Here is a 116,640-nt window from a genome sequence, read left to right as displayed (position 1 = left end):
GATGGGACACTGTGATACTATTGTTCTGTCTTTGTGTGTAGTCGATGGTTAGTTCTTGTGGGTCTCCAAAACCTCAGCTCCATTCCAGCTCCTCCTCTGTGTGCTCATCTCGGGCTGGCTAGACCTGCACGTTCTGCAACTCACTAGGTTCTTAGAGTGTGGCTTAGCCCAGAGAGGGGCTAAAAAGGAAGGAAAGAAACTATTGAGAGCTGGTCGGGCCTCAGAGAAAGTCTGGCTTGATCCTGTCTTAGCAGAGGAAGCAGAGACTTCATCTAGAGCCACTTGAAACGTTGACAGCAGAGATCAGGTGGGAACTCGGGCCCTGATTTTCCTTCCAGGTCCTTCTGGTCCCTGAAGCCATGTGGCTTCCTGGAAACCACATGGCTTCAACAAGACAAGGCTGCAGGGAACATACCAGGGTGGTCACAGGAAACAAGTGCTTTATAAAGGAAGGGCAATGACGTCATAGGTGACATGACAGCACGTAACTGAGGTTACTAAGAGACAAATGGAGGAACGACACTCCTGGAGCTCAAAGGGTGTGAAGGTGACAGGTCAGGAGGAGCCTGACATGCTCTTACATGACGCCACCCTGGCAGGAGGGAAGGGAGCTGCAGGCGAAAGGTGTTTGTACACTCAGGGGTCTGAACTTGCTGTCTAACCCATGCAGAAGGAGGTTGACTGGATCGTGAAAGCCCTGTTTGACTGGCACAGTAGCCATGAGTGGACACTTGTAAAGACCCAGCTTTTACCAGCAACGTGATATCTGCCTGTGTTCTCAAGGGTACGCTTACCCATTCTTATTCACTGCTAGATCTTCTGTTCCATCCACGTCCGCATTGTTCTTGACGTTTTGAGTTTTCCTTTGTTTAGAACGTCACTCATTCCTAGCATGTTAACAACTCAAGGAAGCCACTGATCCTGGCTGGAAAGACATCCCCACCTCATTTCATTATTTTCCTTACCCGGGAATGTCAAGTACTCTAACAGTGACCTTTGACCTGGTGTCTGTGTCCCTAGCAGAAACATACTGAGAAACAGGCACACAGATTCCTCAGGTCCGGTGGTTATAGATTTTGTACAAGCCCCATGCTGTGTGTTCAAGGCCTCAGTGGAGCATGCTGTTCTGGTTTGGGGGATGTTTGAAACCTGTTAAGCCTCAGAGGAAGATGTAAAGGTGGTTGTTTGAGAAGCTGGTAAATGCTTTGCCATGCTAGCATTGGGACCAGAGTTTGACTCCCCATCCTCATAAAAAAGTCAATACAGCAGCACATGTCTGAAACCCCAGGACAAGAGAGGTGGAGATGCGCTACCCAGCCTAGCTGAGTCTGTGAGAGCCAAGCTCTGAGAGACCCTGTTGCAAAGATAGGGTGTGAAGCAATTGAAGAAGCACCCAGCCTCAACCTGACCTACACACCATACACACGTGTGCACACACAGGCACATGCCACATACATACCACACACACACATACACACACATACACCACACAACATACACAGCACACACACATGCATGCAGGTGTACACCACACACACATCAACACACATATATACACCATACACAACTCACAGAGCACACACACCCAACACGTAATGCATGCACACACACCCAACACGTAATGCATGCACACACACCACACACAGTGATGTTTGGAGTGCTTTTTCTCCAGCTTTCCTTTTATCCAGATGATGGGCCGGTGTTGGAAGCTCACTGCTGGTGTCCAGGTTTTATAAGCCCAATCCCATTCACTCTTGTCATTAGAAATCCCACAGGCCACAGATTCCAACTCAAAGGCAGCCTGCAAAGTTAAGACACTCAAGTAATAATCCCATAATCAGAGAAAGTTGCTCTTTTGATTGAACAAACCTATGTTTTCTGGGTCAAGATGTACTTGTCGCCTCTTGCAGAGGCTCTCAGTGAGTCTCTGGTTATCACAGCCACGGAGAGACAGCTGATCAGTCTTCACCATGGGGTAAAAGCAACGGCATTTTCAAGATTTCTGGTTTCACCCTTTTAACCCAAAGACTATCTATAAATAGACTCAAGTCTGGGGTTTCCATGGCTGAGTGCTGCTATAAATAGCTTTAGACATTTTCCCACTTCATGCTTTCTAAAAGAACATTCTCTACTTCCCTTCTTGGATAACCTCTGGGAATAGAGCAAGACCACATTCAGAAGTTTATTACGGGAGCTCGACAGAACGGCTGATGAGGCTGCCGGCAACCGAGAGTGTCCCTCAGATATCAAGCAAACCTGAGGGTAAAACAATTTCATAAGTGTGCGCAGTCAAACAGACAGACACTCGCATGTAAACATACGTCTGAAAAAGACATTTTCAAAGTAAGCAAGCTGTTAACATTTCTGCCCACTTTCACGTGTCCCTGGGAATTTTCCTCTAAAGCACAAAATTAAACCTAACCCAATCACTCAGCAGTTCTGAAGTGGGACAAACAAACTCTACGTTCCTCGTGTGGGGCCACTGTGGGGTGTGACGAAATGCATCACCTTCAACACCTAAGAAATAAGATGCCCAGGAGTTCAGAAAGTCTGTCTTCTTCACTGGGAATGTTCATGAATCCCCTCTGTGAGGACCTGGGGAAGATGCTACCCTGAACTGCTCTCTGGTGGTGCCGGCTTGTCGAAGCAAGAGTCCCACAGAAAGGCCTCTGACCATGTCCAATGCCTGCCTGCTAGCAGCCTCTGCTGGTGGTTATTTTCAACAGAGAAGGGAATGAACCGGCAGGGGACTAAGCAGAGAAAAGGGAAGGGTGATACGGCCCCAAATGAGGTTCTGGGTTTGTTATGCTCTGTTTAAAGGTAGACAGAAAAAGAGCGGCAAGAGATGCTCGAGATATTGGTGATTTTTAAAGCAAACTATCTGAGCTCTTTTAGGCTTACAGAAAAAATTGAGCAAAATACTGAACAACAACAACAACAAAATAGTCCCAGCACTGTCCATTTCCTCTGTTTTTAATGTCGCAAGATTGCGGGCTGTATTGGTTACAGTTTTAACGTGTTAATTGAAATCTAGCCCATAGTTTAAATGAAAGGTCACTGCTTGTGTTGGACTCTACAGGTTTGGGCAAGTAGAAAATGACACAAGCCGCATGATAAATGTTTTACAAACTAATGGATTTCTCTCTGCCCCAAACTCCCTACTCTCCACCTCCTCTTCTTCCTCTCCCTGAAACTCCTGGCAACCATTCATAAATGGTAGCCTCTGGTTTCTGTCTTTCCCAAGAAACTACCAGAGAGTGTTTCTATTGCTACACAACAGCACTGGTGCGTCAGTGTCCTGTGCTTGGCTGTTCTCACGGATGTGCAGTGGATGCCAAGGCTGGGGGCGTCAGTGTCCTGTGCTTGGCTTTTCCTATAGGCGAGCAGTGGATGCCAAGGCTGGGGGCGTCAGTGTCCTGTGCTTGGCTGTTCTCACGGATGTGCAGTGGATGCCATGGCTGCGTCTAATGTATAGTTCCTGGTGCACGTTGCTAAGTGCCTTCTGTATGCTTAATCCCCTCTGCGTTTTTTCTATGATGAAATACGTCCAGATAGTTTCTCCATTTTTAGTTCTTTTTTTTTTTTTTTTTTTTTTTTTCGGAGCTGGGGACCGAACCCAGGACCTTGCGCTTCCTAGGCAAGCACTCTACCGCTGAGCTAAATCCCCAGCCCAGTTTCTCCATTTTTAAGTTGCCTGTTTTTGTATTAAGTTGTCTGCACATTGGATATCAGTTCCTTACCCGAAGTGTTTTGCAAAACAAACATCCATAGCACGACTCTTTTTTCCTTCTCTTCATCACTGAACGGCATTTGTCGTGGAACCTCGGAAGACATTTAAAACTAAGAATTCAGCATAATGGTTTCTTATGTCCTTTTTTTTTTATTTTAAAAACGTGTGTGTGTGTGTGTGTGTGTGTGTGTGTGTGTTTGTGTGCGCGCACGCGCCACTTGTAGGGGTGCATTGAATCATTGGGGTGGCACTGTAGTTATGAGCAATTGAATCCCCTGTCTGGGTGCTGGAAACGAAACTCTGGTCCTCTGAGGTAGGAGCAAGTGTTCCTGATGGTGGTGCCATCTCTCCAGGCCCACTTCTGATTTTAAGGAGACCATAACACAAGGAGAAAGGTCATGTAGTTGTAAACCAGATACAAGTACTTCAAGTCACTAAGGGCATTCTATTGAGCGAAGCAAGCCAGTTACAAAAAAGACAAATACATATAGTTAGTCACCTCCAGGGGCCAGATCCACGGGAGCAGAAGGTAGAAGACAACAGTCAAGGCTGCTCGGTGAGTACACTTTCAGGTTTGTGAAAGGAAGACATCTGGAGAAGACACTCACAGCTGCGTGAACTTCCTTAGAGCTGCTGCATGGGCATTTCCAGTGAGCTGAGGTGAGCTTCAAGTTATTACAGTGGGTGCAGCACTGTGGGAAGACAGGAAAATGTGCGAAAAGATTGCTGTCTGGCGTGTTGATCATCTAAACAGGCACTGGGGCTTCACACTTTTATTCTTTGAAAGCTCTTTCGGCTGAGGATGGGACCTGGTAGAATGGTGGGGCTAGCGTACACAAAGCCCTGGATTCGGTTCTCAGCACCATATTCAAAATAGAACACAACAGCACTTGGGAAGTTGAGACAACAGAGCTAAAAATTCAAGGTCAGCCTCAGTCTCTGGTACAAAGTGAGTTCAAGACCAGCCTTGGCTACTTCAACATGTATTTTATGTAACTTTCTGAAGGAACACAAAAACTGAAACACAGTGGATGACTTGCCCGGGTCTAAAATGGGGTCAGAGGCGCAAATACAATTTAACAGTGTACTTTGAAGGTGTAGAACCCTTCACACAAGCAAGCCTTGAGACAGAGCAGAGGGTCAACTGGACGAGCTAATATCCAAAGGAACACAGTTGCTGAGGAAGAAGAAAACTTAAAATAACAAGCCAGGCTTGATGTTGCACACCTTTGATCCCAGAACTCAGGAGGCAGAGGCAGGCGGAGCTCTGTGAGTTCAAAGCTAGCCTGGTCTACGGAGTGAGCTCCAGGGAAGCTAGGATTACATAGAGACACTGTGTCTCAAACAACAAAAACACATTTAACTACTCCCAGACCCCACAGTGGCCTTACTGAAAGGAAGGCCGTCCCCACAACCCAGCCACACACCAGAATTGGTACAGGACATACCCAGATACCAAATTCCCAACACAAAGATTTATTACCCCAGAGGGGCAAGAGGGACAGGGACAGGGGCAAGGGGAGCAACATGAGGAAGAGCGAGCGGGCAAGAAAAGCAGAAAATGTTTCTGTATGAGTGGGCTTTTAAGGAGAAAAGGGGGCGTCTGTTCTGGGGTGAGTTATTATTCTGTTTGGACGTGTCGGACAATGAATTTTGATTGTTGGATTGTGGCACTTCATCTCAGGAATGTGTAAGTGGCCAAATAAGGGAACAGGTCTTGGGAGCTAGCTTTAGGAATGTCACATTTTTAGCAAGGGGCAGGAAAAGGGGTAAAGGGGCAAAGCCAGTCTCCAGTGTTTGCCATGCCCGGGCCTGCTAGAGCCCCTTCACTGACTTCGGGAGTCAGTTCACGCATAGCATGCCACTGAAGTCAATTATCCAGGCAGAAAGCCATAGGCTTACAGGGAACAATAAATGGCTATTAAGAGGCTAATGAGAGTTCAAGATAAATTTGGTTCTAGTTATAGAGTTTGGTTCCCTAGCTATGGGAAAGTTTCCTTCTAGGATCTGATGAAGGTAAGTCTGAGCAGGAGGAAGTCTTTTCAGGAAGAGGGAAAGTCTCCTTGGTAACATCCTCAAGTGTTTGACACCACTTGCCACCAGAGAAATGCAAATTAGCATTAGCTTGAAATTCCATCTCACCCCAGTCAGAAAATAAAATCATATTAAGAAAACAAAGAGGGCTGGAGAAATGGCTCAGTGGTTAAGGTTGCTCTTCCAAAGGTCCTGAGTTCAAATCCCAGCAACCACATGGTGGTTGTAATGGGAGCCGATGCCCTCTTCTGGTGTGTCTGAAGACAGCTACAGTGTACTCATATATAATAAATAAAACTTAAAAAAAAAAAAGAAAACAAAAAGAAGCACATGCTGGTGAGGGATTCTGGGAAAAACAAAGTCTCACTGTTGAATGGAATGCAAATTATTGTCTATTGCCCCATGTTTCTCTCATGTAATTACCATGAGGACAGACATGGGGTCATCAAACTTTTCTCTCTGTCCTACCCCCAAGAAAGAATATCTTTTTCTTAACTCCTGTCATGAATCTGTGTTTTTAACTGGTATATCAGTCAGATGACTAAGTCTAGCCTGTTAGATTGCATGAGCCAGGACTTTTTTTTTTTTTTTTCTTTTTTTTTTTTCTGGAGCTGGGGACCGAACCCATGGCCTTGTGCTTGCTAGGCAAGTGCTCTACCACTGAGCTAAATCCCCAGCCCCGAGCCAGGACTTTTGCCCAAAACTCTGGATACACTATGAACTAAGAATATCTACACTGATTTTTACACCTTCAATTTACATGAGCAGTAACTTATCAACCAATGTAGCTGTGTGTAAACAGCATACAAATAAACAAGCTCAGGAAATACATATTGATGTGCTGTCACACGCTGTCACACATAAGACAGAGCAAAAGGCCCAATGTCATGACTGACATCATTTAGCCTTATGACTTGCCAGTTTCAAAAATACTCTTTATGAGACAAATGTTTGTGTGTGGTGTGTGTGTGTGTGTGTGTGTGTGTGGTGTGTGTGTGGGTGTGTGAGTATGGGTGTGGTATATGTGTATGTGTGTGTGTGGTGTGTGTGTGTATGGGTGTATGTGTGGTGTGTGTGTGTATGTGTGTGTATGGATGTGTGTATATGTGTGTGGTGTGTGTGTATGGGTGTGTGTGTGGTGTGTGTGTATGGCTGTGTGTATGTGTGTAGTGTGTGTGTGTGGTGTGTGTGTATGTGTGTATGTGTGTAGTGTGTGTGTGTATGGGTGTATGTGTGTGGTGTGTGTGTGTGTATGTGTGGTGTGTGTATGGGTATATGTGTGGTGTGTATGTGTGGTGTGTCTGTGTGTGTGTGTATGGGTGTGTGTATGTGTATGGGTATGCGCGTGTGTGTAAGTGTGTGTATACACCAAATCCTGATTATGTCTGCCCTGGTTCTCTCACTTGGAGATTTTAGATTTACATTATTGATCATCGTTCCCCAACACTGAGGATTGACTTGCGTTTGAGGACAGCTCTGGCTACACAGTGAGTTCCAGGCCAGACTGGCTAGACTGAGACCCTGTCTTAACGAACCAGTAGGAAAAGGCATTAGAGCCTAGCATTATTTCACACAGTCCTGGAGATGGCATGTCTTCAGAGCACCTGTGGCATAGGTGTTTGACTTCTGCTTCTGTGTCGTCCAGTCAGAACTGCACTTGGCCTTTATTTCTGAAGAACTCTTTCTTGCCGTTGCAGTGCTGAGCCTCTCACTGTGGTTACAGGACCTGACAGACATAGAATTTGGTGCACATAGAATTTTGGAAAAATAGAAAGTTGGGTGTTTTTGTTTGTTTGTTTGTTTGTTTGTTTTTTGAGGGGTGAGCTTCAGGGGATTGGCTAGCTTTTGTTTTTCAATTTTCCTTCTGAGGAAAAAGCTTCAGGTCTTTCTTTTCTGATATTATGGAGTTGAATATTTTGGCCTGGCCTTTCTTTTCCGCTTCCTTTTTTTCTGCAGTCCTTTGCTTATGTGGTTTCTCAGCCATGTTCAAGTTGTCGAACCTCTGGTTAAGTCAGGTTTATGTTTTCCTCCATCTGTTAAGTTCTGAGCGTGGCACTTCTCAAATAATGCTTCTGTTCTCGGCCATCTCCTTACTCCTGTACTCATGCAAGAGCCCTGCTGACTTTGCCCCAAGGCCACTGAATTCTCTTTTTTCTCTGCACTTCCATATTGGATAAATTCTGTAGCCCTTTTCCCAGGGTCTCTCTGGCCACTGAGCCTCCTGGTAAACTTTGCTTTCTCGGGTTAGGGTTATGCTGCGTCTTTCAGTCCTGGGATATTTACGTTCTTCTTTTACAGCTTTCTGTTCTCGGGTGAAGTCTATTCCCAGGGCTGAGGGTGCGTGGAGCTCAATGGTAGAGGAGCTGCCTGGCGTACTCGATGCCCTGGGTTTGTAAAACCCAGTTTATGCCCAGGATCGCAACACGAGATGTAATCCCATCTCTTCCTTTATTTCAGATGAGGTTGTAGCAGACGCTCAGACTGTCTGCTAATGTCAGTCGGTTGGCGTTTACGACCATCGTTTTGTTTTCCTCATCAGATGATTCTGCATTATAGCTTGGGAAAACTGAGCATCCCCTTGTGAAACTCCCGGTGCCATGACATGAAGCTGCCTGTGGTTTGTTTCTCCACACTGAGATTGTCACCTAGATGGTTCATCCAGTTTTCCAAATCTTTTCTATTCTCCTCTGGGCCTATTCTGTGCTTTCAAACTCCAAATGATCTCCCTCTAGGGTATGTAGAGGCACAAGGGGAGTGACCCTTCTCTCCGCAGGCTCCCACATTGCTGATTCCCAAGACTCCTTTTTTCCAGGATCCTTTGGTCATAACAATAATTTTCCACTGGAGTTTTAGCTGTCTGTGTTCCTACTGCAGTTGTGTAGATCTGCTAGTTGGGGTGGTTTGGAGAGGAGGAAAAAATAGAAGTGGGAAAAAGGAAGAGACAGGAAGGAGAGGAAAGGAAAAGAACAGGAACAGGAAAGTGGGAGAGAAGAGAGGGAGAGGAGACATCAGGGAAATGGAAGAGGAAGAGACTGGGAGAGGAGAGAAGGGGGTTGGATCGAAGGGGAAGCTGGGAGGAGCTGGATTTCCTCCCAGTCTTCTGCTCATGGCAAGCTTTGCTGGGCTCTAAAATGAAGAGAAGAAATTCTGCCCAGAGCATGGACCGTGTGCCATTTATGGTCACCACATGGTTCCATAACTCAATGCCAGCGCAACCTTGAGTAAAGCAAGTAAGAAAATGTCAGCTGAACTTGGTAGCATCACGTCTGTAATCTCAGCCCTCAGGAGGCAAAGGATCCCAAATTCAAGGCTACCCTGATATATATAGTCTATATATAATACTTTGTATATAATCTATAAAAAAAAAGCTGGGTGCAGTATATACACACATTACAAAACGACAATACTAATCACAGGTTCTAGTCATTTTTTTTAAAGGTGGTGGGTTCTATGGTATGTGTGTGGTGTGTTTGAGTATGTGCATGCAGGCAAATGCATTCTTTATGAGCATTTCTTATGAGCACTGGTGTTCATTAGCCTCCGTATATGTCTAAGTAAGACTAACTCCCAGGAACGGGAGTTACAGACAGTTGTGAGCTGCCATGTGGGTGTGGGGAATTGAACCTGGGTCCTCTAGAAGAGCAAGCAGTGTAGTGCTCTTAACCTCTGAGCCATCTCTCCAGCCCCTGCACCCAGGGATCAGACTCAGGTCATCAGGCTTGTACAGCAAGTGCCTTCATTTGATAAGCCATCACTCCAAGTCCTATTTTTGAAAAATATTTTTTAAAGATTTATGCATTTTATGTCTATGCGTGCTTTTTCTGCCTGTATATCTGCACACAAGAAGACATTGGACTACGGTTGTAATGGTTGTGAGCCACCATGTAGGTTCTAGGAATTGAACTCAGGGCCTCTGAAAGAGCAGCCAGTGCTCTTAACTGGGGAGCCATCTCTCTGGCCCCTGTTTTTTAATTTTTTACACCTCTTCTCTGCCTATTTATCTCTTTAAGTCTCCGGGTCGTTGCTGCTAAACTCTGTTTACTTGTAGTCACTGAGCCTGTTAAGTACTAACATGGCTGTTGAGTGGATTTCATTGGTAAAGGGAGAATGAACAACGAAATGTGAAAGTGATTAAAAAAAAAAACTTTTACTCAACACACACAGCTAGTCTGAATGAGGGATGGTGCTGGGAGAATGACGGATCTTTTGCTGAAGGCTTGAGGTTGATAGCTAGAACCCGTGGGCACATTTGGGGTTTGAAAGATTTAAAGGAATGGGTGTTTTCCAGCTATACTATTAATTAATAAATAAAGCTCCTGTTAGAACAGAAAAATCTGGAAAGAATATGCTGTACAGGAAGAAAAAGGAGGGGGAGGGGGAGAGGAATAGGGAAGGGGTGGGGGAAAAGGAAGGGAGAGAGAGAGGGAGGAGGAGGGAGAGGGCGAGGGGGAGACGGAGAAATGTGGATTTGACCTGGGTTTCAAGAGAACAAAAATTCATTAAACAAACAGTTAGCATTTTATCTAAGCTCCACCCCACAGTTACCTGGCAACAACACTGACTGACTAGAAAAGGGACTTGCTTGCCCTCTCTGCTCTCTCTTGCTCTTGCTTTCCTCCTCCTATTCTGTCCTCTCATCCCTTCCCCCTCTCTTCCCACCGCCCCCCACCCCCATGCTCATGGCCAGCCTCTACTTCTCTAGTCCTCTTCTCTGCTCTCTTCCTCTCTCTCTCTGCCTTTCTCTGTCTCTACTACCTTCTCAACTCTCCTCCCCACGCCCTAAATAAACTCTATTCTATACTATACTGCCCTGTGGCTGGTCCCTGCAGGAAGGAATGACTCAGCATGGGCCAGTGGAGGCACCCCCTTTCCCCATACCTGGCTACACATCCACCAATCACATTCCTCCTCTCCTTACCTTTTTATAAACACAACACAAACAAAAAACCAAGCTCAGTTTCTTTAAGTTTCGGGAAAACAAAAATCATTGTGTGTGGTGTGTACAGTAACAGCGGAAGCCTCCCATCCCTCTAATGATACACAGCAAAGGCTGGAGATGATGGAGCCTGACTTTGAGGCTGCTCTGATGACGCCATCAAAAAGCGCCCAGAAACAAAGAGTAAAGTATGTCAGGACAAGGCCAGAGACACATCAGGGGCGCATGCGCAGGGGAATGGTGCCAGATACTGGCCTCAGTTGGCCAGGAGCCAGATTAGCATGGGATTCTCCCAAAGGAGTGGTTCTGTCCCAGGAGCCACCACTCACGCAGATGTCCCCAGTGAGTTTCCTTACAGAAAGGAAAGGCTTGGGAAAGACAGTACACAGACAGGTCCCTTTTCCCAGAGTGGTTTAAAGAGCGGGAATTATTAGATTACAGATCAGAGAAAGTATTTGTCAAACTATCCAGAAGTTTCACAGTAACTTGTAAGTCATTAATCACTAAAATGACAAGCCTGTCTAGAATTAAAAGTCATACTAAAAATAAAACATCAAGGGCTGGGGAGATGGCTCAGCGGTTAAGAGCACTGACTGCTCTTTCAGAGGTCCCGAGTTCAAATCCCAGCAACCACATGGTGGCTCACAACCATCTGTAATGGGATCTGATGCCCTCTTCTGGTGTGTCTGAAGACAGCAACAGTGTACTTATATATAATAAATAAATAAATCTTTAAAAAAAAAATAAATAAAACATCAAGGGGCCATCATCGAGATGCCTCAGTGGGCAAAGCGCTTGCTGCTCAAGCCAGATGGCCTGGTTCAATCCCCAGAACATACTTCAAGGAAGAAGTGGAGAGAATGGACCCCACCACGTTGTCTTCTGACCTCCACCCATGACACACATCTCACACACAACGATGACAACCAAACAATACCAAGGGTGTCCGAAGCTACAGTAAAGTAAAAATGGCAAAATACTTGATCATGGCTTTAAAGGGCTTGAGAAGGACTCGCTCGGGGTGGTTTTATTGGTTCCGGGTGCTGGACCTTTACTTTGAAATGCTGTGAGACCTTATGGGAGGACATGATGGTTTCGGACTGCAGCATCAGCACAAATTGGGACAGACAAAGGATGTGGTGCCTGTAGAAAGTGGGGCTGTTCCACACAAAGGGGAGCAGGTCAGGGGCTTACGGTGTGGTCACAGTGAGATCACAGCTTCCTAAGCTGTGGCTGGCAACTGACTGTCGGATCACGGCAAGGTTTCTAAATCCGATGCCTGAAAATGTACTTGAAAGCAAATGGGTAGTGAGCCCAGGGCGTCTTTCCCAACACTGGCTGTTTGTATCAGAGAGATTTCAGGGCAGGCTTCTTCCTGAACACACATGTGCCCTCCTCACTACACATGCTGGCCACACAATGCAAGGAACACTGTTGCAACAGCCTGGCTCAGGCAAGACTGTTGCATGCGTTGAAGGGCAGTGCCTTCTTTCAGTCAGCATGTAACTTTTTCTGCCCTTATGGAAACATACTGACTTAATCACAGGAAACAAAGGCTTTTAATCTTCCCTACCGCCATTGCTCAGCATGTATCAAATTAGTGTGTCTTTGACTGGATTGTGTTAGAACTTTTACTTGAAAAATTGCTGTTTGAACTGCTGACTTGAGTTTAGTAAAATGTTGTTAAATGAATTTTGGCTTGGGAGTAGGACAGGATTTTCATCGCTTTCTGAAATGGCCCTAAATGTATTTCTGCCATTTTGGACTCTGTGTTTAAATGAAGTGACAACTGGAGCACTGATCATAAAATCAAAATACAGATAAACCTGAGAAAACATTGAAGATAGTGCTTTAATTTCGCAGCACCAAATAGTCAGCCAAGATTTAATTATTTTTGTTAAAATAAACATATCTCTTTACATCTTTAATCAATGACAAAATTAAGCACATACCAAAGAGTTGTTTTTAAAGGTATTGAGTTGGAGCCAGCGAGATAACGTAGCAGGTTAAATAGATGCCTGCCGCTGTGTCTGACAAGCTGAGTTTGATCCCTGGGTTCTGCAGGATAGAAGAAGAGGACCAATTTCTGCAAGCGGTCCTATGACCGCCACCTACATGCCAGGGCATTTGTGTGTCCCAACACACACTGAAAGCTTAATACAATCTGAAGAGCAACCAGAGAATCCAAAGAATAGCTCTAAAGTAAAATCCTTGATTACATATGTCAGTAAAAAAAATGAATTTTGAACCTATTTTATACACTTACGGTTTTAGTTAGGGTTTCTATTGTGGTGATGAAACACCATAACCAAAAGTAGACTCGGGAGGAAAGGGTTTTTTGACGTACACTTCCACATCACTGTTCATCATGGGAGGAAGGAAAGTCAAGCGGGGCAGGAACCGGGAGGCAGGAGCTGAAGCAGAGGCCATGGAAGAGCTCTGCTTATTGGTTTACTCAGCGTCTTACAGAACCAAGGTCCACCAGCCCAGGTGCCTCACTCACAATGGATGGACCCTCCCCATCAATCACTGATTAAGAAATTCCCCCGCAGGCTTGTCTACAGCCAGATTTCTATCTTTTTTTTTAAATTCCCCTTTTAAAATATATTTTTATTGATTATTCAGGAATTTCACATCATGTACCCTGATCACACCGAGACCCCCAGTCCTTCCAGGGCCACCGCCCACCCTTAGGACCATCCCCCCCCCCACACACACACACAAAAGAGAGAAGAGAAAAAATAGTTCCATTTGTATTCACCATATACTCAGTGGAGCATGGTCAAACTCCAGTGGTCAGCCCCTTAAAGAAAACTGACTCTTCCGTGCACTCACTCTCACAAGAACCAATCAGTTACAGAGAGCTGTAGTTCAGTATCCTCATCACGATTTCTACAAGTTCTGCTTGATGGCTTTCTGTGTAGGCTTTTACTTTTGGGGGCGGGGGTCGAATGGGAGTAGGGGTTGTCCCAGAAGCCGCCTCTGTCCCTCTTCCTCATCTGTATGTCCACAGTCATTGCTACTACTGCAAAAGAAGCTTCCTTGAACTTTACAACCAGTGGGAATTTGGATCCTAGGCTTCTACATGGTTTCTGGTGACAGCCTGGGTCATGGACATCCAAACGTGGTCTCCAATGTCAGCTGTTCTCTGGTGGTGGTACAGACAGCAGACATCAACAAGGCTCTCTGCCACAGCCCAGACTACAGATACTGTCATAGCCCTCAGTGGAAACACAGGCCAATGACATTAACACAACAGAACTAGGGACCAGAGCATGGCCTCACAACGTGGCTTCTGGTGGCAGCACAGACCACAGACATCCTCATGGTTTTCTGTGGTAACACAGGCCATGGACATCAACAGCTCAGTAGGACCAACCCAGACCTGGTCCTCCACAGTAGCATGGACGATAGACGTCAACACGGATGGCTTCAGGTGGAAGCGCGGGCCCCCTCACATCTACAGGCGCAGCCCCCGTCTTACTGAACTTGTGTCAAGTTGTCACATAACTAGCCTACACACAGATGAAGACGGTACAAACTGGGAAAGCAAGCTGAGCACTAGCACGCCCGCACCCATTGCTCCTTTGCTCCATGGACATAGTCCACAGCCGCTTCAAGCCCCTACTCCCTTGACTCACTAACTGTTGTGGACTGGATCTTGCACTGTAAGCTATGACAAACCTTCCCTCCCCTAAGTTGCTTTCAGAAGGGTACTTTATTGCATTGGTGTGTAAAATTTCCCTGTGCAGGCGTAAAGGGGTCATGAATAAAAGGTTTAAAAAGCTCTGAGCTAGGCCACCAGGATCTCAATCAGAGTGCAGTGAAGTAGAAAGTTAGTCTAAGCCTGGTGTCGCAGCCGTAGAAGACCGGCAAGATACAGACAGCTCAGTGGAAAGGAGCTGGCAGCCCCCGGCGGCCACCAAATCACGTACAACTGATTTGAAGGATGAAAAAGGTTTTAAACTTTTAAAAAACTTTTATTTATTTTTTCCCCTATGGGTGCTTTGCCTGCATGTATGTCTGTGTACCACATGTGTGCTCGGTGACCTCAGAGGCCAGAAGATGTGCTGGAACTACAGTTAGCAGGCAGTTGTGAGCTGGCGTGTGGGTGACTGGAAGTGAACCTGGGTCCTCTGGAAGACAGCCAGTGCTCTTTACGTCTGAGCGCACTCTCCAGCTGCAGAGAAGTTGTTTTCTACAAAAGCATCAGACAAGGGATGGAGGAGAAGGGACGTGGTACAAGGTAATGGTGTATATTCTGCTAAAAACATTAACATAAAATTTCCAGGTGTAGATGTCCAGGAGGAAGATTTCTCATATACATGTTAGCAACTCAAGAAAACTAATCTGTATATCAGACAGTCAGCATCCGTTATCAGAGCAAAAAAAAAAAAAAAAAAAAAAATCCATGCCTAACAGGCAAAAACACCTGAGTAGAGGGTGTGGCTAAGAGCAGCCATAGCTAGGGGCTTCCTAGAATGGCCATTGCTTTTCCTCAGTCAGTTGCAGTAAGGTCTGACGGGTGGAGACACCCCATAGCATTATGAAGGGAGAGGCTGCGGCCTGAGGAATCAGGGCATGCCCTTGCCAGGAAGAAAAATAGTGTGAAGGTGTCCTGTACTGAGCTAGAAAGGAAGAGCTTGACAGCAGATGAACCAGCCAGCATCCATCTTGGGCTTGAAAGCCATCTTATGGTGAGGACAAACTAGGTTCGTTCCTGTTTATGATTAAATCCATTTCTTAAGAATTAGTCTGGCCGAGCTTCCGCCACGCCTGTCATGGCCTCTCTCCGGGCCGCTCTCGGCCCCACCCTCACTGATGCGCCGTGAGTCACCTGACTCGGTTGCGGGCTGAGGAGACACACAAGGGAAGTGATCGTCGCGGGAGCCAGATCGTCTGACCCAGGACCCCCGCGCGCCACGCCGTCCGAGAAGACCTTCAAACAGCGCCGGAGCTTCGAACAAAGAGTGGAAGATGTCCGGCTCATCCGGGAGCAGCACCCCACCAAGATCCCAGTGATTATAGAGCGATACAAGGGTGAGAAGCAGCTGCCCGTCCTGGACAAGACCAAGTTCCTTGTACCTGATCACGTGAATATGAGCGAACTCATCAAGATAATTAGAAGGCGCCTGCAGCTCAATGCTAACCAAGCCTTCTTCCTCCTGGTGAATGGGCACAGCATGGTGAGTGTGTCCACACCCATCTCTGAAGGGTACGAGAGCGAGAGAGATGAAGACGGCTTCCTGTACATGGTCTATGCCTCCCAAGAGACGTTCGGGACAGCACTGGCTGTGTAAGACTAGAACAATACCTAATGTTTGTTAAGCCCCTACCAAGGCAAAAAGGGACGTTACCAGCGGAAGCTGGTCAGCTCACCACCCCACAGATCAGAACGTAGGCACCCACGTAGGGGATTAGAAACTATCTCAGCCAGAAACTGAGCGCCATGCAAGTGCATTTGGCTTGGAAACTCATCTAAACTAGACTATCCTGTGTTCAAACTTTAGTTTAAAAATAAAATACTTTGCATCCAAAAAAAAAAAAAAAAGAATTAGTCTGTGCCCCACTGGTAACCTTAACTAGAAATAGTTCAGTACTGCAAGTTCCGGGAGATGGTGACCATGCCCCTGCTTCAAAGGATTGTTATGGCCACGTTGTTATGACTACCTTGTAACCAAGCCTTTGTTTCAGGACGCATGTTAGAACCATGTTATGCTTAGATTCTGACTTCTGTGGCTGACTCCTGTTTATTTGCCTGACAAAATCCCTCATTTTCTATATTGTATTATATTAGCTGTACATTGAAGTGGAAAGATCCTAAGGCTGCTCTAGTACACCAAGAAGAAGGCCGTGCCTTATGAAGAATCAGAAACTGTCATGGAACATCGTTGCTGGTGATCAGCAAGATACCTGTATTGGCTGGTTTTGTGTGTCAACTTGACACAAGCTGAAGTTATCACAGAAAGGAGCTTCAGTTGAGGAAATGCCTCCATGAGACCCAGCTGTAAGGCATTTTCTCAACAGTGATCAAGGTGAGATTGTGGGTGGGACCGTCCCTGGGCTGATAGTCCTGGGTTCTGTAAGATAGCAAGCTGAGCAAGCCAGTAAGAAATATCCCTCCATGGCCTCTGCACCAGTTCCTGCTTCCTGACCTGCTTGAGTTCCGGTCCTGACTTCCTTTGGTGATGAACAGCAATGTGGAAGTGTAAGCTGAATAAACCCTTTCCTCCCAACTTGCTTCGTGGTCATGTTTGTACAGGAATAGAAACCCTGACTAAGACAATACCTCAGAGTAGCTGGCTTTTCCCTTCCTTCCTGTCAGGTACATAGGCTGTGTCTGTTTCTATCTCACTGAACTCCTGTATTCCAGCCCTCCACAGCATTTGTGGCTTGGGTTTGCATGGCACTGTTTATGACTTGGAGTCTATGTCACTACTGAGATCCAGTGCTTAGTTGTGTCTGGCCACCAATGGCGTCTCAGCTGGCCCAGGACTTAATCACCCTAGATCCAGTTACCCAGGGATGGAGGGGAGCAATTCTCTACAGGAGGCTGGCTGTGGTGCTGCCTCACCTGGCAATGCCTATAGAATGCCTTCCAGAGAAGGCCTGTGAACAGAGAAAACACTCCATAAATTATCTCACAAGTGTGGTGGGGATTAGCATCTTAGATGTGGAGCAACTGACCTATCAGACTGAGTCGATTTGTGCCAGGAACTTCATTCCCAGAAGATAAAGCTGTTTGCCAAGAGGCTTAAGTAGCTCTTGGGAAAGCAAGCATGTCTTCCTAGAGTGCAATCCTCTATTCCTCTTCTGTTAAGGCCATGAAGTTTTTTTGGACTTACTTGCTATGTTTTGGCCCTGGCTATAGAAAGATAGAAAAAAAAGAAAAAGAAAAAGAAAAAAGAAAAGAAAAGAAAAGAAGAATGAGAAGAAAATCTCTTCCCTAGTTCGTCATTGTAGCTGTCATGTCACATGGAAATAATGTATAGCAAGGCAGGAGGAGAATATGGGAGTTTATGGTCATACTAGGTTTCACTGTAGCCAAGTAGAACTCAGAACAGACTTAAACAAGTTAATTTTTTTTAAAATTCAAGAACCATAAAAGTATAGATATGGTACCCTGCTTCCCAAATTCTAGTTCTAGGCTAGAAAGATGAATCAACAGATAGAAGTTCATGAAACCTGTGTGAGGACGGCCAAGAACTGACTCCATGAAGTTGTCCTCCGACCTACACTCACCCATCGCGGTACGTGTACCACCCCCACCCCACCCCAGATGCATGTGCTGCTGATAACCTTGATCTTCCTGGGGCAGACTCCTGGGATGAGAATTAAAGTTTGGAGAGTGTCTCATTCCTGAATGATTGGATGCTGTGCACCTGAGAGTCTGAAAGGCCAGGCCCATGCAGCTATAGAGGTGGCTCAGAATTCAGCATCACAGACTGGAGATGGGACTTTGAGAGGCAGGAATATTTCCATCAGAGAAGCAAGGAGGACCTGTGTGTCCTTTATTTGTTGTCTAGGGGTGAGTAACAAAGCACCAGGTCCCGGGGCTCTAACAACAGAGGCCTACTGTCTCCATCCTGGGAGTAGAGCCTCAGGCAGGATAGTTCTGATGACTGTCGGGGGAGGGGCCTGTTCCTGTTTTCTCTCCGTGGCTTACAGATGGCTTTGTTCTTTGTGTCTCAAGGAGGCCACTGGCTTTGAGAGTCTGTATCCCAAAGTTTCATTGTTAAAGTGGCCAATTCCTCCCCTGATCACCTCCTTTTAGCTTGTCTACCTCTATGAAGCCATGCCACATAATAAGGCCACCTTTCAAGGTCCAGAAGGGCAGGTTTTACATGAACTTGGAGGGAGCACAATTCAGCTCCCACCTGCTACTTTGTGCAATAGGCGTATGGGAGGGCCCAGTGAGACTAGTTCGGAGATAGTTACAATTACACTGGTGAGGACCAACTCCCAACTCGTGTCTGAGAAGGGTGCTCACTGAGATAGGGAAGGATGTCGGGTGTACAGCAATGTTGAAACCAGTAGAGTTTGCTAACAGGTCGGGGCGAAATGTTGGGCATGTTGCTTACTGAGCTCCCTCCCTCTTCAGGACTTCAGTATGTGCAGATTCCTCAGTTGCATGGCTACCATATCATTCCTAACTTCAGTGTCCTCTCCTGAGCGTCCTTTGGTATTACAGTTTAAAAGACACCCTAACTCACTCTACTGTACACACCACTGTTTTAAACCACTGGCTCTTACAGCTTCAGCTGTTTGCCTCTTACCACTGACATTGCGCTCCACCAAGCAGACTTTATCCGCTTTGCTTCCTGGGGTTCTGTTACCAGACTGTAAATCAGAATCAGTCATTTTCTCTGGTGCCTGCTTGCGCATCACCAGGCAAGGGAGGAGGAGAATACATTGAGTAACCTGGAGGCTTTAACATGAGTGGCAGGATAGGTGATAATACCTAAGCCTACCTCAGAGATTAGGGACTCTTAGGGCCTAAATCTGAATATCCCCACAGGGTCATGTTTGCATTGCCCGTCAACTGGTGTTGCTATTCTTGGAGGCTCCTGAATCTTTTGGCAGAGGTTTCTAGATACAGAGAGGTCTTTGAAGACTGTATAGCTTTGCCCCTGGTTCTGGCCTTGCTCTCTGCTTCCTGAGATGTGAACAGCCTCAATCTTCCCTATCTCCGTGGACTGAAATCCTGGAAACCAGAAACCAAGACAAAACTTAACTCCCTTGTTACTGTCAGATGTGTTGTGAGGTGTTGTTACAAGATTAACAAATACCATAGCCAACTGTTGTTTTTATTGCTGTAGCGTAGCTGGAGTGGTAGGTTCCACAACTGACCTGATTTAGTAGCCTTGTTTCTTGTGTCGTTTGGGTCCTGCCAGGACTGTTGTAGACTTGAGAACTGTATCAAAGCTTTCTTGCTTCTCCCTTTTGTCTTGTGTTTTAGATGCCAACCACGTTTTAAACAAGACTTTCTGATCCAGAAACACTAGCACATGCCTGTTGTCTCGGAACTTGAGGAGACTACTTGAGCTCAGGAGCGTGAGCACAGCCTAGGAAGCACAGTGAAACTACGTTAAAAGAAGGAAACCTCCAAAATGGCTCCTTCCGCCGTCATGTCATCTATTAATCCCTCTAGAACTAATAAACCATTTAAATTTTAAATAGCGTTTGTATGTTACAAAAGGATATATTTAAAACAACAGAATCTTAGTAAGAGGGTATTTCTGCCAGTCTCCTTGTTGCCAGCTGTGGAAGAAGACCCGGGGTGTCCATGTCTGTCCTCGCACTTAGCCTACAGCTGAGCTGTTCTTTAGCTTGTGAACTGAGACTGGGAGGGGCACACGCACTGAACATTCTACTCAGCAGATTGACTGATTAGAACTTATCTGAATTCTTATTGAGTTATCTGAACTGGGATGCTGCAGGTCAAGAGCCCAATTATCCTTAGCTCTCTAAATAGCCATTTATTGCCCACCTCTGTGAGTGACTTAACATCCTTATGGTGAGTAGGTCAATGCTTTGTAATGTACAAACAAGACCTGTATATGCAAAGGCGAAGAATGTTATCAGATAACGCCTGAAGCCTAGAGCAGAGACTCACCTATTTCATAGTGGTTTGATTACTTGATGCATCAATCAAAGCATCTGGAAAAGCAACTTGATTGAGCACTTTCTTTGTTGAGTCTCTGTAAGAACGTGAAAACTGTTGCCATGTTGAAGAATGGTATTTGGTGGTAACCCATATTTGTGTTCCCTGCTATGGCTACTTTGATTTGGCACTAGAATTAACGATCTGTTATTCTCTTAGTTGTGCATTTCGCATCGGCTGGTTGAAGTCAACGAAGAGAATCTGACCTCACTCAGATGTGTTCTTGGAATAAAGAAGAGCAGGTTAGTAGCCCTTTCAAATAATGCCACCCATATCACACCAAAAAGTCAGGAACTCAAGTCTTCAGGGTAAGGTAATTTTTGTACTGTTACATTTACAAATATAAGATAGACATCCAGAAAGAACCCTGTACCCTCTGTGCTTGGGATATTTAGAAACTATCCACTGAGTTGTGCAGTTGAATGTTGAAACTTTTCATCATACAAATTTGGCAAGTCCCAAAGGTTGCTATGACAGGTGTTGGCAATGCTTCGTGAGAAGGGGGACCCATTGGCAGTCAGCCTCATTCCCAGGCTCCATTGGGAACGTAGTGCATAAAGTTGTGTGTGAGCTTCCTCTAGTCAATGTGGCATGCTCTATAGCCTTTCTGATGCCAACAGTAGGTACCTCCCAGGTCTGGAGACCCATTTGGGACAGAAAAGTATCAGTGTGATAATGACACAATAGCATGGTTGGTCACTAATCCCCTCCATAAATGGTCAGTGGTTGGCAGGAAAAAGTCAAAGACGTCCTGTGATGAGTAGACAATTCTGCTTTACAATGTTGGGACAACAGCTTGAAGACAGACAAATCATGATACACCTCATGTTTTGACATGTACTTGCACCTCACAAGCCTTCTTGAAATGATAACATTTTCAATTCCCTTGTATTTTTCTTTAGACACCAACCAAACTGATTAAGTTTGCTTGCTCTAGGTTTTCTTACTCCCTGAAGAACCATTTAGCGACACCGCTCCCAGGTCATTTGCTGAAAGCCTGCCTGTTTTCTGGAATCATCTCTGGTTTGCCTATGTTTTCTTCTCTCTCAAAATCTAATTGTTCTTGAGTTTCCTCCTTGAGTAGTTTGAAATCCTCTGTTCCTCAGCGAGGTGTCAGGCTTACAGTAACAAATACAGTTACCCTGTTAGTAATGGGGAAACAGAGAAATGGCCTTTCACTTGAGAAACTGAGTTAGATAAACTCCCTGGTAGGCAGACAGGGAAAGAGGGGTGAAGACTAGGTATTACAAAAATGGCTGGCTTCTTCCTGGCCCTCCAGGCTTGAGATAAAAGCATGACAGTTTAAAACAAAGGCCTTGTTGGCTTTTGTCTCCCACCAGCAGGCCCCCTGCTGATGGACTGGTTCAACACGTTCAAGGCTTGATGAGGACTCGTTACACAACAATTCTGGGCCAATCTGCTGTCCTACATTTCTTCAAACTGGCCAACCATAATTAGGGAAGACTCTACAGAGGCTTGGGAAACCCAGGCCCGGATGTTTTCAGCCAGTCTCTGCTCTGTGGTGTATTTTTCTTTTCTGTATGTCTGCGGTGTCCATGAATTTCCTCACACCCCACGACCCCCAACAAACACCTTCCTTCCACTGCTAATTCTGTCTGTGAAGTGTCTGAGATTTCTCTGCTGCCGTAAAGACAAACCTGATCAAGACCTCTAGATTGTATCACCTTTGAGCCTCACCTTGGGTTTTTTCCTGAAGACTATTATTCTGTCATCCTTAGCAGCCAAGGAGTTCCCCTGGAATCTTAGGGACTCGGGTTTAACCAGGATTAGTGGATTTGATGTTGAAAGAGGTTTATAGTGAATCATAGCTGGGATTTTATTTTATTTATTTTTTTTACAGATCTTTCAATGGAAGCTGAAGCATGAGGGCTCTTTTTTTAAGTAGGAAAACACACACCCAGGCACACATTGCTAGTATTGTCCACATAGGCCATCAGTGGTTCTCAGATTGTGCCTCTAAGAGCATCACCAGAACACCTTCATCATTTGTCTAGTTTTAGAGCAACTTTGTGTTTGGGCGCATGCCATGAACACCTTTGGAGGTCATAGAACATCTTCAATTCATTTTCTCCTCCCACCACGTGGGTGGCTCACTCAGGCTCAGACCCATCTTACTGTCTCCTCTCTTTTGATCAAGGTATGTGAGGTGACTCCAGAGAAGTTTTAGACGGGATTATAATCGGATAAGGTAAAAGCCACTATGGTTTCACAAAGGGCTTAATACGTGTCCTTTCCTTATAAATCTCTACTGATACTCCTAGAAAATTGAAACTTTACTGTTGGCAAAGAAGAGGGGCCTCAGGCACTTAACTGTGCTGGAAATCTTGTTTTTCGGTTGACAAAGGTTGACTCCTAACATTGTCAAGTAAATGCCCCTACAAAGGGTCATCTAACTATGTGGCGAATGTCATAGACCAACAGGGAGAGAACCCCTGAGTTTCCAGAGAACTTCAGTTGGTTCAGTCCCTGCTTTTTGACGTGTACCTCAATTCCTGTCTTCCTGGACTCTTGTTTGGCAATCAGGATCTGCAGTCCATCTGTCTAACAATTCCTTTGTCTGGGCTCAGTTCTTCTGAACTGACAGTGAACTGCCTTAACAGTTCTTTTGTCTGCCCTTTCACCTCTGCATCTGCACAAAACTGGACAGTTTGTCATATCTGCAACCCGCAGTGGCCCAATAACAGCAGTATCTTCCCAAAAGCTGGGTTTGTGGTTCATTTGCTATCAAGACAGACACTCTTACATCCCTGCCAATTTTCCAGCTCTGGCTTCCCAAGGCTTTTAAAACTCCTTTCCTCTTTTTAACTCTTTGTAGTCACTGTAACCTATATATACATATATAAACATATAGAGATATACTTACTGAGTGATGGATGTGTGATCTGACAGTTAATATTAGTAATTAAGACCGCAATAAAAGAACCTGTCTTTTGCCATAGCCAGGGCTACAAAGTAAAGCAGGCCTCATTGGTGCCAGCCAAGCCATTGTACTTTGTGAAATTTATTTAATTCAATACATTCCAACATTGTGAAAACAGGTAAGCACGTCCGTCTGACATAGGGTGCTTATGACAGGAGTCATCTGTATGCCTTAAGAAGTGCACCTCAGAGGCGATGGGGTAAAAAAAAAAAAATGGGGCAAGAGATGACGGGGAGTCCAAAGCAAGGAAGCAGAGAGACATGGTAGAGGGATGAGTCAGTGCTCTAGAAAGTGGTCTAAAAAGTGACCTCAGGGTCACTTATAGAAACCAACATATTCACACAGCACACGCATTCAAAACGAACAGATCCGAGCATGCACACTGACCTGCTCTTCCTTCTATACCTTCTAGTATAGGATTATCTGGTCTCCACTAGTTAGGGCGGTAAAAGGATCTGGGCCTCTGGATACGTTTTTGCTGTTACTTAACCTTTCTAGTTTTTTCTGAAGGGAAAAGAACTTATGGATTCTACATGTACAGAAAAATACTTTCCTACACACTGAAAAAAAGAACGTAAGCTATTAGGGAAAAGCACAGCAGAAACAAGTCAAAGGACAAAAGGTTATTAAAAGGCAAAAGTTAAAACTTTGAAGGATCTAATAAAAGGAGGTGACAGTCCTGTGAAAGGTCAACCAAGGGTATGGGAGGCGGACCCAGCCACATTCTGCAACAGCCAGGAGGAAGGAGCGCTTCCTATGCACGTGGGGATACGGGTGGCCCTCCGGCACGCGAAGACACTGCAGCTGTCGGTAACCTGCGCTCCACGACCTAGTCGGCTCCCGCGTGTCTTGCAGGGAGCATCCTCGTGTCCCCACGCTGCTCTCGAACGCCAGCACAGGACAAAAACCCACCACATCACATCTTCCCGGGCTCCTATACAGCCAGCATCCGCAGTCGAGCATGCGTCGTGACGAGAACAGGGACCGGACCAATCAGAGCACATGTTACGCCCATAAGTCGACCAATCAGGAGGCTCCTTATTACCTGGGAGTCCTGCCTTACCCCGCCTCCCCGCTGACAGGCGCGGGTCGCGCGGAGCAAAAGGAGCACCCAGAGGCGAGCGCGCCCGGCAAGCCGAGGCGTGCCCTTTCCGAGGCGGCGAGCAGGGGCGGTCACAGTCCCCGCCGGGTCCCGGGCCCCGCGGCCCATGCGGGGGGCGGAGCCAGGGCGGAGGGCGGCGGCGCGGCCGGCCCTGCGCGGTGATTGGCGGGCGGCCGGCGGTGGCTGAGGTCCTGGCGGCCGCGCGGGCAACGCAGGAGAGTCGCGGCTGGCGAGCTGAGAGGATGCTGCTGTCCCTGGTGCTCCACACGTACTCTATGCGCTACCTGCTCCCGAGCGTCCTGTTGCTGGGCTCGGCGCCCACCTACATGCTGGCCTGGACGCTGTGGCGGGTGCTGTCCGCGCTGCTGCCCGCCCGTCTGTACCAGCGCGTGGACGACCGGCTTTACTGCGTCTACCAGAACATGGTGCTCTTCTTCTTCGAGAACTACACCGGGGTCCAGGTGAGGCGCGGCTGCGCGGTGCGCGCGGGCCCCGCGGCCCGGGCGGCGCTACTTGCAGCAGGGCGAGCACGTGCCGCAGCACCCGGCCTCCCGCCGCGGGGGAAGTTTCTGGTTCTCACTTCGGGGTTCCTTCTGGAACGTCCTGCTGAGGCTGAGTGTGTTCCCGGGTCCGCCCCACCCCCGCCCGGGCCGGCTGTTAACTGTCTGTCTCGGTGCCTGCCAAAGTAGGGCACTGAGTCCGAGGTGGTGATGCTGGGACTGGATTCTTTTGCACTTCCGAGGTCTTTTAGATTAGCAAAAGCTCTAGGCGCTGACCGAAGTGACAGCTGTGAAGGACGACTCCTGCCTTGGGTTCCTCCCGGGTGAAAGCGAGAGCCTAGCGAGGAAATGAATACATTGGTTACAATAGGAGCCTCACTGTGGATACAGTTCTCTTCTGCTTGGACTGGGCTTCAATGTGGGCTGATCTCTTGTCAGATTGCTTTCTTCCTGCTACTGTTTCTTTCTCTCTTTCTCTCTTTCTCTCTTTCTTTCTTTCTTTCTTTCTTTCTCTCTTTCTCTCTTTCTCTTTCTCTCTTTCTCTCTTTCTCTCTTTCTCTCTTTCTCTCTTTCTTTCTCTCTTTCTTTCTTTTTTCCCCTCTGTGGAGATTGAACTCGGAAAACAATGAAGAGTAGAAAGCTCTCCTAATGTAAATTAGTTATATGACGTCTCATAAAAACTGTTGTACTTCCTTCTTGGTTCTCAGTTTCAAAGGAGAGCTCTGTTTGGGTTCTCCTTGATGTATCTATGACTTTCTCCCCCATTTCTCAGCTCTTTTCATTCTGCGTTGGGGGATGCTTTGGGGACTGGATGGATCCCTTACTGAGTTTTGCTCCAGTTGGAGATTATGTTTGAGGTGGAGAATTAGGACCTCTCTGAATCACTGTCTTTTCTAAGTGTTTTCCTAGGAAACAGGAAAAAAACCACTGTTTCGCATCAAGGTTTCTGAATAATTGACTTTTAGAATAGGATTTCATTCAGAATTTTCAGGAACTCCAGGCTGACGGTTTCTTCCCTCACTCTAACTTTACTAAGCTTGTCAAGTGAATGTATGGTTTAATCGTGGGTGAGTATTTAATTTCACTAGCAGAAGGGACAGAACAGCTGGGAGCACAACTTAAAGTTGCTGACCTTGCACATGACAAGTACCCCTTAGAGCCTCAGGGACTCAGGTGCAGCCCATATTCTTGCTGTGGAGAAAATCGGGATGAGTCACAGTGAAGAGAAGTTAGTGAGTTTATTGATTGGGAGAGAGGACATGCACTTGAGGAGGGGGGGGGGTCAAGTGCAAACCTCACAGAAGGAGCATACCCCAGGGCTTCAGCAGCTGCTTCAGAAGTGACTTTTAGGGCTTGTGAAGCCTTAAAACTAAGATTATGAGAAAGAGAAAAAAAAAAAAAGAGCTCCTTTACTCTTTCACATATCGAGCTTTAAAGAAAAAACAAACAAACCAAGGAGGATCTCCCCTTGGAGTCTTGGTAGTCTGGAACTCTTTATGTAGACCTCACGGGCCTCAAGCTGACAAGAGATCTGCCTGCCTCTGCCTCCCGAGTGTCAGGACTAAAGGCATGCGCTGCCATGTCTGGATTAAACTCTTAGTTGTATGAAATTTAAAAGGGATTCATGATGGTACTGAGCAATTTACACATGAGGAAGAAATGTGGCTAGACAATAATAATGGATCAAAATAAATTCAAAATAATTAGCTGTGCACTGGTCACAAGAGTTTTGAGACGGAAGCTTTTCTTCCAGCTTGGTTCACTAGTCATACAGATAATCTTATGTGTAATGGTTTTAGAAAATTCGTACAGTGTAGAACAGTCTCTAGGCAGCTCTGTCCAAACTCTTGTCAACCAGTTCCACTTGAGGAGACCATAAGAGCAAGGGCCTCTTTTGCTGTACAAAAGCAGCTTGAGTGGACTTTGCAATGGATTCTATGCAAATGCAGGTTCTTTACTGTTTTCATTTTTGAGATAATATTCATTGCTAAAACTCTGAATAATTCGTGTATGTGTATCCTTTCAAGTTAAAAAAAATCTTTGTGTGTATATGTGTGCACGTACTGCATGTACATACGTGTTCATATTCATGATTGTGGGGGGCACATGTGCCATGCATGTACATAGAGGTCAGAGGACAACCTTGGGTTAGTTGGCCTTTGAGTCTCCAGAGTCTCTCCTGTATCTGCTTCCCAGCTCACTGTAGGAGCACCAAGTTTCAGAGAGATGCCTGTCTGGCCTCTAGGGGTTCTGAGGCCCTGAATTTGGGTCTTTATGCTCCTGTAACAAGTGTTTTCCCTACATCTGCCATCTGCCCACACCAATGTAGAGCCTTTCTGTTCTCTTATTACTACTTAATGTGAGCAGTATGTCCCCCTACCTTTAGGGTAAGGAATGGGACCTTCGTAGGTTTGCTGATTTCACTAACTTGACATCCATTGAAAGGGAACTAGAAGGACTAGGGACTGAAGACATGTCAGTAGTTAAGAGGGCAGTCTGCTCTTACAGTGGACCTGGATTTGGTTCCCAGATCCCACATTGGCTGTTTCTCAGTTACCTGTAACTCTGGCTCCAGGGTAAGGTCTGACACCTCTGACCCCCACAGGTACCTGTCCTCATATGCAAATATGCCCTACAGTATATATATATATATATATATATATATATATATATATATATATATATATTTCACATTTATTTTTAATCTTAAAAAAAGTCTCCTTAGCATTGTGAAAATCCCATTTTGTGAGGCTAACACACAGATCACCCCAGGCTTAATGGCTTAAACAGATCAGTTTATCCTCACAGCGTGGAGGCCAGAAGTCTGAAATCAGGATTTAGGCTGGATTGCATTCCCTCTAGGATTTTGTCTTTTTCGTTTTCTGGATGCCAGCCACTTTCTCTGACCAGAAGCCCATCTGTATCTGCCTCATAGTCAGTGCCATTTCCCCTTTTCTGCCTCAGGTCTCCATCTCCCTTTGGGTCGTGAGACATTTGCCATTGGATTGTAACCTGTAAGCCCACTTGGATAATCTAGGGTGATTTCGGTCTCAAATCCTTCATTACACCCTCAAGACTAGTTCAGAACAAAACAAAACATGCATTTACTTATGTAGGTGCATGTGTTCCACGGTGTGTGTGTGTGTGTGTGTGTGTGTGTGTGTGTGTGTGTGTGTGTAGGCCGAGGAGAAGGCAACAGTCAGGAGTCACTTCTTGCTTTCCATCATGTTAGTCCAAGGGATTGAATTTAGGCCGTCAGGCTTGGCAGTAAGCGCCTTTACCTGCCCAGCCATCTTGCCAGCCCAGAAGACTGTGAAATTGAGAGTGAGCTGGGTTTTATTACTTAGATATTTTCAAAATAAGGGGATGTGCACAGCTTCGATGGATTAGGATGTGGACGTAGAGTTTGGGACCACTGTTCCGTCCTTTAAAATGACTTCTAAATACTCAGTATGTTGTTACTTCCTAGTTATTTACATGCTAAGTAAATACTTAGTTTTACATACTAAGACATTTTCGTTTTTGCTTTCTTTGATATATAAGAGGAGGCTGCTGTCCTTTGTTCTGGTTACCTTAAATAGTCTTCTATACTACCTTTATTTTTTATTTTCTTGATTTATGAGTTTGCGAATTTACCTCGTGTATTCCTTAAGCAGAACACATAATTAGATGTCTGGTTTTTTGGTTTTTGTTTTTTTGTTTTTTTAATAACTGGCTTCTTGCTCATGTTTTGGTACTCTCTCTTAATTTTTTAAACATTTATCTTATCATTTGTATGTGTGTGTGAGTGTTTTGAATGTATGTATGTATATGTACCACGAGCCTGCTTCCAGAGGCCAAAAGAAGGCATTGGATCCCCTGGGACTGGAATCACAGATGGTTGCAAGCTACCACGTGTGTGCTAGGAATCTAACCTGAGTCCTTGAAAGTGCTGTTAACTGCTGAGCCGACTTGCTTGCCCTCCTTTAATTCTTAATTGATTCTGAATAACTGTCTCTTGATAGCTGATAGTGTACCAAAACCCACAAAATGAGCAAGCAGACCCTTCAAACTGGACCTCATATCTTAGGTGTGACATTTTTTTTTTTTAGTTTCAAACTTTTATTCATATTTTTATATGGTCAGATCACAACTGACTTTAAGATTATTTCTAGATAGCTTCTTTGTAAAATCAAACAATAATTTTGAGCCTTAAATGAAAAATATTTTTAAAATATGGCAAATATAAAATCCGTGTAAATAAAATTGTACCGACCCTTCTTGGTATTAGTTGACTAGCTCAGGCTGATAGCCCTGGTTGCCCCTACATCATAGATGTGAGGAAGAGGTCACCTTTATATTGAGAGTTTATACATGACAGGATGAAGACACTGGCCTTTGGTTTTGCTTTTATACAAAGAGACTTGGATTGGGCTGCCTGGAGACCCAGAATAAGAGACGATGTGTGCTCTTGAGCCTGAGTCAAAAGCAAACTTGTAGGGAGCTGAGCAGAAAGTGTTTAATGCTGGCAGAGGGGTGACTGGGATAACCCACCCCCCCAATAAATGACAGCAACTGTGTTGCTACCATGGTTAGTTGAGGTAAAGCTGGGTTTATCACATCTCTAATCAAAGATTCTAGATGAATATTCACATAGACTGTAGTAGTCATGACAAAAAAAAAATGTTCTCACTCAGTAGCTCAGGTTGTCTTAAATTCACTTGAACTTAGGTGAGCCCTCCTGCTTCAGCATCCCAGGTCGTAGGATTACAACAGTAAGCCACCACACCTGCCTTTAACATTCTGAGTGTATGTATTTTGAGTGGTGTGTGTGTGTGTGTGTGTGTGTGTGTGTGTGTGTGTGTGGTGTGTGTGCATGCACGTGAATATTCAGGCCAGCCTAGCCAGCACACTCTTGGGATTTGCCCATCTATCTCTAAATTCTGAAATTCCAGGCATGTTCCAGACATGCTCCGCATTTCTTAGACATGGGCGCTCGTGGTTCAAAATCAGGTCCTGATGCTTTGCAGAGCAAGTTCTTCTACCTAGTGAATCACCACCGCAGCCCTTTTAGCATTTTTTAAAAGTTGTTAAAAGTTGATGTGAATGGGGTGGTCAAGGGTACCTGTCACCAAGTCTGATGACCTGAGTTTGATCCCCTGAACCCACATAGTAGGAAAGAGCTAGTCTCAAAAGTTGTCTTCTAACCTTCACAAGTACAAGCTCAAGTACCCATGCCCATACACAAACAGATATATCAGTAGTTAAGTAGATGATAGATAGATAGATAGATAGATAGATAGATAGATAAGTAGATGATAGATAGATAGACAGACAGACAGATATATCAGTAGGTAAGTAGATGATAGGTAGACAGACAGATGTAGGTATAGAGAGATGGCTTAGTGGTTAAGAATGTTTATTACTAAGCATGAAGACCTGAGTTCAAATTCCTAGCAACCACATTAAAAGCCAAGCATGGCTGTGTGTGCCTGCAGCCCCACCATTGTGGTGGATGGAGACAGGAGGATCATTGTAGCTTGCTCGCTGCCACCTTAGATCCAGTTTTAGTAGAAACCCTTTCTTAGGGGAAAAGGTGGAGAGTGATAGAGCAGGACAGGAGAGGTTCTCTAGCCTCCAGGGAGTATGCATGGGCATACACACATGTGTGCATTCACCACTCACGCCCACTCCCCAAAGTTAATTCCTGTTCTCAAGTATTTCTCTTCTCGTTGCAGTGAAATCCAATAAAAGTTGGTTATAGGTTAAACCGTATTTGGAGACGGTTTAGTGCTGCAGTGTGCCTCTCCTCAGTACCTGGTGAATACTTTTGCCACCATTGCAGTGCTTCAATTTGTTATTAACAATTAGAATTTACTTTAAAATATATTTCCCATTAGCTTTGACTGCTAATCCCCACTGACCCAAATCCTAGCATTGATAAGATACAAGACTCTTGGGTTATCAATTGTTTACAGATTTAAATTTGGGACACTGCCTGAATCTCCAGGATTATAGAGGCCTGCACCACCGCTCCTTGGCTGAGATCCTTTATGTAAAATACGTTTAAAATTTTCAGTGTACCTGCTTATGTTACAGGACAGTTTGAAAATGCTGGGGTTAAGATAGTGTTTACGTCTGAGGTGCTGCTGTTGATGTACAGTGTGCAGACTCTTGACTTCCAGGGCTTGTACTTTGTACAGAAGCTCCTTTCAGATTCTCAGAAACAAAGACTTTCTACCCCATGGCCAATAAAGTGGTTTGTCCTTTCTTTGGCACTGTCTTATCGAGCATCCTAAACTCTTCCTGAGTCAAGTTTGCATCTGAATCTTGCTGAAGGCAGCTAAATTCCTTGGATGAAATATGTTTACTTAGAGGGGACTCAGGTTATCCAGTCTGACCCTTGTATCAGGTCTGAATTCTTTCCACATTCTGCCTGCTATTCACTGGAATCTACTATCTGTGATCTTTAAAAAAGGTTAATTGTTTATGTGCTCAGTTAGCTCCTCTTATTTATCATCCTTGTGACTCTTTAAAACCCTAAGGTGCTTGCTTCGTCTAGCTGGGAGCCAAGCTGGGAGCCACAGAGCTGGGTGGACTTGGGTGTGCCTTTGCTTAGGCAGAATAAGCAAAACCTTTGATTCAGGAAATTGTTTCCCAGGTGTAGTTCTAGCCTGACACAACTTAAATCTAGCAATTTACAAGACAGTTTTCAAAAAATATGATTAATATTTTGTTTCTATATCTTTTGTAAACATAAAACAAACTTGGTCTTTAATGTTTCACTTCTGAAGTCTTTTGTAAAGCAATGTTTTTATTTATTCCTTGAGAATATTCTGTATTGTGACCATATTCTTTTTCCTCCCCCAGTTCTTGCAGACCCTCTGCCCCTGTAGTTCTGTTGTTGTCGTTTTACATTTTTATCGATTCTTTCTGAGTTTCACATCTTGCACTCCAGTCCTACTCATCTTCCCGTCCTTCTGTATCCACACTCTGCCAAAGAGAACAAAAAAAGGAACAAACAGCAACACAACCAGATCTCTGTGGAAGCCGAGGTGTCTCAAAGCACACCCTTCAGCTCAAACAGCTTTACTTGCAAATGCTCTTCGCAGTGAGTCATTGGTTTAGTTCGAGGCCTCTGGCTTCTGCTATGCTTTCAATATTGGGTCCTCACTGGACTTCTTCTCCAGTATCCTGTCGTTGCCCTATGTCATGGAGATCCTGTAGATTAGGATCTGCTGGACAGGCCCTTTCACACACACCAGCAGCTCATAGATGAGGTAGATGTTGGTGTGGGCCAACTCAGAGCCCTGGATCTGGGCCTGAGTGGTAGCCGAATTGGTCAACCTGCCAGTTCTCCTGTACCCACATCACCAGGGCCAGCTCTGCTCTACTGTGCTGCCCAGGCGAGATATGAATGCTATAGCCAACAAGCGGCAACGCCAACTCTCCTGGTCTTATTGTCCTCAGGGCCAGCTTTCCTGCACTGTCCAGTGCCATGCTCTCCTGAGTGCTACAGCTGGTAAGGAGTGTGGCTAGCTCCGGGCAGTCCTTGGGCATCAACATGGCGGTAGGCAGCAGCCTAGACCAGGCACATCTGAAAGGTCTTTGGTGGTAACATGGGCCATAGATAATGACACAGACACCGAATGCTGCAGAGTCATGGACACGGACATGGCCCGTGACAGCATTCTGGCCAGGACCTCCCCGTGGTCGCAAGTAGCTATCCAGGCTACTCCTATCAGGCTGTTCCTAAGTACCCCAGCGTCTCCAGATCCACCTCTCCTCATGTGCACATACTGTTTTTTTCTTTCCCATCTCTCCGGCTTGCTTATCTTGGTGGTGTCCTCCACTCTACCCACACAGGCAGGGGTCCTCTGGGTGTCCTCTCACCCACCAGTACCATGTGGTATTGGGTGGGGCCTGTGTAATCTTTTAACGCCTCATTTGTCTATTTTATAGAACAGATGCAATCAAACATTGAAACATTTGAGAAAGCCACATTTCCTTACTGCTTACCTGCACACAATTTCCTTAAGTCTGTAAGTAGTTTATTGCGAAACTTTAGATTTCTTCCAAGAGCTGAGGGAACTTGGGAATTGGCACTTCTTAATGGAATTAGAAGTTAATTCCTTCTGAATGTTCATGTGACAGTTTCTTAACATAGTGGTTGATAGTAATAGGTAGAGAATGTAACGCTAAGTAATGTCTTCCCATAAGGGTTCTTGGAACTTGGGTGTCCTAGACCAGCACTCTGTTTCAGGTGCTGTGCTGGTGTCTAGTGGGCGAAGAACTATGGAGTGGGGAGACAGGCAGTAACAAGACCGTTCACATTGACTGCGATGTGACCTTGCTTAGCCTCGTGCGTGGAAGGTAGATGGTTAGAAAAGTTTCTCTGTACAAGGGCTCTGAAAAAGGACCCGTGCGGAGTCATCAGGACAATCCAGGTATAGATGCTGGTCAGTGTAGTGAAAGAATACATGTGATGAGAACGAAGAGAACCCTTCCAGGTCTGTCTTAAGAACAGCTAATATGGGGGCTGGAGAAGTGGTTACCTCAGGGCAGAAGGGCAGGTACTGCCCTTCAGGTGACCCAGCTGGCTTCTGTGTCAGGCGGCTCACAACCACCTGTGACTCCGGTTCCAGAGGGATCCAGCGCCTCTGGCCTTCTCAAACACTCATTTGCACGTGGCAACGCACCTGTGCACACAATTAAGTTAGAAATAAGGTCTTTAAAACAACAACAACAACAAAAATAAACCCACTAGCAAATACAACTTTTTGGTTGGTAACAAACCTTTGCTGAATGCTGCTGTATACCGGTCTTGTCAGTCATTCTTACAAGGTAGGCATTATTCTTAGCTTTTTATAGACATTGAACAGGTCCAGGCAGTTCCTTTGTGTAGTCTTCATGGCAGTCCGGTTTGGGAGCTGCATTTTAAGACGTGTTTACAGGTGATAATTGAAGTGAGTTCGCTGTTCTTGGGGTATTCCTGCTGTAAAAGCGCAAAGAAGGGCTGGAGAGATGGCTCAGCGGTTAAGAGCACTGCCTGCTCCTCTAGAGGTCCTGAGTTCAAATCCCAGCAACCACATGGTGGCTCACAACCATCTGTAATGGGATCCGATGTCCCTTTCTGATGTGTCTGAAGACAGTGACAGTGTATGCACATACATGAAATAAATAAAATCTAAAAAAAAAAAAAAGCGCAAAGAAGCAATTAGAGAAAACACCCGATAGCTGACTTTCTTGGATGGTGGTTTACCAGCCCTTCTAAATAGAAGGAAAGGAACTCTTTACGGTAACTTCCTTCTGGGGTGTTTCAAATGTGCTTCTGCTTATTACAAGTTGCTTTGAACCCTCACTTCAAGACAGCTCACATAGTTACATAGCAGGGAGGCAAAGTGGTTCTTAGTCGATACCAGAGGGAACGCGACACCAGAATTGCTGCGAAGACTTCAGGCTGTGTCGAAGGCCAGCCTCCGCTCTGCTATACCATTCTCTGGTTTCGGTCCACACCAACTGCTCCTTTTTGCATCATAAAGATAATCTATAGTGTATTTAAAACTAATCCTCTGTATAAATCCTCTGTTCAGACTTGTGCTGCTCCCTCTCTGCCATCACCGTGTCCTTACCTTGTGCCTCAGTGACATCATTTTCGTGAAAATAGTATGTCGTAATGTGTATGCTGTCTCCTCTCCAAGATGTAGTCAGTAAAAGGATAATGACCTTCCTTTTGAACAAAAAAGGGCAATACCTCACAGGGAATCCCATTCTAGAGGTTCCGTGACCCTGTGTTAAATTTTACTTTTAAGGAATGGGGGCTTTGGGATGCTTTGCTAAGATGGTTGTGTTTATCTAAGGAGGTTCACCTTACTGAGACTGTTGAACCTCCAGGAATATGATAAAACGGGTAAAGCAAGACAGTGAAGAAGAATTCTGGGACTGCCAAGAAACAGAGAAACCTTTGTCTGAGGGTTTAAAAGCCTGTGGTTTTGGAATTTTTAAAACTGCAGTGCACCAAGTTTACTTTGTTTCTCCCGTGGTACTAAAGACAAGTCAGACAGAAGTGTTATGAAGGTGTTTGAGTGTCTCTGTGTACATGTAAGAGGGGGTTCGCAGGCTGGTAGCCTTGCTGCCATGTCTACAGGAATTCTAGGATAGGAGATAAATGAGTTCACATCTAGAAGAGTTATATTAAGTTCCAGTCATGTGCTAGGCTAGGGACCAGTGTTGTACATTGATAAAATGGTGTCTGTCATTCAGCATAGAAAGAAGTTGGTTAATAAGAAAAACAGTAACTGTGTAATGAGTTAAAGACTAAAATAAACACATAAACAAATAACTTTGGAAATAAGGAACAATGCAGCTGAATCCCAGAGGTGTTTGTTTTTTGTTTTGTTTTGTTTTGTTTTGTTTTGTTTTAAGCGAGGTTGGAGCTGTTCTTTGTATTAGTAGACGACTCTGAGTTTTATGGATCATGGTGAATGTCACTTCTCTGTGCACCTATAGAAAGAAGGCTTTGTTACCTTTCTAAGGAACATTTTTTGTTAGATTATTATTATTATTATTATGATGATGATGATGATGATGATGATGATGGATTTCTTACATATATCCTTATAGTTAATATTCAGAGTGAAAAAAGTTTCTTGAAAACAAAACATTTTGTTTAATTAGGGTAGGCTCTTATTTAGCTTAGGCTGTCTTCAAACTCATTGTGTAAGGTGACCTTGAACTTTGGATCCCCCCTTTGGAAGGGTGCCAGGATTCATGTGGTGCTTAGGATCACATGCAGAGCTTCAAACATGCTAGGCCAGCACTCTACCAACTGAAGTGTATCTGCAGGCCTCAGATGTGAACGTTGGTGAAGAATACTTGTTAAGGCATTAGGATCTTGGAGTGAGAAGCCTGGGTGTAGCCTTTGTCACACTGAAGTAATTCAACTTCTCAACCACAGTTGGGAATGGAACACATCTGGCATTCTCGTTTGAAGACTTTAATGGTGGATCTACTGGCAACTTGACTGGATTTAGAATCACCTAGGAGATGTGCTTCTGGGTATGCCTGTGAGATGTTTTCAGAAAGGGTTAACTGAATGTGTCCTCATCTGTTAGGGTGGGGCCCTGCCCTCAATAAAGAGAAAAGAGAGGAAGGAGCATAGTGAGCAGCAACATTTATCTGTTTCCCAAGCAAAATAAATCTGTGCTCTCAGGATTTCTCTGTGTAGCCCTGGCTGTCCTGGAACTCAGAGGTCCACCTGTGTCTGCCTCCTGAGTGCTGGGTCTAAAGGAGTACCCACCAGGCCTGGCTAAAATAAAGCCTTCTTAAACTGCTCCTGGCAGATACTTGGACACAACAATAAAAAAATAAATGCAAAGACCAAATGAGATAATATGTTACATTTTTTAGTTAAGAGAATAGTAGGTAATAGGTGGTGAGACGAAATGAACCTTTCTGAAGAAAGGACAGCATTGAAAGACATGCATGCTGATTGCATGAGTTTTGTGATATGTAAGTTTCTACTTATTTCACATGGTAATTGTGCATTCTGATCATTTATAAAATAATTATGTTTACTAATTTAACCTTGTTACAAAGTATAATTTTACTAATTAGTAATTTAGTAAATTTATTATTTATTTAATGAAACATTTCAAATTGGACTCAGAAAAAGACCACATGTTTTGCACATATTATACTAGAAATTCCTTAGTAGGTGGAAATTCTGTTTCTTTACAGGGACATGTCTAGAACACGTCCTTGGGTGATTTCATTAAGTAGATAGGAGGAGATGTGGTTGCTCCAGTCAGGATGACCAGTCAGGATGACCTTTTAAAGGCATACATTCAGTGTGTGAGCATATTTTTAATATGTAGGGATTTTCTAAAATAATTAGCATAAATCCAGTAAATCTTTTATTACTATAAAATACCGTGCAGTCGCATGAGCAGTTGTTTTGTGAGATCAGCACTGGGGTATGTTAGTTTACATCAGCGCTTACTCAGACAAGATGGCTATCGTACAGGGCGTGGAAAGTTTTCAGCTTCTTTGAAACCTGTGGGGTTATTTTGCCAATCATATGTGCTGTCCATGGTTGGCTAGAGTGTTAAATGGCACATGATTGTTTGATGGACCTAAAAACAAATTAAAGAATTCATTTCAAATGATTGTAAGCACAGAGTTTAAATTGTGCAAGCAGTCTTAGTGAATGTCCTTGTAGCTGCATTTCGGTGTAATTGGAGGGATATGGGCTAGTTAACTATTTCTTTTACTTGATGACAGTTTTGAATAAGAAGTGTATTAGATACAAAAATAATTTAACTGTTGAACACACACACACACACACACACACACACACACACGCACACACGCACACATGCACACACGCACACCTTGTATGCCATCACCCCTGGCACTGATTTTTATCAGATCGCTGTTCAGGTGTACCAGGTATATATGAAGTAGTTTATGTAGTCTCATTTATGCCACGGCAGTCCTGTGAGGAACAATTATTTATCATACTTTACAGTTAATGAGATAGGTGTACATTTCTTGTCTAAGATGGTGGCCTGGGATTCAAATATAAGTCTTACTCTGTGTCTGATACTTTGCAGCCTATGTTCTGAGTGACGGTCATGTTATGAAGGGCAACCTCTTCAGATTGTGTAGAGAAAGGGCCCATTTTATTGATGTTAATGTTTTACATGGCAGAAAGGAACTAGGAAGAAGTGAGAAGCACTGGTCAGGGGTGTAGAATTATGCAGTGACTGTGTAAAGGAAGCTACTGTATGGGATAGCAAGTGTGGGGAATGAGTGCGACACACCTCAGGGAGGTCACAGAGACCCACACTGGCAGCTCAGGTCTTGCTGCTGGAAGAAGGACTGCTTTGAAAATGGGAAGTTTATGTCCTCGCTAGAGGAAGTTATACTCCGACTCTAGGCTCAAGACTGAGGGCAGAGAACTTTTCTTGTGCCTGCTATTTCTTAGCTGTTTTCACTCAAAATCATTCTTATGCCAAAAGGGCATATTTTGGGTTGAGTTACTCTTTCAACAATATTTATATTTGAGAACAATGAAGTGTTTCTTCCTAACTATGTATTGTATTTCAACTTTTTCATGCAAAACATAGTGGGCTTTGCTGAGATAAATGAAGAACATACCTTTAAACTTTGAAGTTCCTCTGTGTCACTGACAGAAACACATGACAGGGAGAAATGGTTTATTTTGCCTCCTACTCTTAGAGATTTTAGTCCCTCACAGCAGAAAAGCTTGGCAGAACAGCTCAGTTGGTGGCAACAGGATTGTGCTCACATGGTAATGGACCAGGAAGTGTAGAACAAAGCCAGAACTAGGGGCTCTAGTAACCTACTTCTGCCTGCAGGACCCACTTCCTGAAGGTTCCACCTATCCCCCAAAAATAAAAACAGTGTCACCAACTGGAGAACAAACACCCCAAACATAAGTCAGTGGGGAGGGAAGGAGAGAGGGAAACAGAGACAGAGAGACAGAGACAGAGAGACAGAAGCAGAGAAACAGAAGCAGAGAGACAGAACACGCCAGCCTTCAAGTAGTTTGCATGAACAAATTAAAAACTAACCAGAAATTAATTTTTAGGAGTATTTGATTTGTCTGCATCTAATTAATTAACTGAAAAAAACTATTTCCTTTCTCTAAAGAGACTTTAAATGGACCATTTTTTAGTGTGTGTGTGTGTGTGTAGGTCAGAAGACAGCTTTCAGGAGTTGATATTCGGCCATGTGGGCCCTAGGGATCCGACTTAGGTCATGAGGCTTGGCAGCGGGGGTCTTTATACACTGAGTCATCTCACTGGCCTTAGATAAGTTTTGAAAAAAGTGGAAGAATCTAAAGTTACTTGAATGATTATATAAAATTTAAAAACATATTTTCCTGTTTCTTGTATTGAAAATGGTTCGTGAATAAAGTTACTAAAGTGAATGGAACTAGAAGGTTCACACAGTGATGTCTTTAAAAGTCTCCGCTACATTTAATATGTTGTTTGTGTTTATTTTAAGATTTCTGTTATGTTCAAAAGGAGACATCGTTTTACTAATGCAAAACAAAGGTGTAATGTGATGATTCCGAACATCTCTGTTGGAAACTCTGGGTACTCCAGTCAGGGCTGAAAACAGGCCATGGGATCGTGACTGCAGTCAGTCTGTACAAGGTGTCCTTGTGCCTCTCCTAGGACTCGGAGTAGGACATGCTGTGGTGCAAAGCAGCCATGATGAATGAAGCCTGCGGTTGGGCTCAAGGTAGAGGAGTGAATAGCCAAGAGATTGGCCCCAGAGAGAATCAGTGATTCAAGGGCACTGGCAGTTGTACCGCAAGCTACAGTTTTGTTTTTAAGATTTATTTATTTATTTATTATATATAAGTACACCAGGAGACGGCATCAGATCTCATTACAGATGGTTTCGAGCCACCATGCTGGGACTCGAACTCCAGACCTCTGGAACAGCAGTCAGTGCTCTTAACCACTGAGCCATCTCTCCAGCCCCCATCTACAGTTTTTATCTGTAGATAGTTTATAAATTCTTAACCCTTTAAAACAATTCCCCACCCTCACCCTACAGATCAACTGCCCTGGAACTCATTGTAGAAGCCCAGGGTGGCCTTCCATTCACACAGTCCTTTGACACAACTTCCCAAATGTTGGGATTACAAGTATAAGTAAGCTACTGTGCCTGCCTTCTTAGCTTTTTGAATTTTGAAAACACTACAACCATGTAATTAGTTATATACTTGTTAATAAGATAACAGTAACTGGGACTGGAGAGATGACTTAGGCTGCTTTTCCAGAGGGACCCAGGTTTGATTCTCAGGAGCCACATAATGGCTTACAACCATCTGTAGCTATAATTCCTAGGGATCTGATGCCCTTTTCTGATTTGTGCAGGTCCCAGGCAAGCTCGTGCTGTACAGACACACATGCAGGCAAAAACAGATGTCTTCCTCATCGCTCTTCACCTTTCGTATTGAGGCAAGGTCTCTCACTTGAACCCAGAGCTCACGGATTGGCTAGTGTAACTAGCTGGCTTGCTCCCTCCCTGTCTACATAAGCTCAGATTACTGACAGATCACCCACCATGCCTGCTTTGCATGCATGTGAGGACTAGGGATCAAAATTCTAGTTTTTACTCTATGGCAAATGTATTAATCACTGAACCCCACCCCTAATAAGCTCCATCATCTGTCAGTCTTGTCTGTTATTTATTTGGTTTTTCTTTTTTTTTTTTTTTTTTTTTTCTTTTTTTTTCGGAGCTGGGGACCGAACCCAGGGCCTTGCACTTGCTAGGCAAGCGCTCTACCACTGAGCTAAATCCCCAACCCCTTATTTGGTTTTTCAAGCCAGGATTTTTCTGTGTAGCCCTGGTTGTCCTGGCACTTACTCTACAGACCAGGCTGGCTATGAACTGAGAGATCTGGCTGCGTCTACCTCCTGAGTACTGGGGTTAAAGATGTGCTCCACCCTTCCTTCCCACCTTTCCCACACCCGAGCCCCTACCTCGGCTAAAAGTTCTGTCTTTTAAATGAAAACTTTCGGGGCTGTAGGTGGCCGGTGGTGGTTAAGGACATGTAGGTCTTTTGCAGGGGATCCGAGCTCAGTTTCCAGAACCCATATCCAGCACCTGTTACTACAGCGCCAGGGAATCCGATGTCCTTTTCTGCATTTCCAACAGGACCTGCACATGTATGTGCACGTACACCCATAGACACATAATTAAAACCAAATCTTTAAAGTAAAATATTTTCTTCCCCTTCATATTAACAACGTAAAGCCCATACATAACCTTTATACTTGAAAGGACAGAAGAAATTTGAATTATTTTGGATAGAAGGGCTTATTCATTCTTGGAACTTTAGAAATGTAGAATTTTTTTTTTCTTTTTTCTTTTTTTCGGAGCTGGGGACCGAACCCAGGGCCTTGCGCTTCCTAGGCAAGCGCTCTTCCACTGAGCTAGATCCCCAGCCCCCGCCTTTGTTCTTTTTCATGTAGCACTTGAATGGTATTTCTCCATTCTCTTCCCTAGTTGAGGTCACTGTTTATCTGGACACCACTGCAGATGTTTGTGAACAGTTGGTGACTTTGTTGTTTAGAAGTGAGTCTCCTAGGTGGTGCAGAGCTGACTATTAAACGAGGTCTGTGTGTCTGTTGGTTGCCCTGCTCTCTGTTGAGCACTGTATCATTGTGGGCTTTGTTTTCTTTCCTTAAGATGAGAGAAATTCACTGGTAGAAACAGGATTACCCAAGAGGCAGCTTTCTCTGCAGAGCTTTCGAATCATGCTTGTGTCCAAAAAGCAATAGTAGACAGCCGTGGTTCTTTAAAGGTAGAGATGTGGAATCTTAAGCTGACCTTACCATTAACTGATCTTTAGATTTTTGTTTTGAACAAGAAACTTATGCCATTAACTGATCTTGAATTTTTTTTTCTTTCAAGAAACTTGTTATTTTAATGCCTTAGCTCACCTAAGTACAAAATCAGTGCTGGACCAGGTAGTTTACTTCTAGTGTCCTTGCATGTATTGAATATAATATTGATGCGCACGTGCACACGTGTGTATGTGTGTATGTCTGTGTCTGTGTGTGTGTGTGTGTGTGTGTGTGTGTGTGTGTGTGTGTGTGTGTGTGTGTGTTGCTAGATGGCAGACCAGGACTTAAGCAGGACTTAAGGCATACTAGGCAGGTGTTCTACCAAGGAGGTGGGGGGGGGGAGGGGAGAAACTGGCTCTTGCTGTGGAGCCCAGGCTAGCGTCAAATTCCTAATCCTCCTGCTTTAGCCTCTTTTTTTTTTTTTTTTTTTTTTTTCCTCTGGAGCTGGGGACTGAACCCAGGGCCTTGCGCTTCCTAGGCAAGCGCTCTACCACTGAGCTAAATCCCCAACCCCCTGCTTTAGCCTCTTAAAAGTGTCAGGGATTTCTTTCAGCCATGCACCACTATATCTGGTTGAAAGATATGTTTGAATGGTTTGGGTGTTCTCTTCAGCTTGGAGGCTAGACATTATCTCTAAAGAACCTTACCTAACTTACATACATTTACCTGAAACACTGCCATGTATCAGTAGTTCTTGTGAAGTGTACCCCAGAGGTCCTTAAATAGCTCTACTTTGTTGCTAAGAGTGATTGATCATGAGCTGGCATCCCAATAGTAACTCTGCACAGATCAGCTAACCATTGGCTACTTGTTTTATTTATGTCGTTTGTAAACTTCGTTAGAAGTAATCAGTCACATGTGCACACACTCACTGCGCAGTTGTCTTAGAGCAGTGTAATCTTAGTGTAACCTTGACATCCTAACTTTATATCATGAAGCCACACTGTCTTTACAGAGGGCTTATTAATGCCCTTTTGGTTTTTGTTATCGTTACGGTATTTGTGAGTACTTTCACAACCAAGAAGGCTATCCTTTCCAGCATGGTAGACCCCTTGCCTAACTTTGGCATAATCCTCAATGATGAAGTATAAGAACAACTAAATAAAAGTGGGGCCTCAAAGGAAGAAAATAGATGAGCAGCAGCAGTCGTTCATCCCCTTGAAGCTCCTTTCTTCTCACTGAATACTTAATACTTACAAAACGGAACAGTGAAAACCTGTCCTCATTCCTCGGTTTAAAGATAAGGTGTAGCCCGGAGGGAACAGCACAAGTGCTGTAGTCCAACCGGAGCCCCACGACAGCCTGACTTGATGTTCCAACTCACAAAGACCCTTCTGCTCTCCCTGTTGAAGTCCCCTTAGCTCCTTAGTCTGAGTTTTGTTCCACACACAAGTGGACCAACAGAAGACTCCAACTCAAGGCTTTCATTTGGTCTTACGTTCAGAAACCCTTTCATCTCATTTCCTAAAATATACCTAACAGCTCTCTGTTTAAAAATCCTTAAGATATAGAGTATGTTCATGCTATTCGTGTTATATCGCACTACCATTATTATGTATATGCCTGTCTCTTCCACTGGACGGAGAACTTCCTGTATTATTAGCGGTCAATAACTTCTTGTGGATTTTTCTTACAGGGATATGCATCATTCTGTCTTACTTTATGATCATTAACCTGTCCTACATTTAAGTACTTTATAAGCATGAGCTATTTATGGTGTGTGGGGTTCCCAAGAGAACTCCGATGTTTGTTAATCATGGACAGAGCTAGTCATATTGTGTGCTTGTCAGTTTTCTTTCACATTCTTTTTTCTTTTTTTTTTTTAAACTGTCAAAGTAATGATTCTTTTTGTCTTCTCTTTTAGATATTGCTATATGGAGATTTGCCAAAAAATAAGGAAAATGTAATATATTTAGCAAATCATCAAAGCACAGGTTTGTATTTCATTTGCATGAGGTTGGGTTTTTCTAGAAATGGTAAATGAGCATTAATCTGTACATACACACTCAAGCAAGCACACACACACGCACTCAAGCACACACACACACACACACACACACACACACACACACACACACACACACACACAGGGTCTCATGCGACCCAGACTGGCCTCACTCTCGAAGTAGGGAGAATGATTTTAAGCTTGTGACACACCTGCCTTCATCTCCAGGGTACAGGGAGCTTTGTATGCCTGCCTTCTGTGGGCTAGGCTGCCGATTAAATCCAAGGGCTGGGTACGCTCTGTGGGCTGGGTATTAAATCCAAGACTTCATACAAGCTAGACAGGCACTGTTCCCATCTGAGCCACATCCCCAGCCCGTCAAAATAACATTTAAGGTCATTTATTTAGTTCGTTTATGTGTGTATGTATCTGTGGGTTTGAGCTTGTGAGTACACTTGCCTATGAAGTGCAGAAGAGCACCAGCTCTTCCGTGGAGCTTGGGTTACAGGTACCTGTTACCTGCCCCGTATGGGTTTGGGGGAGCTAAACCAGGGTGCTCTGAAACAGAAATACATACTCTTAATGGCTGAGCTTTGTCTCTGGCCTGCAAACTATTAATTTTATTTTTTAAGAAAAATAACTTACAGACTTAGAAAAAAGTGAGGTAACTTTTGAAAATGAATTTGCTCTGGATTTTGAGTCTGGCTTGCAATTTTCTTTTTTTCTTTTTTCTTGTTCTCTCTCTCTCTCTCTCTCTCTCTCTCTCTCTCTCTCTGTCTCTCTCTCTGTCGTCCCCCCCCCCCCTTTCTTTCTGTAGCAGTTAGGGTCTTATTGCTGTGAACAGACACCATGACCAACATGAGTTTTATAAAGGACAACATTTAATTGGGGCTGACTTACAGGTTCAGAGGCGAGAGCATCCCAACATCCAGGCAGGCCTGGTGCAGGAAGAGCTGAGTTCTACATCTTCACCCGAAGGAAGCCAGGAAGAGACTGAGCATCCTCAGGCAGCTAGGAGGAGGGTCTCCAAGCCCACCCCACGGTGACACACCCTCCAACAAGGCCACACCTTCTAATAGTGCCACTCCCTGGGCCAAGCATGTGCAAACCATCACATTCCACTCCCTGGCCTCCACAGGCTTGTTTGAACACATGAATCTATGGAGGCCATACCTGAACATAGCATAATAAAGTACATTAAAGTACATTTAATTGAACTTCCAAAGTCCCCATAGTCTATAGCAGTGTCAACAATGTTAAAAGAAGTTCAAAGTCTCTTCCAAGATCCATCCAGTCACTTAACTGTAATCCCCAAATTAAGACAGGCGACCAGCTGGGCAAACTTCAAACCCAGCTGTCTCCATGTCTGATGTCACACGGTCTTCAGATCTCCAACTCCTTTTTCATCCTTGTTGACTTCAACAATTTCTTTCTCCTGAGCTGGTTCCACTCCCTGTGAGCAGCTTTCCTCAGCACACAGTCTGTGACTCTGGCATCTTTAACATCTTTGGGTCTCCAAGGCAGCTTCAATGTTACACTTGTTTCAATGTCTGGGATCCACACATGAGCCTCCAAAGGGCTGGCTTCACTTCCCCAGCTCTGCCCTCTGTGCAGTTTAACTGCAGGTTGATCCACACTACACTGCTGATGTTGTTCTTGGTGATCATCTCACGGTACTGGCGTCTCCAATACACTGGGGTCTTCTGATGCATCTAGGCTTCACCAATAGCCTCTTCTAGACTCTCTTCATGGTGCCTTAATTCCTTTTCATGACCCCTTCAGTTCTGAGCCATCAATTGCAACTGAGGCTGCACCTTCACCAATGGCTTTCCATGGCCTCTCACAGTGCCCAGCCTCAGCTGTTCTTCATGACCCTTTCATGCCTTCAAAACTAGTACCAGCTGGGTGACTCTTACACATTACCAAGTCCAGTCACAGCACGAGGTACAACCTTCGCATATCTGGAACACAGCTCTCAGAAAACACTTCCCAGAAAGTTTCACCTCAGTGGTGCTGATCTCTTCCTTAGCTCCAGCTAAGCAGCATCAATTGTCCTAGTAGTCTCCTTCTCCTCTTGACCATAAAGCCAGAGACATGGCTGAAGCTGCTGAGTTCTGCTGCTTGCAGGAGAACAAGGAGAACATAGCCTCCTTGTTCTCTTACACTTCTAACTCCTTCACTGCCTAAGCTTGGCTGTCCTGGATCTTGCTCTGTAGGTTGACCTTGAATTTAGAGATCTGCATGCCTGTCTCCAGGGATTAAAGGTGTGTACCACCACACTCAGATTTAAGTTTTTCTTCACCTAGAATTTGTCCTGCTCCAGGTTGGCCTTGAACTCAGAGATCTGCTTGTCTTTGCCTCCTGGGATTAAAGGTTTGTACTGAGTTGCAGCTAGGAGGAGGATCTCCAAGCCCACAGTGACAAACTTTCTCCAACAAGGCCACACCTTGTAATAGTGCCACTCGCTGGGCCAAGCATGTACAAACCATCACTCTTTCTTTCTCCCTTCTTTCTTTCTTCCTTCCTTCCGTCCATTCAGTTTTCTTTTTGTAAGTTATATTTGTCGAAGTGGGATTCGTGGACCCAAGTAAGTCTATGCATTTTAATTCTTAATTCACCTAGCCTTTTATTTACTGTGAGACATATTCTTGCTATGTTGTCCAGGCTGGCCTCGAACTCACAATTCTCCTGCCTCCATCTCTGGAGTAATGGGTCACAGTTGTGTGTGGCCACTGTTTGTACTCTGTATGCTTGGTTGTTAAGCTGCTTATTGGTATACTGGTGACTGCTCATTTCCTGGACACAGTGTTGTTTATTTAGCTATAGTTCCTGCTGACTCTTTAATCCTTGTAGCTTAGTTCTAGCTTGCTATTTTTCCATCAGAGAAGGCACAAGACTAGTTTCTATTACAGAACTGTATTTACTCTAAATTGGGTTAAATATTTAAAACTACCTCTTTTTGAATGATTAACAATGAATTGTGAAAATTATGCCTTAATCCTGCATGCAGTTCCTTCATGAAGGTCCCCCCACGGGGTGCCTCACAGCTAAGAGGCCAAATGATGGCCTAAAGTGTGCTTTAATTCTCCAAACAATTTACTTCCTTGACAGTCCACTTCCTGTACTTTCTAAAACATGGCTACTTTGGATGCATGCCTTCTATGGTTCATTTTTATTGCTTTGAAAAGTACAGTACCTAGCATCTCAAAGCTAAAAGAACCTGACCAAGGATGATATTCTGAAAGAAAGTCACTTGTGTTGATGGCTTTCTTTTCTTCCCAACCCCATCCTGTTGGGATAGGTGGCTCTTGTACCACCTGTACCATAGCTAATACAGAGGTAAAGGAGTTGAAACAAGTTTTTCTCTGTTTGACATACTGGTGAATTTAGTCAGACTGATGGAACAGTGGCTAAAGCTCCAAAACTTGATAGGGATTTTGATATCAAATTATTATCCTGGGTCATGTTTATGGGACTGGCTCAGACTCTGCATTTGACTTTGAGTAGAACCACAAAATAGCCCAGAATGACTGTCTGCTTCTGACTAGCCTGTCCAGACACACTGTCTGACCTTTCTCACCACAGCCTGACCTTGTGCTGCTGAGGGGAATTTTACTTGGCTCGAGTCTCTAGATGGCCCAGGACAGGGCATGGGCCGTGGCAGCCTCCATTCTTCCACACTGCAGTTCTGTTGATCAGCGGTAGATCCCATTGCAGCAAACTGGAGCTTCCCATCAGTGTCTTTCTTCTGAGTTTTATGGAAATAACCTTTCTTAATGGAACTGCAATCCTACAAGGACATGTGCAACCACGTACTCTAACACTTCTGGGGGCCATGCAGTCACAGGGATGCTGAAGACACAGCTGTGCTTATGATTTCACAGCTGTCCAAGCTGCTTTTGCATTCCTTTACAGCAGCCTGGGGGGAAGATCTTCGAGTGAGCAGCAGATAAAGAATTCCTATTTGGTATATGGGATTTTTTTTTTTTTTAACATGGCAAGCAAGAGATCCAAGCTAGGCCACACTGACTAAGCCAGTTCCTTTCTTAGTCTAGAGGGACATTCCCCGACCCTGCCTCTGAGTGACCTGCTCTAGGTCTGATAACAGCTAGCCTTTGGGGTTTGAGAACATTTTTTCTTTTTTTGAGGCAACTTGAAGAAAGCTCCCAGAACCCCTTGCATGTTAAGCAAGAATTCTTCTGCTAAGGCACACAAACGTGCAACACACACACACACACACACACACACACACACACACACACACACACAGAACACAGCCTAAGAATGCTACATTTTGAACGTCTTTAAGAAACCCACAACTTGGGGACATACCAGAGGAATGGCTGAACTGCATTATAATTGCATATTAGTCTATGCAATTAGAAGAAGGTATGGAGTCTTCTCTGATAAAACTGTATATATAAGAATATGCATGAATTCCAGGCTTCCAGAGGCTTCAAACCAGCAATCCACGGTGGCTTTGTTTCCTGGGGCTGACATATTTAGGTAAAGAGGTGTAAGAATCACAGTCTCTTGAAAATGTAATTTACAGAAAGTATTTGGGACTGCTGTTGGTCCAGCCTGTTCACCCTCATGTAGTACTTGCTGGCCTGACGCTCATGTAGAGTTGATATTTATATCAGTTAGTCTCTCTCAGTCGCTGCCTTTACTTGGTGTCCTGCTGTCTCTCCATCCTTACTGATATAAACTGTGGACTCCAGAATTGGGATTCCTCCCCTCCCTCTTGTCTGTCTTTGACACTGTTTGCCTTTAAAATCCATTCCTGTTCATTTGGTTTAGATGACAGTTTGCTGTCTGATATGATATATGGTTGAGTAGATGGTCATAAAGCCGAGGGCTATGCATTCTGGGAGACCCTGCTCATATGTGCTGCTTCTGTGTGTTCTATGCCAATGGGCAGGGTACCCAGGCTCTCCGAGCTTGTTGGTTGGGTCTGAATGATTTCTATTGATAGAAGCTCTAAGGCAGTGTACCTAGTTCAATCATAATCCCAGCGCAGTACCTGGCGTATGGGTGACGTTTAGCAGTACTGTGATGATGGTGGTTAGAGCCCAGTGCTGGATCCATGGGCATACATAAACCCTTATGTGTCATAAATAACACCAAGAATTAGAAACTAGTGAGGCAAAACTATACAGATGAGGAAAACAAGGTTCAGTTACCTGTTCTCTCTTCAAGTTAGTGGAAACATGGCTTATGGCTAGATCACTGCCAACAAATTCTAACTTAACCAAATTAGATTATTCTTGCCAGAACACAAAATATAGATCTTCCTGTGAATGCAGTACATTTCCTTCTGTCTGAAACAGTGTGCATACGTGGAGTACAGCGTTGAATCTACTTTGTACTCTTTGACTGTCTGTATGTCTTTTTTTGTTTGGGACAAGGTTTTACCATATTAACACCAGGTGGCCTGGAACTTACCATATAGGCCAGGCTAGCCTTGAACTCACAGAGGTTTGCCTGCCTTGGCCTCCCCAATTCTGAGATTAAAGACCAAGCTTGCTTGTAAGTTACTTCTTAAATGTTATTACTAAAATTTTCAAATGTAAGGTTATGGTTCAGGATGGTTTATCTTGTGTGCATGACATATTTTAAAATATTTATATATTCTCTTAATAGCAAGGTATACCAGTGTCCAGAATATAATTGCTTATTTAAATATAAAAACAGATTTACTGTTCCCTGGGCTTAAAAAAAATAAAAGTCTCAGGAAAAGATACTGAACTTGGCTTTTACCTATTCATCTCGTGTATACTCTGGGTATTCACTGGCCAAGGAACACTGTGGAGCAGTGGTTCTCAACCTGTGGGTCACGACCCCTTTTGGAGGGTGTCACATGCCAACGATCCTACATATCCGATATTTACATTATGAATCATAACAGTAGCAACAAAATAATTTTATGGTTGAGGGTCAGCACAGTATGAGGAACTGCATTAAAAGGTCACAGAATTAGGAAGGTTGGAAACTGTTAGCATAGAGCCTTCACAGAGTTAATCCTCATTGTTTCTATAGACAACTTTTATATTAGATATTCTTCTCACAGACCTGGTTATATCTCCAAGATTTAGCTAGAAATAACTGTTTTATAATCCCTAATTCAAAACAACTAAGATTTTTCTAGTTGATTATTCAACTATTTAAAGGGATAAAATTTTGATAACCTTTAAACTCCAGGCTTTATAATGTTCACTATATTTGGTTGTCCCTCCCCTACCCGTCCCCAACTTTCTTTCATGCTAGGATAGAACGCAGGACCATGCACATGATTGGGATGTGCTCCATCATTGAGCCACCCCCCCCCCATTTCTGTTATTTTTTTTATTTTGAGGGATTGTCTAAGTTACCTTAGTGAGCCTTGAACTTCTGCTTCAGTCTCCCAAGTAGCTGGGGTTACAGGCCTGTCCGTCAGTCTGGCTGTAATATTTGTTGTTGTTTTAAATTAGATATTGTCTCCTTTAACTCCATTTGTTGTCGTTCTCATGGCCTTGAATACACTTCAGCAACATCCCTATTCATACTCCTGAGTTCTTCAAATCCTAGCAGACTTTTCCTGACCTCTCATTTTACCTTTACATGGAAGGGACCTGTAGCCATTTACTTATTCTCAAGTCCTCAGTTCTTCTGCTTCTCAGGACACTTTCTTATTTCTCTTTATTTATTTCACCATAAAAGTTTTATATGATCCCAGGTATATAAGGACAATATAATCAAACACTGACTGATAATAAATAGTGGAGAGTTTTATTTTTAAGATTTATTTATTTATTATTTTATATAAGTACACTGTAGCTGTCTTCAGACACACCAGAAGAGGGCATCTGATCTCTTTACAGATGGTTGTGAGCCACCATGTGGTTGCTGGGAATTGAACTCATGACCTCTGGAAGAGCAGTCGGGTGCTCTTAACCGCTGAGCCATCTCTCCAGCCCCGAGAGTTTTATTTTTAAATACATAGAATTTTAGTGTTTATTAAAGATGAAAGGCAATCTGCATACTATGAGATGGATGAATTTGTGTGTAAGGACTTGACTTGGCTGAATATTTGACACTATAGCAGGAAGAACATTCGTCTTTCAGAATTCATCAGGATTTTGGTTTTGTAGATGTCAGTGCTAAGAATGTTGTTTCCATAAACACTTAGTTCAACATGGCAGAATTATCTTTAGTGCCATTTTAGAAATTGTTTAAAATTACATTCTAATTCTAGGTCAAAATTCATTTAATGGAACTCAAATCAACAATTAAATAGCATTTTTTAAAAAAAACCAGACTTCCTAGTGCAATACAATCAAAAGGTACACTAGTTTGGCACTTACATGCTAAGGAATGGCAGTGATGAAGTATTAACTGTTTTCTGTAATTAAACCATTATATTTCCGTAGCAGCAGAAATTATAAATAGTAAATGTACTACACTTGTTGGCATTCCAGTGGCCTTGAATCCGAGTCGCATTTCTGGTACCGTTAGTTGGCGTTACTTATGTGGCAGTGTGTGCAGTAAGAAGCACATGTGTTGTATGTTCAAAACACACAACACACAAGGCAGCAAAGGGGAGAGATGCTTATTCATTCATATGTATGTGATCTTCAATTAATTTTTGCTCATCACTTATTAAAAAATTTTTATTCACAAATCTTTTCTGACCACTGAAATCAGTTATGTGACCCCCTTATGGGTTTGCAACCCACAGCTTCGAAAGCTGAAAAATAAGAACTAGGTATCTACCTAGCACAATCGTAAGTCACACGAGACCCTTGTTTGGGGGTATTGTAACAGATGAACACTGTATCCAGGAAGTCATTAGTAAAGATGTAATGTGGTGACTTTCTTTTTAAAGATCTATTTACTTATTTATTTAATGTATATGCCCTATCTGCATATATGCCTGCATGCTAGAAGAGGGCATCAGATCTCAGTACAGATGGTTGTGAGCCAACCTGTGGTCCTTGGGAACTCAAGACCTCTAGAAGAGCAGACAGTGCTATTAACCACTGAGCCATCTCCCCTGCTCCTAGTGTGGTGCCTTTTGTCAGACATTGTGTATATGGAATACTTAGCTACACTTGTTTCATTTGACATTTTTTCTTTATAATTTTCCATTCTTCATTTAAAAAGAAATGTTTCCGCATTTTACCCTTTTTAGATGTTAATCAGTGGTAAATTAGTATTTTGTAACTTTTAAACATCTGCTTTTTCTTTCCCTGTGTATGTTTAAGTCCCTGCATATATGCATGTGTGCTGTGCATATGCCTGGTGCCCTTGGAGCTAGGGAGGGCCTTGTATCCATTAGAACTGCAGTTAGGCAGAGCTGCCATATGGGTACCAGCCCAGGAGCCCCTCTGAAAGAATAGTGAGTGTCCTTAACCACTGAACAAAATCTTTCCAGCACCATGTATTTGTAACTTTGAAATAAATGTCTTTTAAGAAATGAGAAAAGCCTTTAATCCCAACACTCAGGAGGCAGGGGCAGGTACATCACAGAGTTCCTGGCCAGCCTGTCCACAGAATGAGTTCCAGGACAGCCAGGGCTACACAGAGGAAAAAAGCAAATGGAAACAGACACTCCTCCTTGATTTAAGGGTGGTTGGTTGATTTGTTCGTTGTTTTGTTATATTTTATGAGTCTGGAGTTGGCTTTGTCTTAAGCATTTTAATCATACTTTCTTTTTAAAAACTAAAAAGCTTTTTTAAGATCAGGTGTTAGGTTGTCTTGGTGGGCCTGCGACTTGCTCTGTACACCAGGTTGGCTCTGAGCCTGTATGCCTTCTGCCTCTGCCCCCATAGTCATAGTCTCAGGACATATTACGAAGACAGTACTGTGAAGAAGAGTTTTTGTTCCTGTGAGGGGAAGGTTGGCTAGTGATGTACTGACTTGGCTCTGCCTTACAGTTGACTGGATTGTTGCAGACATGCTGGCTGCCCGACAGGATGCTCTTGGACATGTGCGCTATGTCCTGAAAGACGGGTTAAAGTGGCTTCCATTGTATGGGTTCTACTTTGCTCAGGTAAGCTTTTTCTTTACTCTCTTATTTCCAAATTAACACTGTTTAATGAAAATTTATCTGATTTTTTTGTTTGTTTGTTTTATGGTACCAATGATTGAACATGGGGTCATTATATGCTTCTGAGTGACATCCTTAGTCCAGACATTTTTTTAAATGACCTTTAATGGCTTATTTTAAATTTAAGTAAATTTATTTAGAATTCTATATGTGTACACATGCAGATATATGCTTGTGTGTGCTGCATATGAGGGCAAAGGACAATTTTCAGTACAACTATGGGTGTCACTTTTCAGGCACCTTCCACTTTTACTTTGAGACAGTCTCCTAGACTTTTGCTGAGTTGGCCCGGCTAGCTGCAGTGAGCCCCAGGCATCTGTGTCTGCCTTCTTGCCTCTACTTAGATTACATGTGTGTGCTGCTGTGCCCAGCTATGCACATGGATTCTAGAGATCCAAACTCGGGTCCTCACACTTGTGAGACAAGTGCTTTTCCAACTAAGCCATCTCCCCAGCTCTTACTTGGGGTTCTTGATGGTGTGTGTGTCTAGACGTCTGGTCGTCCATATAGTTAAGTGAAATAGCAGAATTACAAATACCTAGGGGTCCAATAGAAAGCTAAATGCACAGGATTGACAGTCATGTTTAGAAATTGATTCAAAAGTAGTGAGTGAGTGTCACATAGGAGGTAAATAAGACTCTGAGCTCAGAATGTGAAGTGCTCAGTATGGAGAAGTGCATTTCCTCACGGTTCTGGAGGCTGAAAGTCTCCCCCAGATCAAGATGTAGGTGGTACTATTTTCTCCCAACACCTGCTTTTTTGGCTTACAGTCTGCAGCCTTTTCCCTGTGTTCTGAGCTGGCCCTGTCCACATGTGGACATCCTTGGTGTGTGTTCCACTAGCAGAGCCTCGACTACTACAGATCACTTAACTGTAATGATTTTCTTAAAGGAGACCCTGTTTCCAAACACATGTCACTGTGGAAGCTGAGGCTTCAATATTCTGGGGGAAATTTAGTCCATAACGATTATCACACCAATCTCTGTAGCTGAGTCCATGTTTTAATTCTTTAAAGGTTGTGAGTATAGACATTATTTTAATTATTTTTGTATGTTCCTCCCTCCTGTCCAGTGGCCCATTTATTTATAATTTTTAATTTATTTTATGTAACTGAATGCCTTGTGTGTATGTATTTCTGGCACTTAGTCCATATTTTAATTCCTTCAAGGTTGGAGGTGTAAACTTTTTTCTTGTTTTAATTTTCTATCATTCCCTCCTGGCCTCCTGTGGCCTCTTTTAATTTATTTATTATTTTTAATTTATTTTTTGTGTTTGAGCATTTTGTATCTATGTATTCCTGGTGCCCATGGAGGTCAGACAAAGACAGTGGGTCACCTGCAACTGAGTTATGGATGGTTGTGACCATGTAGGTGCTGGGAATTGAACCTGAAAGACCCCCCAGAGCGGGGAGATCCTCACTCAAGTCTCAGGATGACGCGACCCCCCCCCCCCCCCCAAGAACTCACAAGAGACTGTCCTTGTTGTAATTACATGAGGTTTATTGACAGGAACTAGTGCACTGGGGTCGAGACTCGTATCCCATGCAGGGGTAGAGGAGTTCGACCTCAGGTAGCTGGGAGAAGGGGTATTTAAAGGAAGAAATCACAATCCAAGGGGGTAGGGATGGCGTCATTGGAGAATGTCATGAATACCAGTGAAAAATCACAAGGAGAAGCTTCCTGTTTCTCAAGATTGTTTTCAAGATTGTCATCTAACTTTATGGTCAGCTAGTTCCTGGGAGAAAGTTGCTGAACCGGCTGGTGTAATTACTTACTCTGTAGTCAGCTGGTTCCTGGAACATGCAGTTCCAAGGTCCGACCGGTTTCTTTCTTCTGCTCTAAACTTTTGTCTGGGGGGGCAACCTTAAAACTTCTACCTTTCAAACCCCTATCTTCTGAAAAATGAAAATGCCCCTTCTCATTTCTCCTGAGCTATCTCTTCAGTCCGGGGAGTGTGCTTATTTTAAGGATACTTCTAACTGACTCTGTTATTGACAGTAGAAAATCAGTGAGTTAAGATCCATCATAAAAAGCTTTTGCACTAATAAATCTTTTAAAGAAAAATATATTTTAAGTGCTAGCAATTTTAAATGTTGGTGTATTTCTGTCATGCAGTTTTACTTGGGTTCTATAGAAATAGAATTTTCAATTACATGTTGTATAATTGGCAATATTTAAATACTAACTGTAGCTTGAGTTCTGAAATGTAGTTTTATTTTTTTACTTATTGGGAGTACAGTTGCCTTAAGGACTCGGTGATTGGTTTTTTAAAGAGTAAATGCTCTTTTTTTTTTTTTTTTTTTTTTTCCTTTTCTGTGTACCAGCACGGAGGAATTTATGTAAAACGAAGTGCCAAATTTAATGATAAAGAAATGAGAAGCAAGCTTCAGAGCTACGTGAACGCAGGAACACCAGTAAGCATGCCAGTTTTTTATTCCTCAACTCAGTTTATGGTTTGAGAAATTAAACTCTTAAGTCATTTTGACAATATATTACCCCATATGGAATGATGAAGCTGATTCAGGGTGATGTTGAGATAAACCGTCCTTGTGGCTGTCAGGTAATATTGCTGCAGACGTTTGTAAGGCTCTCCCTTGTCGCTGTCAGTATTGACTCATTAGGAAAGGGTATGTATGTCTTAGAGTGCAGAGAATGGGGCTCACTGGCAGCTCACTGTAGCCACAAGGAGTTGGTCAGTCTTCACATGAGATTCAGTTCTAGAAGGAGCAATTGCTTTCTTTCTGTGTAAATTTGGATTTTTCTTATAGAAATTAAGGTTAAAAAAATAAAACAAAACAAACAAAAAAAAACTATAGCAAAGAGTCCCCTAGTTCTGTTTCAGCATTTTACAGAACTTTTTTTCTGTAAAGGGGGAAAAGCGGATTCAAATCTTCTATTTCAAGAGCGCTAACTGCTGCCAGCTGCCTCTCCCCGTGACATGACATGACGTGGTGAGGACTTGGGAGTTCTTGTCCTTCTTCTCTCTAGTTCTCTTTCCCCCTTCTCTCATGCCCTCCATGTACCAAGCAGCAGGGAGAGCCGTGCATAGGTGGGCATGGTCCTTATTTACCTCTAAGTGACTTCTAGGACTTTGTGGGGTAGGAAGTTGCACCTAATTTGGACATGGCAGGAAGGAATCAGTTATAATGAGACGAACAGTGAGTGACCATTTCTCCATTTATAGCGCACCCCAGAGGACAAGCGTGGCACTAGAAATGCCTTATTTTGAAATAGAGTACCCTTTTTTAGTAGTAGACTTTTTTTAAAAAATAAAAATGTCTTCAGAAGACAGAATTGTACTTTTTTGAAAATGTGAAATGTTAAGGTGTAGATTTGTGTTCTCCCTCTTTGCTCCAGCTGGACCATCAACCTAGGCAGAGATGGTTTGAAACTTTGAAGTTTCTTGTATTCTCTGCTGTGGGGTTGCATCCATGGAGCAAACAACAGCTTCGTTTTTCCATAGATGTTGGCCTTGTCTTCATAGACTGCCTTCTCTTTGTGTCTTCTAGTTTGTTTTTTTCTGACTAGAATGGAAGGTTCCTGTCTTAGTTAGGGTCTAATTGCTGTGGACAGACACCATGACCAATGTAAGTCTTATAAAGGACAACATTTAATTGGGGCAGGCTTCAGAGGTTCAGTCCATTATCATCAAGGCGGGAGCATGGCAGTGTCCAGGCAGGCCTGGTGCAGGAGGAGCTGAGTTCTACATCTTCATCCAAAGGAAGCCAGGAACAGACTAAGCATCCCCAGGCAGCTAGGAGGAGGGTCCCCAAGGTCACCCCCACAGTGACACACTTCCTCCAACAAGGCCACACCTTTTAATAGTGCCATTCCCTGGGCCAAGCATGTGCAAACCATCACAGGACCTTTCAGAGTGTGCAAGTCGCTGCCTGGGGTTTTCACTTATTTGCTCTAATCCTTTAACAACCTCTCACTATGAAATAAGAGACCGAGACTCAGTGACAAAGTAACTAATTCATGCAGTTCATAGAGAAAGGCTGCCTTTAACAGAAAAGTATCATTTCGTTATAAGCTATCATTTAAAAATATCTAGAAATCTAATATTTGTGTTAGGGAGCTCTTCGTTCTGAATAGTTTTTTTTTTTTTTTTTTTTTTTTTGGAGCTGGGGACCGAACCCAGGGCCTTGCGCTTGCTAGGCAAGTGCGCCTGAATAGTTTTTAATGTGAAACAGATGGCTATATTTCTGTCAGAGGCAGAAGCATCTCTTTTAAATGATATTATGTGTCTTGAATATATATTTTAAAAAATTATGGAGAAGATAATCCCAGAAGAGGAGACGGGTTCTTCTGGTAAGGGTTCAGCAGAGGGGACAATGAGTACATATAAATTACATGCTCATACATATAAAATTTTATTGAGCCGGTGTCAATAAGCCGACAGAGTCTTTGCGGGGCAGCCAGACATTCTCGGTGGTCCTCATTCCTCCTGTCCTGAGCTGGGATCTCATGTGCAGAGAGCCCTGAGAGATCAGGCCACTCCTTGACTGTTCTTTTCTTACCTGGCTTCAGGTCTGGTCACCTCCTAGTCTGTGACCACCCGCCTCATATCCATGACAGTTAAAGAGATAAATACCAAATTCATGCTTTCAGTTTGAAACTAATACCAAAGAACTTAGCACACATACGTAGCCCACCTTACAAAAGTTTTATTTGAAAATCTTCGCTCTTGGAGCTGGAAAGACTCAGTTGTCGCTTTTACAGGGGACCTGGGTTCAGTCCACAGCAACCGCACGGTAGCTCACAACCATCTGTAATGTCAGTTTCAGGGAATCAAATGCTTTTCTTACCTCTGCAGGCACCAGACATTCACATAGTGTACATACATATGTATGCAGACAAAATGCTCATACATATAAATTTTTTAAAATCTAAAAATAGAAGAACCTTGACCCTTGACCATGTGTGACAGTCATCAGACCAGAGCTTGTAGACTTCTTTAGTGCTCTTGCTTGAGAAGAATGGCACCTGCATGGGGTTGGGGATTTAGCTCAGTGGTAGAGCGCTTACCTAGGAAGCGCAAGGCCCTGGGTTCGGTCCCCAGCTCCGAAAAAAAGAAAAAAGAAAAAAAAAAAAAAAGAATGGCACCTGCAAGGCTGAGCCCCAGAGAGGCTGCATACCAGGTGATGGCGACCAGGGCCTCAGCCTGTGCTTCTTCTGACCAAGTACTGAGCAGAAACAGCAGCAGGTTGCAGTGGTGTTTATGCTGTGCACTGTGTTTAGATTGTATGTTCACCACCTCTGGTTTCTGTGTTGGTTTATGAAGTCCTGGTACCATTATAATTTTCACTTTCTGGATAGCTAAGAGTTTATTCAAGGGCTCAAGGCATATGAATGGAAGAGCTGGGCTTTACAGCCAATCAGGTAGTATGCATAACTGCTCTTCAGTATTTTCTCTAGTCAGTCTCTCTCTCTCTCTCTCTCTCTCTCTCTCTCTCTCTGTCTCTCTCTCTCTCTCTCTCTCTCTCTCTCTGTGTGTGTGTGTGTGTGTGTGTGTGTGAGTGATGTCTTGTTAGTGACGGATTGTGCAGAGTAATGGTGCTTGAAGCTCTGTTGGGCATAGTCAGGCCTAACTGCATCTCTCCAGCTGTGCTGGCGGCAATGCACATTCAGTGTTTGCCTCTTAGTCTGACTCTGTTGAGTGCTGAGCTTTTCTTTGTCAGTATCCCTTAGTTTTGCAGATTCCATTACAACTTTGTGCTTTTCCTTCGTGGTTTTACGTGTTTGTCTCACTGGCTTTCCAGGGTCTTGATACAATCCTCCGTTACCACATGATTTTACTCTCAATGTCTGGCTTATCTCCACACTGTACCAACTTGATGCTGACGCCAAGGTCTGATGCTGTTTCAAGAAACAGCCTCGACCCTTGGACTATACTGGTCATGACTTCTGAATCCCTTTTGAAACTTAATGTCAAAGAATACTTTCCTAGGTCGTTGTTTTCGAGGAGGTAATCTTTGCTAAGGCGTTCTCGGTTCAAGCTCTCCCTTCTCAAGTGAATTTGGTTTTTTTATAAGCTGGACTCTCTCATGGATGGGGGCCTTTTGTCTCAGTACAGAGCATGTACCAGCCTTGAGCTCTAGTATAGTGCCTGCCTTCTTCATACCTCCCTTTTCTCCAACTTTAAACTGGCTCATATTGCCTTCATTTACAAACCACACATCCCCCTGTACTGTTTTCTATATTGTTACTTGATGAGTTTATTTTGTCGTTTGGCCACCAATTAAAAAGTATCATTTTTTACAATACTCAGTTCTCAAGTTAGGAGTTTTGTTATTACATGGCCTTAATATTCACATTTTAACCTTTCCAAGAAATTAAGTGTAAAATGTATTAATTAATGACTCAGTAAATATCTGTTTTGGTGCTGAGCAATTGTTTTGTCTGCAGATACTATATTCTTAATTTATATCACGAATATGAGGCTGCTTAAAGTAAGTGATGTAAAATACACTGGGGCACTTTATAAAATGGAATATTGTGTGAGCTTTTGAAACACAAGTACTAAGTTCATGATCGGTTTTCAAGTAGATACACTGTTAGCTTCACACTGCTAGATACACACCTACAACATGTTAGCTTCACACTGCTAGATACACACCTACAACATGTTAGCTTCACACTGCTAGATACACGCCTACAACATGTTAGCTTCACACTGCTAGATACCCGCCTACAACATGTTAGCTTCACATTGCTAGATACACGCCTACAACATGTTAGCTTCACACTGCTAGATACACGCCTACAACATGTTAGCTTCACACTGCCAGATACACGCCTACAACATGTTAGCTTCACACTGCCAGATACACGCCTACAACATGTTAGCTTCACACTGCTACATACACGCCTACAACATGTTAGCTTCACACTGCTACATACACGCCTACAACATGTTAGCTTCACACTGCTAGATACACACCTACAACATGTTAGCTTCACACTGCTAGATACACGCCTACAACATGTTAGCTTCACACTGCTAGATACACGCCTATAACAGTTGAAAACTGGAGCTTGGATATCTTGAGTCCACTCTGTGTATTTAGACAGACATGTAGCAGATCCTACTAGTATGTGTGGTTAGTATTTGCTAATAGAATTTTAATGCAAAAGTAAAATGTCATGTTTTATTATTGGGAACCAGAGGGGTTAGTCGTGCCCAGATTTTAAATTAGTGGCTATTATTATTAGAAACAGTTTTAGTATTTTAGAGATTGGCTTCACCATAAATGTAGAGCTGTGTTTTATTATAATCCATGTTTGGTTGGCCTTAATTTAATCTCTGCATTTTGGTTAATCTGCTCAAAGTGAAGGTCATTTATACATGAATACATATTTTCTCACCGTAGGAAATATACCTCAACAATAACAGAGCTCGAATTGCTAAATTGGTGGTAAAAGCAGTGGACTGATACAAACTAAAGTTTATTTGTGCCCACAGATGTATCTTGTGATTTTCCCAGAGGGAACAAGGTATAATGCAACATATACAAAACTCCTCTCAGCCAGCCAGGCATTTGCTGCTCAGCGGGGTACGTAGAAATGTGACTGTATTCAGAAAAACACTTTGTTTCCCTTAGAGTCTTCCTAAAGAATATGCGTTTCATATAAGAACTAAATGAGTGTCTGCTCTTTTACAGAGTTAAGTATACTATTATTAGTCTGTGTCTGAGCGGTTAGAGTCACAGCCTTGCTAGGGCACATATCCCATGCTGTGACCCGAGTTAAAATGTAAGTAAGTGATAATCCCGAGAAAGTCACTTCTGGCGAGACTCAGTATACAGGCTGCTGCGTAACATAAACACACGTATGCGGAGGTATATGTAGCACATATGTAAACATGGGATATGCATCCTAATCAGAACGTGGAGGTCAGAGCCCACTGCAGGCAAGTCTGTCAGTGATGCTGAACTAATGCTGAGAGGTAGAAAGACCAAGAAGATTGGATTGGCTCACTCTGCAAAGGTCAGAGCTCACTGCATGCCGTAGCTTGTGTGTTCTGTCTCCCTTTTGATGCAGTTTTCTTTTTTATTAGTTTTAAAATTAGCCCATAAAATATGGGCTCATTATGGTCATTTGCATTCAAGTCCTTCAAGTCTACACCCAGGAAGTGTATAAATACCCTAGGAAGGGTCAGTCAGCTTCAAGTTTCAGGATAGTTAGTGCCACATCAGGCTTCAGAATTGACAGTACTTGGTCAGGCTCATATTCATTCTGTGTGAAGACTAGAGGAGGTCATGCTGTCTGACTTAGGATGGAAGTCTCCTTCTGAGCAATCATAGAAGGCCTAGGTCTCAGTTATAAGCATACTGTCTGGTTACAATGAGCAGACGTTAATAGACTAGGGTTAGCAGGTATAGACAGGCAAGAATTTGCTGTCGATCTTTCCCCTCATATGTTGACACCACATCTAACCTGCTTTTTGAGCATCCAGTCCTAATAATCTCATAAAAATACTGGTTGAGCCAGAAACGGTGGTGCAAAGCTATGATCCCAGCTCCTGGGATCTAAGGTGAGAGGATCATAAATCCGAGGCCACCTTGGGTCTGCTTAGAGAAAAAAAGAAAAAAGAAAAATCTGGCCAAGGTAACATGGAGCCTGGAAGTTTCACAGTTGAAACTTCTAGAAGATCACTAGAGATGGCCTCTAGTGCCGAATGACTTAGCTGACCAGAAAACTTTCCCAACATGGTTGACTTTTCAGACTTCAGTACAAGTTTGTAAATAAATTACACTCCTTTTGCCCTGGGGACTGGACTCAGATATGTGTGTGGGAATCATTTTCTTTCCCACACCACCCTGCATGTTAAAAATTCTTCCATAGATAGTCCCACCATCCTGTAGCTGTTCTTCCTTATGTAGCCACTTTCCCTGGAGGGAGGCAGTACAAACTTCAAACCAGGCTCTCCCTAGTCACTGTTCATAGCATATCGCAAGACCTAGTGCTTCCTGTGAAATTGTAAGTACATCCTGTAGGCCAGGAGAGGAAGAAGCGGAAAAGGAAGAGGGTGGAGGGAATGCTGAATCCTGTCCTAATAAGGACTGCATGCTTAGCAAGACACTCTTCTGTCATGTCTTTCTTGCCAGAGCTTACCAAAGAGAAGGCTGCCACTGGGTCATGAGCTTCCCGAGGACCAGCCTTCCCAGCTTGTGGCAGGATGTCTCACTCACGTAGATGTTTAATGGGTACTTATTTAGTGGGCTTTAACCTAGGTAGAGATGGGAATGTACAAGAGCATTCTAGGTGTGGGGCTAGGGCATTAAACTTTAATTCCTGGCTATTTATGGTAGTTGATAAGTAATTTAGATGTTGATTTTAGTGTATTCCTAATTATGACCACACTGAATCTATCTGCTTTCTAGGCCTTGCAGTATTAAAACACGTGCTGACACCAAGAATAAAGGCAACTCATGTTGCTTTTGATTCTATGAAGAGTCATTTAGATGCAATTTATGATGTCACAGTGGTTTACGAAGGGAATGAGAAAAATTCAGGAAAATATTCAAATCCACCATCCATGACTGGTAAGTCCATATTTCCATAAAAGCTGAATGGTGTAGGTAAGATGTAAACTCTTGTTGGTTTGTTTGTTTTTTAGTTTTCCTCTGCCTGGTTCAGTTTGGTTTTCAATAGAGGGTTCCACTATGAAGCTCTGGCTGTCCTGGAACTCGCTATGTAGATCACACTGGCTGTGAGCTCCGTATACCTAGCCCCACCCACCCACCCACCTACCCACCCCCTCTTTTCATATTTTTTGTTTTTGCCTTGAGCCTTCTTTATAGCATGTCTGGGAAGGACATTGTCATTATTTATAGGAAGAAATGTTGCCTTTTCCTGACATGCTAGATTTTAACGACTCAGGACCATTGCCTTCGTCATGGGACCAGAGGGCTGAGTGGGAATGGTTCGGGTAACTGTAGCCACAGACCCAGCATCTGAACATGGGGACAGGTGAAAGGGAGTGACAGGAGACTCTGGCCCTGGCAGAGAAGAGAGATGGTATTTAGTAAAGAGGTCTCTTTGTAACCCAGTACTAAGGAGGCAGAGGCAGAAGGTCATGGGTGCCAGGCCAGGCTGAACAGCAGTAAGACTCTAATCAGAAAGTCCAGGGCTGGGATGAAGCTCAGAGGACACAGGGTCCTGGATTTAACCCCCAGCAACAACAAAGCAGGATGAGGGGTGCACAAAATCCAATGCTTAATCTTAGAGACCCCTGTACAAATCTTACCACACTCGAGTTTCTCGGACAGTAAGTACTCTCCAGACATTTCAGGTGAGGCTCTGCTCCTAGTGAACAGGAGGCCCAGAATATTATGTCACACTGACAGTGTGGTGGAGGACACGTTCTAAGGAGGAAGACATTTCCCTCCCTGGCCCTGTCCACTCCTTCTGTAATGAGTACTTTTCTAGTGCTTATCTTCATTTGCTTGTTAACCTTCAGGATATGAAGCAGTTTGATGGTCAAACCCAGCCAGTTTTCTTACATACTTTGTGGATGGAATTGGCTTTGACAGTAAATGAAGAAAAGCACTAAAGTGTTAAAGATTTTAAATACTTTACAAATGAAGTTTGATGGTAGTACACAGAGTGATAGGTTTCATACTGAGTTTTACATACCTAGAGAAAGAATGGTTGCTTCTCCAAGGTCAACTGTTAGAAGCCAGTGATGGCCAACATGTGGTTAACAAGAGTTGTGTGCTAACGAGCTTTTAATTTCAGCTTAATACTGCAAATCATAAGTTCATAGCTTTTATTGTTTTCAATATTTTAGTCTTAATGTTTCATTTTTATTTTGTTACTTTATATAACCATGACGTCTAAGTAGTAAGACATGAAATCTTCTCCTTTGTTAGAGTTTCTCTGCAAACAGTGCCCAAGACTTCATATTCACTTTGACCGCATAGACAGAAAAGAAGTTCCAGAGGAACAAGAACACATGAAAAAGTGGCTTCATGAGCGCTTTGAGATAAAAGATAAGTAAGTGATATCAGCTCCAGCATTTAGAAACTGCCCTTCAACTAAATTCCACTATGTAACCAGCTTGAAGGAGGTGTTTTTATCTTCATTATTTAGGAAATACTAATCAAATTTGCATAGACAAGACTTTATATACTTAATATGTAACATGTTTAACGCCACATTGCCCTCCTATAACAGTTGAGTTTAACATTCTACATCAGTTTGACTGTTTATTTATGTTCAGTGACAGCTCAGCACAGAGGATGCTCTTATTCCAAAGTTGATGGCGAGGCTGAGTGAAACTAAAGCCTGTATTGTTTCAAGAATGCACATTGTAACTTTTATGAGTCACTGTAAGAATCATGTCCTGGCGACTTACCTGCCATAGCTATCACCTGGGCAGGAGGCTGCTGTGTGACAAGATGAAAAGAGCCTTTCCTCTGCCGCTGCACTGAGACCACAAGGCTGTGGGTCAGAGACTGAAGCACAGTGAGCATGACAGCCAGGTGTTGTGGGAAGGAAGGGGGTTGTTATTTTCATGATGAAATTGTGTCCTTTCATGAGTTAGTAGAAATGATTGCAAGTACAGTGGGTTGAAAATGAAGCTTCCTATTAGGTTTGTGCCTTGTGTTGTCGCGTGTTTGTACCTGATGTAACCTCTCAGCCCAGCAGCAGTTCAGATGACTTTGATGAACATGCAGAAGACCGACGTATCTTAGTATGAAAATGTCTTCAGAAAGGACCAGGCAGCGTCTGATCACAGCCAGTTCACACACACTGTTGTTACCTCAATAGAAACACTGCCTGTGCCTCTGTTTCCCGCCCTGCTGCTATAAGGTTATGTGCTTACACCCTAGGAGAAGATGAGTGAACTGCCCTTCTTATTTGTCTTGGCTGCTTTTATAATTTCATAAGAACTTTTGGTAAGGGTCTTTGTCACTGGTCTGTTGCTGTGAAGAGACACCTTAACCAAAGCAACTCTTCTGAGAGAAAGCATTTAACTGGACACTTCCTTACAGTTTCAGAGGTTTAGTCATTACCATCGTGGTGGGAGACACGGGGCATTCAGGCAGACATGGTGTTGGAGAAGTAGTTGGGAGCTACATTCTGATCCACAGGCAGAGAGAGGCAGACTGAGCCTGGCCTGGGTTTTGAAACCTCAAAACCTCTCAGCCCTATCCCATATCCCCACCCCATAACATACTTCTTCCAACAAGGCCTCACGGTCTAATCCTTTTCAAATAGTCACCTCAGCAGGAAGACTCCTATGTCGTAAGACTTTCCTTTGTTTCACTTCTCTGAAAGCTTATTATTGTGCTATTGGATACCTGGCGTCATGCATGCTAAGCAAACATCCTACCGCTGAGCTATAGGCTCAGCCTTCTTCATTGACTTGTTACAGAGTGAGAGCTGTGGGAGGAAGAAGAAAAGCTGGAAGATCATCAGTCATATGACTAATGTTTTTATAGCCACTTACAGATGGAAGGTTTAAAAACAAAAAATGAAGCTGGAGCCATCATGGCTCAGCAGTTAAGAGCACTGGCTGCTCTCCCCGAGGGCTCAGGTTCATTTCCCAGCACCCACGTGGTGGCTCTGACACCCTCTTCTGGCCTCTTTGGGCACCAGACACAATCATGGTATACAGACATACATACTAGCAAAACACCCATATACATAAAAGTATATAAACATATCTTTATTTTAAAAAAATCCCCACTGGAGAGATGGCTCAGTGGTTAAGAGCACTGGCTGCTCTTCCAGAGGCCCTGAGTTCAATTCCCAGCAACCACATGGTGGCTCACAACCATCTGTAATGGGATCTGATGCCTCTTCTGGTGAGTCTGAAGACAGCGACAGTGCACTTAAAAAGATCCCCAAAGTCCTCATCAAATATCTTAAACCCTGTATTTTGAGTTTCATTTCCCGTGTGGTAAGGGCGTAACTCCATGCCAGTACTGTGGTGAGGGAGCGCCCTGCTGTGCCATCTCTGACATCTGCACTCATCCAGGGTTTCTAAGGAGCTATACTTGTCCAGTAAATAGTCGTATCAAAAAGATGGTTCTTGTTTGTTTGTTTCAACACCAAAATGTCCAAAAGTAAACGTACCAATTCTGTTGTCTCGTTCTGGCCATAGGTTGCTCGTAGAATTCTATGATTCACCAGATCCAGAAAGAAGGAACAAATTTCCCGGGAAACGCGTTCACTCCAGACTGAGTGTCAACAAGACTTTACCGTCAGTGTTGATCCTGGGGAGCTTGACTGCGGCCATGCTCATGACGGAGTCTGGAAGGAAACTGTACATGGGCACCTGGTTGTATGGAACCCTCCTTGGCTGCCTGTGGTTTGTCATTAAAGCCTAAGCACGTGGAGGCTGCAGTCACCGTCTCTTACCGATGGCCGCACATTGCATCACACTGTTTCCTGAGTTAGATACGGATGACTGAACACTGGATGAAGTGGCTGACCACAGCCGACATGCATCTGACGGGGCAGCACATGGCTTTTCAGCTGCCGGGCTTGCTGGACACATGGGAGCCGAGTGGAGCTTATGCTGGGGCTCTTCTTTTTTTTTTTTTTTTTTTTGGTATGTTTTCATGAATCAGTGTCTACGTGTAAAGATGATCGGATGCTGCCTGTGATTTTGATGGCTGTATTTTAACATTAGTTTGCAGTGTGTTTCGCTATATTGGTTATCTTCCATTTGACTACTTGGCAGCTCAGACTCTTAATACTAAAGTATTTTATATTTTCAAGCTATGTGATACTGGGTTTTTTGTTAATATCTGAAAGTCAATGAAAGACACTGTAACAATGCGCTAAGATGTTCCAAGAAAAAGGTGAGACGTATTCATAGCGGAAAAGATCTGTCTAGTGTATATTTTTATTATATTGCTCTATTTAGCTAATTTTCTTTATATTTGCAAAATAATGAACACTTCTAATATTTATTAAAATGTTTAATTTGCATACCCCCTATTCTGCAGAGGATAACGTGTCAAGTGTCAGAATAGACTGGCAGCTCAGCTCTGTCTCCTTTGGCAGAGCATTTAGTAGCCCAGCCTCCGAGCGATTCTGTTAGTGCCTCCCAGTACCTGTGCCATTAAGTACTTATAAATGTAAGGGGCTGTTACCTTCATGTCAGATGGACGCCCACGGAGCTGTAAGGTGAGAGAAGCCTGCCAGCATCCTGTCTGTCCTAGCACGTGCCTTCTGCCCGGCTCCCTTTGCTTTTGGCACTGCGTTTGGTCTGGAGTGTGGACGCCCATGGTTGTTCGCTGTCTGTTCCAGCCCTGACTCTCAGGCTTGGGGTCCTCCAGTGGTGCTGTTCATTGTTGGGATGCGGGCAGTGCTGCTGGGCCGGGGGTGAGCCTCCTTGGCTACTGCAGAAGTATTGTACATTTGTTTATGGCAAGAACCATCAGGATTGGATAAATTTGTTATTTCTCTTTGATTTCCATGGAGCCACACTATTGGTCCATGTCCCCTGTGAACAGAGCTACCTTCCAGGACCAAATCACACTCTAAAGTGTGATTTGCAATATTTCTATGTTGTAATTTAAGCGTAATTGCCTACTAGTCATTGAAGGTAACATTTCTGCAAACTTCATACAGATTTTTGTCACAAAATTACTATACCAATGATCTAGTTAAAATAGACCAATTGAATCATAATAAATAATTTTTTTTTAAATTGAGGGAAAATTTGCCTCTTGTTTTTTTAAAACCAGAGAATGAGCTATTTCAAACATCTGCGAAAGAGTCATGTGCTGTCACTTGTTTTCTATGTGTTAGTATGTATATTCATGTATAGATATGTATATTCACATGTGAATACGTGAATATAGCAGCCTAAAAACAGACAAGCTTGTGCATCATGTTACTATGCTGATGGTAATGGTTTTTACCTGCAAGGGGAGGTTGAGAGTGGTTTCATGTCTTTGTTAAATACATTTTTTCAGCAGTTCTATTAGAGCTTACTTTGACCAGATCAAACTAAGTGCAAGTTCTGAGACTTTGAATATGGCTGAGGTCTAGAGGGACAGTTCAGCAGTTAAGAGCACATGCCACTGTTGCAAGGGCTTCAGTTCCCAGCACCCACATGGAGGCTCACAGAAGACGATAATTCTAGCTCCATGGAGTTGGACACATCCTCTAGCCTCCGTGGGAATCTTACACTCTTACACACACACACACTTTCTCTCTCTCTCTCTCTCTCTCTCTCTCTCTCTCTCTCTCACACACACACACACACACACACACACAATCTTTAAATATCATGGATGTGCTGTATATTACACTTTAAGAGACAGAACCATTGGAATTACATGGACTGTAGCCGATTCTTTTCTAACAGGGCACAGTGGTCTGCATATGATCTCTTGAATATTAGCACTGTGCTTACTCTCTTCACAAGTAGCCTATCAAATGTGGTAGCTGGAAATACATTGTATCAGAATCTTTGAAAAATTAGGAGCGTATCCTAAACATGTTAATTTTGACTTGACATTACTATTTTCTGAAATTAACTGTCTGTGATTCCTTCCACATAGTTTATGATTTTATTTGTGTTCATCTTGAGTTACAGCTTAGGGACTGCAGTCGTTTTCATTTGTCAGACTGCCGCCATCAGTGTGCATGCTTTTATGCTCTTCAGAAAGGGCACTGGGATGAAAGTGAGAAAACAATAAAGTCCTTCTCTCTCATGTCTGTGTTCTCTAACATTTCACAACTCAGACTCACCCGCTTTCCAGATCAAAAGGTTAGTGATTAGCCCCGGAAAGCTACAATATTTTTTAAATATTGAGCAAAGTTTAAAAAAATACATTGGAATACCCCAAATTGTGAAGCGATGCAGTAGTCAGATTATCTAAGCTAATTTGCCTACTTTTGGGATGTGACACCTGCCCTCCCAAGGCTTTCCCCAACCCTGGAACCTTTCAGGTTCACTTACCAAGGCTGGACGTGAAAGTGCCAGCCTGGCCAGTTCTTAGATGCTTCGTGGCTTCCATATTTCATTTCTACTTTTTTCACTTAGATCAGTGTCAGATTTTCTTTAAAACTTATATCTATTTTTTTCTTTGTCATATTATATGCTTTATCAATCAAATGACCTAACTAGGTTAGCTATTAAATCTATATATTGAAATCTGCCAAAATGTGGGCATAAATAAACTGGCTCCTAATTGTGTACCAGATCTACATTTGAAAGGACAGAAATGTCTCACAAGATGGTAAGGTCAAATGTAAAACACTAAACTTTAACCTCATCAATTGCTTTTGAAGTGTTGACATTAAAGACTGAGTGGTTGTGGAATGTTAACATATCCATGGGCAGGCTAGTGTCTCCTTTTCTTTTTGTCTTAAGACTAAACATTGGCTGACTTAAAATATTACCAGTTCTATTCCGTTTGCATTATAGACAAAATACGTAACATTTAAGCATTGGTGTGAAAATCAGTACTTTCATGAAACTATTATTTGGAATATCCAGATGCTTTAATATTATGTAGGTAAGGTATTTGTGTGATTGACTGAATTTAAAATCTTTTATTCATACATCATGGATAATAGCTGGGAGTTGGCGACACATGACTGCAATCCAGGCACTCAGAAAACTCAGGAGGAGAGCTCTACATTCCAAGTCAGCCTGGTCTACGTTCAAGTTTCAGACTATCCAGGACTCTGTACCAAGACTTCACCCTGCCCACACAACAAAAGAGGTTAAATAGAGAATCACTTGGAATTCAGTTGCAACATTTTTTGTTACGATTTCATTTAATGGGCTGGAGAGATGGGTCAGCAGCTAGGATCAGAGTTTGCTCTTTCAGAGGATGGATTTCATTTCCAGTACCTGTGGGGCAGCAGTAACTGAAGTAACTGTAACTTCAGTTCCAGGGTATCCAACACCTTCACACAGACACACGCAGGCAAAAGACCAACATGCATAAAATTTAAATAAATAATTAAAATTATTTTTAAGTTTTTACTTGACATATTTTTAGTTTGTGTATGCTGAGGTAGATCTGTTGCTCTTGACAAACTGAGTAATACATGGAGTTTATAAGAGGTCAGAGATCTCAGTTTCAGATAATGTATTTTGGTTGCTACCCAAACAGAGAAGTTCCTTGGAAGAACCACATCGCATAGAAAACTGATATCAGCTCAGATACCCAGTACGTGATCAGACAGGCCAGTGTTTTACCTGGACTAGTGTTTTGTCGTATCTGAATAAATAAATAACAGACATTCTACAATTTTATAAGTCCTCATATGGAAAATAAAATAGGGAAGCCATTGACATAATCTGTTACCCGAAGTGATCAAGAAATTAAATTCCAAAGTAACCAAGAAGTGCTTGGTTACTGCTATTTCCTATGTAGCTTCAGAATAAATTCCGATAGTGTTACTGGGTTCACCGGTGCTTTATAATCCGGAACAGAGGGAAAATACGAACCTCAATTTTTTTTTTTTATGAGAATCTGGTGACAAAAAGTTGCATTGTTTTATTAAGTGTTTTATGTGTATGTGTCTGGTTTGTTGCCAGAAGCTACATTATTTCAGATGTGTGTTTTGTTTGAGACTTGCCGAGTGCTCACTGTTTACCAGCCTGGTTCGCCATCCAACCTTGGACAACTTTAAATAAAGTGTGCCCCGGGTTTATCACCTGCTACAATGTAAGCCACAGTACAGGCGAACTAATTCAGGTAAAGCAGCAGATGCAGAGCATAGAAAGAATGTAGCCAGTGCTGACTCAGGTTCTGTCTTCATAGATGATGTTCAGGTCAGATGAGGGTTTGGATACATACAGTCTAGTGATGGGATGCCATCCAGCCCTTTCCTGTTTGACAAGGAGACAATGGGGTATGGACGTGGATAGTCCTGGTTATGGTTCCGATTGTAGGTTTTGCTTAAAATTCAGATCAAGTGCTGTGGAGAGATATGTCTAGAGAAAGAACATCTCCATTATATGTCTCATGGCCTCTCAACTGCTGCATAGAAGCTGGATTTTCAGGGCTGGGGGCAGGGTCTGAGTACTCTGTGGGAATGTCTGAGGGGTTCCTCCACACTGTGGTAAACTTTAGACTAAGTACTCTGTGCTGATGTAACCTTCAGGAGGATTCATGTCAGAGCTTCCCTTTACTTCTGTAGTCAAGAGTGTATTGAAGGAGGAATGTACTGTGGGAAGGTCGGTGTGGTGACTCCATGGAGTGTGGGGTCCTATATGTAAGGTTGCACTCGGTTCAGCTCTACTTGTCAAAAATAATTTGTTCATTGTTTTCTGATATATACTAGAGTTCAGAATTGTCAGAAATGTTCATTATTAAACATTTTTCCTTGTTAACGTAAAATCATGCCTATATTGGCTTCTATTCTATGCCTGCATGAGTTTGTGGGCATCTAACACATTTCTAGCTGTCTGAGACCCTCTTCCTTCTGTTTTTTTCACTGGCACTGTCTCTTCAGTCTGTTACAGAAAGAGCAGAGAAAGTTCTTCCATCTCCCAGCCCCTACCCCCACCCACCCACCCCCCATCTTTGTGCCCTTGCTGAAGTAGAAAACAATGGACAACTGGTGTGGCGACCATCTTTTCTCTGTATACTAGAAATGAGTCATCCAAGTTACATCGAAGAACTGGGGTGTCTGTCTGTGTCTGTCTCCCCCTTTACCCCCTTCTCCTAGAAAAATTTGGTTGGTTGGTTGGAAGCCCTGATAAGATGGCAGTTCCTGCGGTATAGTGAAGGGGCCTCATTGCTGAGCTGTGGGTCTCCAAAGGGCAAAAGGGACCAAGCTGCCTCAAGTCCCTGAGGGCTCCACCTAGTGCCCAGTCCTTCCAACCGCCTTTCAGCCCCAGGACATTGCTGATTTAAGTTTCCAGTGCTTGCGTTTTAGTTCAGACCATGGTAAGCCCACATGAGCACTGACTTGGATTCTTAGGGGATTTCTGAAGGAACTGCTTTTAAAAGCAGACAACTTTCCTGATGCAGTTGGATTGGAGCCAGCTGTTTAGAACTGAACAGGTCCTCACTCCCCCCCCCCCCCTACATGAATGGCTTGAACAGGTGGTTTCTTTTCCAGAGGCAACATAGAACTGGATTAATTTGTTATTAGGGACCTAAATTCACTGCTGACCTCACTGCTAGCCTCAGCCTCAAAATGTAGTCCATAGTCCACAGTGGCTGCCAGACCACCCCAACGCCTCTCTGACTAAAGTCATCAAGAGGAACAGTAAAGGACGGAGGAGTGCCTATTTCCCTTTAAGGCATTTCCAGAAAGTTCTAATGTTTCTACTTACCATAACCAACTGGAACCTAGTGCAAGGCTTCCTTGCAGTTTAGCTACAAGGGAAGCTGAGAAATGAAACTTCAGCTTCACTGTCCTGAATAAAAGTGAAGGTCTGGGGGATGGAGATGCTCTGAGATTAGTGGCAGTGTTTGCACCATCTTCTGAGATAAATGAGGAGGATTACCAAGTGGATAGGGTGAATTTTACCATAGTCCAAATGAAGAGAGCAGGCTGGGGATGTGGCTAAGTTAGTACAGTATGCCTGCCTACCATAGAGCACCTGCTGTAGTAACAAACATTGTAATCCTAAGCACTGAGTGTGCGGATGAAGGAGAACTGGACATTTCAAGGCCATCCTCAGCTCTGTAATAAGTTCAAGACCACCTTGGGGTAACTGATTTCCACCTTTTTGAGACAGGGTCACTAAACTGGTATAGTTCACTGATTCAGCTACAGTAGCCCACAAACCCCAGCAGCCTTCCCAGAACTGTGTATACCTTTTTAAAAAACAAAAAAGACAAAAAACCCAGAGTGCTGGGGATTCAAACTCAAGTTCTCAACCTCTCATGGCAAGCACTTTACGGAATGAGCTCCCAAACCTACTCTATTGCCCGTGGCAAAACTCACCATAACTATCTAATAATCTTCAACATCTATTTGGATTCTCTTTCTGTTTTTGAAACAAGATTTCTCTATGTATCCCTGGCTGTTCTAGAACTCACAATATAGACCAAGCTATCCTCACAGAGGTCTGCTCGCTTCTGCTTCTTGAGTGCTGGGACTAAGTGTGTACCACCACACCCCTGCCTATTGGGTTCTTAAAGAGCACTTTTCAAAACTGATGGAGGAGAGCTATAATAAGAATTTTTGTAAAGCTAACATTTATCTAATGTGAACTGTGAGTGCATGCCCCAAAGTCTTGAAACATATTTACAAAATACACAAGTTTTTTTCATTATCTTCGTCACCTTCTCTGGTTGGTTTGGTTTTACTCTGAGTAATTTTTACTCAGTAATTTTCACTAGCAACTTTCAGGACAGAACTACAGTCACTGAAGTTTAGTCTTAGTAGAAAGACAGGCAAAAGCTGTAACACATTGTTGTTCTGCAACCACTCCAGAGCTGTTTCCCTCCCAATGTCTGTGGAGTGCTTGCTCTGCTTAGGTGTTGAATGATGACGTGCCAACATTTCTTGCCTACTATAAGGCAAAGTAGGTGAGCATTCACTAGTGTGAAAGAAAGTCCCATGAACACACCACGAGTTTGCAGACATCCATTTATCCTCTCTACCCTGCACCTGGTTCAGATTTCGGTGGATGCCATGAGCATGGTGCTTCAGAAGACAGAAGGACAGCTCTGGGGATGGTGGAACATGAAGCTCTCATCTCTTTTTTAATTAAGTGATTTAAATGGGTATGTGCACCTGAGTGCTGTATCATACAGGCCAGAAGAAGGCATCAGATTCCCCAGATCTAGTGTGTCAGGCTGTTGTGAGCTGCCTCGAATGGATGTTGGGAACTGATCTTGGGTCCCCTGGAAGAGCACAGAGTGCAAGTAATCACCATCTCTCCAGCCTCACATTCTCTGGGTACGTCTCATTTGTGAGGGCAGTTTGGAGAGGCCCCTCTGTGCCTTAGGCAGTGTGAAATAAGTTCTGGAGCTGGCAGGGCTGGATCTCTGTCTTGCCTCCAGCCAGTCGAGGGAAGCCGACAAACGTCTTCCTGCATCTGCCTCAGTTTCCTAGAAACCGATTGTATCACTAAATTCAGGCTTCCTGTTAGGGTTCATTGAAGTAGTCTGTGGGATGTATTTAACGCTGGTGCCCCTCCCCTTCTGAGCTGCAAGCATCAGCTGTTAGATCCAGCAGTTCTGTGCTGTACCAAGCTGCCCAGTGGGAAATTAGGATACAAGATGATCACAGTTCCAGCGTTTGCTGCAACTCCCTTTGCTCACATACGTTCCCTTTTATTTCATCCTTGAGCAGATGACCTTTTTGTTTTATAACAGGCTTTTCTTTACATAACCTATGCCAGCCTTGAATTCATGCTCCTCCTGCTATAATTTCTTGAGGGTTGAGAATGACAGCGAGTGTGCACCCTCAGGCCCCACCACTCCTAATACTTTTGTTATAGGTCTTCTTCTATGCTGGTCTAATGTGGCATGTGACACTCACTGCACACCGGGCATTGTGGAATGAAGTAAAATGTGTGAGTGCACACAAAGGTCAATCCCCAAACAGCATTTGCCCTCTCCTGTATGTTAGCATTCTCTTGTGTGGTGCTGGGTCATCCCCTTCTCTGTTTCTAAACATTGAAACAGAGGGAACGAGACCATAAATCTAACACAGAGATCTGGTCCTGCCTGAATGCAGAACCCTTGCCTCTACTCTTTTTTTCCTCTTGCAAGAGCCAGTCCCAGTCTCCTCCCTTTCTGATTGGCTTCTGCTCATCTAACTTGCTGCATATGTCTCTTTCCTGGTCTGTTTGATGACTGGCCAGCTCCAGTCACTAGTGCATCTGGAGTTAGAAGCTAAGCTGAACTTGTACTGTCTTGATGGTCAGGACACCTGGGATTACGGGTGGATCCTATGTGTCATGTACATCACCTCTTTCTAAACCCACACATCTGAAGACATGGGCATTATCACATGACTGACAACAGTGCATCCTGTATGGAGTTTTCTCTCAAGTGTTTTGGTTACATGGCCCTAAAGCCTAGGACTGTCTTCACCCATGTCTATCACCTGCTGCCCAGATGTGGTTCTTCTTGTCTAATCTGCCTCTTTGGTCTTTATCCCTTCTCCGTAAGTCTCTTCTCCACTGAGCTCTGGGGTAATTCAGGTTACAGCTCCCTAGCTGCTTTCCTGAGACCCTAAGCCACTCCACTCTGCACACCAGCACTTTCCAGCACTCCTGTGGAGATGTAGTGTTGAGATGATATGAACTGTCCTATGTGCGTAAAATGCATGGCAGAGTTTGAAAGTCAAGCATAAAAAAAAAAAAAAGAAAAACGGTTCATTAATATTTACAGCAACCATGCAATGTTTTGAAAATACATGCCTAATAAAACTTTTCACCTTTTAAAAAATGTGGCTACTATGAAGTTTAATAATAGGTATGCACATGGCATATTTCCCTCAATGGGCACCGAAAGGAGACAAGGAGCGGAACATTTCTCTCAAGTTTCCTAGCTGCGAGTTGCGACAATCTGTGGAACACATTAAACACTCAAGAAGGGCTTGACTCAGGAGACAGAATCCGGGATCGGACGTTCCAGTTCCATCACAGCATGTTCACTGTTTCTAAAGCAGTTTGTACGTCTATGAGATTAAATTTGACCTCAGGCGGTTTCTCGCATGCAGCATACAGTAGTTACGTTGTAATCTCCAGCGATGGCATTTCAAAAAGTAGGAGGCCTGCTGAATAGGCAGTGTCAAGATGGAGGGATGACGGCACCAAGGATTGTTGAGTACCAGCACTGCACAGCCAGGAACAATCCGCAGCCAATCTGAGAGAGCAAAGGTGTGCACCAAGTACCATGCCACTCCGCTGTCTTGGGGCCCTTGCCCATGGCGGTTGCTATTGCCATCCCGGCAGGATCTAGAGTCACCTAGGAGGTATGCTCTGGGCACCTCTGGGCGTGTCTGAGAGTCTCTAGACTGGATTAACTGAAGTTGATTTAAAAACACTTAACTGGGCAGCACCGTTCTTTGGGATGGGGTGCTGGAGTAGATAAAGTTTGGAAAAGGAGACACACACCAGGTTCCACCTCTTTGCTTCCTGACCAGACGCAGTGTGGTCAGCTGCCTCTCCTGCTGTGACATCATCTCCGTACCCTCAAACTGAACAAAACAAGCTCACCTGTAAGTTGCTATGCCACAGTGGTGAGAAAAATGACACACACCTCCGAAATGGGAATTGGATTGGACGGAGGCCCTGTGCATGCTGGGTAAGCTCTCCACCTTTGACCTATATTCCCAGCCCTTTTTATTTTGAATGGGGCCTTAGTTGCCCAGATTGGCCTTAAAATGATAATGCTCCTGTCTCAGCTTTGCAAGCAGCTGGAATTACAAATGTGAGCCCCAGAATGATGTATGCACATACATATGAGTAGAACATATATATCATATATAAAGTGATGTGTATATCATATATATAGTACTAGTATGTATATGTAGTATGTATATACTATATATTTACATTGCACATATATTCACATATGTGTATGTACATGTCCATGTCGCATTATGATTACTCGTTGAATACCACTTTTCCCTGTTCAGTCTGTGCATTCTAGTAAACTTCTGGGGACTGAAAAACCTGACCTCCACAGAATCAGTTACCGTTACTTGCTACTATGATTCCAAGCAGTAGTTACTGGAAGTGTTTGTTCCCGCATTCTCTTAGGAGGAAGAACCAGATTGATATCCACCTGTTCACAGTAGCTCATGGTCCTCCTGTTAGCCTCACAGGCCAGAAAGTAGGGTTTTATGGTTTGGTTAGGTGACCTCGATCCCACTGGTCCACATGCTTGAACACTTGAACCCCAGATAATAATGCTCTTGGGTGAGTTGTGGAGGCCATTTGGGAGGTTGGCCTATCCGGAAGAAATGGGCTTCTAGGGGACAGGCATTGAAGGGGATAGGTTTTCCCTGCTTCTGCCCTGGCCCTCTGCATCCAAACTTCTCTCGTAATATAGCCAGATACCTCACTCTAATGTCACAGTCCTGAGGTGAGGCTTCTGTCTTCACGGTGGATTCTACCCTGAGCCAGAGTAGATCCTTTGTCCTTTGCTAGATATTTGGTCACCACAGTGATATAAAGCAAAGAGCACAGCATCATTGTTCCCATTTTACAGACCAGGAAACTGAGTCTTGGGAGATGCCCAAGGCTATCAGCCTTGAGTGTTTAAAAGCTGCAAGGATTGGATGTGCTTGTCCTACATCGGGGAAACATAGTGGAGATGGAGTCTGGGAGCTGAGTTGGCAAGAGGGAAGCCTTGGCATTCACTCAAAGTCACCAAGTCATTAGGGACCAATTGTGTCTGCAATCCAGTGCCCTCCCTCAAGCAATAGGTAAGGGTCAGTGTGAGCCCTGAGTACCCCCCAGTGGAAGGATATGTCTGCTCTGGAGGCCAAAGTCCCTTCATTGTGGAAACTAGGTCCTTCCAGGTCTCTCAGATAAAAAGACAATGACTTGTGCCAATTTCTGCCCAGTAGGTATGTGTGCAAGTCACACTGCTCACTGGGCCAACATGGTGGCCTGGACAGTCGCACGGATGAAGTGAGGAAGGGCAGGCCTCCCCTGCACCTCCACTATCATTGCTGCAAGGCCACCCTGACAAAGAGTCCCTCTTCAATGCTGGCCCCACGTATCTCTTACCACCCTTCCTGTTTTTAAGATTTCTTTCCTTGGAAGATGTGGTGTGGACAGGGAAGCTCTCATCAACCCCTACACACTTAAGACCTAGACAAGAGAGTCTGGGACAGCATGCATTCCTCCAGCAATTCTCCGCTACTTTCTTCCTTTGTCTAGGAAGTCTTCCCATAAGCTCCTGTACCATAAGGTACCAGCTGTCCCTATTTACAGACATGTCATTGGGACTGATGTGGGGGTCACCAAGAGCAGATCCCCAGTCACTCATCGCACACCAGCTTGTTCACAGAGTAGGAGTTGAATGGGGGTAGGGGTCTTCATTATCGGGTGTTCCCTTCCATACAACATAGGACAGGCATGGTGCCCAGACCCTTGTGGAGTCCAGTGGAAGCTTCTGAAGACCTCCCACATGATGTTCGGAACCTGCCCAGCTTCTAGCCCAGCCTAGCCCTCCAAGCCTAATCCCCATGCTTTCCTGTCTCTTGGCTGTCTTCCATATTCCCTGAAATTGCCCAATAAAGGGGGAAAGACCTTTTGGTGCAGGGAATGGACGTGCCAGACAGACCAGGATTAGCCCCACAGACCAGGAGCTGAGGCTTGGCTTGCCATGGTGAGATTGCTAAGTATAACTATCACCACCCTATATGTCAACGTTCCAATACCCCAATCCCTCAGCACACCCTGCATCTCAAGGCGGCCATTCCGTACATTAAATGAGGTCATCAGGGTGGCCATAAACCAATCAGACTGGCCAGAGTGAAGCCCATATGAAGACACGAGAAGGCGACCATGCCTACACTGAGGAGAGAGGGCTCAGGAGAAACCAGCCTTGCCGATGATACTTTGGGCTCAGACTTCCAACTTTTAAAACAAATGACTACTTGAGCCACCCAGTCTTTGGGACTTTCTTGCAGCAACTGGTGCGAGCCAGTCCAGAGATCAAAAGGAAGTTGTCCCTAAGCTCAGAGACTCCCAGCAGTCAGGGATGCCCACTCAGGAGAAGAAAGTGGTCTATAAAATGCACGGGCGTCTCTGCAGACACTACCTCTGAGGGCTGCTGTGACCCCATGGAACCGGTGAGGCCCCTCTGTTCCCTGTCCACCAGGCTCTGTGTATGATTTGTTTAGCTTAAGTGCCAGCATCATCACAGGTGGGCCAAGTCCATGAGAAGCCTGTGCCAGCCAGACATGAGTGGAGACCGTCCAGAGGCCTTCAGACCTCTTCCATATGAAGGCTGCTGAGGTCCGTGTCACTGACATTCTGAAAGCATCTAGGTATCCATCTATCTGTCTAGACATCTGAAACCTATTATAGGAGAAGTGTGGCTGTTCTTGGAGCAACATGGGAGTGAGAGCCAAGTTAAAATTCTTTTTGAATTACTTATTCATTAGATGCACTGTTTCTGTTTTACTCGGAATAATTAAGAAAGATTGATGCTACCTAAACTCTGGCACAGTTGTTTCTTCTCATGCACATCCCTACTGCTGTCTAATCTCTCAAAACTCATCTCAAGGGTCAATCCATACAAAGGCTGCTTGTCCCTACTCCCAAGCTAATGGCACTCCCCTTCTTTATCAGTGCTTCTTAGTCTCATGATGGAGTCTCACGGCCCAAACCCTTATATCCACCCTAGAATTCCCATACTGAAGTTCTAGCTCCCAATCCAGTAACATTAGAAGGTGTATCTGGGACCCAAATAGGGTGGGTGGGTCTAGGAGCAGCAGTTCTCAACTCTCCTAATGGCTGCACTGACCCTCTAAGACAGTTCCTCATGTTGTGGTGATTTCCAGCCACAGAACTATGTCATTGCTACCTCATACCTGTAATTTTGCTACCGTTGTGAGTTGTAGGGTAAATATCTGATATGCAGCCTCCAAAGGGGTGGCTCAAAGATGGAGGGCTGTGCTGGCTAATGTTATGTCTACTGGACACAAACTGTAGTTGTCAGACAGAAGGGAGTCTTAATTTGAGGAAATGTCTCCAATACGAGCCTATAGGGTATTTTCTTAATTAGTGATTGATTCAAAAGGGCCCGGCCTATTGTGGTTGGGGACATCCCTGGTCCCGGTTGCTATAATAAAGCAGGCCGAAAAGCCAGGAGGAACAAGTCACTAAAGCAGCACTCCTCCTCCTCCTCCGCCATGGCTTCTGCATCAGCTCCTGCCTCCAGGTTCCTGGCCTGTGTGAGTTCCTCCTGTTCTGACCTCCCTCGAGGATGGACTGTGATGTGGAAGTGTAAGGTGAATAAGCCCTTTCTTTCCCTTCCCCAGGTTGCTTGCGTTCATGGTGTTTTATCATAGTAAGAGCAAACCTAACTAAGACAGAAATTGGTACCAGGATAGTTGGGCATTGCTGCGACAGATCTGACCATGTCAGGGAAGGCCTTTGGAACTTTGGGTTAGAAAATCCATTGAGTGTTGAGAGCTCAGCGAGCCATTCTGTGGGAGCTTGGAAGATTAAGACTGTTGAAGGCAGCACAGACAATGGAGGCCTGGCTTGTAACGTTTCAGAGGGAAGCAATGACGCCCCTGTGCTATTTGTATAAAGAACCTGTGGTTCTGGCTACCTGGAGCTGGAGAATCAGCTGTGATTAAAAAGAGACTAGAGGCACTGAAGTAAAACCTTTGCTTGGCTGGGGCAAAGGATGCGGTCAGCTGGAGCTGAGGCATCAGCAGTGACTAAGAAGAGACTGGCATCACAGAGGCAAAATCTTCTGGGAACTGTTTCCTGAGAGTCAGTCCACTGAAGCTACATTCCAGAGGCAGCCAAGGCTGTACCTCATGCTGGTGGCTGAATCTGGGTCATGTAAGAGTGACCCAGGTGGTAATAGTTATGAAATCATGAAGGAGTCACGGAGAGCAGCTGAGGCACGGCACTGTGAGACACCAGGAAAGGTCATTGGCGAGAGTGCAGCCCAGTTGTGGCAGAAGACCCCAGCATTTTGGAGATGACAGTACTTAGGATGAGCACCAAGGACAACAGCCGCGGTGGAGTGGAGCCACTGAAGCCTAGAAGACGAGGGTGCAGCTGGAGAAGCGACCCATGCCCTTCCAGGGCGCCTAAAAAATGGTGAGTGGATCCCAGACATTAGACACCGAGTTATTTACACAGTTGGAGAGTGGTTTTGCTTTGATCTGATTGTGAGCATGCCCTGGTTCTTCCTTCTCGAAGTAAGAAAGTCTTTATTTTTTATTTTTACAGGCACCCAAAGTTAAGAGACTAAATTTCAAAGGGGGTTTTATGTTTTAAAAGAGACTTTGGACTTTTAGACAGACTGAATTTTAAAGTTTTTGTACTTGTAAACACTGGGATCCTGTAAGGTTAGGAAACGTTCTATATACTGTGATAGTTACATTGTTACGATGTGTGGTCTTGAAAGGAAAGGTTGTGGCTTAACAGTGATGTTTATGTCAACTTGACAACGGATTGGTTGGGCTGGCTTATTTAATGTCAACTTGACACAACCTATGGTTATCAGTTAACTAAGACGAGGAGTAAGGGAGCTGCAGAGCTGTGTGTGTCCTGCAGGCTGTGTCACTCGGTCACAGCCTCCAGAGCTGTAAGGTGAGGCTGCCTCAGGTGGAGTTAGTTGCCTTTGTGACCACTGCTGAGCTGACTGGACCGCAGGTGCTGTCCCTCCCCTTACAAAAGGGATTCCTGGAGGGGAGAGGGGCTCTCAGCACTCAACACCAGCTGAGACTGGCTCCTGGTGGAATTTCCCTGGATGTGAGCTGAGTTAACAGGGCAGCCAGGGTGACCCAGGAAAGATTCCCAAAACAATGGAGTCTGGTCTTTCTGTCTTCTGTCACCTGACCCGCCCTTCCCATCAAAAGACCTACAGACTAGTTCTCCTTCCGCCAAGGGAGCCTAGAACCTGGAGGTGTCCTGCCTCTAAGCTGGGTGGGAAGGAAGGGATGCTGCAGGGTTTGAAGGTTTTCCCTCTATCTGCCACCTTAGGTCAGACCTGGACTCAATCACATTCCAATGTGGCTGCCCATCCCTCATCAAAAGGGCAACAGAAACCTAAAGGATTTCCCCCACAGTCTTTGGGGCTTCATTCTCTGTGGTTCTGGCACTCATAAATCTGTCACTAAGTAAATTTATTATGTTTCTCTCTTGCCAATCTCTACTCTGTTGTGGTAGGAATGTTGGTCAGACCCTTTGTGCTGGGTAAGAAGAAGGCTCCCACCTGTTCGCTCCCACCCCCCTCCTCATCCTTGTTATTTACACTTGGGTTGGTGAGGTCTTTCACCTCAGAGGGAGGGAGGGAGGGAGAGAGGGAGGGGAAGCTGGAGATAAGACCACTCAGCCCTGTGCTTTCAGGCAGATGGGCAAAACTTGTTTTCTATCGCACAGCAGACCTTAATAGCTCCTAGGGAAACCGTCTTTGTTGTTCCTTTTCCTTTATGTCCCGGTCCTCTGTTTGTCCTGGGATGGCAGAAGCCTGATGATGCCATTTAGAAGCCTGTTCTGTGACAGATCTCTCAGCGGCCAGGCTACCCTGCGGCCCATATCATTGACCCCAGACAGAATTCACGGTAAACATGCCCAGAAAGGCAGTTTCCCCAAGGCAGTGAATGAAGCCACCTCCCCAAACCCTCTGGGGCTGCCACCAGAGGACAGCTGGTATTGAAGGGTTTACAGTCAGCCTGGTAATCATGGTGAGTGAGCCACCTTTGGCCATCTCTAGGGAAAGGCCCCTTTGTGGATGCAGAAGCAGTAAACAGCGTTGACTTCCTGTGAGGGAGAGCAGCCAATCACACAGAAAGAGAAACCGGAGAGAAGGGTCCGAGTGGAGCTCCTATGGAACGCACACCCATGAACGAGGGGCTGCTGCAAGGGCTTCAACCGGGGGGTTTCCTTTTGGGACGACTTCAAGACCAGCTTTAGGGTTCAGGACATTTTCTCCCCCACTCTGTTCGTTTTGTAGTTCTGCGTTTGGGCTTCGCTTCTAGTTTTGCAGTCGAAGTGGGATACCAACCGGGGATCTAGCACCACCTAGTGGCCGGAGGAAAAGCTGTCATCTAAGTTTTTGAATAGTTCCGGATCAATGGCTTAAACCCAAAGGCGAAACAAAAACAAAAGCAAAGCAAAGCAAAGCAAAACAAAACAAAACAAAACAAAACAAAACAAGACAAAACAAAACAAAAAACCCAAAGGCGAAAATAATACACTGGAGAGAAAAGAGCAGACCCCGTGCGTCTCACCACCGTATTCAATGAGCCCTCCCTTCTGGCGGGCACCTTTGTGGGGAGGGCACTGCTGCTCCTATCCAGCCAACTCTTCCTTCTCTAGGCTCTTTTAGGATTTTTATTTGGTTTTCTGAGTCAGAGTTTTGTTATGTAGTCCAGGTTCACCTTGACCTTGAAATCCTCTTTTCTGTGCTTTGTAAGTGCTGAGGTTGAAGGCATATGTGATTACATCCGAGTGTGGCCCACCCTTCTGTAAAAGAAGTACTTGCTCTGTTTCCTCAGGATGGTTTGAGACACACACACACACACACACACACACACACACACACACACACACACACAGATCTTAACTTTCCATCAGCTCTGCTCCTGATGGTAGAAACTCCCCAGGTCAGTGCATATATCCCTGGTAGCCAGGGAGGGATAGGGCCAGCCAGCTTGTCCCTGATCACCTGATCTTTGAGCCTCCCAGCTCCACCTGCAAAGACCAAGGCTGTGGGAATGAAGGGGGAAAGGTCCTACAATCAGAATTATCTGCATGCACAAATATCAAACTCTAGTGTCTTAGAGTAGCTCTCTTAATTCAGACACAAAGGTTGCCTTCTGGAGAACGCAAGATTACTCCTTTCTCAAGGACACATGGCGTAGGGATTTAGTGGTTATTTTGTGGGGGGAAAATGCTTATATGATCTGCTCGGGTGCCAGGCAAAAGAGAGTCACAAGAGACACAGCTGAGTGGACAGAACTGCAGAGAGAAGAGTAATCGCAGAGCCCAGCGTTTGAGTCCTGCTGCATCGGGGTGGGTACAGAAGCCATAGACATTTGAGACACATCTCACAGAAATCCACAGTCCTGCTAGCATCCTTTTGGCTCCCTAGAATGCACAAGATTACATGCAGCAAGATTTTTAAGAAGGCCTGGAGAAGAGGTCCGTTAGGGCATGCTGCTGAAGGTGATGACAGACCCTTGAAAGCAGGAAGTCCATGCATCATGTCCACGAAGCAGACTGTGATTCTCGGGGCTTCTGCACAAATGTGTTCTCTCTCGATATTCACGTCTGAAGACAACGCAAGTCACTCGTTCAAGGAACCAAATGCAGATCTTAAGCAGGCTCGTTTTCCTGAAAAGGAAACGGTCATCTTTAGGCTCAGATCGGGAACTCTTTCCCTGGGAGATATAAATGGGCATCCTCTCCTTTGAGGTTGTCCATGACAAGCCAAAGCGCTGCTCCAACATGGGGAACCAATAAGATTACTGGGCTTACTTACGGAGATAGATGAGGGGTTATTGGGAGGAGCTCCACACCATGGGAAGTCTTGCTCCAACATGCACTGTGACTCCCTTAGCTGAATAGATGGAGCCTACCCACTTCCAGTAAACTTCCACATGTCATAAACACTAATGCCACCTGAGACAGAAAGGCTACAGACTGTTAGGACAGAACTGTGCACAAATATCCTGGAGTGTGGGAAGAAGTGGATGTCTTCAGCCCTTTCTTCTATAGAATGCCAAATGTCTACAAGCTCTATCTTGGTGGGGGTCTCCTGGCAAGCGTCACATCAGCTCTGAGGAAGGAGGTGGCTGTCGTGCTCTACAAGACGAGAAGCATGAACTGTTCCTTAACTTTTTTTTCTTTTCGTTAAAAATAACCCTCTTGAAACAGAATGAGAAAGCGAGTGAGGGGAAGTTTACAACTTGGGGAAACCGTTTGACTGCAAGATCTCTCCTGGGACAGGGCGGATGTGTGGCCTCTGTGGCTGTGTGTGGAACCGTTAGAGAATGCCCTTCCCGGGACTGAATGGGATGACTGAGGCACATTTTCCATCCGTGATGTCTATGGTGCTGTGAGAACAGTTCCACTGGCCTCTGACCAGCCCAAAGCCCATGTTTCTGTGACAGTTTTCTTCCAAATGGAAAAACCCCAGGAAGTGGAGGAATCCCACCATGGGACCCTGTGTGCACCTCATGACTGTCAGATGCATTTCCTAGTCTGGATCCCTAAGGAGTTTATCCTCATGAAAATATGAGAATCGATGCCATACAAGTAGAATTTTCCACAGCCACGGCAGTGTGAGTTGGAATCCTCGTTCGTGTGCTTTCCACTCGCTGACGCTATCTGTCCTGTTGTTTAGAGAAGAGCAGGGGTTTGCCTTTGCACAAGCAGCGTGATAAAGTTTTAAGAACCTGGTTCTACATGTTGCGTGCAAACCGTGATCGTAAAGCCAGGTATCCTGCATATCTATAACAGCAGCCCTTAGTGGAATCCAAAGCCAGACTGAGCAACACAAGGCCCTGTCTTTAAAGACGTAGTAGAGGCCTGGGGAGACAGCTCAGCAAGCAGGCAGAATTTAGACCCCCAGAACTCACACGAAAGCTCTGTGGCAGCTCACCTGTAATACCAGCATCTGGGAATTCCCACAGCATCATGGGAATAGCCACGGCATTGGGTATTGGAAATGGTGAGCTCTGTGTTCAGTGGAAGATTGAATCTCTATGTCTCTTCTGTTCACCGAAGGAACAAGCTTTACAACATCACGTTTACCGTCTTGGCCCGCCTGGGAAGGGAAGAGAGGTTTGAAAGTAAGACAGCCAGATTTCAGGGAGGTCAGAGCCATGCTTTTGGGGCGTGACTGACTTTGATGTCTCTCTAGCTGGCACTCCTCTGGCTTCTGCTTTCCAGGCATCTGCAGACGTGGGGAGGCTGCCTTGGAGCTGGGTTTCTGAGAACTGCAGCTGCTGCTACTATGAGGCACCCTCGGTTGCTTTGCTAGTGGCTGTGATGCAGTGCTTAGCAAAAGCTAACTGGCCCAGTTTCATTATATCGAACGATAAAACACCCTGACCAAAGCAGTTTAGGGGAGGAAACAGCTTCTTCTCACTTACAGCTCACAGTCCATCTCTGAGGGCAGTCAGTGTAGGACCTCAAGCAGCGACAGGAAGCAGAAACCATGGTAGAACCCTGCTTGCTGGCTCGATCAAGCTAGTCTCTTTACAACTCAGGATTACCTTCCCCTGAGGTGCTACTGCTTGCAGCCTGCTGGACCCACCCTTATCAATTAACAAAATAACTGCCCACTCCTAAGATGTGTTCAAATGCCTCTCTGATCTGGGCAGAGGATCTTTTCTCAGATAACTCTAGACTGTGTCAAGCTGGCAGTTCACCTAAAAGAGGGCTTTGTTCACAGTTCGAGTAGCCGTCCATCACAGCAGGGAATGCATGATGTCGGGATTGCACAGCAGCTGGCCCCATGGTATCTGTGGTTGGGAAGCACAGAGGAATGGATTTGGGTGCTCTTTTTTTTCCTCTCTATTGCATTCTTCTTTCTATCCAACACAGGATCCCAGCTCATAGAAGAGGGCCACCCTGTTGAGGAACAATCCCCATCGCACTGAGGCCTTTTTTTACTTTAAAAATCTGACTCCCTCTGGCCAGAGAAACAACTCAGCAGTTAAGAGCGTGTTGCTCTTGCAGAGGACCCAGGTTCCGTTCCCAGCACCTTCAGGGCAGCCAACAATTCTAACTCAACTTTCAGTAGTGTAACAACATACACGCAGGCAACACATACATTAAATAAAGTTAAATTAAGCCCTCAACTGCAGCTTATCCACACCACAAACACAGTACGGGGGCGGGGAACAGAAAAAGGGCTGGATGCCATGGGAGAACTGTGGCCGGGAACCAAGCTCCCACAAGCCAAGCTTGTAGGCAGTGTCTAGAAGGTAACAGGGACCAAGAAAAGATGCTTAATTAGTTTCTCCAGGAGAATGTGGCCCTGCCAACACTTTGACTTGGGACTTGAACTGTCTAGAACTGCGAGACACTAAACACGTTGTCTGAAACTTCGTGATAATGGTGTTTAGGCAGCCCTTGGGAATGAGCACAGGGTTTTGGAATGAAGGCTTACTTTAGTAGAGTGCGTAAAAACTCTGTCAAGAACAAAATTAAGTGAAGTGAAGCTCCTCTCAGGTCTAATGAACTATTAGTTGTAGGGGATTTGTTGGACCACAGTGAAACCTACTGCCTGCCAAAGGCCATTAATTGGATTTACAGGAAAGCTGCTCTCGCAGACCTGAATTTTCAAAGTAGCAGTGTTTACACACACACGGTTTTCTGGATAAACTGGAAAAGCACCATTTCCTTTCTGAATAGGAGCCATTCACTTTTAAAATACCCAGGGCGTCTTTAAGCAGTGAGTGGGCTGATGATTTATAAGAGTATAATAGTGGACTGTTTACTTTAGAGAAAAGCAGGGGAATCTGATCAACATTTGAGTTCTAGTGTCTTTATGTCCCATTGATTAAGAACATGAGATTAAGTGCCAATCTTTTTTTTTTTTTTTATTAAGTGCCAATCTTAAGGGAAAACGTTAGTTACCAAGAATAAAAACCAAAGGAAACAGCTGCTGGTGGTACATACATTTTATCCCAGCACTTGGGAGGCAGAGGTAGTCAAGGCCTCTGTGAGTTTGAGGCCTTGTCTATAGAGTGAGTACCAGGACAGCTAATGAAAGGTAAAAGTTTTAAAGTTGCCCCCGTAGACACAGTTTAGAACAGAAGAAAGAAACAGGTTAGGCCCCAGAATTGTATGTTCCAGGAAGCCTCTCCTAGGGATATAGAATAGGTAATTACATTGGCCGGTTCAACAGCTTTCTCCCAGGAACTAGCTGACCATGAAGTTAGATTAGGATCTTACAGAACAATCTTGAGAAGCAGGAAGCAGCTTCTCCCAGGAACTAGCGGACCATAAAGTTAAACAATGTTGAGAAACAGAGAGTTTCTCCTTGTGATTTTTCACTGGTATTCTTCACACTTTCCAATAACGCCATCCCTGCCCCCTCCGGTTGTGGTTTCTCCCTTTAAATACCCTTTCTCCCAGCCTCTCAGGGTCGAACTCCACTGCCCCTGCGTGGGATATGGGTCTCGATCCCAGTGCACTGGTTCCTATTGATAAACCTCATACAGCAAGGATGGTCTTGTGTGAGTTCTTGGGGGGTCGCGTCATCCCGAGACTTGAGTGAGGGTCTCCCCACTCCGGGGGTCTTTCGCTAAGGGTACACAAGGAATCCCTGTCTCCAAAAAGCCGATAGATGGATGGATGGATGGATAGATAGATAGATAGATAGATAGATGATAGATAGATAGATAGATGATAGATAGATAGATGATAGATAGATAGATGATAGATAGATAGATGATAGATAGATAGATAGATGATAGATAGATAGATGATAGATAGATAGATTGATAGATGATAGATAGATGATAGATAGATAGATAGATAGATAGATAGATAGATAGATAGATGATAGATAGATGATAGATGATAGATAGATGATAGATAGATAGATAGATAGATAGATAGATAGATAGATAGATAGAGGATAGACAGAAAATGATAGACAGACAGACAGACCGACAGAGCACCAAAGTTTGGCAGTAATGGAGCCAGACTTTGATGCCTTCAATCCTAGCACTAGGGACACAGAGGCACATGAATATGTAGGTTTAGATTTTTTTAAAAAAACTTATTTTTAATAAGTTTTTTTAAATGTCTTAACCTGTCTTTTAGTCTACCATCTATTAGAAGTAGTAGAAAAGAGAGGTTATTAGGATATGGGGGAAGTGGACTTTTTAGAATAGTTTTCTGGGGGGGGTGGCACTAATCTGTGCTGTCAGGATATTAGCATTTTAGTTTACATGGAATAGTAGTGGCAGCGCCATCGAGAAGAGATCACGAGGCTTAGTGGTATGTTATTTAGGAGTATTTTTTTCAGGATGGTTTTAATCTGTAATTGCCAGGATACCCATAGACTGGTTTATTTGTGTGAGAACAGTAAAAATGAATCAGCAGTGGTGGCATGACCCAGCAGAAATAGCCAGGCATCTGCCGAATTGGCATGTGTCGGTAGGAGCTATCAGGACCAGCGGGGATGGTAGGAGAGGTCTCTATTGTGTCTCTCTCCGTGAAGTGAGGCTCAGTGAAGACAGGAGACCAACAAAGCCTTGCAAATCTAGTTATGTCAGTCAGCTGTCTCCATTGAGTCTTACACTCCAAACAGTCTGTGTCCTTCCATGGGTCTTGTCTCCCATGGGTTTTTGCCTCAGTAAGACACCACATGAGTCTGTCCTAGCAAAACTTTATGTCAGTTTGCCTTAGTAAAATGCTGTGCGGGTCTGTATTAGCTGACATATCTAGAAACTTCTGTTTTATTCTGACAATCAGTCCAAGTCTGAGGAAGTGGCAAAAAGCTGTCAGAACACCGGAAGTTTTTTGGCGTGTTTCTCTCTATGCAGTCATGATGAATGATGACCAATAAACAGTGGTAAGGCGTACCAATACCATCCAGCATCGTCTACTGTATGTTGGGTTATGTTTATATTCCTTCTAAACATATGTGTTCCTTCACATGTCTGCTTTAGCAAAACGTCATTTTACCCACATCTGCTTCAGTCAAACATTCTTCTCTGTGGCTGCTTTAGTAAAATGTCCTTTCGAGTGAGGACATAATTATGTCCTTGACATAACTGACTCTCCAAAGAAACCAAAAGTTTCCACTTCAAGATCTCTTGAGAGGGGTTGGGGATTTAGCTCAGTGGTAGAGCGCTTGCCTAGCAAGCGCAAGGCCCTGGGTTTGGTCCCCAGCTCCGGGGGAAAAAAAAATCTCTTGAGTTCTGGGCTAACCTGGTCTACGTGGTACCGTCAGCTCTCTTCCTTTCTGGTTTTATTGTCTAGACTCCCAGCCTACAGAGATGGCGTCACCCATATTCAAGGTGGGTTGTCTCTTCTCTAGACACACCCAGAGGGTGAGCTTTCTTCATGGTGGGTTGTCTCTTCTCTAGACACACCCAGAGGGTGAGCTTTCTTCATGGTGGGTTGTCTCTTCTCTAGACACACGCAGAGGTAAGCTCTCCTCATTTATCTTTCATGAGCTCGAGACAATCAAAATGACAATCAGGGCTGACCATCATAAACATGCACTTTGCCCATAGCCTATGGCAGAGAACAAAACACTTCATCTTCAGTTAAGCACTTCCCAAAGGAAGAGCATTTGCCTCTATGTGACGAGCATAATCTCCCTAGGGCACACCACGTGTGTTAGCATAACCCTCCCTCTGTAGGCTCCTCTCTCCTCAGCCTTTTTGGTGCTGTGGGTGTTGGGAGAGTAGGTCTTTACCCTGCCTGTTCTTGTAAGGTCAGCAATATTCCATTTATAGACCTCTGTAGCTTAAGCCAACCCTCCCTGTTGGACCTTCGTTTGCATACATGCCATCCATTGACTGGTTTTGTTTTCAAGGTCTGGTCATTTATTTGTTACTCTTAAAGCCTTATTGTTGACCTGACTCAGACATGAAGTAGAAGCTCCCAGCAAGGACAACCTATGTCTCCTGGCAATCTGTTCCTGGCATTTTCCTTCAGCTCCCTTTGTTCTCTTGACCAAAAGTTCAGCACGCTCTGCAGCCCCCTCATTTTTCTTAATGCATTCCTTTCTCAGAAGCCAGCCTAGTGTTGCAGGCCATGTGGAGACGCTGAATCTTGGGAGAGTTAGTCTTGAGCTTTCTACCTTCTTTGTCTGAGGGCTTTCTGATTAGAGAGGGATTTCTGTATTAGAGAGTTTGAAAAGCCTTCAATGCTGATAGCCCTTTTGGGCCCCAACCAATGAGACCTACATAGCAGTATTTGTCCATCTAGGAATATTCTCTTCTCCTCTGTTCAGTTCTTTTTCCTTCCTTCTTTTCTTCCTTTCTCTTTTCCCTTTCTGGAATAATCAAGTTGAGAACACTCAGACTGGTATCCACAATGCATCTTTGAACAGACCTGTGCTTTCTCCCTCCAGTTCTCCTTGGTCTATACAAGAGTAACTCCTTACCCAACAACAGCAGGTTCACTCTGCCAGGGTCAAGGCACCTTGATCAATGGGAAACGCCTGTCATTCTCACCACTGGTTGAACCACATAGCCCTCCCACTCTTCACCCAGAGCACTAGCCAGCCACTTCTGTGGCCATTCGCTTCTCACTCAGAGAGTGAAGCGTACAGTCATCTTCTACTTTGACGAGTTTCTGACAGCTGGTGGCTAGGGGGAGGCATTCAGCTTCATCTTGACAGGGCCAGTGGCCTGGGAGGTGCCATGAAAAAGCTGTGGTGTGTTTCTGAACTCAAAGATGCTCCGGTGTGAACTGTTGTCTATACGCAGGTGAGCGCAGGCACAGGATAAGGCAAGGCCTGTGATTGGATGATGAAAAAGTAAGGCAGGCACAGTTTTGGAGAGAGGAGAGAGAGAAGGAAGAAGGAGGAAGAACCTAGATGGAGGCAGAGAAGGACGACCCAGATCCGTGTGGCCTTAAACGGCCATAGATAGCTATGAAAATTCTATAAGGGATGGATTATTACAGGACAATTCGTCTTATCTAGGTGGGCAGTTTATATCATTATCAACTGGTTGTGAATTTATTGTGTGGACATTTTGTGGAGTGAGAATTTACTGATATAAATCCAATACCCCGTGGCCCATCAGTGCTGGCAATAGCGTAGGTTGGTGCTTTGTTTTTATTGTTTACTGCAACACTCCGGGACATTTATTCTCTTTCAGTTCTTATGCACAGAAAGTTCTTAGCCTAAAGTTGCCATTGATATGCAACACCTTAAGCTGAGTGTTGTGGCCCACACCTTTAATCCTGGCCCTCAGGAGGCAGAGTCAGGTCCCTTTGAGTTTGAGGCCAGCATAGTCCTCAAAGCAAGTTCCAGGATAGCTAGGGCTACGTGACGAGACCCTGTTGTGAAGAACCAATAACTAAACATATAGATGCAGGAATGCCTTCATCCCTAAAAACTATTTCATCTCATGCAACTAAAGAGAGACCTGTCAGGGGAATGCTAAACACTGTTAAAGCCTGAAATCTCATGCGTGGTTATGGCGAAGGTAGGGCAGGGAGCATGAAGACACAGTATCCTGGCCTAACCATTCACTGCATCATATCATTGCCCTTTATGTGTCAACCAAACGGGACAGGATGGATTCAGCATTGTACTTTAAGACCACTGTAGACGGAGGTGCAGATGCTCAGACGTGAGCCACTGGATTCCATCTCCCGAGATGGCCCAGTTTTTTTTTTTTTTTTTTTTTTTTTTTCCTTCAAGGGAAAGAACCATCTGGCCAGCACAGGCTGTGACAGGACAATGGTATCTTGGCTCCATTTGCCTCTCCTAGAAACTGCTTGCTCCTCCGGGCCAGCCAGCAGAGCCTCAGCATAGCATAGAGCAGTGCTTCAGTCAGGTCCAGGGATGAGGCTGGGCTGGGAGTGACCTCTAGGCCCTCCATCCCTCTTTCTTGGCCTGAGATGAGGGTATGGCGGACACCCACCAGGGGCTGAGGTGCTCAGGAAGTTTACTGGACAATGAAGCTTGCACTTCCCTTTCCTTAATCACCACATTACTTCTGCAGGACACTCCTGTGCCAGGCGCAACTGCCCTTCCTGCTGTTTATGCCTTTCCCATGTTTGTGCTCTAAGTGCCTCTCCCGCAGGGTGCGTGGGAGGTGTGGAATTCCATGAGGTAGGCTCCTACCTCTCAACACCCAGTCCCTCTACTCCACTAACCCCGAGTGTCCTCTGGATCAGCTCTGACCTGTACACATACACAGATAGATCTATCCATGCACTGGTCAGACACATGAGCATACAGTCACATTCAAACATACACTCAGACACAAATCTACATGCTCCAGACAGCCCCACAAAATGACCTTGCAAAGGACACCAGTGACATTATGTGGTTAGAGTGATAAATTCCCCAGTCCACATAGGAATTTGGCTCATCCGCCACTTTGGTACAGGGGTTCCCTGGTACTTCATGGCTTTGGTCCCTTGCTCCTGGTAATCTGTTTCATTTCAAGTCTGGTGTCCTAATACCTAGCTATCCCTCTGTTTCATGCATGACTTTTCCTGTATTCCTAAACTCAATAGGGACATGGCACATCCCTTGTTCCTCAAAGACCTCGGGGGCAGTGAACTCCAGCTTTGAATCTCTAGGCCAGATTTATCCCATTGGAGATCTCGGTGGTCCAATTTGATGTCCATTTTCACCCCAGTCTGGAAGGCATCTCACAAGGAATGTGCATGATACGTGAGAGGTGGTGTTGGCAATTCTTAGGAATCTGCTTCTCTATGGGTGAAATAATGTATGCATACACATGGGCTACCTTGTCTACTGATCAGTTAACCCCAGGTCGTGTGCTGTCTGTACAAAGATTAGCGCATGGAAACACTTACTATCTGTTATCTATTTATCTTGTGGGTCCCACTGGGGAAGACACCGTCTTGGCTATCTTTGTATCTCCATGTCTTATCCCAGAACCTGAGATATGGCAAGTTTGGGATATCTGCTGAGTGAGCGACTCTGTATAGAGGGAGTGGCTAAAGCTGATTCGACTCCCAGCACCCCTGTTCTCTGTCTCCTGGCTGACAATACCACCAGCTATGTCTTGAGGGTACAAACTGAGAGACAGCATAGCTGCAGCCCTTGGCTAAAGTTTAGAGCGTCCTATGTATTCTTTGTCAACCGTGGGGCCTGTTAGTATTTTGACTGGTGCTTTCCTGTTGGGGAGTCGGCCATATTTGTGGTGGCAGCTAAGTTGTATGTGGAGACACCAGGCGTTTCAGCTTGGGTAGGTGGCTTGTCAAATGAGTTTCCAAGGACCAGTGAAACATGGTGAGTACCAGCAAGAGAAGGTCTAGGTACCTACGGAGAGCTGTAGGAACCGAAGGGTAGACAAACATTTGGAGGAGAAAGTCGCCAAGGCTCGGTGGTGGGGATGGGGGCAATACTTGATTTCCAAGGGATTGGGGGAGAATGGCCTGTGGTTGGGGGTGGGGGGCCACATTCAGCTTAGGATGGTGGATGAGTGGGAAAGGAATCTAAAGAAAAGTGTGTTGTGTGTAAACTGAAGACAGTAAGACCAGTTGTGGATTCCCTCAAGACAATGCTTTGGCTTTTGATTGGGGGTATTTTGGTTTCATTATATAGTCCAAGGTGACCTCAAATGCATGATCCCTCTGCCTTAACCTGCCAACAGTTGGGACAACAGGGGCTGTATCATCATGTCCAATGAGATATGTTCTGGGGGAACAAGCCTGCTAACTGAGCTATCTTCTCAATGAGGAGTGGTCGATTGATGACAACCAGGCTGACTATGCCATTGACTGACCGCCATGGTTTGAGTCTAAGGCACTTACACCTAGTAATTTAACCTTCTTTCTCTCAAATCCATAACTACTGAAGCTTTAATTGTTCCTATCTCCTCTTTCCTTCCCCCAAGGGGACCGATGAACTCTCTACTTGGCTGGAGCCCACAGCCACCCACATCTTGACCCTGTAAGGTTTTTCCTTGTGTACCACTCCAGGCACGAAACTGGACCACGTGGTATTTTTTTTCACAGCTCCAATTTTCCATTTTCCAGGCCAAGATGAACTAACGGACCTTCCAAAACACTTCGCAGAGGCAGCAGCCACACAATGCTGCACCTACAGACTTCTCAGGGGCACAGGATGCATATTGAGGTGCTGTTAAGGAGGGGGCTGGAAACCTGAATGTCCGCAGGAGCATTAACACCTCCTTGAGCTGCCTCCCCTGCGGAATCAGCTCGGAGAGATTACTTCCTCTCTCCTCCTGGCACGGTGCATGGGTCCAGCAGAGCAACACCTCCTCTCAAAGTTTTTCCAGTTGATGTCACATTTCCTAAGATCTGCCTGCCATCATCCCCCCCCCCCCAACCAAACAGTTCTCCAGCAGCCTGTTAGGAAGGACTTTTATTTGACTTTGGGAGAAAACAGTAAAGGCCTAGGTATGAGTGGCTGCAAAGCTGCCAAGGCTGGAGGTCTTTGGAGAATTGTTAAAATGAAGACATGTGGGAAACTTAAGCCCTGTAGGTAGCTACTCACCAACTCAGAGGATAAGTAACTCACCAGAGAATGGAAGGTTCAAGTCCTTAGCTTTGAGGCTATTTGCATCCTACTCTTCTTGTGTGCATGTGTGTGCTTATGTGCGTACAGGTGTATATGCATGAGTACACTCGTCTTGTTTTTAAAGATATTCTTTTAACTTTGTGTGTGTTGATGTTTTGCTCTCATGTATGTCTGTGTGGCAGTTTTAGGTCCCTTGGATCTGGAGCTACAGACAGCTGTGATGCTGTGTGGTTGCTGGGAATTGAACTTGGGTCCTCTGGAAGAGCAGCCAGGGCTTTTAATCACCGAGCCATCTCTCCAGCCCTAGTGTGTGCATACTGTGCAAATGGAGACCAGGGAACACAGTCAGTTGTCATTTCCCGGGCGCTACCATTTTTTTTTTTTGAGTCGGAGTCTCTCATTAGCTTGGAACTCCCCAAGTTGGCCAAGCTGCTGGCCAGTGAGCACAAAGGATCTATGCTTGCCTCCCAGTGCTGGGATTGCAAGCATATGGCACTATTTCCCACTAAAAAAATAAGTCCTGTAGATGGAACTCAGCTTCCTCAACTGCCAAAGGAAGGGGTAGATTGGATAGCACTGAGAATTCTTCAGCTCAAGGCAAGCACTTTGCCGATAGTTCTCTCCCCAGTCATAGACCCAGGCCTCATTAGCTAAGAGCAGTTGTGAAGGCCAGGGACACCAGGCACAGATGTATGAGTTCTGCTTTTATGAAGCATCTGGCAGAGAGAACAGATGGCATAAATTTCACTCAGACAGGGCAACCTTTTTGTGTGTATGTGACCTGTACACAGAGGTCTAGGATCCTGAGTGGTGGCCATGCATTGAGTGTTTGGGACACAGAAACGAGTAAAATATAAGTCCTGCCCTTCAGGAATCAGCCAACTAAAGGGGAAGAGAGAGTAACAGACAGGGTGCTCTCTGCAGTAGTGTTTCCACAAGTTCATTCTTGCTTGATTCTTGAAACTAAAAATTCACTGAGGGTTTTTAACATGGTGAAGACCATTAATAGGTGCTGACATCATCTCAAACTACTCCCCTGCGTTGGCATCAGGCCTATCATGGGAAGCCAGAACCAGAGGAACCTCACCAGAAGTGGATGAACTAACAGGGGGTGGGGAAGTGTTTTGACTTCACTCTGTTCTTCTTGGAACTAGGCTCAGTGATGTTTCTATTTCCTGTACTGCTTTTCTAAGTATTGTGGAGTTTTCTAAGTATTGTTCTTCTCCCCAAATGAGAATGGCGTCTTTTGTGAAATAGGGATGAGAAATATTTTTGAGACGTAGAGATGAAGTACCCTGAACATTAAAAAGTATCGCAAAGATGGCGCCTGTGATGGTTCTGTCACTTGACGTCTCTCTATGTGATTGCCACCTGTCATTCAGATGCAGATGTGTCCTAGAATTGCTTTTCTGGTTTGTACTAGTACAGATACAGTAACTGACAAGGAAGAAAAGGATTTATTTGGTGAGTCCCCAAGCAAAGAAGACCCAAGTGTCCTTGGTGAGTGTCCATGCCTTGGGCAGTGTTTTCTTATTAAGATGTGCTATTTGTCTGTTGATGGACATCTAGAATGACTCCAACTCCTTACTGTTGTGGAAAGAACACTTATACTAAGGTAAGAAACATGTATGCACACATATCTCTTTAGTAGCTTTTAACGCTCTTTAGGTAGATGGCCAGGTAGTACAGCTGGGTCATATAGTAGCTTCTTGAGAAGCCACCACTACTCACATTTCCACAGTGGTTACACCAACGTAGAGTGTCTGGAGGAAAGTGTCATCTGCTTTGTTGATGGTAGGCATCTGGCTATGGTGGACATATACACAACAGAATTTTACTCAGCTGTAAAGGAAAAATGAAACTTTGAAAACATACAGGACTGAGGAATGTGACATTACATGAGGTCCCCAGACTGAGAAAGACACATGACGTATGTTCTCTTATATGAGAATCGTAATTTGTTAACTGTGTGTGGGAGGAAATATGGGTAAAGACCAGGAAACTGGAAGGAGGCCAATGAGACTAGAAAAAAAGAGACTTTAAGGGAGGGGTAGGGAAGACAGAACAGTGTGCAACTGGGGAGATTGGGGCAAAAGAACCTAGCAGAGGATGGGGGTGGGGAGAGATAAGGAAGGGGCATGGGAAGGGGAGAATCAACCGAGATACATAGGCATAAGAATTTCATGTGGTCTGTTATCTCTTAATTTTTTAATAAATGTCAAATGGAAAACAAAACTAAGACATGCCACTGACCAATGGCTTCAGAGTTTTGATCTTTATGGTGAAGTAGACTCTGTTGTATCTGTGTCTTCCACAGGACAAAATCTCCAGAGAGTGGGAATGGCCTTAGATTTTGTATTGCGGGAGGAACGATTCTGATGTGGAGAGCTGACTTCTGCTCTCTGGAGAGGGATCTAGGTTCAGTTTACAGATTTTATGAAAATCTTCACCTGTAGTAAACAGCTCTTGCTCGGTCTTTCCCCCCACTTGGCTGGGGAACCGTGGGTCTTTCTATGCATCCTGCTTTCATAATTGCCACAGAAGAAATACTAGAGGAGACTTACCTCTTAACATGGATGTGGAAAGCAGATGGCCCATGCCTTGGGTTCTAGGAGCTCAAGGGCTCATCAATGGCCACCTGAGGTTGTGGGAAGCGAGGAGCCAGTGGACAAAGGCAGCTTCCTGGGTGAGATCATAGATAGGAGAACCAGGAGAGATGTGAGAGAGGAAGCAGTTCATGCTAAAACGTGCAGCGAGGCTAGAGGGCTGCCAGGCTGGTACTGGGAAAGGACTTCACTCCTTCATTGGTTGTTCTAGAATAGGGAAGTCATGTGGCAGAAGACAGCATTGCGAATGGGAAGGAAGAGACCAGGATTTTGACTCCAAGTCCGTCATAGTTGTGACATCGACAGGTTCTTCCACTTTCAAGGGAGGGTATGGATGGGATGACACCCGAGAATTCCACCCCTTGAGACAGGATTTTGTAAGTGAAGGACAGGAGAGGATGAAGAAGAACCTGAATTCTTCTACAGATAAAACACCAAGGCGTTCTGATTTATATGAGCCTCATCTTTGCTGCAAAGCAGGGAATTCAGTAAAAGTGTCAGTATCCAGAGGTAAGGAGGCAACCATGGGCATTTCAGTAAAAGCACACAAACCCCCTTAGAATAGAGTGTCAGCTTATAATGAAAATTGCTTTCCATTTAGTTCTGTGGAGCGGTTATTTTGCTCAATGGTCAATGTGTCATGACAGGTCACATTCGACGGTTAGGTCTGGATGCTGTTGCCAATGAACAGGGCTCTGGCTTCATCATGATGAGCCTTGGTTTTTCTATTGGGAGGGGGTGTCTTTCTTTCTAGCATTTAGCCTGGTGTATCCATCTTGAGGAACTTCACGTAGCTTCAGTTTCGTGGGCTAGATTTCTCGCGTTCTGGGAATGTCCCCTCATTTGGATTCAGAGTTATTAAAAACAGACAGCTGAGGTCAGGTGACCATAGAGGTAGAGGATGTTATGGTGTGGAATTCTTTGGCTTGAATAATGTGTGAAAGCCATACTGGTTTCCACTCACGGTTTAGCACCTGGAAAATTACACCAGGTATCCAATGCTTTATTACATAACAGGTTAGTGTTGCATGACTTGCCCCAACTACAGGCTAGTATATTAAGTATATTAAGGTAGGCTGGCTTTTGCTGTGATAGTTAGCAGGTTAGACACAGTAAAAGCATTTCCACTTGCAATGTTTTCAGCTTATGATGGACTTACTGGACTTGTAAACCAACCACATGTTGGGGAACAGTTGTGTTTCACTGCCGAGACATGAAGTTATTACTTATGGTATCACAGGCACTGTTCCGAAGGTATGAATGTTTCTTCTCCACATTGTGTCAGAATGTGGAATCAGTGAAAAGTAAGGCCTTGAAGAATTGATTAGGCCAGAAGGGAGTAAGCACTCTTATTAAGCCCTCTCCATCAGGAGAAACATATACATTATTATGGAGAGACGTGAGAGATTGGAGTGGGAAGATTAGATGCATGATGTAAGGGAGGGAATATGGGGAGGGACAAAGAACCCTAAGGGCCTTTGAGGGTCCATATGGAAACCTGCCACTGAAGATGGTTTTAAAATGTATATGAAAGGGATCTACATGGAACTGCCAAGTAATGGGGAGAGAATGCCCCAGCCAGACATCTTATGCCACCAAGTGAAATGTCCAGTGTAAGGAATAGGTTGGGTCCTGTTAAACTGTTGGCCAAGTGGGCCTCCACAGAAACCCCCAAATATCTCAGGCTACTGCCAAGGTTATTGGTTTCTCCCCACAAACTGACAGTAAAGCCCTACTTCTAAAGACTATACCAATCTCTTTGAACATAGAAAGGTTGAGTTGATGGCTATCTAGAACCTTCTCCCCTGCTATCTACTGTTCATGGTACGGGAGATAGTCTACACACTATCAGAGGAGAAATGCTGTCATCAACTTCACTTCAAAACATAGGACCTACAACATTGACCTGATCGAGAGAGAAGCTGTTTGGAGTAGTGGTACAGATGTTGTGGGAGTCACCAACCACTCACTGATTGGCTGATGGATCCCATTCCTGATACCACTCTTATGGCCAAGAACTTGAGACAGGGTAGACTATGGGACTAGGGGAAAACCAAATATTGTTCTAAAGCAGTGATTCTCAACCTGTGGGTCACCACCCCTTTGGGGGTCACGTATCAGATATCCTTTCTTTTTTTTAAAGTTTTTATTTATTTGTTCTATATAAGTACACTATTGCTGTCTTCAGACACACCAGAAGAGGGCATCAGATGTCATTACAGATGGTTGTGAGCCACCATGTGGTTGCTGGGATTTGAACCATCTCTCCATTTGAACCATTTGGAGCCATCTCTCCAGCCCCATATCAGATATCCTACACAGCAGATATTTACGTCATGGTTCATAACCATAGCAAAATTACAGTTCTAAATAGCAACACAATAATTTTATGGTTGGGGTTCACCACGACATGAGGAACAGCACTGAAGGGCTGCAGCACTAGGAAGGTCGAGAACCACTGTTCTAAAGGAATATAAGAACAAAATGACTACCACTGACATTCTACCACACCCATAGGTCAGTTGCCATACCCTCCCTCAGTCATCATCCGAGTAAGAAACAGATGGGAACAACAGAGAGACCCACAGTTGGACAGTATACACTTGTCCAATGGAGCACTCAATCCTAAACAGGGTGTATTCATCAAGTCCCTCCAATCAGGAGGGAAAAAAAGGAGGCAGAAAGATTGTAAGATCCAGAAGTGGCAGATGACTCCAAGGAAACCATGTTTTCCAAGCACAGAAAGGATGATAGCATACGAACTCATAGAAACTGTGACAGTGTTCCCAGGGATTATACAAGTTCAAGCCAGAATGGGGAGGTTGGCAAAGGCTCTTGCACCTCTAACCGAGAAGCTGTCTGCAACTGATATCTGCTGGTAAAGGAAGTATTAGTTTTCTTTGATGGTGTCTCTCTCTCGATGTAGGCCCCATGCTCAGGAACAGTTGGCCAACACGAAACAACCTCAATGGTGGTGTTGTAAACCTTTCCTCTCACATTACTTCGGACATTTTTTTCTTAGTCTTTTGATTATGTATTTTGATTTCCACGTTTGTGTTTTTGTGTGTGGGGGCGAGGGGTTGTTGTGTGTGTTTCTTGTTTTCTAACTTGTTTGTTTTATTTTCGTTTATTTTTTTAAAGACGGTGAGAGGAAGGGTATGGAATTGGGTGGGTGGGAAAATGGGAAGTGTCTGGGAAGAGTTGGGAAAAAGCATGATCAGAATCTATTGATGAAAACAATTATCTCAATTAAAAATGTTGGTATAAAAAAATTAAAGACCCTGGGAAGGAGAGGTGGCTCAGCGGTTAAGAGCACTGACTGCTCTTCCAGAGGTCCTGAGTTCAATTCCCAGCAACCACGTGGTGGCTCACAACCATCTACAGTGAGATCTGATGCCCTCTTCTGGCCTGCAGGCATACATGCAGGCAGAATGCTGTACACATGACAAATATATCTTTTAAAAACAAACAAACAAACAAACAAACAAACAAACAAACAAACACTTCTGCCTCAGGCCATCTCTGTGGTGTGAAGACAGGACTCATTCCCTCCTCCAGGGCGTAACTGTGCTGGCAGGAATAAAGACATTCTAAACTCATAGTCTTTTTAGTGCTCACACTGTTGAAGCAATGGACCCAAGGAATGGGAGTTTTCCCAGAACTCTCTTGCTGGGATAAGAAAAGTGTGGGGCCCTGGTGCCAGCCAGAGGGGAGACTTCATTTGGTTCAGACCACTTTGCAGGAGAGACAGGAGCCGAGACAATCACAGGGGAAGGGTGGGAAGGACTACACTTTCACTTAGGGATGCTTCTAGCCTTCTACTTAAGCCCAAATATCCTGGGCTTAAATATCCAATTATCGCCCAAGAGACGATCAAGGGCACTGTGTCCCCGGAGCTCTTTGTCCTCTTCCAGTGTGGCCACCCTGAATAAATCTCCTTTGTCTGCTCTCGGCTTGTTTGTTTCCTTAATTGGCCCTATTGAGGATGGAAGGCTGAGCCCAGTTTGTTGGGGCTGCCAGGGTCCAGCCTCTGACCCTAACAACTTCAGTAACAAGATGACCCAGTCCTCACCAGACACTGTATCTGCTGGCATCTTGATCTTGACCTTTCCAGTCTCTAGAACTATGTGAGAAAAACACTCTTTGTCAGTCTCCTCGTCTGTGGCGTTCTCTGATAACAGCCCAAAGGACCGGGGCACGGGGACAGGAGCGTGGTTCCCGTTCCCAAGAGCTCACATTTCAGTGATTCGTTATCCCCCGGCCCCCTCCGTAAGCGGTCAAACAGCAGACCGTTTGGAGCAGGACCATCTTTAAAAAGATAGGTTCTCTTTTCAGCATGGGGAGCTCCACTAGCCAGCTGGCCTGCGGCCGCTTCTCTGCTCTAACTCAAAGGCGAAGCTGGTTTCTATTTTGATCGCTCTCAGAGATTCCAGGCACGTTGACGCTGACCTGTGCCTCCCACATTCTGGGCAATGTTCTCAAGTGAAGTCCTGGCACAGACTGGAGAGGTTCTCAGAGGTCTAGAATATCCGGGTCGTCTTAGGACATCGATGCCCCGTTCTGCTCTCCTGACTCATCAGTTTTCTTGAAGAAAGTCGATAATGGCTGATCCCTCGTCGCTAGCTCGGCAGAGCCTATCTAAGCCTTTCAGAGTTCTTTGTCTAGAAAAACAAAAGCATGTAATTTGGGGCAGCATTCCACAAACTAAGCCCTGGTGCAAGCTGGGGAAGAGAGTGTCTTGTTCTGTTCAGGTGCTGTGCTACAGGACAGTGGCTGGTAAACCACAAAGATCAAGGTCAAGGTCACTTACATCGAGCTGTAGTCTGATGAAGAGCTGTACTGTGGGATATATTTTCATGAGGTGGAAGAGGCAAGGTAGCTCTCCAGGCCTTTTATAAGGGTGCTAAGCCTGTTCCTAAGAACCCCACTCTTACAATCACCTCCCAAGGACACCGGGATTATGAGTTTCAATAAAAGGATTTGGAGAGGATCATAAAATTCAGTCCATTATATGGGGCAATGAATCAGGTTCCCTGAACTCAGAGGTTACCAGCTTAGCTTGAATCATTTATGACTTGGTGATGAGGGCTGGTAGGCTCCAAGTCTACCCAGTGGATGCCTGTGTGGAATCTCCTAAGCGATGGGTAAATTTGTAAATTTCATCCATTCCCTCGGGATGGGCACAATTCAACCAATGGGTTGTAAGGCCTGGAGGCTTATGAGCTAAACCAGAGGTCCCGACAATGTTTGCTCTAGGGCATCCTTACTCCTGGGGCTGCCTACAACTTCCTGCCTCAAATGGGGAGGGTAGTGCCCTCTGGGGCTTGTCCCAGGGGACAGAGGTTTTTTTCCCAGGCCTGTGTGTGGTGGCTGGAACATTTCCAGTGTTGGAGGAGACCCTGCCAGACCTGCCTATTGTTTCTAGAAGCCCCGCAGAGGCTGAACTAATTGGCCCCATGGAATGCTGAAATTCACCACTGGGGTTCCTGCCCACCTCAAGGAAGGCACGGGTGGGGGTGGGGGATGGGGCGCCTGAGTAGGTGCTTGCTGGGGACGTGGGTTTGCTGTGCTCTCAGTTGGGCTGGTTTTCATTCTGTGCACGCTTTCCTTGGCCTGCCATCAAAACACAGAGGTAGAAGAAAACCAATTTGTTAACTTCTCAGGAACAGGAGGCCAGCTGCGGGAAAACTGCAGAGGCAAAATCCCAGGCTAAAAGCCCCAAACTGACGCCTCTGCTATGTTCTCATTTTCCTACCAGGAGCCAAACATGCGCACTAGCTCGCTCACTCGCTCGCACTCGTTCAGTCCTGGCTAAGCCACCTCCTCCAGGAAACCCTCCACATTGTCCTCAATCTTATTAGCATCACACTTTCTTTCTCCTGTGGGGTGGAGTTTATGCTTCCGCACCCATGGGAGGGCGTGATCGATTCACCTTTGTGCTTGTTACGGTGACTCACCCTGCTGCGGAGTTCTCTAACCCAGAAGATCTGGGGCTCAAGTTTCCTGAATGCAGTTGTCTCCTGTTTTGAGTTTTTATTCTTTCGAGGGCTGTAAACAAATAACGGTTTTCGGCTCGTGGCATAATTGAACAGAAAACACACATTTCTCCAATACTCCAAGGGCCCTCTTCCTGCCCCAGAAGTCTTTCCGCTCTCAGCATCCCACCACACCAAAGGTCATAATCCTTGAGCTGCATGCATTAACATCGCTGTCATCCAGAGCCCAGTGCTTACCCCAGCTCATTCGTAGCGTTGCATGTTTTCTCTGACTTTAGACAAGTGTGCGATCTTCCCCAACACAGTGCTGGAGACAGGAGTGTCTGCTCCCAAACTCTGTGGTCTGCCGGATCATGCCTCTTACCAACCATTTGGCAAACACTGGCTTCCCTCTGTGTTATAGTTTTGCATTTTCTGTGTTAGGTCCTTGAAATCATTTTTTTTATCTTTATTAACTTGAGTATTTCTTATTTATATTTTGATTATTATTTCCCTTCCTGGTTTCCAGGCCAACATCCCACTAACCCCTCCCCCTCCCCTTCTATATGGGCTTCCCCTCCCCATCCTCCCCCCAGGTCCTTGAAACATTAATGGGCAGACATACATCCTTTTAAGATCCTGCTTTCATCTAGCAATCTGATTTAAGTTTTCTGCCTCTACTTGTTTCCCCCTCTGTATATGAATAGATACATGTGTGTATGTGGGGTGTGTGTGTGTGTGTGTGTGTGTGTGTGTGTGTGTATTTGCGGGGTGCAAGGAATTGCAACCCAGGGCCTTGCACATGCTAGGAAAACGCTTCACCGCTGAGCTGTAACTCCATCCCTGTGTGTAGGTTTTTCTGTAGACAGAAGTTCTCAATTCCTTTGGGTAAATGTCCAGAAACACTAGTGCAGGTCCTGAAGGTGATGTGTGCTTAGTTGTACGCGGAACTGCCAACCTATCTTCCAAAGTGTCTACTTCAGTGTGCGAGCATCCATGCCAGCACTATCCAGCGCTCTCGGTGTTCTGGGTTTGACCGTTCTAAGAGACCAGTTGAGGCATGCCCCAGTTGTTTCTTTCACATTTTTCCTGTTGTCCTGCAGTGAGGAGTGTCTCCTCATAGGTTTGGTTGTCACCCAAAGCATCTGTTCAATACAACGGCAGGCTCCGAAGCTCAGCCCTGCTAGCGCCTTCTTGCAAACTTCCCTTAAGATTGAATTAGATCTTCTCACCGCAGACAAGATGCCTGGTGAGAAGATGTGGGCATGGAAGGGCTTGCTTTGACTCACAGTGGCGGTTACAGCCTATCACGATGGGGGAAGCACAACTACAGGAGCGTGAGGTGTCTGGTCACATAGCCTCTGCTGTCAAGCAGCAGAATGGAAGGATGATACCCAGCTCAGTTTGTCCTTTATTCAGTCAGGGGCCTCAGCCCATGGAATGGTGCCACTGCATTTAGAATGGGTTTTCTCGTTATAGAAACTCTCTCAAAGACCTCCCCAGAGGTTTGTTTCCTAGGCAATTCTAGATCCCACCATATTGACATCATTAACCATATCATACATATATACACGTATACATACATCCATACATATACACATACATACATGCACACATACATATATATACATACATGTACATACACACATACATACATGCATACATGTACACATACACATACATGCACACATACATATATACATACACACATATACATATATACATACATACACATATACATACATGCATACATATACACACATACATGCATACATATACACACATACATGCACACATACATATATATACATACATATACATACATGTACACATACACATACACATACATACACACATACATACATATATACATACACACATATACATATATATACATACATACACGTATACATACATGCATACATATTCACATACATACATGCATACATATACACATACATACATGCACACATACATATATACATACACACATATACATACATGTACACATATACATACATACATACATAATTTCTTTTCTAAATTCTATGTCTAGGCACTGGAACACTGCTGTAATCCAGCCAGGTCACTGTAGCAACTTGCTGAGCTCAAAGCAAGAATCTGGTTGCAAAACCACGGTGACAGCCAAAGAACAAAACCGGAAACTGGGGAATGCCACCTTTGGTGGGCATGCTACCCGGGAATCAGGTGCAGACAATGACCAGGGGTCAGCTAGTTAACAGAGAGATGGTTCTTGTGTCACTCACTCATGCTTCAAGACTCCAGCCAAGGCCAAGCCGGCCTGGCGTCGTCCCTCACACCGTTAACAGGGAGGTCTCTGAAACACTGGAACAGGCCCAGGGCAGAAACGTGTTGGGACACTTCCTCTACACTTCAGCAGGACAAACATCTATTCTGGGTTTGGCCTGTTTCCAAGTTGGGTTACAAGATGATAAACAATAGGGGTTTTATAGAGGGGAGGGGGAGTGAGTGAGACTTTTTAACTGGGTACTTTTGCAAAAACACAATTAACACAGTAATTGAAGAACCGATCAAGCAGAATTGTTAGAGACTCGAAGGGCTGTCTGCTTCGAGGAAAGATGTTTCCCACCATGGTTCTTGTTTATCCCTCGGATGTTTGGGAAGACCTGCCGAGGCCATGTTTCTGTCTAGTCACTTGTGTTTCCCATAGATTCCGAGTACTTTCTTTTATAGACTATCAATAATTATCCTTCTGACTCTGAGGGTAAAAACGGAAAGTAGAAAGTTCAAGAAATCAATTAGCTGGCTTGAATTTGCTGAGAAATTTGGGACAGTGCTCAGAACTGAAACTTAACAAAGTAAATCAGAGTAGGACAAGGAAGTAAATTAACCCGGATGACAAAATGACAGGAAGAGCTCCCATGCAGCCTCATAAATTTCCCGCTCGATGCACTTCGAGTCTCCAGTTTCTAATAAAATTCTCATGAGAACAGAGTACTTCTTCATAAAAGCCCCTGAACTCGCCCCATGAGAACCGGCTGGTTTATAAGGGCACATGGGTTCAAGGCTGTGGTTTATTTATTAAAAATTTCTCAGTAAATATATCATAGTTGACTGGTGACTGCCCTGAGATCATGGGGAGGCCATGTTTCATTCCTCCTGCCCCTAACCAGGAAGAAAAACAAGAAAAAGCACGTCAGGAACTCTCTGAAGCAACTGTAGCCTTTTCGATTTCTTGCTGAAGAAAGTTCTAGGCTCTCTCCGTTCACCTTCAGTCCTGAGACATCAGCCTCATGTGGGAAAGTTTGGGTGTTCTGGCTACAGCAATGGGGAAGGAGGCCTCCCTGAGGCTGAGGGAGGCTTGGCTTGTCCTTGTTCTAGTCAGGAGCATAGGATAGAGGGTGGTGGGTACACTGTGGATACTGGAGGTGTGTGAGTCTGTTAGGACTTGTGTGTGTGTGTGTGTGTGTGTGTGTGTGTGTGTTTATTCTCTCTCTCCTCCCTCACATCTCCCTTCTCCTTCCCTTCCCTAGCTGATAGGGTCTCATTCAGCCTAAGCTATATAGCTAAGGATGACCTTGAAGTTCAGATGCTCCTGCTTCTACCTAAATTCTAGGATTATGCAGTTCCGTGGATCGAGCCTACAGCTTTGTGCATGTTAGGCAAGGAGTCAACCGACAGAGCCACATCTCCAGTCCTGGATCTGGTTTAAATGTCCTGGTGAAGCTGATGAGCTCACAGTTCACGCAGTTCTCTCAGAGGGAGACCTTCCCACTGCCTGGGAGGGAGAGTGCTCACTTACTCGCAATGTATTTTCAATCTTGGCCAAATAAATAACTTCACTAAAAAGCTGAATTGCGTCTTGGATGGTCCCTAAGACAGGGCCTGTTATGATCATCCCAGCTTAGAGGAAGGGAAGTGTCACACAGAAAGGTTAACCCTTGCTGAAGTTACAGACCTTGTGGGAATTCAGAGTAGCATGGTGAGCCCAGGTCAGCAAACCTCAGTGTGATGTGTGGGGATCACATGACTACATGGAGGGAGGTGTCCTGTGTGGTGACTCTGGAGGGTTTCTCATTTTGACCCCACTTAGCATGACTTCTTTTCAGGTAAACCCGTGTTTGGAGTGTCCTGATTGAGCCCAGAGGGAGACAGATGCACAAAGGGGCCTTTTGTTTCCTCTCATATGCGCCATTGCTGAGGACAGTGAGGCTTATCCATGTGTACACATAGCCTAGCGTGGTCTCCAAACCTGTGTCAGGTGTGTGGCTCATGTTAGCTCTAAACATGTGGGTTTGTCTGCAGCCAAGCCTGAGGGAGTTGGTTCTGCATGCAGGTATCTCCCCAAGTCTATTCTTAGGGTTCCATGCCTTACCCTGGAGTTTACTGACCTGGGCTCCATGTCTCCTTCTGTCTCCAATGTGTGACTCCATCTTCCTGTGGGAATCTCCCTCTCTCTAACCAAAAGTAGTAAAAATGGCCCGTGTCTGGCTTCAGAGCGGATGGTGTGCCCAGCACCGCTACACAAAGACACCCACTTACTTACACACTTCCGTGGACAAGAGCAGGCTGTGGGCCATGACTGAGAAAACTTAATTATGAAGTTTCTTAAAAAATTACATTTTGTTATTTATAGTCATTTTTAGATTCACGGAAAAATTAGACCAAAGAGGCAAAGGGCACACAAAGCCTCCGTGGATATGAACATCTCCACCTGAGAGTGCTCTGTCACAATCTGTGGTCCTGGGCAACACAGCAGCGTCTCGGAGTTACCGTCTATAGCGGCGTTGGTCCCTCTCGGCATCACACACCCGTGGCTTTGCAGAAATACAGCATGGTATGCTTTTCCTGTCACGTGGTCACATATTCTGCCTAGAAGGCTGCTGTTCCGCATTCTGCAGGCGCTGGGCGGGTCTTCATTTGTCTTATAATGTCTAGTGAGACTGCAGCAGAAGGCCTTTTCTATGGCTTCCTTCCTTTGGTGATTGGCAGGTCCATTTCTACCACGTCCTCTCATGGCTTGATTGTCCTTTCCTTTTTGTGTTGGATAACATCCCGCTGTCCGAAAGGAGCGTAACAAGACCGTCTCCCTTCCCCTCTCTGCCTCCCTCCATCCATCCCTCTGTCCCTCCCTCCCTCCCTCCCTTCTGTGTGTGAGTGTGATATATATGTGTATCTGGCAAGTGAGCCTGGTATGTTCTGGTGCATGTATGTGCTCATGCAAGCACCCAGAGAGGTTGATGGGTGTTACCCTCTGTGGCAATCCCTTGTGACTGGGTCTCTCATTGAATCTGGACAGATGGTCAGTAAGTTCCAGTGATCTGTTTGTCCCCACCACCCAGCCCAATCCTGGGGTTAGAAACCCTAGTGGCCACACCCCGCCTTTTTAGGTGCTAGAGATCTGAGTTCAGGTCTAGCAAGCACCCCCCTGAGTTGCCTCTCTCTCTCTCTCTCTCTCTCTCTCTCTCTCTCTCTCTCTCTCTCTCTTTTTCCCCTCCGGAGCTGGGGACCGAACCCAGGGCCTTGCGCTTCCTAGGCAAGCGCTCTACCACTGAGCTAAATCCCCAGCCCCGCTCTCTCTTTTTTTTTAGACAGCGTTCTTGCCGGGTTGCCCTGGCTGGCTGGCCTGAAGCTCATAGCGATCTATGTGCTTGTCTTGGAGTCCTGGGATTGAAGGGAGTGCTATGCTTCCGGACTGTTTCTCTTCATGAACACAGCAACGGGAGCTGCGTGCAGCAGTAAACCTGGCTCTGGTAAGCCTGGACCTTTGGACTCTGCTGTGCGTAGCCGGTACGGAGTCTAGCTCATGAACACTAAGTTTGGTTTGGTGTTAAAGAAACTGGATGATTAATCTCATTGCTGACTCTGACCGTCAGGCAGATCGCTGTTAGGAATAGAAAGCCCTCACATTCATTTTATGGAAAATGGATGCTAACAATCGTTTATACCATCTATTTATCTCCATGGTCCTTTAGAGCCAGATCCCAACAAGAGGGCATTTCTGACTATGACTGAAAGCCCCTCAAGCGTACATTTCAGAGGCCGTAGGACTCCTCACGGAGTTAAAGGGGAAGTACGAGGGGAGGTGCACGAGCGCCATCTAGTGGCCAATAGCATCAGGCTCGTTGGCAGCCGAAAATCTCCACTGAGTGTCAACACTACCAGCAACCTAGGGTTAGACCTGTGTGAGGAGCTTTTGCTCCTAAAGCAAAGGAGGGGACTGAAACGCACCCAAAACCCTTTGCAGCAGTTCGCCGCAGACCGTCTTAATTAGGGCTCTCAGCAAGACCTTGGCTCTGGGTGAGCTGACGCGTCAACTAATTCCTTCTCCACACGGAATGGTTTTATTTGTAGCCTAGAATCAGGGCTCAGTGTTACCACGAGTCACAAAAGAGGAGGAAGCAAGCCGGCCGCTTATTTCAAAACCAAGTCAAGCTAAGCCAGATAAAGCTTTCAGCTATGAATCATTGGAAATGCGTTACTATAATCGCGAGTGCGCTCTTGTACACACAGCCTTCCACTGTAGCCATTTCACTCCCTTACTTGAATAACTTGGCTATTTGTATGATTGTATGGCATCCTTCAACTGCAAGCGTGTTTAAAACCTCCAACGTTTTGCAACTGAGAGTGGTAGCTTGCACTTAAATAGCGGAGTAAGACACCTCATCCACTTTGCAATGGCTGTGACTGAAACCAAAGAAACTATGGGCAAACTCCTTCTCCTCATGTGCCCAGGCCTCAGGCTCAGGCGGGCCCTCCCATCCTGTTGGGGAGTTTGGTTACTTGCTTTATGGAGGCTTTTTATTGGACTCCCTGAGAATCTGCATGTTCTGAGAAGGAACTGTGTCTTCATTTCCCGGGACTATGGACAAAGCTCTCATCTTCGTGCCATTCACGGGGCCATCAAGGAGGGTGAGGTGTCTGCACATGTTCTCATGGCACCAGAGCAAGGGCTGTTGAAGACTGTTGGGGAGACCACGGGGAAGCTCTGACCTTGGGGCCTGAGGCAGTGACTTGGGCTCCTTTACTGTGTTGCTTTTTACAACACTGAGTAGCAGAGAGCCCTGAGATCATTTCTTCACTATTTGGCCAAACTTCAGAAGTTAAAAAAAAAATAATGGGGGTGTCTCTTTAATGTATCCAACGTCACCTATGAAAAAAAAAGTTTCAAATAAAAAGCATGAATTTGTGGGCTGGTAACAACGGTGCCGCTTTGTTTTCCTCATTTCTGTTCAAGGGGACTTGCGAGGAGCAGATCCTGTGGTTTATGGTGCTCCCATCCCTCCTCCCCATCCCTTCCCTTCCTCCGCCCCAGGCTTGCCGATATATAAACAACCCAAACAACCTGTCTCTTATGGCTACTGGAAAGAATTGAGCTCCACCAAGACCCAGGTTCCATGAGCCCTGGAAACCCTGATGGGGAAGCTGTAATGAATCTGTATCCTTGTGGACTTTTCCACAGGGGATTTCCTCCTCCACTCTGTTAATTTAAAATTCCGATTAGGCCTGTCACTCGCAGAGCTGTAGCATAGTCAGTGATACCTGTGTCACCCTGGATAAGGCGGAGTACAGGGGCTGGCCCAGGAGATCGTTTCATCTACTGCGCTTACAAAAATTTATGGTTTATCACTTTAACATTATGTGTATGATGCTGGGCGGTAGTGACACACGCCTTTAGTCCCAGCACTCAGAGGCAGAGGCAGGCAGACCTCTGAGTCTGGGGTCAGCTTGTTGTACAGAGGGAATTTCAGGACAGCCAGGGGTCCACAGAGAAACCCTGTCTCAAAAAAACAAAAAGAAAAACAAACAAAAACATATATGTATATGTTTGGGTGAGGTTGTGCACGCGTGAATGCGGGTTCTCTCAGAGACCAGAATGGGATCTACCTGGAACCTGTGTCACAGGTGGTTGTGATCTCTGTTACAGGGTCCTCGGAATATGGGTCTTTTGTAAGGTCAGTGTGTGGTCTTAACTGCTAAGCCATCTTTACGGCCACAGCCTTCACTTCTCTTTTCTTTTGGACAGGGTTCACCTGGCTCTGATGCATGTTCCTCTTGCCTCAGACTCTGGCCTGTTGGGATCTCAGGCACACTCTACCACACCTGACGTTTTAAGCCAGAAGTATTTTCTTTCTCTCCTGAATTGGTGGTTATAGTAAGGTAAAAACAAAACTCAACAGAATTAACTTTCTGGTGAATTCCCAGCCTTTTGGGGTTTTTTTTTAGCATTAAAATTCTCCACTTCAGGAAACTCTGAAGTCCCAGAGAACTGGGAAAATCAGTTGTCCTAAGCAGTATGGATGTCAGGATCGAACAGCAAACAGTCTAGTTTAACGGAGTGGGCTGGGGAAGAAGCTCGGTTGGTGTCATGCTTGTCTAGAACAGTGAGGCCTTTGTTTGCTCCCCAGCACTATATAAACTGGAAATGAAACACACCTGTAATCCCAGCACTGAGAGGCTGGACGCAGGAAGATTAGAAGTTCTAGACCACCCTTGGCTCTATAGTGAATATGAACTCAGCCTGTACTACCTGAAACCCTGTCCAAACAAAACAAAACATAACAAAACAAAAACAAAACAAAACAAACAAACAAACAAAAACCCATGAACAATGAAAAAGCAATCAGGCTGAGTTTAAAGTAAAGTCTGGATTGGCACCATGGCTCAGTGGTTAAGAGCACTTGGCTGCCCTTCCCGAGGACTGGGTTCAATTCCCAGCATTCACTTGGTAATTTATAAGCATTTGCAACTTCAGTTCCAGGGGGTTTGACTCCTCCTTCTGGCCTCTGAGGGCACTGCGTGCATATGGTGTATAGAGACACTCATGTTGGCAAAACACCTGTATGCACAAAATAATAAAGAATAAAAAAAAGTTAGAATAAAACACTTAAGCAGCCCCGTTATGGTCAGGGTCAGCTGATGAACTTTCAGTCTGAAACCAACTCAGGAAAGAGCTCAGAAGGAGCCTTACCGTCCTATGCTTGGCTTGACCAAGTGCATCAGACCAGGAAGAACTGTGTCCTGCTTGGCAGTGTTACATTGTAGCAAATCCCTCCTGCTCTTGTATTGACCGGGAGGAGCCATTTTTTTGTGCTTGGCACTCCTGGGCTGCGGTACAAGGTGAGGCTTTGCCATGCCCTTCCTAGCTACAGTTGTTTTTAACTATAGTGAAAGAGAAAGAAGAAAAAGGATGCAGGGGTCAGTCTGAGATGCTCATGGCTTCTGCCTAGGGTGGACATGACTCTTAAGCTCATCCGTTTGCCCTTCTAAGTGCTGTGAACAGCCCTGGCATTTGGCAGTCGGCAGGCAGAGCACAGCTAAAAGCAGCAGCATATCGAACCAGTGAAGGCTAAAATCTCGCAGCATAAAACCCGCAACAATTGGCTTGCGGCTCGTCTGCCAACTCCATCGCAGTGATAGAAAATGTGTATTGAGCCTTTTAAACAGAATTTATAAAAGCAGGTCCTTGGAGGACACGGACAGCCTATTTCTAGGTTTCTGTATTGTGAGCCTTTGGTGACTATGCATTAACTCTTCCCTCTCACAGACGGTTTATTGTGGTGACTGTGGGATCGTAGGCTGGAGGAATGACAAGCGGCTGAAGTGTCGTCACGGAGCTGCTCTGGTAACATGGGTCTGTCTGTACCTCCACCAAAGAAGTGTGGCTTCCTTCCCACGGAGGCTGGGCCTGGTAAAGCCCAGAATCTCTTTATGTACTGTCTCTCCAGTACGTGACTGGCCTGGTGAAGGTGCTGGACTGTGAGTGGACATGCCATGGGCATACAGGCTACAGAAGGGCTCAGAGATGACCCATAGCCCTCAGTTACGTGTCATGCTGGCTGAGACTGTTGAGAGCCTGCGTTGCCTGGGTTGTGGTTGGAGCAGATGTTTCCATCGGCTAAAGGAACACAGCCAGCTAGCATCAGCTAACCAATCTTCAGGTGGGCCTTTCCGTGTGCATTATGATGGCTCAAAGAGGCTCCCCCAATTACCTTCCTGCAAAGCACTCCTCTCTCTGCAGAAGACAAAATCCCATCCTCACTGCGCCTGTGACCTCAGCTCCTCGGGAGAAGGCGGCAGGGAGAATTCAAGGCCAGCAGGAGCAACTTACTGAGTCTCAAAACAGAAAGTACAAAGAGGGCAGGGATGCAGCATGGTGGTAGGGTGCTTGTCAACCGAGTGCAAGGTCTAGGAATCCCTAGAATCAACACACACAGAAAAACCACAAACAAAATTCCATTCCGATTTTCCTGCATCCTTATAGAGGCGCCTACAGGGCCTCGGAGAGATAGAAGCCAGCATTTTAGAGCGGGATGGGGCATAGAAGCAGCTTTAATCTGTACGTACACTGGGAGTGAGGACAGTCCTGGGAAGTAGAAACACACAGCATATGAATCACTTGGCTCTGAGGCTGAGGCTCAGCGTGATGGAGACCCAAGAACACTCTCGAAGACCACCATTTGGCCATTTTCAGTCTTCCTCCATAGAGACCCTGTACCAAGGGGTGGGGTGGGGGGGAGGTCTGTGGGATCTTGGGAGCCTCCAGCTTTTGGGTGGGTGTGGCTGTATGGTCTTTTCAGGAGAGGGGGAGGGTAGTCATTCTGTGGTTTCTGTCTGCTGGGTCCCTTGCCAGTTGGCTGCTGTCCTCATTGGCATCACAACACATTGAGGGCTAAGTGTTGAGACTCCCAGCTCCTGCCCTGTCCCCCATTCTTCAGGTGACAGAAACAAAACAAAACAAAAAACAAAAAAACAACAACAACAACAACAAAAAAAAACCACCCAGGTTCCTATCCCTCCTTGGTTTTAGAAACTCTGTTGCCCCAACAGAAGCTTGTTACAAAGTTACTGGCGCAGGAGCAACCGCCTGGACCAGAACCTAGAACTTTTGTTCCTGGAGCGGGGTGCAGGGCGCTTCCATTTTAAATTCCACATAGGAGGTGGCTGCTGAGTGCCAGCCGGGGCCATTCATCAGTCCAGGGGTCATAAGGGGCAGACAGCAGAGTAAAATAGCCTTCCTCGGGAGCTGGCTATAGCAACATTTACAGAAAACAACTCTCATTTCCTGCAGGTCTGAGAGCTCTAGGTTCTCCTGCCTTTTGATAGACCGGACAGGGGAGATGTTTGTCCAGTACAGTCTGTCGTCTCCAGACACAGAGACTGGAGAAGGTTGAGGTAGGCTCGGAAAAAAAACTGGACGCCAGGCAGCAGTAACAGCAAATGTAAATTCCCCACGGACTATTTGGACTTCTGGGTAATGGCTGCCTCTGCCGAGTCTGGGTGGAATGGAGCGAGGCAGACACAGCCCACAGGTCCAGCTCCACTTCCTCATGACGCCAATCTAAGAGGGGCAGAGACGGCTCAAAGAAGCAGCAGGAAACTGGGGAGGAGGCGAAACATCTGAGTGTGGATAGCTGTAAGACAGGGTAACTCATGGGTGGATGAAGACGAGGGAGAATCTAGGAGAGGGCTCAGCTCCAGGCTTGGCTGGCTCTCCCAGCAGCTCCTATATAGAAGGAAGAGAAGGACATAGAAGGGCTTCTCCTCACTGGGAGGAAGGATGCTTGTGAGAACAGTAATGTACCCTCTCCTTCCTCCAAGACTGATGGGCACAGACAAGATGGTGCAGGCTTGATTCTGCTTTTCCTATCTGGGTTGCAGTCATATGATATTGGGCTTCTAAGAGGTAGAGTGTCATGAAGTACAGTCCATGGTCAGCCCTATGTCTCTTCCTGGACATGCGTGAAGCCTATCTACCTCAGATCCACTCTAGCCTAGTGAAGACAGGGTAAAGCCCACATTGCTGTGTGTACATGGGAAGAATGGCGGCTTCTGCTCTCTGTAAGGGCTACTATTGAGGTTGTGATCCAGGAAGCAGCAAGTGGACAGCCATTCAGTCACCACGAATGTTCTGGGAGAAGAAAGCAGTTTGGGTCTCTAGGAGCTGGTCTGAAGCTTGCAGGCATTTTCTAGTTGGGCAATACCATTGTATAGAGCATGAGGCAAGGCCACTTGGAGACCTTGTCAAGCAAAGCAAAAGCAAGATCATGTGATTCTTCAGACACCAAGGTCCCCCTTTCTCATGAAGTGCATAGTTGTCGCGCCCAATCTCGACCAGCAAGGAAGACACGACCAGCGAAGATCTTCTTCAAGCAGTTTTACTCAGGAAACTTGATACAATCTTCTGACCCCGGGGAACCCCCGCACCACACTTAAATAGCTAGCGCTGGCCAATCCCAGCAAGCCATGTGGGTCATGCAGATAGGCTGTCACTATGCGGAAGTGACCAGGCCAAGCAGGCATAGCCAAATAAGGACATGTTTACTACAAGGAGCGCTCACCGTTGGGAGGGTGGAAGGCGGAAACCAGCGCCATCTTTGAGGCGCGGCACGTTGCAACTCCCTACACATAGTGGCGTTTGTTTCTTTGCCATGGCTTTTCCTCCTTGAGCTGCCTTCCCACACGTCTTCCAGAACAGACCCCAAGAGTCCCTTGCCCCACTGCCTGCCCACTCATCAAGGCCAACTATTCAATAGTCCTCTGAACTGAGTTTTCTAACCCTTGTTGCTTCTCTACCTTTCTGCCTAAGGGTTTCTTTTTGTATCGCCCCATTTTGCACAGAGACAACCTTACCTACCATAGGGTAACTCCTAAAGGTCCTAAATTCACCCTTGGAGTGTTTCTTGGTGGTTTACACTAGCCTCAAGGAGGGAAATAAAGTCTGTCCTTTCCAGAGCAAACTTCGAGTCCCCGGAAGGTGGCAGCTAGTCTCAGAAGAAAGTGGGGAAAGTGTCATTTGCTTTTCCTGAGTACCATGACCATACACTGAATTCCTTCCTGTGTAGCTCTGTGGCACAGTTGGCCAGTATCCAGTGGACAGCACAAAACTGGCCTGGGGCGGCAAGGATTGGTTTTACTTAGAGCCCCTTGCACTAAGGGTCTCAGGATTAATCATGGAAGACAGTATCTACCTTTCCAGCCTGTCTGAGAGGTGAGAAGTTTGTAAAGAAAGAACAAACTCTCTTTCGGAGATGGGGGCGTTTCTTGTCTTCTCTCTACTCCCCCTTTCTCTGTCTCCTCCCTACTTTCCTGCTAACATAGGATTCCTGTTCACTGGGATCCTCTCAGAAGCTGCATTCTGTCATGGCATTTGTGAGGGATGTTTTGTTCATCCTTCCTGTATTGTCCCTCCTGTGCTGGACCTTGGAGTTAGATCTCAAAGGTGAGAAGGCACCTTAAGGAGCTTTAGTGTGTGTACATGAGTGTGTGTGTATATGAAAGAGTTTGTGTGTGAGTGTGTGTGTGAGAGAGTTTGTGTATGTGAGTGTGCATGTGTGTGTATGTGAGGGGGGAGGGAGAGAGAGAGTGTGAGTGTGTGTGTGTGTGAGAGAGACAGTTTGTGTATGTGTGCATGTGTGTGTGTGTGTGTGTGTGTGTGAGAGAGAGAGAGAGAGAGAGAGAGAGAGAGAGAGAGAGAGAGAGAGTCAGTGGGAGCTTAAAGTGTAGGAAGAGATCACCTACAAGAGGTAAAGCGACATCAAGTGCAGCCCAGGTCAGCCTTAGGAAAACAAAGTAGCACTGGAGCTTGATACTGTAAGAAAGGTGGGAGGTAAGGTCTGTTAGGGAACAGAAAGATGCCCACACTGATCTCATCTGGTTGGAGGTGGCAAGCCTAGGTAGAGTAGGAGCCTGACCGTATGGAAGCACAGTGACTATAACATACTGATTTCACGCTTGTGACAAACGATCTTTACTTCCTGTCTTGATTACGCATGTGCCTTTACACCCTCCTGCCATCTCTGATTGTCTCATGTGCTCGCAACTAGGACGCTGAAGGCCGGAAAGCATGCTGCTGCAGACACTGTACATCTTCCCTGCTACCTGAGACGGATCTAAGCAGAACCACACTTCTTCCAGCCCTCTGACTGCCTCTGACCTAGAGGTGTCCGGAAAGCAAACCGCTCACCCCACCA

At 44.9% G+C, this 116,640-nt stretch overlaps 1 protein-coding gene and 1 pseudogene across 2 annotated transcripts; both read left to right on the top strand.

Annotated features, from left to right (window-relative positions):
• Map1lc3b2 (microtubule-associated protein 1 light chain 3 beta 2) lies at positions 15,548-16,000 on the top strand (annotated as a pseudogene).
• On the top strand, positions 24,383-70,644 carry Agpat5 (1-acylglycerol-3-phosphate O-acyltransferase 5). 2 transcript variants are annotated; one of them, NM_001134744.2, is made up of 8 exons: positions 24,383-24,868; positions 43,145-43,214; positions 52,159-52,256; positions 54,637-54,726; positions 59,778-59,868; positions 61,699-61,860; positions 63,190-63,313; positions 65,430-70,644. In NM_001134744.2, the coding sequence occupies exons 1-8, from the start codon at positions 24,650-24,652 to the stop codon at positions 65,653-65,655; spliced, it is 1,080 nt and encodes a 359-aa protein (NP_001128216.1). In that variant the 5' UTR covers positions 24,383-24,649; the 3' UTR covers positions 65,656-70,644. The 2 variants fall into 2 exon arrangements, with proteins under 2 accessions (NP_001128216.1, NP_001386354.1); NM_001399425.1 differs by having other exon boundaries at positions 52,141-52,256.
• The last annotated feature ends 45,996 nt before the right edge of the window (positions 70,645-116,640 follow it).

Source organism: Rattus norvegicus, chromosome 16 (assembly GCF_036323735.1).
Source record: "Rattus norvegicus strain BN/NHsdMcwi chromosome 16, GRCr8, whole genome shotgun sequence".
Taxonomy (NCBI): domain Eukaryota; kingdom Metazoa; phylum Chordata; class Mammalia; order Rodentia; family Muridae; genus Rattus; species Rattus norvegicus.
This window is presented reverse-complemented; position numbering and strand designations above follow the sequence as displayed.

Coding starts and splice junctions, on each gene's coding strand:
- Agpat5 (NM_001399425.1), top strand. CDS start 24,650: ATGCTGCTGTCCCTGGTGCTCCACACGTACTCTATGCGCTACCTGCTC. Junction 52,257..54,636: donor ATGGGTTCTACTTTGCTCAG/GTAAGCTTTTTC, acceptor TCTGTGTACCAG/CACGGAGGAATTTATGTAAA. Junction 59,869..61,698: donor GGCATTTGCTGCTCAGCGGG/GTACGTAGAAAT, acceptor TCTGCTTTCTAG/GCCTTGCAGTATTAAAACAC.